At 34.7% G+C, this 121,896-nt stretch overlaps 3 protein-coding genes across 4 annotated transcripts; 2 read left to right on the top strand and 1 right to left on the bottom strand.

The window, feature by feature from the left end:
- The first annotated feature begins 410 nt into the window (after positions 1-410).
- Positions 411-34,763, top strand: LOC121382715 (protein O-mannosyl-transferase 1-like). Of its 2 annotated transcripts, none has more exons than XM_041512264.1 (19): positions 411-527; positions 5,315-5,447; positions 7,176-7,348; positions 7,657-7,760; positions 9,552-9,602; positions 10,383-10,529; positions 12,318-12,426; positions 13,929-13,994; positions 15,814-15,907; positions 16,867-17,022; positions 17,825-18,057; positions 21,068-21,160; positions 21,908-22,004; positions 23,968-24,060; positions 24,704-24,818; positions 29,097-29,314; positions 30,588-30,714; positions 31,038-31,215; positions 32,790-34,763. In XM_041512264.1, exons 2-19 carry the CDS (start codon positions 5,379-5,381, stop codon positions 32,971-32,973), a joined length of 2,307 nt encoding a protein of 768 aa, XP_041368198.1. In that variant the 5' UTR covers positions 411-527; positions 5,315-5,378; the 3' UTR covers positions 32,974-34,763. The 2 variants fall into 2 exon arrangements, with proteins under 2 accessions (XP_041368198.1, XP_041368199.1); XM_041512265.1 differs by having other exon boundaries at positions 429-449.
- A 1,091-nt stretch (positions 34,764-35,854) lies between these two features.
- On the top strand, positions 35,855-84,494 carry LOC121382714 (VPS10 domain-containing receptor SorCS3-like). The gene is made up of 25 exons (XM_041512263.1): positions 35,855-36,153; positions 41,106-41,170; positions 42,463-42,556; positions 43,219-43,374; positions 44,089-44,159; positions 44,565-44,626; positions 45,049-45,173; positions 45,796-45,885; positions 48,771-48,938; positions 49,812-49,964; positions 51,542-51,810; positions 54,361-54,471; positions 55,390-55,510; positions 57,160-57,302; positions 58,689-58,799; positions 61,538-61,709; positions 62,450-62,633; positions 67,144-67,283; positions 69,453-69,609; positions 72,076-72,191; positions 72,732-72,851; positions 73,751-73,880; positions 75,493-75,613; positions 76,590-76,753; positions 80,693-84,494. Exons 1-25 carry the CDS (start codon positions 35,893-35,895, stop codon positions 80,746-80,748), a joined length of 3,360 nt encoding a protein of 1,119 aa, XP_041368197.1. The 5' UTR covers positions 35,855-35,892; the 3' UTR covers positions 80,749-84,494.
- A 6,159-nt stretch (positions 84,495-90,653) lies between these two features.
- LOC121384149 (60S ribosomal protein L26-like) lies at positions 90,654-117,771 on the bottom strand. Its single transcript, XM_041514401.1, has 4 exons — positions 117,700-117,771; positions 116,744-116,928; positions 115,893-116,033; positions 90,654-90,816 (listed from the first exon to the last, which is right to left on the bottom strand). The coding sequence occupies exons 2-4, from the start codon at positions 116,909-116,911 to the stop codon at positions 90,688-90,690; spliced, it is 438 nt and encodes a 145-aa protein (XP_041370335.1). The 5' UTR covers positions 116,912-116,928; positions 117,700-117,771; the 3' UTR covers positions 90,654-90,687.
- Positions 117,772-121,896: the final 4,125 nt, after the last annotated feature.

Here is a 121,896-nt window from a genome sequence, read left to right as displayed (position 1 = left end):
CAAAACGGGAATAATGTATATTATTTTTTCGATTTGTTTTCGTACTTATATCGAATTAAGGTTCAATCACGCTGTCCTGGGCACACATCTCAGCTAGGACAGAGGGTTAGTTATTAGTGAGAGAGAGAGAGAGAGAGAGAGAGAGAGAGAGAGAGAGAGAGAGAGAGAGAGAGAGAGAGAGAGAGAGAGAGAGAGAGAGAGAGAGAGAGAGAGAGAGAGAGAGAGAGAGATGGGGGTGTGTAGTGGTCTTACACCTACGCATTGAGTCGTTAAAACTCTATCTAGGTGGGAGCCGGTACCGGGCTGCGAACCCAGTACCTACCAGCTTTTTATGTTCAATGGCTTAACCACGACACCACCGAGGTTGGTTACACGGAATTAATACAGAAGAAAGGATGCATGCGAGTTATCTCCCATCCTAGAAGGTTTGGAAGTGTCACATTCACTAAGTTAGTGGTTGTATTTTGATAAATTTTCATATTGTATTGCTAGAATTTCCAAAAGCACCGTCTGCGGCAAGACTGGCTGTAAGTAAATCCTTCCTCGCCAGCCCAGTTTGTCGTTATACTGATTCAAATGTCTGACGTTTCGGCAACAAGTCTTCACGTGTTCACCCGTCACCGAGACGGAGTCCGGCGATTTCGCCACCGGTCGCGAGATAGCCGTAAATTCCATATACTGCTGGGCGAAATCGCCGTACTCTATATACATATAAGCAGACGGGAATGTCACTGTTTATTACAATAAATTGGTTATTATAATAATATTTAATTAATGTTTTGGGTTTGATACTGTTCTTTATTCCCAAGCCTTTGTTTTTTCTGTCATTGCTTTTGTTCAGTGTACTCCATATCAGCAAGGTTGGGCGAGATCGCCGACGTTTTGTGTACCATTTCATTGCACACTTACTTATTGTTTGAGAACATATTAATGTAACAAATTAATAAAATTCAAACTGAAACTCCATCTGTCTGTTTTCTGTCTTCCATACTGTTTACAACAAAGTTGGCCCGACTGACAGTACTTTAAGCTTATTATTATTCAGTGCATGTTTTGGGTTTTGGGTTTGGGTTTCTCAAAAAGTTGGGCGTGGTCACCGACATGTTTGTGTGTTCCATTTCATAATACACTTATATATTACAAATTAATAAAATGTCAAACTAAAAGCTTGTGTATGTTTTCTTTTTTCGATATGTTCTTTACATCTACGATTTTATAGAACTGATCCCATTAAATTACCAGTAACAGAAAACTAACGAGATAAGATACAAGGACAGATATAAAGATATATTGCTTATTAGCATTTCACGATTTCAGTTCATTACAGGGAAATTATAATTCATTATAACAGTTTATGTCTATATGTTGATTAGAATTTAGAGTTCACTATTATTAGTGTTAATCGTCTTTAAAACGGTATGCACAGTGGTCACTGCGAGAAAACTATACTCACAAGAAACACTTTTAACAGGCAAAGACAGAAAAAAAGGACACATCACATTTGATTTGAACATTGTTCGTATCATTTCATGCAGTAAATGATAGTAATATAAACATTTTAAATAATAAAATTCCTCTTTAGTTAGATATATATAGTATGGCGATTTCGCCCAGCAGTATATGGAATTTACGGCGATCTCGACCGGTGGCGAGATCGCCCTACTTCACCGAGACGGTTCGCACCCCCACGCCAAGGCCCAATGTCACCTCTAGGGTTTTATTGTGTCTCTTCTTGTGTAAACAATTGAATAAAAACCGCAAAGTTTTGGGGTGTTTTTTTTGTGTTGAAAACAACAAACTGAGAAATGTTATCTTTATAGTTTAACATATAAAAAGAAAAGTAAAGGTGTTTTGGAAAAAACCCCAAACAAACAATTTTTGTGTGAAATTTACAAATCATTCAGCTCAGAAATAAATAACTTATAGTATATTCTATAGTGTGAAAAAAGGTGCTCCCTGTGGGACGGACTATAAGAATTGTGCAAAAACACAAATTTATGTGATAGGCCAATCGCCAATTGTCGAAAACCGTATGAAATCGAAAACCATATTATTTTACTTCCGGGTATTTTGTAATGTCTGCACATGTTCGATCGTTGATACAACAAAAACGTCTTGTTAATGAAGTACACTTAAAACAAATGTCCTTTAAAATGCGGGGAAAAAAGGTAAGATTAAGTTTTATGCACAGTGAAATGTATTATTACAGTTAATTTGCACCCTGGAATTTTAATGTTTTCAAATGCAATGCAAATGCATCTCTAAACAGGAACAGGTGCACGACGGAATCCACACAACCAAACACGTCTGCTAGCACTGCCAAATGAGTAATGATGGATCATTTCCGGATACCCGCTTTCAGATCACATGACTGTCATGTTACTGTTTTCGCGGGAAAAGCCGATTTTATGTTGTTGCCATTACACTGATAACGTCATAGTATTGTTTTCGATAATGCTTTTTAAAATGACGTTTTCTTACCACCTGGTGCAGTTTTTGATGGAACAGAGATAACATGCGAGTATGTACTTACCTTTTTATACATTTTATTTCTAAATTGAACAAGGTAAACATTAATGTCGTTAAATTGATAGCCTGACATGACTGAGCATACGCACCAGACATTTCCTCTTAGTCGTACGGTTTTCGATTAAATGAGGATACTTACGGAGAGAATATTTTTTGTATTTTTTTTGAATGGATTATGTCTACTTTTCACTTCAGCAAAAGCATAAAAATGCAGCATATCTTTTGCAAATTTTTATCCAACATATTATTTTTTTTTAAATGTAACAAAAGGAGGGGGATGAAAGTCATAAAAATTAAATTATTTTGCCTTGTTGATGTGGCATGTTTCAGATAATATGCCAAGGACCTAATGTTAATTCATCTTCCTCCAATTCCAACATTTTAAGGAATAAAAGAAAACACTTTAATTAAAATTAAGGGTTTGAAAAGTTTTGTATTTAGATACTAACTTGTATAAACTTTATTGTTAATGAACATATTTCCGACCTGTGAACAAAAACATCACAAATGAACGACAGATGATAAAAATTCCTATGTTGTTTGCATGAACCATGCACAAAAAACTAAACATAACAGAATTTAAAGCCTAACACAGTTAGGGTCATTAATGATGCCCCAAACAACATCTCTGGGTGACTATGTATTTGTCCTATATGGTTATACATGTGTATAATACGATACTGTTGAAAATTTATTGAGGATTTATTGGGCCTATCCCAGTTAGCATGTACATGTAAGTGTATAGTCCCTCCCATTCAAATCTTTCTTATGTTAATACAGTTTTAACCGATTGTGTAATCAAAAGTTGATCGGTTGTTGCAAACCAATTATAACCAATGAAATTGCAACCAATTCCCGACACTGTCCATATATATAAGCTTACCTCAGAATAATTTTTAGTCTCCTATCAGTCCAACCGTCCTTCTGTCTGTCCATCTATAGTTTCCCAGACATTTTTTGTTACATTGCAATGCCTCAATATATGGAAATGAAATTTGGTGTATAGCTTTATCGTGTAGTGTTATACATGTAGATCAAGTTTGGCTTGCATGACAGTTTACCCATTTTTGACCAAAAGTTATAGGCTATGCCACATGTAGTTTTGTATTTATTTTTGCTATGAAGCTCCAAGGGCCTATTACAATTATCAGTGTTTTCACAATTATTCATGCCATATTCCTTTTGTTTGCTGCCCACCATCCCTTTCTAAACTAAAACTCATCCATCAGAAATGTTGATTTTTTTTTTTTGCAAGAGCTGCTTTGTTTTGTTTTAAATTTGTATTAACCCTTCTCTCTCCTAGCACACAGTTTGTCCCCTTGTAAAAATTTTAAAGGAATGCATGTGCATAATACAACAATATATAATGCACATTATTGCTTAATATCAACAAGTATATTGGTATATTTAATTAATAAAATGGTTAAATGTTACAGCTATTATATATAATGTGCGCAACCATTTTGTTCTATCCCAGTGAATACACCTTCTGGCAGGCCAGTGGTTACGTAATACTTAACGTGTCACATCAGGAATTAGTCTTAGAACTGATGAAACAAACGTACCTCATTTTTGTGGGATAATAAAACAGGCATGCATCACAATGTTCTGTAATAATATTCATCCCAGTAAGCCAGCAATAAGTATATATATTATTTAACTACACAAAATAAATCATCATTGTTAAAGTGGTTTCAAAATAAGTCGAAGGATTAACATACATATTGAAATGACAAATGGAGTGTTTTCATAGTTAACTGGTCTATTCTTTCAAGTGCCTCTACTGGTAATTCTTGATTGACAGGTGTGTATTTGGTAGGTAACCAGACATGGCAATTGCTGGAGTCTAGACACAAAATGAAGTCGTAAGGCCTTCCGGTATTATTAACATCACAGGGTATTGTGATACATACATGTAGCATATTTGTTACCAATCTGATGTGTCATGGCATGTCCTAATATCAGTCTTGGTTTAATGGTTTGGAGAAAATAACCTGGCACACCCAAAATGGTAATGGACATTATCAGCCGACATGGTTCGTTACTGTGAATAATTTTGTAAAACTCTTAAGTAGACTTTCCCATCTAAAATCAAAGAACTGACCAATTGTGTAGTCCCAAAGAAAAGAAAAGTATCACTTGGGTATTGTGGGTGGTGTTTTTTCTCCAACGTACCAATAGGCCTAATAGTATGCATTTTTTCTTCGGATTGTTTTTAGAAAGAAAAATACTATAACCCCCATTTCATTTTGTTAATGCAAACTGAAATATATTTTGTTAAATAGTTTATTATATTTATCAAGTCATTTATGTTGTTTTACAAGTCAGGTTGATCAAAGCGAAGCATTGTTGTAAATTATTTCATTTGTTTACACTGTGCATACAGGAGTTGGTAGGAGCTGACATCACTTCCTCCCATGCTAGAGTACCGAACACGATGAAAAAGAAACAAAATGGTTGCCCCCACTGGGCAGTTAGCAGGAATAATCACGTTTTTTAAAATTAATTCTAAAATTATGGGTTTTTCATTTTTCAAAGTGTCAGTATGTGTTTGTGGTCTGGGTATGCATCTTTCTAACACATAAGGCTCATATTTGACTTGTCCTCCCCTTTAATAATGTGAACAACACCCGAGTAAACTTAATGTGTTTGCAGTTAAATTACAAATATTATAAACATGAAATTACGTACCCATGAAAAATGTCCATTTTATAGTATTTAACTTTCAAGTTCATGTATTATTCATACTACTTAAAAAAAACAAATTGTATGTTAATTTTTCCAGCTACATTAACTCAGCTTGTGCTGACAGCTTGCATTCCCTAGATTCTACATGATGGAAGTGTTACATGGAGATCGCAGCCCAGTCTGTTGGAGGTGACAGGGTTTTGGATGGAGCACTAGGTCACAGAGATCAGGTACTTTTGTTGACCCAGGTTGAAATTTGTCCTAACTGATAATGCATTATGGAATATCTTTTGACACTGAGCTAAACCAGGGGGCGAGGTGTAGCTCAGTGGTAAAGTGTTCGCTTGATGCACGGTCGGTTTGGGATCGATCCCCGTCAGTGGGCCCATTGCACTATTTCTCGCTCCAGCCAGTGCACCACGACTGGTACATCAAAGGCCGTAGTATGTGCTATCCTGTCTATGGGATAGTGCATATAAAAGATCCCTTGCTTCTAATCGAAAAGAGTAGCCCATGAAGTGGCGACAACGGGTTTCCTCCCTCAATATATCATGTCATGTCATAGGGTTTTACGTGCACATTCAGAACGAGCTGTTGTAGCGCACGCCTGTCATGGGCACAAGAACCGGCCTTGGCCGACGACTCCGTCCATGACAGGAAAGGTGGGGGGAGGGGAGAGGAGGGACCACCTGCACTTGCAGGTGCAAGGGAGCACCAGCAGCCCGATCAAATCAGTAGCAGGCGGGTGGGGGTGGTGGTGGTGCTATGGAATTTGAATGGAGCAGTTAAATGCCAAAGAGAAAAGGGTGCACAATTTTGATTGAGGGAATTTGGCGCAATTTTGAACGGTCGGTCGAAAGGTAAATGGCCGCCTCAATATCTATGTGGTCCATGGCCTGCCATCCAAAATAAAAATGTGTTGATGTGGTTAAAAAAAACCCTTTCCTTTCCTGAGCTAAACCTTACAAGATACATTGTTTGCTATGTCCTTGACGCCAGTGGTAGCCTGCTGGCCTAACAGGTTATGGAATCTGGTAGCCCTCTGTAAAAATTGGTAGCTCCACAATTTTAATAAATTTAAAAAGAGAGGGGGCAAAAGCATTTATTTTTATTTAAACATATTTTAGGTGGGTTTATTTAGGTGTTTTTGAAAGCATCTTGTTGACTGTGGAGTAACTGGATGTGCCAAGATAGTTTAGTAGCTAGACGGACTACCGGATTTAGTCATCTTGTAGCTCGAGGAGAAATCGGTAACCAAAACACCACAGACTACTGCAAATGAAAGAAACCCTATTTAATATTTACAGTGTATATAAATGGACACTAATTATTCATGTTACAATAAATTGACACCTGAACTACTACAGGTATTTCTGTGTATGTATGTTACTATGTACTGCAGGAGTAGTGCACAATCACATGTACGTTTATTACACACCAGTGTAAGATATTGCTTATGTCATAACAACCACACAATATCTAACTAGTGTAATATTGACATGATGCAAGCGTGATGTAGATCACTTGCTGACCCAATTCGCCGAGAAATAACCTAGTAGGTGTTGACATCTGCTTACATCTGCGTTGCGGTTTGTTTACAGATGGTTTGTAATAAATAAAATACTAAACTAGCTTGCCTGTCATACCATTTTTATGAAACTTGTGAACAGTGTTGGTATCTGACTCGCTTTCGCTCGTCACATACCAAACCTGTTCACTCTTTTCATAAAAATGGTATGACAGGCAAGCCAGTTTAGTATTCTGTGTGTATGTTGCATCATTTGTTGTATTCACTCATTTTGTAGAGGGTTGAATTACTTCCATTAAGCATTTAATAATCAGTACTTAAACAGTGGACACTGTTTTTTTTTTTAAAAACAAACATGTATTTCTTTTACTGTCTGCATCAGTTACCATAACAACAAGGTGTAATAACAGTCTTATTTTGTTAATTCCAGGGTGATGGAGCGCCAGTTCCACGATTACCGGGAGAAATATCGAGGGATCATAGGCACGATAATCAAAACAAACCATTTTCTGTGAAAGCCGAGTTTGATCTCATGCAGCTTGCATTAACTCTTGTTACCTTGGCAACTAGAATATGGCATATCAGTTTTCCACATGCTGTTGTGTTAGTATTGTCTGCATTTTCTTTCTCCATTTTAGAACATTATCTGTGCCATTTTCAAATGTTTATAATTTTGTTGTTTTGAATATGAAATTAAAATATGGATATCAGTGTGAATTATCATATGAATAACAGAGTAAATACAATTTTTTTTTCTTTTTTTTTTTTTACAAAAGATTTTTAAAATAAATAAATTTGAGAAAATATTTTGAATATAAATATATGTATTATGATATTTATTGGGTTTTGCATTTTTCAGTGGCTATTTTTTTTACTATGGCAATTAAGTTCAAATAATATTGTTTGTTTAGGTTTGATGAACTGCATTTTGCCAAGTTTGCATCGCTGTATTTGAAAAAAGTGTTTTTCTTTGATGTTCATCCACCATTAGGCAAAATACTGCTAGCTGCAGCTGGTAAGTATACTTAAATACTTCATTATTGTCCTTCCCTTTAAATTTTTTACTAACATACATTGTAAATTTGGTTAGGTGTCCTATAGACTTATGTAGTGTTAAAGTTTATTTTAACAGTAAATTAAAAGAAGAAGAAAAAAATTTCTGAAAGTAATAAGGGGAGGTAACTGGTAGATGGGCTACTCTTTTTGATTAGCAGCAAGGGATCCCACAGACAGAATAACATGTACCATGGCCTTTGATATACCAGTCGTGATGCACTGGTTGGAACGAGAAATAGCACAATGTGCCCACCGATGGGGATCGATCCCAGACCGACCGCGTATGAAGCGAATGCTTTACCATTGGGCTATGTCTCCCCCCCCCCCCCCCCCCCCCCCCCCCCCCCCCCCCCCCCCCCCGGTAGATGAGGTCATATGGATATTGGTTAAAATTCTTCAATGAGAACCAAATTGATATACTTTGTTATGTAACAATCTTGAATTTAAGTGATGATAATAATATTGCCGGTAGTAGGGGTGTATAATAGGTGGTTACAAGTGCCTCTTAGCAATGCCAGAGGTAACTACTGAACACTCCCCGAAGTGGTCAGAACAAGCCCATGGCTCGAACTTAACGGCGGCACCGACGGCAATTGTCATTGTTGAGATATAAAATGCTGTAGGCAGAGAGCATCACTGATGGCATTTTTGTGCCGTTGATAAAGCTCCTCAAGAATGACGAAATGTATATACCTGGCCTGGTGCTTATAAAACCTTACTAGACTGGAGTCTCTGATAAACACTGAGACACTACTGCCATGACAACGCCATACAAATTGTATGCCTGTCACATCATTAGAGACTGAGACTGAGAACAGGGCCCAGGTGTACATTATCTGCCAATATTTAACATTTGCACATTTAAAAGATGTCTACATATAACAAAATAACTTTTCAGTCAGGTTTGTTTGCTGCAAATGTCACTTTTAAAAAAGTTGCAATAGGCAGGCTCAAAATTGCCGTCTGTGGACTGTTTCACCCACTGCAATTCTTGAAAAAATTGTCGTGGGAGACAAATTCTTAAGTTTGAGCCCTGCAAGCCCACAGCTAAAAGCTGATGGGGAATGGTCAGATGTGTGGCACAGATAACCACAAGAGACAAGCCCTGGGATGTGGAAGTGGACAGCGAAAGAAGTTGAAAGATAGGAGGAGTTGTCAGATCGGGAAGAAATGAGATAGAATTAAAAGGAGAGAAAGGAAAGGGGTCTAAAAGGTTATTTTGTTGCATGTAGGGACAGGATTTAGCTTAATTGGTTGAGTACTCGCCTGATGTGCTTGCGTCCCAGGATTGAAACACATCGGGAGATCCATTTAACTGATTGTCTTTTTTCTAGTTCCAACCAGTGCGCCACAACTGGTCAAAGGCCATGGTATGTGCTTTCCTGTCTGTGGGATGGTACATATAAAAGATCCCTTGCTACTAATGGAAAAATTCAGTGGGTTTCCTCTCTATGACTATATGTCAGAATTACCAAATGTTTGACATTCAATAGCCGATTGTTAATTAATCAATGTGCTCTAGTGGCGTCGTGAAACATAACAAAACAAACTTTTAAATTTTGTTGCATGTAGACATATTTCAAATTTACAATGGTTAAATACTGGCATATAATGTATACCAGATATATTAATTTTGCTGTCATTGAGGACACAGCAATTTATATTTTAATGATGGCAAATGTCTTCGATGCCATCATTATGTTTGAGCCCTGGGTTTCCAAATTATCTTGACCATATTTTCTAATTTTAGCCGAATTTGGAGGATATAATGGTAATGCCAGCTTTGACAGAATTGGTGCAGGTTTGTAATTTTAAATTGACATATTCAGCTCTTGTTCTTTTTATAATTAATTTGTATAATTGTCAGTGTCTTGTTTGATATATCTATTTTTAAAAATACTAGTATCTTAACCAAACTGAATATGCAGATACATGTATATATGGATTTAGTTGTATTTTCCCAGAAAATACTGTGTTTATTGCAGAAGCAGTACGTTTATATTTGACCTCTTTCTGTATTGTAGTGTTATTGGACAGCATAGTTATGTTGACCTCTGATTTAATTTTATTACTAAGCAACATAATTGTGTTAACATAAGAATTGTTTGTAAGTTACAAAGTAACCTGTTTTATCTGTAACTTGGATGTGATTACCAAATAACATGATTGCCACTGAAGTATCCAGGAAAGTCATAAAGGGAGTGATGGTGCTTTGTAGATTTAATGGATTTTTTTCATTACATTAAAAACCAAAATAAAACAGGATGGTAACTTACATGCATAAATCTGCCAATGATCATGTTGATGTTTGAGTTATTTCTGTTTAACTCCGGCCAGTGCCCCATGACTGGTATATCAAAGACTGTAGTATGTGCTATCCTGTCTCTGGGATGGTGCATATAAAAGATTCCTTGTAGCTAATGAAAAAAAATGAAGCACATTTCCTCTCTGACTATATGTCAAAATTACCAAACATTTGACATCCAATACTATTACCGATAATTAACAAATCAATGTGCTCTAGTAGTGTTGTTAAACAAACCAAACTTTGGCTTTGATTTGATCTGTTTGTGTTTTGTAGAATATCCACCTGATGTGCCCGTGTTTGAAATGCGACTGGTGCCAGCAGTGCTGGGAAGTCTGATAACTCCACTGGTCTATGAAATTGCAGTTGAACTCAGACTGTCTCGGTGGGCTGCGGCCATAGCTGGTGCATTCATTTTACTGGGTAAATTGATTTGTGAAGTAATCCATTTTAACAGTTTATTTCTATTATATACTGAAACAGTTGAAAGAATTCAGGTCATGTGCTTGTAAAACTTTTAAAGGCTAAATCAAGCCTCTAAAATCATCTTCAGGCTTTAACGTCATAGTATCGCATACAAATTGCATGTCTGTGACATCGTTAAAGATTTGAGTGGAGCCTAAAGTTTTATAAGCACATGCCAAGGTCTGTTCCAGAGAAAAAGTCAGTTTATATAGATGTCTAATTAAAATCAGATAGGAAAGTGCTAGACTGACATTTTGGATTTATTGGAATAGGGTACACATTTACATTTCTAGTTTAGTCAACCAGCAGAAAGATGCCAGAAAACTGTGCTAATAGCACACGTCCCTAACATGCAATGCACTCTTTTCATTGGTTAATTTGTCTCATTGTTTAGGAGATAAAGGGCCGTTGCTACCTGTTTTTTGTTGTTTTTTTACGTCATTCTGTAATCAAGGTAGTATGAGACATCAAATAATATATGTGACACTGCATGTATTCCTTCTCGTGATGTAATATATATAAAGCTTGCTCCAAGGATTTATTTTCTTGAGACTTGTGTTAAAAAAATATCAGGTAATATCAGGTATTTACTTTGTTATTATCTGTATTAAATTGGTACCTGAGTATGATCTGAATTTGAAACGCTGTTTAAAATGTGCTGAGGTGGCCTTAAATGAGGTGCTTTGGATAGCAGGAGTGATCATCCTTAATGTGCAGTGTTTCTTTTGGTCCCAACTAGTGACCCAGTTGGTATATCAAATGCTGCTGGATTTATTTTCCAGGGGTGGGAATTCTCCTCGGATCCGCTGTTTTCCTCTCATGGAACATTGCGTTTCCTCGCATTTTAATCGTCCTTTCCTCCAAAATGTGTCAGATGGCACAGGTTTTAACTTAGGATTTCAAGAATTTATGGGACCCCTCTAGATTTTTTTTATTTTTAAGTTCACCAATTCCCACCTCTTTTTTTCCTGTCTTTGGGAAAGTGCACATAAAATATCCCTGGTTGCTTTTAAGTATGAGGTAGCCTGGGTCTTTAAGAAGTATTTGTGTAATGCATTTATAGGAGTTTCTTAAGAAAATTTCAAATAACACATTTCAATTTGCATAACCAGTTATACTTACATGTATGTATTAAATAATTTTCTAAATTTAATATGCAAACAAAAACTAGGTTACGCAAAACTGGACATATGCAAACAACACATGAATGAAAATAGTTTGTTGTCTTTAATGAGGTGGAGTTTCCTCTTTCCCTTATCCAAGGGGCGGGACGTAGCCCAGTTGTACATCACTTGCTCGATGCGCGGTCGGTGTGGGATTGACCCCCATCAGTGGGCCCATTGGGCTATTTTTTGTTCCAGCCAGTGCACCACGACTGGTATATCAAAGGCCATGGTATGTGCTACCCTGTCTGTGGGATGGTGCATATAAAAGATCCCTTACTGCTTATCGAAAAGAGTAGTGTAGGAAGTGGTGACAGCGGGTTTCCTCAATCAATATCTGTGTTGTCCTTAACCATATGTCTGACACCATATAACCGTAAATAAAATGTGTTGAGTGCATTCCTTCCTTCTTTCCCTTATCCAAGTAGTGAAATAACCTCAAGGGAACCAATTAGACATAATTTAAAAATGTGCTGAGGTGTCATTAAACAAATATGTCCATCCGTTTTTTAAACCTTCTATTAAAGCCTTTCTAAGACTTGTATTAAAAGCATGGTTGATGGTTTATTTATTAATTTTTCAGACAATGCTTTGCTTGTGCAGTCCAGGTTTATGTTGATGGAGGGAATGCTGATCTTCTTTTCTTGCTTATCTATAATGAGTTACCTCAAGCTCAGAAAACTGAGTCTCAGGTAGGTTCCGCAGCTGCTGATTTCTTGTACTTCACATACAACATCGTCTGTACAGTGACCTAGGAAACTGAGGAAGATGCATGTTTGTCTATAGACTTACAGTCTCATATGGCCCATAACATATGGTCAAGAAAGAAAGAAAGAAATGTTTTATTTAATGACGCACTCAACACATTTTATTTACGGTTATATGGCGTCAGACATATGGTTACGGACCACACAGATTTTGAGAGGAAACCCACTGTCGCCACATAGGCTACTCTTTTATGACAGGCAGCAAGGGATCTTTTATTTGCTCTTCCCACAGGCAGGATAGCACAAACCATGGCCTTTGTTGAACCAGTTATGGATCACTGGTCGGTGCAAGTGGTTTACACCTACCCACTGAGCCTTGCGGAGCACTCACTCAGGGTTTGGAGTCGGTATCTGGATTAAAAACCCCATGCCTCGACTGGGATCCGAACCCAGTACCCACCAGCCTGTAGACCGATGGCTAACCACGACGCCACTGAGGCCGGTCATATGGTCAAATAAAAAAATTCTGGGTGAGATCTAATTGTAACAAATGTTATGACTTAGGGCTGCAGACTCGTACTTTCAACCCGTGAAAATGGACACTAATTCGATTAGTCCGTAAATCAGAAACACACTTGAATAAAGTGACAACAGAATGAAACAATACTTGTTGATGTTGAAACGGGGATATACAAAATATATACTAGAGCTTGTCTCCATAACCGCAAGGTGTCTAGAATTTTTATAAAATCCACTAGCCATGGGATCAGTGATTTAAAGATTTTACTAGCCATGATTAAAAATTCACTAGCCCTACTTTACTTTAAGTTAATACAATTTTACTAAATAATAGTAGTAATCAAATATGTCACCTAAAGAGGGAGATATTTTAAAACACTAATGTTGGGGTTTGGGGCAGGCTATTCATATTTACAAAATAGACTTAACTGAAATATTTGACTCTTTTTTTTTTTTTCACTAGCCATCGGGCATGGCAATATTAGTTATTTACTAGCCCAACATTGCATATCACTAGCCATGGGAGTGGGGCTACCATAATCTAGACGCCCTACAGCATAACCCTTACTTTTCAGAAGTATGTATGTTTTATAAAATATGAAAACTGCATTTTGTGGTATTGAACAGGATAACTAGAAACACTTCAGATGTTACGAAATGGATAATCTAAACAATAAAATCTTGGTAATGTCTGATTACAATTATATAAAATGGCTCTAATAGTGAAAGATACGTCATAGATCCCCTATTCCTGAGGTCAAACACAATGGGTCTTATGTTTAATAATGTTTAACAAGCCTTTTCTGTAATCAGATGGAGATTTTCATTTGACAGGCTTAGCTGCCATGCACATTTGTAGATTTTAGTCATTGGAATATTATATTGTTAACTGTTTTTGAAGAATCGTACAGAATGTATCATATTATTCTTTGGTGCTGAGTTTTTAAATGTCTGTCTATTGTTTTTAGAGCGTTTTCATTGAAGTGGTGGTTTTGGATGGCTTTGTGTGGAATTTCATTCACATGTAGTGCGAGGTGAGACCGTTTACCAGTTTCAGGTATTGCATTATAATGAAGATGCAATTAAAGATTTACAGCCCTATATGTTAATTTTTCCATCTAGGATCCAGATGGCGCCCACTTGTATTTTTATATAGATAGTATGAAATGTTTTAGTCACCAAATGAAAAAAATGGTCGCATATGTGACCGATTTGTAGAGGGCTGATTTAGTTTAAGATTTTCCCAGCTACTTTTTATGCATAAATATAGTTTTGTTAAAAGAAAAAAAGAAAGAAATGTTTTATTTAACGATGCACTCAACCCATTTTATTTACGGTTAATAGTTTTGTTAAAAGTCATCGGGGATAATTAAAAAAAAGCTACTGATAAAATTTCAAGTAGATTATATCATTCTGTGATTACTCTAAGAGTATATTTATCATTTACATACTCTGGCATTCCACAGATATTATGCTGTAATGTAAATGGCCAGTCTTAGAGTGTCCACGAATACTCGAGTACTCGGGCACGGGTCGAGTCTAGCAAGATTCGAGTCCGTTCACAGGACTGGAGTATTCGTACAAGGTGGAAGACGGTGATCAACTATAATACAATGAACAATGTAGGCCAATAATTTCAGCAGTAGATAATTAACTATATAAGTTACACAATGAGTATACAATCATGGTCAGGTCAGATCATAGGGCTTTACGTGCACATTCAGAGCAAGCTCTTCTCTTTTTAAACTGGCCGTCCGTTACAACACTGAACATATCAATCAGTTTCTAAATGCAATACAATGACATTATTCGGCATCCATGTTCAGCTCTGGAATTAAGATGCATAATGTTATTTTACTTCGTTCCTTAAGCTCATCATCATCTAGTGTAAGTGTCGGGTACTCGGGTCCGGGTCGAGTTTGACCCTCAAATACTCGAGTCCAATATTTTGGACTCGTGGAGGCCCTAGCCAGTCTCATAGTTAGATTATAGGTGACCCTGATTTTACAATGCATTTAGACCTACTGTAAAAATGTAACAACCAGAAAGACATTAGATTTGCCAAAATAATAATTTAAGCAAGATGTGTAATGTAATCATTAACTACCCCCAACAATCCCTCCTAAAACAACAAAACCCCACTGCTCTGTAATTTAGCTTTGAATATTTTGTACTATGTAATGAACAAATTCCATTGTTCTGTAATTTATATATATTTTTGTAGTTCATAATCCATAAAATGATCGGATACACAGATGCATAATAAAAATTATACATTTGTATACTCATAAATGAAGTCCACTCACCCCATTTGCATAGAAAGTGATTTGACCTCCAGTAGCCAATGTAATTTTTATACTGGGCTGACATTAAACATTCATTCATTCAGAAAGTAATTGTTATGGATTACACATGACTAATTACAGTCAAACCTCTCAAAACTGGACCCTGTGTAAACCGGAATTCCCTCAAAACTGGACGTTTTTCGTGGTCCCTTGTTAAATATCTGTACAGAAGAGAACCTCTCTAAACCGGATACCTCTTAAAACCAAACTTTTGACTTGGTCCTGAGGGTGTCCGGTTTAGAGGAATGTCACTGTATGTATACTGATCACTGATTACGGACCATTGGAATCTGCATTTAACAACCAGAATCATTGACTTGTAATATATCAACTAGTATTCAAAACATTTGAATAATTTTTGTTGGAAATTTTATCAAACATTAACATACACGTTTGATACACAGGAAATTCCATTTATCGTTGTCAGAAATCTCTACGACCAAGTGATTGAATATGGATTAGTTATATACGTGTGGTCGAATCATCATCTCATGATGTTTTCTTTCAGTATAAAGTATGTTGGGTGTTTCACTGCTGTGCTAGTGCTGTTTCTAGCCTTCAGAGATTTGTGGAATTTGTTAGAAGATCCATCATACTCTGAGGTAAGAGTCTGCGGTTTTATTTTAGTTTACAATATATCTAATGAATATTCATTAAATGGATTAAAAGTACATGGTCCTTTAACAACACTGTGTGGTATTTCTGTTTAAAAGGTAGTTTGTTGTTTGTAATTGTAATTTTTGTTAAAGTGGGTGATTGATAAGCTGGAATCCACAGTCATTCAGTGCAGCCATTGCAGCCACTGATGTGAGTGCTCACTTCATATGCAGTTGGTCTAATATCGACCCCCGTCAGAGGGCCCATTGGGCTATTGCTTGTTGCAACCAGTGCACTGGTATATCAAATGCTTTGGTATTTGCAGTTGTAAAACAAAACAACAGGAGTCACTTTCACAAAACATTGTCAATTTATGTGTGCAACTAGCAGTTACAACCAGTTACACCTGTCTTATGTTTACATGTGTTTGACATAGAAAATTAGATCATTATGGAAGATGGATCATTGTAAGGATGAAATAAAACTATATTAGTTGTACTGCCAGTAGTAATATGAACGGTGGTTTAGTCTTAGATTTACATTTACATTGAAAACTAGGCTTTAAATTTTATTTTCAACTTAACCCGACCGCAACAAAAGGCGCATTCTCTCTTATGTGCCAGATATTTGGACTTTAATAATGTAGATCTGGGGCCTAATTCACTAAACTCTCGCAACTTTGCGATCTCATAGTGCAATGCTAAAAGACTTGCAAAGAGGATGCTTTGTTGTCTAGCAGAGCCTAAGAGACCTTTGTGAATTAGGCCCCTGGGCCATGAAGCGATCTTAGTGCTACGATCACCTTAAGTACATAAGGTAGCTATGCACTTAAGGTGATGTTAGGGCTAAGATCGCTTCATGGAACGGGCCCCTGGAGTGTGTATTCACATCCTTTTTAGGCTAGAATCTGCTTTTCACACATCCAAGAAATAATATCAAGCTGTATGGGTTTTATATTTTTCAGTTCTCACTGATCAAACACTGCTTTGCAAGATTTTGTCTTCTCGTCGGTGTGCCCATTTGTCTGTACGTGTCTCTGTTTTATTTCCACCTGTCTGTGTTAACGAAGGCGGGTCCTCATGACAACATTATGACCAGTGCGTTTCAGGCCAGCTTGGAGGTATGCATCATACACACGTTCTAAGGAAATAATTTTCTGCAATGAAGAACATTGTGACAAATATAGCACAATTTGTAGATCGTTTTTATTATTATCAGTTTTATAGAAAGTGGTTTATGTTGTTCCGGAAAAGCACTCAAAAGGGATGTGAAAGGCTGTGGTATATTCTTTTTTTTTTTTTATAGAAAGTGTATGTAAAAGAACATACTGTTAATTTAAAAAAGTAGGCTATTTTGCAACAGTGTCTTATTCTCTCTCTCTCTCTCTCTCTCTCTCTCTCTCTCTCTCTCTCCTCTCTCTCTCGGCATCCCTCTCTCTCTCTCTCTTCTCCTCTCTCTCTCTCTCCTCTCTCTCTCTCTCTTCTCTCGCTCCCCCCGTCTCTCTCGTCTCCTCTCTCATCTCTTCTTTCTCTCTCCCACTCTCTCTCTCTCTCCTCTCTCGGTGTGTCTGTGTGTGTGTGTGTGTGTGTGTCTTTTTCTCATCCCTTTGGTTAGTGATGGTTTCTAATCAAATTGAAAATAGATTGTGTAGCAATCTCTGAAACTTGAATAGCAAATTGTGACACAAATTTGAACAAAATGTTCCTCTGTCTCTCTCTCATTCTCTTTCCCTCTCTCTGGACCATAGTACTGTAATTGCAATTGTGGCACCGAATAATTATTTTGTTTTAAAGACTACCAGTATTCAATAAATGCAATGGATTGGCAACAAAACATTATTTTTTATAATAGCAAAACAATAACAGTATGTTCAAAGGTCATTCGTATACACATCGGTTTTTCATGTCTCTTTGTGTTATAAGGGAGGATTGGCTGCTTTGACCAAGGGCCAGCCCTTGTATGTCTCGTACGGTTCGCAGATAACACTGCGACACACACACGATGCTGTTCCGGGCCGGCCTTGCTGGCTTCATTCGCATCAGGCTGTGTATCCCATCCGTTACCCAGACAACCGGGGAAGCAGCCATCAGCAGCAGGTCACGTGTTACATCTTTAAGGATGTCAATAACTGGTGGATTATTAAACACCCCAAGAGGTAAGCGAATTGCGTGAATGCAGACGTGGATGTGGACACATTTTGTCTGTGTGTTAATTTATGCGGTTACCAGTACGTTTTTGTTTTTATTACCCACCTGGTGAACATCTGGGTGTGTAGTACAAATTTCATATGTATCTAATAGTGCATATTAGTTGCTAAATATCATCATTTAGGTAATTGACTGCTTCTTCCCTGGTCTTAGCTGTGTGCATTCACATGTCTCGTGGAGTATTGTTGGAAGTATTATTTGATGGTAAGTAATAAATCAAATACCTAGAATTTTCAAAAAGTCCACTAGCCATGGGATCAGTGATTTTCAAAATCCACTAGCCATGGTTAAAAATCTACTAGCCCTACTCAGACCTGTCAACATCCCGGATTCCGCGGGAGTCTCCCGGTATTTGATCAAATCTCCTTTCACCTGTGCGGGAGACAGTTTCTCCTGTTAAATGACATTTTTGTAAGCATAAAAAAAAAATCGATCCTCTTTTGTCAAAATAACAGAAGGGAAGTAACTCTGCCTTTTTTTTCTCATTCGGAAAATGTCGACTACTTTCGGTTTCCGAGAATGTAACAGGCCGAATTGTCCCGACTGTTTAACCTTTGCCGAAGTGAGAATTGTGGGATAGCCTATTTATATTGTTAAAAAAGCACATGGAGTTTATAAAATGACGTGTTATTATAATGTTTGTTGTCATCGTAATGACTACGAAGTGTGTGTCGCTAATTCAACAGGCTGTGTATTGACATTCAGTGTTGCCATATAAAAAAAAAAAACTATCCAATTTAGTTCTAATAACACCTCTGAATTGTAAAATGTCTTCCCACTGGATTACATAATGATAATGCAACTATGATGAATCTGAACTGCCAGACTCCCGAGTTGACAGCAATACACATGCATGTTAAAATCACATGTCACAGCAAGACAACGAAAAGACCAATTAGCTGTATAAACATACTTGTGTCAGTTAATTTTGTATCTTTGTGCGGTTAAATGTTGGTTATAAGGGTACACTTCAAGAAATTATTTTTGTACAATTAAAAAATGTTGTGTTTGACTTTGACATAAAGTTACTCACGGAAATGGGTATAATTCCGGTATATTTCACATGATGTCTGTAATGAGGTTTTACTTATGATTAATGAAAATACAATGTTTATTGCATCATTATAATGATTTTAAATAAGTACCACGCCACCGTTCCTCATTATAGTAAAAACTGAATATTAATTTATAAGATTTATATAAATTTGTCTTTGATACTTAGGTACACTAACCACAAATGATAATGTAACGCAACCTGTAAGGCTGTAAGTGTAATACCGTAAATGTACTAATTAAATTTTTTATTTCTTGTTCATGTTCTTAACATTTTTGGATAAAATATATATTTTTTTTTAAATATGTATTAAATCATAATAATATTTAAACTTAAAAAAACAACAAATTTTAATAATTTGTTTATTTTTTTAATGCCAAGATCTAAGGTTAAGAAGTATATATGACATTATAAAGTATTCATATAACTTATTGTAATAATGTTTTTTTTTAAATCTTGCGATTTTGGGTTAAATTGTGTGAATTTAAAAAATCTCCTGCTTTTTGACAAAATCTCCTGCTTTTTCAACACACACCTGCTTTCTCTTGACTAAAGGTTGACAGGTCTGCCTACTTCTGTATGTTCTGTAAATTTATACCAAAAATACTATTGTACTGTTGAAAAATGCAAACTGTTACAGTCTGCAAAGCTGGGGGTTGCTAATATACACATTATTATTATTTTTTTAATTAAAAAAAACAATTTCATATTTTTTAATTATCTCACATGGTACAGGGTTTTTTTAAAAACACTAATCTAATTTTTTAAAATTAATCCATGAGTCTCATTATATTTGATCAAGATTCATTCTGTTAACATTCATGTCAAAAACACTACAAATGGATGTTTTCATTTAGTGTTCTTATTAGTCCCCTACCAATCCAACTGGAGGGACTATAGATTCCATCTGTCTGTCTGCCTGTCGGTCAGTCTGTCCCACATATAGTTTTCTGAATACTGTGAGATATTCAGCTGAAGTTTTGTATATGGCTTTATTATGTTCTGTTACAGATCAATTTGACTTTGTGACGATTTACCCATTTTTATATGCCTGTCTATAATGGGTCGTATTATGGTATGGCATTGTCTGTCCGTCCGTCTGTCTGTACGTTCATACGTTCGTCTGTTAACTTTTTTTTTCTTGTCCGGACCATATTTTGCATACAGATGCATACAGGACCATCAAAACTCACATGTTGGAACCACTTTGGATGACGGTGTGTCACGTACTATGACTAGGTCACTGTCACCTACGTTTCATGGTCTACCGCACATAACAGTAAATCCTTGTCCGACCATATCTTGAATACAGATACACACAGGACCATCAAACCTCACATGTAGGAACACATTGGGATGGTGGTGTGTCACGTACTATTACTAGATCACTGTGACCTACTTTTCACGGTCTACTGTACATAACAGTAAATCCTTGTCCGGATCATATCTTGCATACAGATGCATACAGGACCATCAAACCTCACATGTAAGAACAACTTGGGATGGTGGTGTGTCACATACAATTACTAGATCACTGTGATACAAATAAATCAAATAATTAGTCTGTATTCACATAATTAGAATTGAATCATACCCGTAACATGTTCATTAATATCTATGGTTTTCCATCGAACTACTGACTGGCGTATCATGTACCTCACTGATACTCATGTTGACGAGTTATGGCCCCTGGACTTAGGAAATATAAAAATATGTTTTCTAAAAATGTTTTTTAGGAATGCATCAAAATATTGAGTTAAAATTTTGTGTATTATGTACTCAAGTTTTAATGTTGCAGTTGTTGTGCCCAGTATGGAACATGTATTGCTTTAGCAGTATTCTCAGAAATGGAATACCATTTGATTTTATGTCCATAAATGTGTTATTTACGGTATGTTTTTCAGGGATAGTCTTGTAGTTGATGAAATGCCACAGCCTGTTAAACACGGTGACATCATTCAACTTGTACATGGGATTACCAGTCGAGCACTCAACAGGTATCCAATGCATACACTGTCTGTATAAAATGGAAGTTTACTTTTAATTAATGTTTGTTATCAAAGTGACAACCACCGATACTACAGCTATTAGTAATTTCTAATTTCTACTGTTTTTGTCTATCCGTCCGTACATCCCACTATAGTTTTCTGAAGAAAAAAATTTATATAGCTTTATCATGTACTGTTAAAGAACAAGTTTAAATTGCATAGCGATTTACCTATTTTCAGAGTTATGACCCTTGAATTTAAGAGCTATGAAAAATTCTTTGGCCTGGTAGCTGACATGATATACTTCAACAGTACTGTCTGGATGCTTATTTTACACCATACATATAGTCCCCAAATGAACAAAGACAAAAACAAAATATAGCAACTTAACTGTAAAGTTCCAAAAATTTTTTTATCAACATATTTTTTTTGTTCTAAAAATAGAAATAATACCACATGATTTGGCAACTTCACAAGTGAATCAAGTTTTCTCCACTGTAAATAGTCTCTTAACAGCGTATGTAGAAATCATCCAGCTGTGTCCAAAAGCTGGCTACATCAACCCAGTTGGGGAAAAGCATTCAAGATTATTAATTTGCATTTATTGCCTGATTACCTAGTGTTCAATAGTAGTTGGATAAAATGAATTTTCATTATCTTCTTAATAATATTGACTTGAGTTTGTTCACATCTAAATATTTTAAGCAGTTACCGTTATTAATGTAATAAGAACCCTGTTACTGATGTTTATTTCAGCCATGATGTTGCTGCCCCAGTGTCTCCCCAGAACCAGGAAGTGTCATGTTACATCGACTATAACGTCAGCATGCCAGCACAGAATTTATGGAGGGTGGTAAGTCCATTATGTGACAAATTGCAGTTAATAAGAAAGTTTGTTTTGTTTTGTTTAACGACACCACTGGAGCACATTGATTAATTAATCATCAGCTATTGGATGTCAAACATTTGGTAATTCTGACTTTGTCCAGTTGTGGTGCATTGGTTGGAATGAGAAAAAACCCAATCAGCTGAATGGATCCACCGAGGTGGTTCAATCCTGCGACGTAAGCACCACAGGCGAGCACTCAACCGACTGAGCTAAATCCTGCCCCTGCAGTTAATAGGTCATAGGTCATGGGATTGACCTCAGACAGTGGACCTTTTGAGTTATGTTATATAATATGTGATGCTGTTTTTGGGTATAGGCACCCTGAATAAAAGATTCCTTTACCAGTGGTGTGGTTAAGCCACCAGAGTTAAGGGTTCACCACCCAGAATAAGTTTAACGACTCATTGGGTAAGGGCCCTACACTGACTTCTCTCTCACTAACAAAAGTAACCACTAATGCTCTGTCTTGAACAGGCAGTCCAAATAGCTGATGTGCATGTCCACAACAATGTGCTTGAACCTTAACTGGATATAAGCACAAACACAAATATAAACAAACCAATAGGATTCCTTGTTTTGCTATTATCAAATGTTTAATACTAACAGCTGCTGTTCAAAACAATGCAGATCTGGCGATGGAAAAAAATTGAAGGTGTGATTATTTGTTCCATTAACTAAAGTTATTGGGACCCATTTATGATACTACCATATTTCCTATATATATATATATTGAGCATTAATATTTAATTATTTTGTAGTTCTATTGAACAAAAACAAAATCACATACTAAGAAGAGCTAATCTCAGAGGAGAGATGGGGGAGCAAAGTAATTCCTCCATTTAAACTACTGTAGAATACTTTTATTTTCGAGTGGAATTTATTTTCGCATTTTTATTGTTTGAATAAAATTCGTGAAATTAAAGGCTGACGAAAATTGGACAAATTTGAAAAAGAAAAAAAAGTAGTCTTGTTCAGTCAGACCAGAGGCAGGCCGAGATCTCGTTAGTTTCCGTTTCACGGTACTATTAGTAACAATGCAACTCTTAAAACTTTAAATAAAAAAAAAAACCCAATATATAAGTACAGAAAAATATATTATAAGATAATAAACAATACTAAGTTTTGTATTGTTTACTTTCATAAGTGCTGGTGATGAAAGCAACACACGTGTTTAAAAAACGGAAGTATGTTAAAATGTGGAAGCGAAAATAATCCGGGGTAGGCTTCTACAGCGATACTATACTCATAGTTCATATTGGGCCTTTACATTAAAAGTTTTGCCTGTTGATCAATCACAAACTGTAGTGAACGAGTATTTTGACAGTAATAAATATTGTTTATATCAAACTTGAACTAGGTTTGTTTTTTTATAACACATTTGAGGATTATGAAAAAGTGCACAGGGTAGCCTAAGCACCTTGTTTAAGCTTACTGCATTTTGTAAATAATAAACGTCAAAATGATTGACTTCAGTAATGGTACTTAAGTTGGGTTTTTTAATTGGGGGAAGGCATGGTGGATTCACTAAAATAAATGCTTGCGAACTGACTCATTTTCATTAAATCACAAAAATTTGATTCTGCGAAAATAAAGTATTTTACAGTATGTGGTCTTATAATGTGCTGAGGTGTCATCAAACATTCCTTTCTTTTTACACTAGGGCAGTTAAATTTTAAAAGTTACTGCTAACTATAGTAAGTGATTAAGTACAAACAGTGTACAAGATATACTTTTCAGAGCTGATGAAAAATAACCTCAAAGATAAACAAAATATCATAAGGTATGTTTTGTTTCTTGCAGTACTCTTGAATACCAACTTAATTAAGATGTAGCCAGTGATTAAGTGTATTCCCACCAGTATATAAACAGTATTTTTCATAGTTTTTCTCCATAAATGAAAGTGAATGAGAAATTTTTTACTTTTCAGGATATTGTGAATCGTGAGAGTGATTCGGACAATTGGCAGACTATTAAAAGTCAGATCCGTTTGATACATGTCAACACATCAACAGCCATTCGGGTCAGTTGTATTACAGTGCTTAATATTCTGTATGAATGCATACAATTGTCATCACATATTCTTTACACCGAATTTTTGTTTGTTTTTTGCTATCTTTAACACCTTATATTGTTTTATAAATTGTTTTATAAATTGTTTTGTTTTATTGCAAATAAATAGGTAATCCTTTCATTTAATGTTTAGCTACTTTTGGTAGTTTGTATTGTTGTTATAAATTCAGTTCTTGATATTGCCCTTCTTTGTAGTATCGTCATGAAATGAAATGATTTGAATTGTAAATTTTTTCTTGGCTTTACAAAGGTATTACTTGTCTGGTGAAGGCAACGGCATAATTTTTTGCAATCAGCTCAACATTGGAATTTCGCATTTAGCTCCATTTCTCACGAACTATAAGTCTAAGATTATTAACATTTATTTTATAGTTACACCTATGGATGTTCATCACAATGCATGTGGGTATTAAAAAAAAAATATTTAAAATTTTAATTCATGAATTGTTTATTATTTCTTTTTATATTTTGATTTTTCTTTTTTAAATGTTCATTAAGATGTACATCTGTGGATGCCCCTGTCAGCGACATGGAATATAATTATAGTAGGCGAGACATTTAATTCCACGGATTTGTTACTGTTATTTTCACAGAGTACTGGCAAGCAGCTGCCCGAGTGGGGTTTCCATCAGTTGGAGGTGGCTGCCGATCGCGTCATTAACCAGCCTGCAGCTGTGTGGAATGTTGAAGAACATCGATACACCAAGAGTAGGACACTGTTTACGTATTCATCAGGGGCGGGACGTAGCACAGTGGTGAAGCGATCAGCTGATGTGTGGTTGGTCTAGGATCGGTCCCTGTCGGTGGGCCTGTTGGGCTTTCTCGTTCAGCAAGGAAATGTTTTATTTAACGATGCACTCAACACATTTTATTTACGGTTATATGGTGTCGGATGTTCCAGCTAGAGCAGTACGACTGGTATATATATCAAAGGCAGTGGTATGTGCTGTCCTGTCTGTGGGATGGTGCATATAAAAGATCTCTTAATACTAATGGAAAAATGTAGCAGGTTTTCTCCCTAAAACTATATGTCAAAAATTACTAAATGTTTGCCATCCAATAGCCGATGATTAATAAATCAACGGGCTCTAGTGGTGTCATTAAACAAAACACACTTTTAACATATTCATCATTCCAGCATTTGATACACATCTTGGTCCATACCTATTATTAAACATTAAGACTCGATTTCTCATTGATGGTTCAACCATGGTCTGCGATTAGAGAAAACCGACTACCTAGATCTTTACAGTTACAAACTGAAAAACAGTAAGCATGTACATGACTAATGAATGAATGAATGAATGTTTAACGACACCCCAGCACGAAAAATACATCGGCTATTGGGTGTCAAACTATGGTAATGCAAATAAATAAAGTGATGATCAACATCAATATAAAAATTCAAGGTTCAAACAAAAACAGTGTAAAGAACTGTGCAAAAATACAAATACAAATATCAAAGAATTTTACGGACACCGAATTTTACTCTAAACTTCAATTTGTGCTGTATTGGCCATTCTCAAAGAGAATGTTACACCCCTGCACCACGGTGAGGTTACAGCACGCGCAGGGGTACATGACTAAGACATAAGAAAGCATGAGCAATATTATCTGCATGAACAAATTTTTTTTGATGGTTAAGTTTTGCTTGAGTCGGGGAAACTTAAGGTAGTACTAAACCAAATAACTTCCGGCTGGGTCAAAGTTCGAGGTGCACCCAACTTTTGATAGAGAAGTGAACACCACAAGTCCTGTGATTGGTTATAAATGTGAGTGTGTTGGTTGTAAAAAAAATTAGTTTCATCTGGGCTAAAAATGTATGCAATTTTATTTCATCTAGTACCACTGTGTCAAGTAGCCTTGTGCTTAGAACATGTATGGGGTACCTGTAAAAAAGAAAGTACTCAAATTTTGTGCGGAACTAGGGTAGTCATCGACGCTACCCGTTAGCTCAGAAATGAGCAGCTTGACACCCACTTTTTTGTGATTCACTTTAAGGGTGAGGGGTGATAGTATTTATATCCGTGGCGTTTATGTCGATTGATACGTTGCAGGTAGTTTTACCCACATGTTACTATTGTCGTCTATGGGATTTGATTTGGTAGTATACACCCTATAGCACATATTCAGTGCATAATAAAAAATATTATGATTTTGTGATTTTATTTAATTAAACTATACTGGTTGATTAATTAGCCATCACTCGATCATGCAAGTTCACAATGACCTTGACCTTGACAATAATCTCTGTACATGGCTCTGAATGGAGTTTGAATCAAAGTTAGCACTGAAGAAAAGTTGGTTTTGGCCTATAATTCATACTGTAAATATTTCAATAATTTCTTTTTACATGGTATTTGACTTGCCATATACAACTGCTCTTAAATATGGTGTTATATATATAGGCAACCTGAATTAAGATTTTAATAGCAATTTATTTTTATATTAAAAATAACCTGTGTCAGTAGTGGGTTAATGTCTTTAGTTTCCATTAACATAGTTAATTTTTCATGTATGAAATTCTGAAAACTCAAATTTGTAAAGAACTTGATTTTTATTGTCATTTTGACATATTTATAGGGTGCTAAGTTATATTTTAGACAAGTTTGTAGTTTTATGCAAAATTTAAAATAAATTTAAAGAAAAACTTCACCAAAGACATAATTAAATTTGTTGTCACTATTGTGCCTTCTGTTCTTAGTTATACATAACAATAATCTTGTTAAACATACCTTTAGATCTCCAGATCAAATTATTTTTTTAATAATCACTTAGTTTGCTCTCATGAAGACCATTTTAGGTTTATACTGGATTCAGAACCAATTTTTTTCAGATTTGATTATCTGCCTTGGAGTAAGTTGGTAATTTATTTTATTGTTAAAGCTGTATTACCCAATGTTACTAGCTAAATAAAATGCTGGATTACTGATTGTAGAAATACATCCAATATACATATTGTATTGATCTGGATTAGAAAATAATGCAATAAAATAGATGTTCGGGTAAATATGTCATTTAAAAGTAGTTTTTTAAAGTAATTAATCAAAAATAAATGTGTGAAAGCTGGATGATAATTCCAGATATCACAAATATTAAAAGCTCCCAACTACAGTAGGCTACAAATAAAATATAGTCAGGAATATGGGTGGCTCCCAATGGTTTTGATGGTTCATTATGAAAATCAGCATGGCCGATGGATTTGAAATTCCCACACCTGGTAACTTGAAGACGGCCACACCCTGCATACAGGATTTCCTCCCAACACTAATGTCCAGAACATTAAGTTATTACTTCATACAGGTACAGTCATGTTGGTGTTTCCTTCCTCAGACAGTGTATTTTTTTAATACTGATATTTCTTTGATGTACCTGTTCAGGTCTCCTAATCTAGGGGTCAGTCAAGTGCATGTGTGTTAATGGAATACTTTAAAGGAGTAGAGGTACTCTGACTATCTTTGTTGTCTCTACATATATACCTGAGTACACACACCAAACTGACAGTAAATATCTTCAGGAGTTTTATTTTAAAACATTTTGTTGTTTAATATGACATATTGCATTTGTACAAAACTGTATACAATATATATGCCTTATGAGGTGTACATTATATTAGGTTGCACTGTAGAAATAACAGTTTCATTGAGGCTGTCACTTTATGTCAGAATACACCAGATCCTGGTTGTCATAAAAACACATAGCTGGATACTTTTTGAAAAATGTGTATTATCATGTTAGGTAGTACTAAACCAAATAACTTCTGGCTGGGTCAAAGGTTGAGGTGCACCCAACTTTTGATAGAGAAGTGAACACCACAAGTCCTGTGATTGGTTATAAATATGAGTGTGTTGGTTGTAAAAAAAATTTGTTTCATCTGGGCTAAAAATGTATGCAATTTTATTTCATCTAGTACCACTGTGTCAAGTAGCCTTGTGCGGAACTAGGGTAGTCATAGACGCTACCCGTTATCTCAGAAATGAGCAGCTTGACACCCACTTTTTTGTGATTCACTTTAAGGGTGAGGGGTGGTAGTATTTATATCTGTGGTGTTTATGTTGATTGATACGTTGCAGGTAGGAGTTTTAGCCACATATGTTACTATTGTCGTCTATGGGATTTGATTTGGTAGTATACACCCTTAAACCATTACCGAAAAATTGGACCTTTATAAAATTAAAATAAAAAAGAAGTTTTATTTAACGACGCACTCAACACATTTTATTTACGGTTATATGGCGTCAGACATATGGTTAAGGACCACACAGATTTTGAGAGGAAACCCGCTGTCGCCACTACATGGGCTACTCTTTCTGATTAGCAGCAAGGGATCTTTTATTTGCGCTTCCCACAGGCAGGATAGCACAAACCATGGCCTTTGTTGAACCAGTTATGGATCACTGGTTGGTGCAAGTGGTTTACACCTACCCATTGAGCCTTGCAGAGCACTCGCTCAGGGTTTGGAGTCTGTATCTGGATTAAAAATCCCATGCCTCGACTGGGATCCGAACCTCATTACCTACCAGCCTGTAGACCGATGGCCTACCACAACGCCACCGAAGCCGGTGGACCTTTAAAGTGCACTCTTTGGTCCGTTTGCCTCACATTATAGTGTAAGTTATTTATCTCATCATCAAATGTAACTTCCCTAAACAGCTGTACATATTTTAAATTAATACTTTATATGGATGTTTAGCCATGTTCTCACATCATAGTTTGTCTGGTAAAAGACATGCATCTAAAATGGAATGATTTTTAAGCTAACAAGTCTTTGAAGCAGATGGTTAAAATATTTGTTACTTCAGATCTTGCCATCAGAGGCTATGGTATGTGCTGTCCTGTCTGTGGGATGGTGCATATAAAAGATCTCTTGCTACTAATGGAAAAAATGTGGCGTGTTTTCTCCCTCAAACTATATGTCAAAAATTAATAAATCAGTGTGCTCTAGTGGTGTCATTAAACAGATCAAACTTTAACTTTTTGTTTTAGATGTGGAGAAAGACCGACAGAGCCAGTCGCTGCGCCAGGCCGAGATGATCCCGCTAGAACCGACACGCCTGTCATTCTGGACTAAGTTCTGGGAGCTGCAGCTGAAGATGATTTTCTCTAGCCAGGACGTGGAGCTGGAACACAAGTACTGCTCCGATCCACTCGACTGGCCGTTCATGACGAAGAACATCGCATACTGGATGAGCCCTAACACCAACGTAAGATTAATAGAGAATATGTCACAGTCAATCAAATTTTGTTTTAGCCAATCTACAGATATGTAGAATATTTCAAAAGTGGCTAATTTAAAGAAATTTTTATTAGCCAAAGACAAAATGTGGTAACCACTTTGTATGAAAATTAGTAATTTCCCTGACAGTATTAGTAAATTTAGACAAAGGGACTGGCACATTGCATGAGCCAAACTGGTTTTTATGCTTAATTAACATTAAACGAAATCAGTCAGAAACACTTGGCTATTTTCATTCTAAAAGATAGTTGAGACACATGGTTTTAAACTTTTTTTGTATGTTTTACAAATACTCCTTTATCTAAAAATTATCCATTGCAGAAATATTTTGCGACAAAAATGTTGCATACAAATTTTATTTACAAGTATTTTAGGTAAATAATACTTCATATATGCAGGATTCCTGCGTCATATGAAACCCTGGTGTTAAATTATATTTATACAGTGATGTATGACATTAATCCTGGATGTACAATTCAGAGTTCGGGAGGTTTTGTTGTTTTTAAGTAGCCAGTATGTGCATTTAAAAGATTACTGTCATCCAGAAATAAATTGGCCTCAATGGTGCAGTGGTAAGTAAGCCATCAGCTGGTAGGTGCTGGGTTCACATCACAGTACCAGCTCCCACCCAAAATGACTTTTAATGACTCAGCAAATATGCTGTAAGGCCATTATTATCAGAATGACCTCTCTCTCTCCCTAACCACTAACCATTAAATCCTGGGTACTTGGCCCAGAGACCTGAGGTTAGTGTGCCCAGAACAGCATGTTTGAACTTTAATTGGATATAACAGGGATTTATCCATGATTTTTCGCCATGTCTAATAAGATTGAGAAAATTAGTGCAAGTAAATCAGACATGGAATTTTTTTTTTTTTAAGCCACTAAACAATGCATTACACCACTGTTAAATTTATTCATTACAACAGACATAATTATATATGTATATTGGGAATTTAAATTAGATATTTTCAGTGCCACCTTCTTTTGGGAAGGGGCCTATATTCAGACCCACAGAACCCCTTGATAAATCCATGTATGATCACAAAATGAAGTTAAAATATCTAATAGTATGCAGTATTTGTCCATGAATGAATGTTTACCATCCCAATAGGAGAGGAAACTTAGCTATAAGGTGGGTCTGTTCTGTACCACATGGATGGTGTTTGTTTAATCCCTATAAGAATCCCATCGATACATAGATTACTGAATGTATTTATGACCAACATTGTTGGTTCTAGGCTCAAATCCATCTGCTGGGGAATGTGGTGATTTGGAAGTTGTCTTTCCTTGGACTCTGTGTCTACTTGGGACTACTGATATTCTACATTCTCAGACGTCGACGTGAAGTCTTTGACATGCCAGAAGGTTGGTGACTAATTATTTTCTTATTTAAAATTTGCTACTTCCCTCCTTCTAAAAAAACCCGACATCAAAATGTCAGTTTTGCAAAGGATATTTTTAGGAACCTTTTTTTGGATGTTACACTGGCATTAAATTCCTCCCACTCAATGTATGATTTGTAAATTCATGAAATTTTTATAATTGTAAACAGTCCATAATGCATAATATAGTGATCTATTTTTCAAAATGCTAACATTTTGCAAGCCCAATGCTTTTTTTTTTCTTTTTTTTTCTAGATAATTCTATTTAAACCCATATTGCATTGGTGTATATTTCTTTTTCTTTAGCGGACTGGATCCAATTCCTGTTTGTGTCGCAGGTTGTGATTGGAGGATATCTGCTGAATTATCTCCCATACTTTCTGAGTGACAGGACTCTGTTTCTGCACCACTACCTGCCTGCCGTCATATTCAAGATCCTCGCCTTTGCAGTGGTCATAGATCATATCTACAAGTTGTATAATAGGTATGACATCAGAAACAAAACTGGAATAGTTCTTATTTACAAAACAAGTAATGGGCCAGATTTATGTCGTCGTTTTTTTTACTTGCATGCATTAACTAAATACATTTACAGTGCTAAAACACCTGCAATTAAGAAAAACAGGCTTCATAAATTTGGCCTAAAATGCCGTAAATTGAATTGCTGTTGAAATTGTTTGTTTTTGGATTTTTTTTCAATTCTGACTATGTCAACTTGTCTCTTGTCTATGGGCAGTAGAATGTAAGAAGTAAAATATTTACCCGAGGTGTAATGGTGTGTGAATTAATTAATCTTAGTAGACATAATTTTTTCCTTATAACTTGTAATCTATCAGACCACCAAGAACTGATAATTTGTCTAACCCATTTATCGGTTACACAAAAACAAATTCAGGTAACCCATTTCTTTTTTGTGTAAAATATTATACCCACGTAAATAATGTCTAATTTAAAATGTGAAACAAAATTAGATTTACGCAAGCGATGCACGAATAAAACGATTGTTCTTGCAATTTTTGAAGGCCTGACAATGATTGTAATATTAGAGGTGGTGGTATTGCCACACTATCTGTGCACATGGTGTTGTGTTTCACAACTAATAGCAGCCGAGTGCTAGATGATCGTTAAACAGATCATCAATGTCATGCTGGGAAAAAACCCTGTAGTGTTTTTATTTGTCTCACATTCACATCATCTATGAATATACTGTTACCTTGATAGCAAATTATTACTTTTGTTGAAAGGCCGGTAACAGAGTATGCAGGATTAGCTCTGGGTGATCAGAAACATTTGCCAAATTATCTAAAAAATGCTAAACCTTTTCCAACAAAAAAATCAATTATTACAACATTTTTCTTGCCAATTTAAAATAAAATTTGACATTTGTTCTTAAAATGTGCAGTTGGTGAATTTTGCGAGTGGCAGAGTGTGGATGGTTAGAACAAGTTTATTCCTTACAACCACAGCTAGCTCTAGCACTTGCCAAATTCGACAATTGTAAATTAAATATTTTTGGGTCAAATTTCATTTTAATTTAGCAAATAAATTTCATGTAATACTTGTTATTTTATTTAAAAAACCAACTGGATTTTTGCAATTTTTTAAGTTTGAACAGATGATTTGGCTACATTTTCTGTTCACCCTGAGCTAGGCCTGCAGGGCTTCTAGAATCTTTATAAAAATCCACTAGCCATGGAATCAGTGATTTTAAACATTTACTAGCCACAATTTAAAATTCACTAGCCCTACTTTACTTTAAGTTAATACAATTTTACTAAATAATAGTAATAATCAGATATGTCACCTAAAGACTGAGATAGAGCTTAAACACACTTAATTGAGAGTTGAGGTGGGGTCCGGATATTCATATTTACAAAATAAACTTAACTGCAACATTTAATCTCTTCTTTTTTTTCACTAGCCATCGAGCATGGCAATAGCAATTATTTACTAACCCAGCATTGAATATCACTAGCCATGGGAGTGGGGCTACCATAATCTAGAAGCCCTACCCTGAGAACTGGTGGTAAAGAGATAATTATTTCCTTTTTCTTTCAGCAACCGTGGAATAACGACACTTGTGATATACGTCACTCTAGCCATACTGTCATCAGTTGTGTACGTCTTTGTCAAGTTGGCAGTGTTTTCCTATGGGACTACAGCCCTGTCGCCTAGTCAGATGCAGGAGCTTACATGGAAAGAGACCTGGGACTTTTTAATACATGCTAAAACTGTCAAATAATGCATGTAGTGGCAGATAACTGTTGAGTTTTTCCACGGTCGTGTGGTATATAGATGTTTCACAATACAAAACAGACTGTTACTTCTATTGTTTTATTCACAGGCTTTTGTGATACTTATAATAAGTCTTGCATAAACGATAATTATTGGATGGATCAGTTCTAAATAATTATGTTTTGTTATGCACACAAAAAGTGTATTTATTTATATTTTAGTGTTTGAGTGCCAAAAATGGACTACCAGATTGCAGTTTGGTACAATAACATAAATATTTTATTCTGATTTTTCCAGTAGTAACTACTTACACGGGGTCAATGGTTATTAGCATGACTGCACCATTATATATTTATGCTTCTATAATTATACGTTTGTATATTGTAAAACAACTAGTCATTCATTACATTCCAAAGATGAGACCTAACTACTCAAATGTGCAATAACATTTCATGATGTATGCCTTGCGAATCATTTATTATTAGTACAGGGAAACCCCTCAAAACTGGGCACCCACGGGACCAAGTAAAAAGTCTGATTTTAAGGGGTATCTGGTTTAGAGAGGTTCCATTGTATACTGATATTTAAAAAATGGACCGTGAAAAAACGTCCAGTTTTGAGGGAATTCCGGTTTACATAGATTTTTGGAAGCTTTCACTGTATAACATTTTTCTGGTCTCACCTCAAATATAATGCAGTTTGTCTCTTCTAGTAGGATCATCTGAAGTGTAAAATATTAACCCTGATGCAGAGGAAAGATGTTAGTCACATGAGTGAATTCTGCAACCAACTGTACAATGGGTAATATAACAACATGTTTGTTTGTTCTGCAAAATTCAATTGAAGGCTACCATAATCTAGAAGCCCTACCCTGAGAACTGGTGGTAAAGAGATAATTATTTCCTACTTAAAATGCAAAGTTGGTTGACAACATTGATCAGAAGGCTTATTTATTAAAAGATCTGATATTCATTCTCCTTTCTCATCATCCTAATGTTTGGGATTCAAGTATTTTATTTACTTACCATAATATATTATGTATAGTTTATAAATATTTTGTATCATTTAAAAACATACATGTCAATGTCCATTTATTTTATATTATTTTGAATTCAATAAACCTGCTTGCACTTGCATGTACTAGAAAATTAGTTTGTAAACTATTCCATTAAAAAGTTAAATTTTGTTTTAATTATAGTATATGTCAGTCATTTGGAAATTCTGACATGGTCTTAGAGAGGAAACCCTCTACATTTTTCCATTAGTAGCAAGGGATCTTCTTTATACACCACCCCACAGACTTTTGCATTTTAAAAATGTTTGTTTTTTTAACATGCAGATATCAAAAGCACAACTATGAACAAAATTAAATCAAATGGGATCTAAAAGATATCTTTAAAATGTGATGTTATTGTTCTCTGCTGGAACATAACTAAAATTAATGCAATAAGTCTGAACATTGTTATAATTAGAGTTTTCTTTTTGTCCTATCTAAAGTCGTTATACACTATTTTCAGAACTGGTAGAGAACACTCTTAGTGTGGTTTGCAGAGATGTCTTTAAGTGAACAACCAGTACTACACAAGATTAGAGTTTCCCCATAGCATTGTATAGATTGTATTGTCAGTGTTGTCAACAGTAGTCATTGAAAACTACTTGATTGTCACGAAATGTATCACTTTTATTATGTACTTGATGTACCTATTTATGTTTCAGGATATCTTTTTGTCCATTTTAAATCATGCAATATTTGTATCACTCTTACATGTGTTTTCAAAAATAAAAAAACAAACTGTTTGCTGGTGTTTGTGTTCAGCATTTGTTAGCTTCTGCTCGCTTTCTGTTGACCAAATTAAACTTTTGGTCTATGAGAGGCATTGTTTCCTTAAAAACTGCTATTTCCTGTGAAATTTGTAAAACATAGCACACATTTTGGTATAGATTCATAAAATGAGCATTAACAAATTTTAATACTGAACTCGTAAGTAATGATGAAAATAGTTCTCATCTTATTACAATGAATAAAATAACGGCTGTGTAATGCTAGATATTCAATACTAGTTGTTGATTAATTTCATAACCAAGTGCTGTGAGTTGCATGTTGGCTGATCCAAAGAAGTTCTGTTAAATCACCAGTATTGTATTCTGTTTCATATAAAATAATGTGTGAAATAACCTAGCTTTCATTATAACATGTCGGTGGTAAAAACTAAAAACCCCATTAAAACCCCCATCAAAGATGCTCGGTCAAGGATGATGACCTAATTAATTTAAAAAAAAATATATTTGGTTTCATAGAGTTTATACATACAGGAGTTTTTACCATTGTGTAGTGCCTGAACTGTAAGGATGTGGGCAAGTTAATACAGTTCCCTTCCTTTCATTGTGTAATATTGCTTATTATATGCAGCATCCCACAGAGAGGGTAGTACATACCACAGCCTTTACCAGTTGTGGAGCAGTCCACTGACTGGGATCAATCCTAGATGGACCACACATCAGGCGAGTGCATTACCACTGGGCTATGTCTAACTACAAACCCAACAAAACAAAACAAAGCAAATGTTTACATTTTCTTAACAGTTAGCTATTGGGTTTTGATTCATTGTAAGTGTGATTATATTGTTTTGAAAGTGAACTGTTGCTGTGCATTTTCTAATACTGTAACGGATATAATTTTACATATAATATTATTTTAAATAATTGTAAATAACTACTTTACAGAGTGAAAATAGACAGGTCCATCAATAATTATAATACATACGATTACAAAATGTATGACAATGCACATTAACTTCCCCGTCTTGGTTCATATAAATTAAAAACACCGTCTGTTTGCGAGTTGCGGTTCTCCATCGGTAGAGGAGGAAAACGCATAAAACTGAAAATGGCGGACCAAAACAATCTCGCAGACGTGCGACTGTTCATGTTTTTGTTAATTTCCTTGTTCTGCTTAGATTTGTCACATTCAGCTGTCTTACGCTATAATACTGATGAGTTGCATCCAAATCCAGTGCAAAGAATTTCTTTGAGCAATGAGCCATATGAACACCTTGACAGATGGCGGCGTTCTTCCTCGTCTGATGCAGATGGGATTGTGAATAAGCTGGATGTCATCGTTAACAAACTGAATGGAACCGCGAACCACAAAGAAGCGTATATGCACTGGTCTGGTAATAAAAGTAATGTATGTAACATTTTATATTAATATCGTTTAATATCATTAAAACTAAGAATGCTAATATAAAATGTCATTTTAAAATTAAAGCTCCGAGCCCCCCCCCCATAACTGTGTAACATGATAAAGTGACCAACCCTGAAGTCCGAACCCAATTGTTAACACTTACCATCAATATCCCAAACTGCGTTCACCTAACGACAAAAACACGAAGGTGATATTTATGGAAATACTATTGTACATTTTTCAGTTACAATACAAAATAGATTGCAATCAATTAACATAAAAAATATACCATCGTAACCATGTGGATGTAATACAAATCCATTATAAAAAACAAAAGTAGAGCACCCTCCAGTAAACAGGAAAGGGTGCAATGTTTCTAACTGCGTTTGTAAAAAAAAAAGTATCGTACTGCGCATGTGTGGTTCGTTATTTTCCATTTTTAAGGCCACTGCATGAAAAAATATATGTTTCTGAAATATGTACAGTGAACAAAAACTGTGTTTCATATATTTTTTTAAAAGATAAATTCAGTTTGTCAAGCATTTTGGTCCAGTCCCCGTTTTTTCAACACCCATTGCTAAAACTTTAGGTGTTACGTTCATACCAGTGAATAGATTTAAAATATCAGTTTTCAAATGACTTGATTCATAATTAACACAATTTATACACTCAAAATTATTTATAATTGGGCAATTCCTTGGTCAAGTAAACCAATAGGTCATTTTTAAAAACGCTTTCAAGTGAGACAAGTTTGGTGTCATTTGAAAGGTTATTATCTTTAGTTTCAAATATTACATTAATCCTTTTTCAGTAGATGTGTTTTACTTATAATGCAACTAATGCATCAACCATGAATGCAACAATATTGTACGAAAAATTCTATTAACACATTTATCAGCATATTTTTTATACATAAGTGAGTAGAAATAAAAATCTTTATACAGAAATAATCTCAGACATGCCCTTTGTTAATTGACATAATATATAAAAGACATTATAATGGACATTATATTTATATATAAATATACTTCAAGCAGGCTTTTATTCATAATATTTACATATGTTACTCGTGTGTATGTCTGACACCAAAAAAAAAAAAAAATTAATCTCCACTTCTGCTAACTGGTTGTAAAATGTTACTGACTGAGATGCAATGCTAATTTTATATGGTTGATTAAAAAATGTAAAAACAATTACTGAATATGTAACAATTGCCATGCTACTGTGATGCTGTTATAGTGTATATCCGACACCATAAATCATATTTATTTTTTCCAATTTTGAAGCAAAGTATTAATATTTATGCAATGCCAGTGTGATATTTGGAGACATTTTTTATAACTAGAGTCAATTATGACCATCAGTATTAATTTTTTATCCATATAAGTAGATTAAGAGGAATTTATCAAAGTGCAAAAGACAGCTTCCTGCCGAAAGTGTTGATTATGTTTTAAAATTAAATGATTTGGCCTTGTTGACTTGGCACGTGTGAGGTCATGTGACACACACTGTCCATTTTAAGTCAGTTTCTATGAGTCATGTGGACCCGATATCAGTAATTTCAAGGAACAAAAACAACTTAGTAAAATTAATGGTTTTAGGTGTTTGTAAAGTTTTGTATTTAGATAAATACTTGTCTGAACTTTATTGCTAATGAAAGTGTTCTAGAACTGTGAAGGAAAACCTCACAAATGAACGACAAGCAGACAACAAGAAATTGGATGTTGATTGCGCGAACCGTGCACGAGAAAATAAACTGAACGGAGTTGGAAGCATAACGCAGTTAGGGACGTTGACAATATATCGTGTGTGAGGCATGTCAGTTATGAACAATGCATGGTTATATTATTGTAAATGAAATAGACAACTGGCGAGTCCCTATTACCATTAGATTTTTCCCACATTTTGTCCAAATAGAATTCCTGAAAAAAACATTACAATGACACAGATCCCACCAACTAGGATGTAAGCATGTCTCGTATATCAGTTCATGTACAAAATGTACCTTCTGCAAAAAGAATATAATAATTGAAAAAAATTCTGACAAAATAAGTGTTAAAGCATAAAAATTAAATGATTTGGCTTTATTGATCTGACGATTACTACAGTTGTAAACTTTAAAATCAAATTATCTCAAAATACAAAAAGTGTGACATCACAGATTATTTCCTTGGACTCTTCATACATGACAGTTTATATGTTATTTTTTTTCTAACAAATATCTGCATATCATTTTTTAGAAATAGGTGAAATATTCTTGATACAGGTACATACTTAGTAAATGATTGGAAAATATTTCTGTTAGAGAACATTTTGATAATAAATTAAAATCTTTTATATTTGTGAGATTAATACAGGGCTTCTAGGATTTAAAAAAAATCCACTAGCTATGGGATTAGTGATTTTTAAAATTTACTAGCCACAATTAAAAATTAACTAGCTCTACATTACATTAAGTTAATATAATTTTACCAAATAATATTTATATAGAGGATACTCCCCGAGTGTCTTATGATATCATAATTTATCAGCACGAGTTGATAAAACTGAAATCCGAAATACTTTTATCGAGTGCTGATAAATTATGATATCACAAGACACGAGGGGGTATTCTTTTTATCATCCATTATCATTCTTTTCATCTGCGACAGTTGTAAACAATGTCACTAATGTGGGTTGAATGTCAGTGGTAGACTCGTTAACTAGCAGAACGGCAGTGGCATGACGTCACTAATGGTAGGTTTAGCGCTGAAACAAACACATTGACGTAACAAAACATTGTCTTGTGATTAAAATTTGACCAATCAAGACTATAAGAAGCTAATATTGCAAATTATAGTGCCAGCGATATCTCCTAAAAAAGCCTTTAATGGATGATAAAATCAGATATATTACCTAAAGAGGGAGATAGAGATTAAAACCACTAACATTGGGGGTTTGGGTGGGGTCTGGATATTCACTATTACAAAATAGACTTAACTGCAACATTTGACTCTTTTTTTTCTTTTCTTTTTTTTTCCTTTTTTTTTTTTCACTAGCTGTTGGGCATCGTAATAGTAGTTATTTACTAGCTGAACATTGAATATCACTAGCCATGAGAGTGGGGCTACCATAATAATCTAGAAGCCCTGATTAATATGTACTTCTTGTAAAAAGTGTGAATATCACCTGTTTGTACATGTACAGTGTACATGTAATTATCTTTCAAAAACAGTTATATACATGTAAACATGCATACATGTACAATTACCGGATAGACAAATTTAATGTAATTCTTGCTGAAATAATATGTGCATACATACTTGTATGTATGTAAGTAGGCTATATTTCACGCTTGAATTCATCCATATACTCAGGTGATCTAATATGTAACTACACCTACATGTAGACAAATATCACACTGTGTGTGCATGCATGGTGTGTGTCTGGTGTGTACAGTTTGTGTGTGTGTGTGTGGTATTTGTATCTGGTGTGTACGGTTTGTGTATATGTGTGTGTGGTGTGTGTGTGTGTGTGACGTGTGTGTGTGTGTGTGGTGTGTATTATGTGAGTGTTTGTAGAAATACATATGAAATATACACATCTATACAGATACATTCTATGTGTAGAAGTATATGTATGTATACAGAAGCAGCACAGTCACCAGGTACAAGTAGTATGTACATGAGTGTCTGTGCATCTAACAGGAAGTGATCAAATAAGGGAAGTATGATAACCATATAGCCATGCACATAACATTATATTTTAAACTTTAGCCTTTAGGGCCAGGAAGTATAGTCATCATTTCATTACCAGTATATTACTTAGTCTAAATAACTGGGTTCTTTTTTCTTCTACATTTACCTGGATGATATATAACAAAACTGAAAAAGTGGACTATTCTCATTTAAAAAACAAAGGTTGACAAAACCAGACTGGTTGTCAGAATGTGATAAATAAATACATTAATTTTGTACATTTGATGTATGCAAATTATGTACTGTTCATGTTAATAAATTCATTCAAATGTACTGGACCTTGCAACTGAAAACATTAATAGACTGGTTATGTCCACTCCATCGGAAAAAGAATATGAGTGCAGTGTTTCTGCCAAAAACAAAATTGGTTATGGGATTGAATGCAACCAGAATCAACAGGGGGTATGGGAGGCCTCCCCTAGAAAGGAAATGGGTTACGGTTAGGGTTAAGAAATTCATACAGTAATGATAAGAGTAATTAATTTTGTCAAAAAGTTAACTTAAAAAATATAAAATCTGCAAAAACATTTGGATATGACACCATACCCATTTTATCTTGTGGCATAAACCCTGGAGTGATATAAGGCTACCTGCATATTATTTGATTAAACAAAGAGAGAGAAAAAAAGGAAAGAATATATATTTTTTTAATATTTGCCAAATAGTGTTTTAAAAAATCACAGTTGCATTTGTATGTTTTTATCTTGAATCATGAACACGAAATGATAAAGATCAAACATGAAAGAATTTTTTTTTGAAACCCCCCCACAAATTGTGTATATTTAACATAATGGAATAAATAATTTGAAAAAAGGAATAAAAGTTATTAATTTTAACTCCCATATATACATGACAAAACCTCAAATGAATTCCATTTTCAAATACATGTACGTTTTAACTGTTTGACAGTGACTGCCATTGCATCATAACAGCAGAACATGCTTGCATGGATACCATAGTGACTGAAATACAGATAAACGAAATAAAAAAACTGCCAAAAAACATCGGTCAAGTGCTGTAGAATAGCATATTAATTTTGTAAATTGTACGTTGCCAGCTAGAAAAAAATTCCACAACTGTTACAATGTATGTCAGGATGACATAAATATACATGTATGTATCATATATGTTACAAATGTCACTTTTATTTAATTTCATGTATATTAATTGTATTATTTTATATTTTTGTAATGGTAATGACTATGTTCTTGTCTTTAGGATATATTTGTGTTAACAAAACAGCGAAACCAGTTTCGAAGAACTATTCAGAGCAAACTATGGGTGTAAGTACAATTATGACAATAATATGTAATGTTTTCATGTGTTAACCTGATCTCCAATCTTAATTTATTTACATGTACCTCATCTCATGGAGGGGCGGGACGTAGCCCAATGGTAAAGCACTCACTTGATATGCTGTCGGTCAGGAATCAATCCCTGTCGGTGGGCCCTTTGGGCAATATCTTGCTCCAGCCAGTGCATCACGTATATCCAAGGCCATGGTATATGTTATCCTGTCTGTGGGATGGTGCATATAAAAGATTCTTTGCTACTAATGGGAAAATGTAGTGGGTTTCCTTTAGAAGACTGTCAAAATTACCAAATGTTTTAACATCCAATAGCCAATGATTAATAAGTCATTGTACTCTAGTAGTGCTATTAAACAAAACAAGCCTTAACTTTCATCTCCTAGACTGGTTGAAAAATCCCAACATCCAGTCAAATTTACCATTGGTCTGTTGAGTGTGAGTTGTTACTTGAGGATACTGCAGTTGAGCTGGATACCTCCCAATGTTGATCCTTAAATTTATTCATGATATTTTTCATAATGTCTCCACTCTACTTCTGTTTTCCTACAACAGCTTGGGAGAAAGAAAGAATGATGGTCAGATCATGAACAATGCATTATGGGTACCCTGAAGATTGTAGTTATTTTGGTTGACTGTAGAGATGTTTAGACCAGTCCATGTAAAAGGGTTTTTGTTTTTTGTTAAAACAATATTTATTCAAATAAATGAAGTGGATCGTCGAACAGGTGGAATGCCTATATAAATACGTCTCCATGAGATGATGTTTCATAGTGTATAAATTTCAGTTGATTGACATTGAAAGGGGTCAGGGCTAGCTCTGGCATTCGCCATATTCGCCAATTGCAAATATTGAAAGCAGTTGGCGAATTTTATTTTAACTTGTCAAAATAATTTCTTGTAATAACTGATATTTTGTTATAAATTAACTGGTATTTTTGAAGTTTCATAGAAAGTTTGGTGAAATTTTGTGCTCACCCAGGGATAACCGTGGGAGTGTCAGTAGGAGATCTACATACAAAATGTTTAGATATCAAATCGAGAGTTACTAAAAAGGAAAACGCACCTAAATTTGTCTCATAAGTATTTTAAAGTCCAATACAATATCTAGTTTGAAACCATGTTTCCATTAATTGCTACTGCAATAATTACAGTATTTTTCTGCCTCTCTTTTTATTTCCCAGAATTAACAGGTGTAGTTTATAAATGAGACAGTCAGTAAGATTTATTAATTTTTATTGTCATGATATCATTGTTTTGAAAACTAGGTCCAGGGATTATGGAGACCACTTCAATGAGGTTTTCTTCTCACACACTGCTCTAATTTTCTACTTCTATGTGTCCCCTGCAGTGCCGGACCAAGTAAGTACCTTTGTTACGTTGCATGTACACTGGATTACCATAGCAGTTATAGAGGTCTTCGTGTTCAAAAGTACCTTCGATTCTGTAGTTCAGGCCCTAATCTAGAATTGAAAAAGTCGCAGAAATGACTTCTCCCTTCCCAGAAGAAAGGGGGAGAGGTTTGATACAAATAGGCGAAGTGAACATTTTGCCAGTTTTTGTGTTCAGTCGAACCAATTCCAAATTTTACACTATTCTAATCGTAATATTTTAGTTCAGGCATATTCGTTACCACACAATACTAATCAGAAACTTTATAAGATCGGTAAAACCGTAATTTATTAAAATAAAAAAACAATATTTGCCAAAATTAAAATAAATCATCCCATGTACTGACGGCAGTATAAGGCATCTGACCTATAGCAATTTATATCGCAGCTACAGCAATTACCATCGTTACATTTGAGCCCAGTATTTTTAAACATTATGTCTTTCCACTGATAACAATACTTTTAGTACTTTTATCCACCAGGACCCATATTTTCGAAGCTATCTTAGCACTACGAAATTGTAAAATTATCATAGGCTATGACATCCTTACAGCACCCGCCATAGTGATGGTTTTGTACTAAGAATATGAGCCCAATTTATTTAATGCAGTGTTTTTCTTTGTTTTGTTTTAGCTAATATTTGTTGATATGGAACATAAGTCCCTCTACATTACAAAGGATGCTTTAAGAACAAACAAGACATCTGTGCTGACTTTTTCACCTGATCAACTTATTCTTCATCCAACCGAGCCAAACTGGCTGTTAGCATACAGCTTTGATGAACGCAAGGTATATTGATGCTGTTCATTGTAATTATTTATTTTCATTCTTATGAGATTTAAGCATGCTGTCATGGGCAGCAAACGTGTCTCATTGAACTGTCAGTATATCTGTATAAGAGAAGAAACCTGCTTCCAACACAGGATATGTATTTTTATTTTTTTCAAAGAAACATTTTTCTTTTGTAAATATGTTTGTCACTCTTTTTAGTATGTTTCACGAGATTTATAACTTAACTATTTAGGATTACACTAGCGTTTTCCCCAGCTTGTTTTTAAATTAAAACTTAAAAAAATTAATTTTAAAGTTACCTTTGTAAAACACTCAGAAAATATATTGGTAATTAATCAAATGTCCGTATTATCTATTTTGCCATTCATTTATTAAAGCAAGCATGTTAATTACATTTCTTTTTATTTTAATTAATTTTTTGTCTTTAATGAAAAAAACCCAGCGCACTGAATTTTTTTTAAAATGCCCTGAAAGTGTTTAGTCGACCACGCCTTGCCACATTTCTATGGAATACACTAATCACTTAGCATATTTACAGTTATAAACTACTCTTTATCTAATTTAATTAGTAGTAAGAATTCATTTATACATGTATTCACATTACCACACATGCAAGATGATGTAAATGTTTTAAGTTAATTTGTAGAGAATTTGAAAAACAAAACCATGTAAACATGTACATGTAGGCCATAACCTTTTATCTGCTTTTAGCTTCGAGTGTCAATGGATTTTGGAATGACTTGGACTGTCCTTTGTTCTGAAGTCACCAAGCGTATATTTTGGTATTATTTTTGTCACGTAATACTATAGTATTTGTGTTGCCTTTTATTAAAGACATTCACTAAAACACCTTCTTAAAAAGAAAAATATATCAATTTTTTGACATTTTAGCTAAGTTTTGTTTTTTTAATCAAAAAGAAATACATATAGGTCATAATACCTAACTTAACAAAGAAGTGATGGATAATAATAATTACAAAAATCATATTAAAATATTTTCATGTTTATTTGGCTTACCAAATATTATAACATAAAATCATGCATCATATTTAATGCCACTCTTGTAATCTTGTAAAATTTACTGTGCAGCAAAAGAAAATGCAAGTATTAATTTAGTTTAATTGTTTTGATATATTTACAGTCATTCTATTTGAATCCCATTTAAGAATTACTTATGCTTTGTTCAGGGCTGACCCCACGTTTGATCGTGACAACAGAACTGTTCACATGGAGGTACAGAATAGTTATGGTGAGTTTAGATGACTCAATGTTGTGGTAAAAATTGAGATATTATAACTTTTTCATGTTATGCCCAGGTTATTTTTCAATGAATTATTGTATAGTGCTGTTTTAGCATCAACAAAACCAAATACATTGTGTGTGTGTGTGCATGCGTGCATGCGTGCATGTGTGTGTGTGTAAAGGGAGGGTTATGTGCATTCACATAAATGATAATTAATATTAACAATGGCAGGCCGTAATCCAATTAAAGTTGTCCAGCTGTGTGAATTTACAATATTTATTATTCATGTGGTTCAAAATAAAAACAAAATAAATTCTAGGACTAGGGGATTCTCTCTGAATCTCCTTCATTTTAATGGCTGGTTTACATGTCAAAAACAAATTTGATTAGTCAATCAGCTTTAGCGACATTCCTTTTCTTTGTTCCAGGACTAGCACATTACAAGGCATGCTTAATACCCAACTGTAAGGACATCACCAAAAACATTGATCCCACTTCGGAAGGGTTTGATAGCATGAGTATGTTGGTGGAAAAGGAATATATTTTCATTCAGGTTTGTTGTAAAATTCAGTGAACACTGTGAAGTCTTAGAGATTGTTTATTATTATTATTATTATTATTATTATTATTATTATTAATCTTGTTTTCTTCATCTCTTTCATCGGTTTATTGCTCTTCAAAGCCCAGTGCATAAAATGTTGATGTGTCTTCTGTGTTTTTCTTTATCGGTCTGGCATGAATTTTATTTTGTCTGGGTATCGGTCATGTGTGTCTGTGTCTGTGTGTGTGTGTATTTGTGTGTGTGTGTGTGTGTGTTTGTGCATTTATAGATGCTTGGTTATAATGTTTGTTTATCGGTATATTGAAGAACATATACATATATGTCTATATGATATCTAATAAGTAATCTGGGATAATAAATATTTTTCTAAAGGACGTAAAGGATAGATGACATGTACATGTATAATAATAACAAGAAGAAAAAACTTGAAGAAAACTCCAACAAAACCCATTGATATAGCAATGTCACATGATATAGTATATTGCAAAAATCCTTTAAAAGAACTTCTCTAAATCTATTGAATGCTTAACGCTGCTTCATAAATTTTATGAGTTTTTATTATGCAAGTATTAGACATTATTGGATCTCTAGTATTTGTATTTCTGAACTTCAGCAAACAACAAATTCCAAGAGTCTGATGCTCGTGTCACATAAACGGGGACCATTTAAGAGAGCCTATTTTCCACCATATTATAGTGCAATGGTAAGTAGGGATTTTATTGGTGCATATAAGCACTTTATTATTTTCAACAGATTTGTTTGTTAATGATAGGTAGCTAAAATATGAGTCATAGAAATGCAGATATTGGTTTGCCAAGAAAAACATGTGTGGTGATTCTGATAGCATTAACTTAAAAACATGAATGTGTACTGATAAACATACTGTTACACCAACATACTGTTACACCAACATAGTGTTACACCAACATAGTACACTTCTGTCTGGTTTTTGTTTCATTTATTCAGTGTTCCACAAATGTTTGAGAAAGTCTCTAGCCCTCACAGAAGCTTTGGCTAGTACCTTATGTGTTACAGTAATATAGTTGATCATTTCCACTAGCCCAGAACAAACAGTCACAAGCCGGGACCAAGTGCTTGTGGATTGGTCCAACCCTGATTTATTCTTTGTTGATTATTTGTTTTCTAGACAATACCTGAGAGTTTTGTTAGGAATTTGGAAGTAAGACACAGCAAAAACAGGAAACAAAGCTAAAGGCTACATGTAATACTTTGCAAGGAAAGCCAACAGTGTGAATTCATTAATAATATTAAATAACATTCAGGGCTAGCTCTGCCACTCGCTAAACTCGCCAATTGCGAATTTAAGAAACAACTGGCAAATTTTATTTTGATTTGCCAAAAACATTTCCTGTAATAATTGGTATTTTGTTGAAAAATAACAGTACATTTTGCACATTTGAAGATAATTTGGCGAATTGTTATGCTCACCCAGAGCTAGCCCTGACATTGTAGAATTATTGATTGAGAATGTGCAAAGCCATGATGAATTATATGTAAACACTGTAGTTTTTGATTTTGATTAGCAAATATATTAATAATACAGTCGAATCCACTTTATTGCATATCGGTTTATAGCATAAATCGGTTATTTGCATATTATTCGGCATTTAGCATTAAATTAATACAAAGTATGTCGCATATTTGAATAGCTTTATCAAGACAAACATCGGTTAATTGCATACGAAAACCAAAACAAATTAGAGAAAATTTCATCATAAAATGTTCCACAAACCTTTAATATTTTACCAGAAACAATTGTAATTGCACAGAGAATAAAGCAGAATGTTCTATGTTGATTAAAAACTCATATTAAAAGAAGAAAAAAGTAAAAGCCGTTACTAAAACAGGCGATGTACAATGTTGACATCTTGTGCAAAAAGACCCAACGTAGTGCTTATAGCAATGTGTTCAAGTGTTTATTGCAGTAATCCTGGGACCATTATTGCATCATTTAAGTCTTGATGTCAGGATTTCACTTAAAACAATACTGACAACGGAACTCCTGCAGCTGCTGTGGAATAGTCCATTGTTATTTTTAGGTGCACATGCGTTAGCTTAAAGCCTTTGATAACACAGAAAGATACACCTGTCCAAGGCAATTGTGTCCCAGAATAAATTTAATAAAGATAATTAAATATAATTAGTTTTTACTGTGTTTTTGTATGCCACATTTGAACCACAGTATTTTAAGTTAACATTAATTATCACTGCTATTTATTTATGTTAAAACAATAATTAAAAAAACCTTTATAAAAACTGCAACTAACCGCATCACTGGCATTGTTTTCAACAGAACCATATCTGAGGTAAAACATTCAGAACAATGAACTAATCCAATTGTTCATGCCTTCTCAGTGTATTCCTAGTTGTCAATTAATTCATTGTTACAGCCATTCAACAGTTGCAGTCAGTCTATGTTGTAGCAATTAGTGGCTTGCCCCATGAAAGAAACAAACATTATTTTTGTTTTTCTCTTGGGAAGGCTACATCAAAGAAACTGCCAGCCAGAGTGAAATTGACAAGTGTTACAATGTTTTAATCTCTTACATAGCATTGAGGGGAACTTTGATTTCATGTTATTACATTTGAGTTGAATCTTTGTATTTTTCTTTCAAGAGGTTTGACCCTTCATGAACTTATAACAGATTTGCAGAACAAAATATTTTTAACTCCAAGCCAAATAAATAAATTTTACAACATTAATATTCATATTGGGTCTTTGTTTCTAGAATAATATGCTTACAGGCATCTGGCATGGGGAAGGCACAGTCTAGTTGGGAGGGGGTGGGGAGAGGCAGGGGATAAGCCCGATTTTAATCTGTATATGGAATATGAAAAAACGCATATATTTTTCGGGAGGGGGGGGGGGGGGCACAGACCTCTCCCCCGGTTCCTATAGGCCTGGCTTACATCGTGTTAATAATTTTATTCATTATTAAATATTTTTAATTTTCTAATTAATGAATGAAATAAGCAAAATAAACACTACGCTTCTTATATTTTGTTCAATGCACAATAGCATCTCTAATAAAATATACTGTAACATTAGTACACTGTAGCTGAAATCGGTTAACAATTAATAGTTGCTAATTTAAGCCATGTTTATTTCGCCTGCAGTGGAAATTGCGCTTTGTCAAGTAACACGGTTTCATTACTCGACATCCCCCAGAGAACAATAGGTGTGAACTGTGGAGCATCAATAAACAGCCGCACATTTGTAACGATGCAAAATTAAAAATATTTGATCTTACAACATTTATACTGTTATTTTATTTATTATTATTTTAAAATACATGTATAAACAAATAAAATGCATACATGTATCTGCATTCAGACAATGTTCTGCAGTTAAGAGTAAGATAGACTGTCCACAAGGCATTTGTAAAGTTTACCGTTGGTTATAATCTGGAAATGGGGGATCTATCGGATAATCGGTTATACCGGTTATTGGCATAAATTTGACATGCACCAGGGCTATGCAGTTAAGCGGATTTGACTGTACTAAAAGGAGACCTTACTACTGTAATTGTGTTCAGGACTCGTGTTTAATAAATCCTCTGATTTCAGAACTTCCTGTTGGTGAATGCAGATGATGGCCAGGTGTTCATGGGCGTGAGCCGCTACCACAGTGTTGACTTGTATTTATCTGATGCCACCGGTCGCTTCTTTGTGTTGACGCTTGACAGTGTGGTGTTCACCATGCAGCCTGGGTGGTTTCAGATTGAGCTGCAAGAGGTACATTATTTTTGCCAAAGTCAGGTTAACCTTTAGATTACCGAATTAATTTTTGACAAAAAACATTGACGGGGTACAAATTTATAACTTTATCTCAGATATTTTCACTTTAAAAAGTTTATAAATGTGTAAAATAATGTCTGTATGTGATGGGTAAGTATTATTTTCTTGTTTTTAATTTTTATGATATTTTAGAGCAGTTGATGTTTTAAATTATGCCAAAAATAGATGAAGTCACAATTATTTATGGCCAGATGTGCCATATTTATGGTCATTATTACCAATTACTGTATTTTTCTGAGCAACGTTCTTTGTTTTTTTTACTGTGATTCATATCCAAGTATTTCATAATTTTCATTGTTGCTAAATTGGTCAAAGATGTATTATAAAATTAGCTGTCACAAACTGCTATCAATTACTCAAAATGGGCATGACATTTTGTCAAGTGTTGTCAAGTATAAAAACTAGCCAAAACTCACCACTTTTTCAGTACAAAATTCCCAGGAATTTCTTCAGAAAGACCAGTGCTGTGTGAAAATTGTCATGAAATGAATGCTTCATTATACAATGGCAATATATCCTGCCTGCTGTATCCTAAAGGTTAATAAGCATGCACATAACAAAACATAGATCTTATCTTAAACTAGGAACATTTAAATTTGCTAAAGTTAAGAACTCAACGAGCAACAATGGTTTGTGGGCCATCAAAGCAATAACAAAACCTATTGTTTGCTATATATTTTGGTAAACACTAAATTGGCTAAAATCAGTTTTTCCTCAAAAGTTTCCTTCCTCCTTTATAATGGTGGTGTACTTCATGTGTAGCTTATTTGAACTTTAAATTATGTATAATATATATTTTATTGCAATTAGATCAAAGGAATGCCAGGAACATTCATTGCCAATCAAAGACCGACAAACCAGTCTACGTTTATTCTCCAACCTGCCAAGACATACATATCGTTTGATAAGGGTGGAAACTGGTCTCTCATATCTGCTCCAGAAGATCTGAAGTCAAAATGCCCAGTAAGTTATGACACCATTAAACCTATAACTATTGCTATTACCTTTAATATTTATTTTTGAAAATGTGTACTGTAAAATCACTTTTGTTCGATGTGATCTAATCTTCATATAATTCGTGGACTGTTGTAGTCAACAAATTTAAGAACACAACCAAAATATAATACATGCATACAAATTTAGAATACTGCCTTTTTGATTCATGAATTTAAGTACCCAACTAAAGGTATTTTTAACACAACCACAAAAATGTTAGTCCACCAAAATAAAGGATATCACAGTGGTAGATTTAATATTAATTGTTGTGTTAAGATAGTCCCTATTTTTCACTTAAACCAAATATATAAAACTAGATGTAACACGTACTACACACAGTAGTTTAGATGGGGTGGGTGGTGGCCTTACTCAGGCTTTCTAGAATTTTCATAAAATCCACTAGTGATTTTAAAAATTTACTAGCCACGATAAAAAATTCACTAGCCCTACTTTACTTAAAGTTAATACAATTTTACTAAATACTAGTAATAATCAAATATGTTACCTAAAGAGCTTAAAACACTAACATTTGGGGGTTGGGTGTGGGCAGGATATTTATATTTACAAAATAGACTTAACTGCAACATTTTACCCAAAAAATTCACTAGCCGTCGGGCATAACAATAGTAGTTATTTACTAGCCCAACATTGAATATCACTAGCCATGGGAGTGGGGCTACCATAATCTTGAAGCCCTGCCTTACTTTGAGCTCTCCACTCCCGAAAACCCCCTACATACAAAAAACAACAACTGTATAGCTCATAAGCTGTGTAGGCCTATATAGCCTCTTCTGTGTTAATTAACAAATATAGTGACCTCCTTGGCAGTTGTATTTATGGAATTCATCTTTCTATGCCATATTTATCACAATGTGTGTATGGTAGTCGACTGAACCTGAGTGCAAAAAGATCAATACAAAATGTGACATATGGTAAGTGCAAAGAAGGTGATCGGCAGTACAAATCAATAGAGGAGGAGCGGTCAGAACGATGGGGAAATTTACAATGGCCTTGTATCTTACAATGGCCTTGTGTATTATATTATATTTTACTTCAGTTTGTGAGTGTATGTATGTGTTTTTATACGGATGTGTTTGTGTGGTTGTATGTGTGTATATTTAATAATTTAATGTATTATTTTACATGATTTATCAAAACAGGGCTTCTAGAATTTTATTAAAATCCACTTGCCATGGGATCAGTGATTTTTAAAATGTACTAGCCATGATTAAAAATTCACTAGCCCTACTTTAAATAAATACAATTTTACTAATAGTAATAATCAGATATGTCACCTAAAGAGGGGGATTGAGTTTAAAAATCCTTACATTGGGGTGTAAAGAGGGGCAGGATATTCCTATTTATAAAATATGTAAATGCAGCATTTCACAAGTTTTTTTTTTTTCACTAGCCATCGGGCTAGTTATAGTAATTACTTACTAGCCCAACACAGAATATTACTAGCCATGGGAGTGGGGCTACCATAATCTAGAAGCCCTGCAAAGCCACACATTGATGTGCTATTATTAATAATTACTATACAGACTGATGATTGCCACCTGCATCTACACATGGACATGAGTGATTTAATGATCCCTTCACTGCTGTCGGAGAAGAATGCCCCCGGTCTTGTGATGGCTCACGGCAACATTGGATCAGAGCTCAGCAATAACGTTGATATCTTTGTCAGTAATAATGGTGGCTGGACGTGGAAACAAGCACCAATGATAGGCACCTTCAGGTTCAACATACTTGACCAAGGCAGTGTCATGACAGCTATATTGAGTACCCCTAAGTCCACAAATATTGTACAGTAAGTTTGAGTTTATTTGTTTTGTTTAATGACACCACTAGAGCATATTTATTTTTTAATCATCAGCTATTAGATGTCAAATATTTGGTAATTATAACATAGTCTTAGAGAAGAAACCCACTACATTTTTCCATTAGTATCAAGGGATCTTTTTATATGCACCATCCCACAGACAGAATAACACATACCACAATCTTTCATGTACCAGTCGTGGTGCACTGGCTAGAGTGAGAAATAGCCCAACAGGCCAATGATGGGGATCGATCCCAGACTGACCGTGCATCACCACTGTTTCTATGTCCCACCCCTTGTACAGTAAGTGTTAATGATTCAGACAGTATTTATTTCCTGTCAAATACAGTATTCAATGTAACTGCTGTTTAATCAATGTGTCTTTGAAGTCAATATTCCTATTCTGTTGCTACTTCTTTATTTGTATGGTGAGCTTATAGATTTTGTACATTATAAGAAGGTCTGCATAAATTACCTCAGACAAACAACATTTAATCACTAAAGGGCAGTATGTAGTCCAATGGTAAAGCGCTTGCTTGATGCACTGTCAGTTTGGCATCGATCCTCGTCCGTGGGCCCAATGGGTTATTTCTCATTCCAGCCAGTGCACCACGATTGGTATATCAAGACCGTGGTATGTGCTATCCTGTCTGTGGGATGGTGCATATAAAAGATCCTTTACTACTAATGGAAAAATATAGCAGGTTTCCTCTAAGACTGTATGTCAAAATTATAAAAAATTTGACATCCAATAGCCGATGATTTTTAAATTAATATGCTCTAGTGGTATTGTTAAACAAAACTAACTTTTTTTTCTTTTTTTTTATCACTAAAACCATAAAGCATTAGAACTGAGGGAATTGGATGGGGCACGGAGGACTGTCCCCTAGTCCTGACATCTTACGACGCCGATGATCACATGCAGTATTCAGAAGGTTGAGTGAAGCCGATAAATTCCACCAGATGGTGTAAATATTAGTGATGCTCCAGTGATTGATTATAATCGAAAATTTATAGGTTTGGCTCGTCCGATGTAATGATCGATTATTTAAATCCATAAACATTTGTGTGGGGAAATATTAACTAATTGTTCCTCAAGTTTTGGTAATGGAATTGATATAGATATGAGTTCATGTTACTTGCATTAATAATATTACACATTTATTTCTATGTCTTGTATATGTGTCCCACATTATTAAAACAACAAAAATATTAAAATTCTAATATATTTATGAAAAAAAGATCTGGAAAGCAATTCATTGTAGGCGAGACAGACTAATTGTCTAATAGTCCAGCAAGTTATGTGTCACATGCTATTAAACCAAACAAAGATTAAAATTCTAATGCATTGATAAAACAACTGGAGCACAATTCATTGTAGACGAGACAGACTAATTGTGCAAGATGCCAGCTACGTGTGACGAATGCAGGGTCATTGGCCACCCTGTCAAAATCCGACACGATCCATAGTGGGTGAATGGGCTTTAACATGTTAATATTGTGGTGAATCATTTCTTTGTCTTTCAGTCTAGAAACCTTAGGGTTTTACCCAGAAATAAATAGTACAGAGCTGAATTTTTCAGGATAGATGCAGAACATCATTAGTAGTAACATATCAAAAGTCCTCAAGTTTCCGAGGTGTGCTAACTTTACTACAGACGTAAATATATAATTATCATCGTGTTATCAGTTTACGCATGTAACCCGTTTTCGTTATCTACCATAGGGAGATCATCAAAGGAAGGCCACTTGCATTAATTTGATGTCACATTTTAGTCTGCCCACCACCACTCGCATTAATTTAGGGACGCGTTAATTTCAGGATCTACAGTAGTTATTGAAGAAAAATTAGCCCTTTATAGGGTTTTGATCTCGATGAGCATGATAATAGGTGCATGGTTCTTATACTGTATTTTAAACTCTTCATAAGTAAATGTAACCGATTGTGTAATTGAATGTTGATCAGGTCAGCTGATTATAACTGATGATTGATGATGAAATTCCACGTAAATATATTAATTTGCTATTCATAACAAAATTGTTTATGATCAAGTGACAATACTATTTGATTGTGAAATAAGTGATACATGTACAAGGGTTTCACTGAGCAAATTAAACTGAGTTTTAAATATTGTACATGTATGCATAAGAAATAAGCAATGTGAGTACCAGTACTGAAAATTATGTTTTAAGACACTAGCACATTTTATGTTAAGTGCCAAACCCTATTATGTTCTGGGCTAGGCCTATTTCTGACAATGTCACATGGTTCTGTGGTGCACCATTGTGTTGCCTCAAAGACTCGGATAATTACAATTAACACTACAAAGAGGTGTTCAAACCTATAGCTTTCTTCAGGTTCCTCACCATGCATTTGTGACTGTAATAAGCAAATGACCACTACTAATTTTACAAGACATCAATTTCACTGTAGAGACAATGACGGGACATAGTCAGGCTGATCAAAGAGAAGTTTTCGATCACTTCCTTTGCCTTGTCGTGTGAGCCTTGTTATTATTGTTTTTATTTTTCATATAGCTATTCGCTAGATGATGGCTTGACTTGGCAGAAAGCCACTTTCCTAAAGGACATGTCAATTCGTGTTGATGGTGTATTGAATGAACCTGGGATATCCACACTGATTGAGAGGTGAGTGTAGGTTGTGTATGTGTGTTACAGGTAATATTTAGTCCAGACACCAGAAAAATAAATACTGATTTTGGCGTAAGTTTTTGGTATCGAAAGGAGAATACCAATGTTTTCTTTATTTGTGATCTATGATGTATGTATGGCTGATTATTGTCACTGTTCACATATGGATACAACTTTGTTTACACATATGTACATGTACATGCGCACGCACACACCCACCCACACCTACACACACACCGTGTACTGAAAATTAACCAGGTCTGCAATATCAATTTATTGCGAATAGACCTAGTTCTTGGTTGACGACATGCACATACACACACATGCACACCATACATGCATGAGCACACATATAAATGAAAGAAAAAAGAAAGAAAGAAATGTTTTATTTAACGACGCACTCAACACATTTTTATTTACGGTTATATGGCATCAGACATATGGTTAAGGACCACACAGATTGTGAGAGGAAACCCGCTGTCGCCACTACATGGGCTACTCTTTCTGATTAGCAGCAAGGGATCTTTTATTTGCACTTCCCACAGGCAGGATAGCACAAACCATGGCCTTTGTTGAACCAGTTATGGATCACAGGTTGGTGCAAGTGATTTACACCTACCCATTGAGCCTCGCGGAGCACTCACTCAGGGTTTGGAGTTGGTATCTGGATTAAAAATCCCATGCCTCGATGGGGATCCGAACCCAGTACCTACCAGCCTGTAGACCGATGGCCTAACCATGACGCCACCGAGGCCAGGTACATATAAACATGCACACATGTGCACACACATGCATATACAGGAACACACATGCATGCACTACACAATACAAACAAAATGTATGTTGAATTTGCCTAGATAACAAATTGTAATTAATATAAAATTATATTTTATTTGAACTGTCCTGTATTTGCAGTGTTTATGGTCATGCAATCTCAGGTGGTGGATGGATACTGGTGAAACTTAACTTTGGATCGATACTGAAAAAACAGTGTGATAACTCAGCTGATTACATAAAGTGGAAACCTACAGACCAGGTACAGTGAAACCAGGGTTTTTTTTCAACTTATCCTCACCTCTCATCGGTGAGAGAACAGGAATCGGAGGAATCCTTGGAACTATTTTAGCCATTTCATTGACTTTCGGGATGTTCTGACCAGTTTAATGAAATAAGAGGAAATGTCATTGGTCAGGTTAAATGTATTTATGAAAAGAGAAAATTATCCAAGTTTTGTACATTTTCTACACTGATCCTGACGGGTTATCCATTATGATAAAACATTTTTGTCATGGTTAGCTATAGCTGTATAATGTTGAACTGTTCAACATTTCTTGTTGCAAAATGCCGACCAAGTGCAGTTCTTAGATGGGTGATCTCCTATGGCCATGATTGCTATAGATAGAATAATAAAAAAGTAAGTAGTCTCACATTATGAATAGTTAGCTTGTTTTGTTTAATGACACCACTAGAACTCATTGATTTATTAATCATCGTCTATTGGATGTCAAGCATGTGGTAATTCTGACATATAGTCTTAGAAAGGAAACCTGCTATATTTTTTCATTAGTAGTGTTGGATGTCATTTGAACATCAATGCTGAGCCTTAATTCGGAAAACTTTATTTGCCGAGAGCAACAGATTGACTGAAATATACAAAATATACTATAAATAGCCTATTATTGATTTATACAAATATAGTATTTGTTAGGAGCCAACATAACCTCTATGACATTACAAACATCTAATGCATGCATGTCGCAACTATCAAATGAAACAATAATCTACCCTTAGCACATGTATAATATATATATATATATTAAAAGTACAATACAAGTAATACAATGCACCTACCATTTATATACATATATATTTATATACATATACATTTATATACATATACCATTTAATATATATACCATTTAATACATATACATTTATATGTATAGGCTTATTTCGCCTTAATATAAGACTAAGCAATATTTTATTTAAACATTGTAAACTAATTTATAAATAGTAATACATACCGTATATGTCGGCGTACCACAAACATTCTTTTGGAATTAACAAACATCTTTTGGAAAGAAAGAAATTAATATTAACTAAAGAATGACGTAACGGAATTACCATGACGTCATAAACGTAAACAAAAACGTGCATGCATAATAAACAAACAAATATATACATTACGTAAATGTAAAGTTTGGCTTTAACAAGTAGCAAAGGATCTTTTATTTGCACCATCTCTCAGACAGAGTAGCACATACCACAGCCTTTGATATACCAGTCGTTCACTGGCTGGAATGAGAAATAGCTCAGACTGCACATCGGGCAAGCTCTTTACCACTGGGCTAAATGCCACTCATGAATAGATGTACACCCTCCATTTTCAAAGGCACTGCATTTTAATTTAACTTTTGAATTTTTATTTTGATATTGTTATTCATATATTTACTTTTGTTTGACAACCAATAGCCGGTGAATTTTTTGTGATGGGATGTCATTAAACGTTCATTCATTCATTCAGTCATTTTAGTCTGGTCTGCTAAAACATGGGAAAGGAAATGTTTCCTAACAACACCTTAGCAAATTGTTTATTTATGGGTTGTTAGATTTCTAACATACAGCAGTTACAACACTTGCCAAGACTTATAATGTATGCCTAAAATAATTTATTTTATTTTCTAGCTGTCACATGGTGTCAGTTGCATTCTAGGTCAAGAGATAGTATATGAACGAAAAAAATCTAAATCATTATGCTTCAATGGGCAGGATTATGAACGTCCAGTCAAGACATCTCCCTGCCCTTGTCGTAAGGAGGACTTTGAGTGGTGAGTAGCCAAACTTGAGATCTTGGTATCACTTATTGGTGGCCACTGAAAAAAAAAAATGTGTGTATTTAAAGAATGTTAAAAAATATATTTGTTGATTCCCAGAGATCAGTAAGTATAGTAAGCTGTAAATTGTGATGTAAAGGAATATTTTACAATATGTGTAGTTGTCAGTGTACCTGGGAGGTGTAAATGTGATGGTATTGGCCAATGATGTGATGTGTTAACCTTTAGACTATTGGATAAATTTTTGACAAAAACCAAGTTTATAATTTTTACTGACATATATTCACTTAATGTTTTATAAATACATAAAATAAAGTTCATATATGAATTGTTAAGTATTATTTTTTCGTGTTTAAAAAAAAATAATTATATTTTAGATCAGTTAATGGTGATTAAAATTAGGCCAAAAATTAAAAATGTCGCGTTTACTTACGGGCATTTGTGGCTAGCTGTCCTGTATTTATGTCCATTATTTCCGATAACAGTGGTTTTCTCACCAGAATTTAAAAAAAGAAAAAAACGAACTGCGATTCATATCACAGTATTTGGTGATTTTCGTTGTTGGTAAAATGATCAAATTTATTATCAAATTAGCTGTCACAATCAGCTATTGATCCCTGAAAATGACCGCAACGTGCCGCCATTGTTTTTAAGCGAAAATACTTGCCGAAAACCTCTTTTTGAATTCAAAATTCCAAGTTATTTTCCATTGAAAAACAACAAACAAAAGCTAGCATGCTGTAAAATAAACTGTTTCCTGTTAAGTAAAAACAATTCTGGTGAGTGTCGTGTAAAAAATGGTGGGAAATATGAATTGGGGGAATGCACTGTATACAGTGTACAGTATAGTATGTCAACTGGTGTGACATCAGGCAAGATATCTCGCCTGCAGTAGTCAGAAGGTTAATAAAACGAAACAACTAATTTCTCACTTGATATTATAATATCGGTTTGAAATATTTGGGTGTTAATTTTGGTGTTTATTTTACTGGATCTTCAACCATAGACATGCAGAATAATTTAAGGATCCCCCCCCCCCACTTCCTCCGCTCCAGATATCATTACCATTATGATAGTTACTGAAAAAAAGGCAAATACTGGTTATAGACAACATGTATTTCTCAAAAACTTATGAAATGATGTATGTACTATATCTAATTGCATTGTGCATTAGTGGTGTATTTGTTAACAGTTTAATCATGAGAGACAGTCTACCACACATTTATATAGTCTAATGCTGATTTTGGTTTGTAGTGTTTGTAGTGTGTATTCGTTAAACTTGTGTTAAAAACATTTATTTTGTGCTCATCCACTTCAAATATATATTCGTCTGTGTGATAGTTTATGTATATGCCATTGTATGATGATGTTTATTTTCAGTGATTATGGTTACCGATACAATAAAAGAGTCTGTGCTAAAGAAAAATGGTTTAATCCCGAAAAATTTATCGCTGAATGTCAAGAAGGGGAAAAGTACAAACGGAGCAATGGGTTTGTAAAATGTTCATCATACATGTGTTTGCATTTTGTGATATTAAAAACACCAGGATGACCAAAAACACTCCGAATGCATGGAAATGGATAATCTAAGTAAACTTATTATTGCTTCCATTTGAATATGAATAAACATATCAATTATTGACACTCTTGCTGGTCTTGGCTCCACTAATTTAATTTTATCTCTAAGTCATGTTTTTCCCTGTTTAATTCTGCATTCCTGTGCATTTTGCAGAAAACATATTTTGATTATGTAATTAAACACTTACTAACCATATTTTAGGCAATATCAGGTTCTATAGTCCATAGAACTTGATGCTGCCTTCACTGATGGTCAATCATTTATAATTGTTTTACAATGGGTTCCCAGGCATCGAAATAAGCATTGTGTCTGGTAACCCATTTACAGGTTATCACAAAATATAGCCTGGTAACCTATAGGTTATCACAACTATATGAAAGTTAGAATTGAATTACTGTATCAGTACGACTAACGAAATCTGGAAGTAAATTTATCTAGTGGGCACTGCTTAAACATGGATTGCCGAAATTGCTTTGCAATTGCACAAGTGCGCACGAACATCAGTGCAATTTTGTACAAGAAAACAAAACGTGGAAGTAAATTCATCTAATGGACAATGCTTAAATGTGGAATGACTATCATTGCTTGCAATTGCACATCGATGTAATTCCTTACCAGAAAATGAAACGCGGAAGCCCGGAATGCATTGCCTGGTTTACATTCGGAAACGCAACTACCGTTGTTGAAATGTTTATCGAAAACGAAACACCGTTCTCCACTTTTCTTACATGTGGTAACCTCCCAGTAACCTGAACGACCGTTCTCGACTTATTTCAATGCCTGGGTTCCACCATAATTGCTTTATTCTTGGATGACTGACTAGTTTACTAAAAGTTAACACTGAACCAAATGATTCTGAAGGCAGATATTGCATATTTAAAAACTAAAAATAGTTGTATGGTTTTTTTACAAAAATAGCAGTAATTATCAAATGCTAAGCCTTAAGCCAATTATCCTAAGCAAGAAATCGCCACATTAGTTTGTGTATAATGTGACATGGTCAAATGTAATTTTGTTGAAGTTATAGTGCTGTCATTATTAAGCAATAACGAAAATGATTTTATTAAAAATAGTGTTCATCAATGAAAACATTATGTTCAAATGTATTTGTGTGTTTAATATCTAGGTAATAGCATTAGCAGCAAATAGTCTTGATCATGCCAAATGTTTGTAAGAATAGGCCTCAAAGTTGCTAATTGTCATAAATGAAATAGAAAAAGTAATATATATATTTATATATATATATATATATATATACACACACACATATATATATACATACATACACACACACACACACACAGAGATATATATATAGATATATACCGTAATTTCAGGCATATAGTCCGCTTACTGAGTAAAAAAGATGATCAGATAGCCCGCTCCGACACATAGCCCGCATTAGCTTGAACGGTTAACGCCAGATGATGAAAACACCAGCCATTATCAGCCAATGACCTTAATTAATGATATGCGCTTGTAGCTTGCATTGTTATTTTGCTCCGAGTGTTAGCTTACACTGGCAAATTAGTGAACACAATTAGTGAGTTGTTTTCACCTTTAAAATGCTATGGCTGAATTAGTATCATTTGTGATCGATTAGGTTAGATAATGATACATCCGGTGCATTTTACGTGTTCGTCAGTATAAACAGTTCAATTAAATTTTTACATACCATGGTGTTTTTCTAAATTTTGTCTCAACACTGAATAAGCCGCTTTTGACAATAAATGGTTATTGAGTTTAAAAAAAAATTGGTATAACCCGCAGCAGCAGATAAGCCGCAGGGGTGCAATTGTCAATCTTTTAAAACATATAGCCTGTGGGCTATACATGTGAAATTACGGTGTATATATATATATATATATATATAATGTATCATTAAAAGAAATTCAAATCATGTTTATGATTAGTTGGTAATTAAAATATGTTTAGTTGATTACAAACACTCAAGTTTTGTGAAGTGATAAACAGTATAATATCAACCCGTAATTCACCAGAATCTCAGTATGTGTTATCCCTTCTTAAACAAAGCTAAATTTAATGTAATAGCTGAAAATTATATTCATGTTTCTTTTGGTGTTTGGGGCAGGATGTAGTGGTAAAGCGTTCTCTTGATCGGTCTGGGATCGATGCCCGTCGGTGGGCTCATTGGGCTATTTCTCGCTCCAGCCAGTGCACCACGACTGGTATATCAAAGGCCATGGTATGTGTTATTCTGTCTGCAGGATGGTGTATATAAAAGATCCCTTGATGCTAATCGAAAAGAGTAGTCTATGAAATGGCGACAGCGGGTTTCCTCTCTCAATATCTGTGGTCCATAACCATATGTCTGACACCATATAACTGTAAATAAAATGTGTTGAGTGTGTCGTTAAATAAAACTTTCCTTCCTTCCTTTGGTGTTTAGTATATTTAGTTAACTATGCTCAGATAAACATGGTTTGCTATGAACTGTTGATCGTGTCAAATATTAGTTCACATAAAATATAATTAATTTCAGAGGATTTGAAATGAAAACTGCATCGTTAACATAGAATGAAGAGTCGAGTTGATTCTCTCTCAAACCATATTTGAACCATGAATCGTGGTTGAAGCATCAACAAGAAATTAGGAGTAACAAATAATTCAAAATTTTCTTCACTTGCAGGTATCGCAAAGTAGCAGTTGATAAGTGTCAAGATGGAATAGGAAATAGCTACCCATTTAAAATGACGGAATTGCCATGCCCGCTGACTGAGCCTGGGGGACTGTCAGTCACAGTGAATAAGATGGTTGTACCAACTGGATCTGTTGTCGTCTTCCGGCTTAACCAAAAAATGGTAATTTGTTTGAAATCTTTATTTTTTGTTGCTGTAATTTTATTTAGACCCCATTATTTTACTTTATTTTGTTTAAACACATTTATTACCACAAAAATAAGCTGTTTTGGGAATTGGTTAATATATGCATATGAAAGTTTTTGTTTAATGACACCACTTGAGCACATTGATTTATTAATCATTGGCTATTGGATGTCAAACATTTGGTAATTTTGACACAATCTTGTATGCTTATGAATGCAAAACATGCACTCAACATGTGATGTAATTCAACTGTAAATGAGGGCAGGACTTAGCCTAGTGGTAAAGCGCTCGGTTGATGCATGGTCGGTCTGGGATCGATCCTCGTTGGTAGGCTCATTGGGGTATTTCTCCTTCCAACCAGTGCACCATGACTGGTATATCAAAGGCTGTGGTATGTGCTATCCTGGCTGGGATGGTGCATATAAAAGATCCCTTGCTACTAATGGAAAAAATATAGAGGGTTTCTTCTCTCAGACAATATGTTAAAATTACCAAATGTTTGACATCCAATATAACCGATGATTAATAAATCAATGTACTCTAGTGGTGTTGTTAAACAAAACAAAACAAATGTAACTTAAACTTTTCAACTGTAAATTGCGGCTAGTAAAACCACCTCATATTTTGGTAGAGATCCAATCAGATTCATTCTTATTATGTATAAATTTATGTGTATAAATAAATTAGATTTGATTTTATGATGATTGTCTTTACAGGGCTCAAAGGCAGGCACAAAGTATTCTTGGGATTTTGGTGATGGGCTATTTAAAGTGATATACAGTTTCAACAAGACATGCAACATGACACATATTTATAAGAAGTATGGCAACTACAATATCAGCGTTAAAGCACAGAATAAAAAAGGCAACACGACAGCAAAAACGTTTATCCGTGTGGAAGGTGAGTGAATTAGCTGCTTAGGGTTTCATTGTCTACAGGGATGTAAGAGCTACGCGGCAACGCGGAAATGCACTTTTCCATTTCGTCTAAAAAAACAAAAACATGATGCTCAATACTGTTAACCACACAAGGTTCATTTGCATTTTTTCACAGTTTCAAGTTTATGATGTGTGCCTTATATTATAAGTTATAACCAGTTTAGATTTGTTAGCATTGAATAAAAATTTTGGCAGTTCGTGGGTTGCAAACAACAATTTTCCTTCAGGGACCCTTGAGCGACCCCTGGCCCCTGGCCACAGTAAGCTTTTTTTTCCAGCCCCTCTCACATCCCTGTGTCTAAGACTGTATGTGGATATTGCTAGTGTCACATATCTTGGTACCATGACTGAACTGTGGTAAGGGGCGAGATGTAGCCCAGTGGTAAAGCGCTCGGTCGATGCGCGGTCGGACTGGGATCGATTCCCGTCAGTGGGCCCATTAGGCTATTTCTTGTTCCAGCCACAACTGGTATATCAAAGGCCGTGGTATGTACTACCCTATCTGTGGGATGGTGCATATAAAAGAGTAGCCTATGAAGTGGCGACAGTAGGTTTCAGGTTTCTCTCAACATCTGTGTGGTCCTTAACCATATGTCTGATGCCATATAACCTTAAATAAAATGTTAATGTGTTGTTAAATAAAACATTTCTTTTTTTTCCCTTTGAACTATGGTAAAAAAAAACCAAAAATTGTTTTAACATAGTTATGACTTGTCATTAAAAGGATTATCCTGAGTTTTCAGCCCTAGCAAGATTTCTGTTTGTTCCCCTCAACAAAATAGACACACATCCTGCTTTTTCTTGTTTTTAAAAACTCTGAACATGCATGGATACATTACAAAATCTTTTATTTGTACAATAGAACATTGCAGTTAAAAAAAAAGACAGACAGACAGAAATAATAGTTTTTTCCCTAAAAATGTTGTGGATTACAGGATAAATATAACTAGCTAATGACATAGAATATTGGCTTTATCCATTTTAGACTGAATGGGGAATTCACAGGATAAAGCCGATATCCAACATCATTAATTGTTTTTATTCTCTATTTATTTTAAGTTTAGCATCAATGTTCATTATAAGGTTGCATGCTAATTCATTGGATTCCTTTTGGCAAAAACACTGTACAATCGAATGTTTGAATTATTTCCTTTTTAAAGTTAAAACTACTATACAACTGATATAGGAGCAGGATCTTGTTCAGGTGGTAGAGCACTTGATTGAAAGAAAATGGAAATGCTTCATTTAACGACGCACTCAACACATTTTATTTAAAGTTATATGACATCATACATATGGTTAAGGACCACACAGATATTGAGGGAAGAAACCCGCTGTCGCCACTTCATGGGCTACTCTTTTCGATTAGCAGCAAGGGATCTCTTATATGCACCATCCCATAGACAGGATAGCCTTTGATGTACCAGTCATGGTGCACTGGCTGGAGCGAGATATAGCCCAGTGGACCCACTGACGGGGATCGATCCCAAACTGACCACGCATCAAGCGAGTGCTTTGCCACTGGGCTGCGTCTCACCCCAGCATTTGCTTGAGGCATTTGAGTCATGGAATTGAACCACTTCAGCTGGACATTAGGTTTTCTCCTGTATACACTGATGTGCTGTCCAGCCTGTGGTAAAATAAACATAAAAGATCCCATACTGCTAATGGAAAAATGTAGCAGGTGTCCTCTCAAGAAAATGTCAGTATTCACAAATGTGTGGCATCCAATAGCCAATACCGTATATCTTCGCCTGTAAGTTGACCCTGCCTATAAGTCAACCCTCCTTAATAAAATCAGCAATTTTTGCTTTGACCCGCTTATAAGACGACCCAGTTTCTGTTCCAATTTGTTCTTGACATTATTAAATGATGACAAACATTGTCGCCATACTTATTTTGTTACTTAAGCTATTTCCTCCATATCAGTATGAGCACCCTCTGTAGTATGTTATGTTTTATAGTAACGTGAAACATCAGGCCTCGAAATGGCCTGTGGCCAGGTCGCCAAATGCGACCAATGTCCTGTGTGGGCAACTTAAATATTAACATATTTTTTAAATAATGACATTAGTCGCCCAGATAATATTATGTGGGCGATCTTCTTTAGAGCTATAACCTATGAGCCACTATTAATGTTTGTATTCCACATTAAAATCTTGCTTGTGGTTCTCTTACCATAATTTGCCAACATCAATTATTAATTTTTGGGCCACCATATTTTTTGATGAGTTTCGAGCCCTGAACATTGTTTTCATTTGAAGCTAAATTTATGTAAACGAGTACAACACATAAGGTGGGGCTTTTATATATACAGTTTTACTTCAGTTTCTTTTTAATAACATTTCATAATTACAACCTTTAATACTAAATGCCTTAAAATGGTGTCCAATTTCAAAATAAAAAATTGTCAACAAGTAGGCTACAAATATAGCATCTGTTGTATTTACAGCTGAATCATTAATGAAATGCAAAATCGCTTGGTGAGCAACCCCAGAAATCCTCATCCTCACTGTCCGACTCCCCAAACAAGGTTTCAAACATGTTGTCCTAGTACGGATGATCGTCGTCCTCTTGTGTTTCTTCCACAGCTCTCTGGGCCGATTCTCTTTCAGTGAACTGCCTATTCCCACCAAATCATTGTACAGTTCATCATCCTCTGTACCATCTAAGGCACTTGAAATGCCACACTTTAGAATAAATTTTTGTACCACTGCATCCGGAATATCGTCCCATGTTTTCTTCACCCATCCACATACAACTTCAATTCCTGGGTGCTTTAAATTTCCTCCTTTGGTGAATTGTGTTGTTCCTTCTATCATCCATTCATTCTACTGTTTCCTCATGTTGCATTTAAACAGCTTGTTTAAGCACACATCTAGTGGTTGCAAAAGAGAAGTCGTTCCTGCGGGGATGACTGCTTGGTGCATTTTCATGCCTTGCAACATTTTCTTGATGCTGTCCATCACAAACTTGTGAAACTTTTCCACTTTGTCTTTGACGTCTTTGGGCAACTTCTGCGCGATGTGTGTTCTTTAACGCAGTGCAAGTCTGTGTTGATTCATGAATCTGGTGCACCATCCCGCTGAGGCTTTGAAGGCTGATGTTTGTTTAGCAAACTTGTCACTTTTAGCAAGAGTTAGGGCTTTGTGCGTACAGACGTCTGCTATGATGTAACCATTTTGCCTAAGTTCCAGGATTCCAGACCCGCATATGGACTAGGATTTGATCACATCTTCTCGAGTGTTTTTGTGCATGTTTGAAGTTTTTCCTTCTTGCATCACCAATCTCACACTAATTTTTCGCTAACACTGAATTCACATTCTGCAGCACAGTTATTGTTTTCTTCGGCAAAGGCAATAACCTTAAGCTTGAATGCTGCATCATAAGAATTCTGTTTATGTTTCGGCATGATTGTTAACGAAAAGAATTGTGGCAATAAAAAACAGTATATAGATAGCCGTGACAATCGAGAAATGAATACGATAATGTTTTATGTATATATAAATTATATCCAAATTAATCCGTGTAATTGATTACTGCACCAATAAAACAAGCCAGTGTAACTTAATTAATATTCATTAGGTTGGTATGCAATTGATTACTGCACCAATGAAACAAGCCAGTTTTGCTTATTTAATATTCATTAGGTTGGCCTTGTTTTCATTGGTATTGGGATCACGTGAGGTCGGTAACTATTGCTTCCGGTGCATGAAGTTATGTAAGTCATGAGTTCTTCCTACCGGCCCCATTATACTACTGGCTGAGTATTAAAATAAAGATTGATTTGCCTGTATTGTTTTAACATTAAACAACACACCGACTTCACTACGGGCAACGGGCAACTCATTTTACGTGCCCCTATCCACTAGGGTTCAGGCACGCCCACCCCGGATTCAGCCTCTGACTTCGCCAGTGACCGACTCCGGGGCGGGAGGCCGACTTCACTAGCTTCAAGTTTACTGGATTATGACCCTATATCATTATCTGTGGATGGTATTGTAAGCCGCCTAATTAACCACTTCTCAGGTCTTTTGATTCAGAGACGGGTGCGTTTGTTTAACAATATGTGCTAAGCCGCTTTGTAAAAACAACAATAATGGATCACAAGAATCAAATAATGTTTTATTACAGTGAATAAATATTAAAGGTTAGTATATGTAGTACTATTGTGAATTTGAGGCTACTTTGAGATGAGATCGTGATTTAAAAACAAACCAATGACAGACATGCAAAACATCATTTACGACATGCCGGGGTGGGGGATTTTTTATTTAATTTTTGTTTTGTTGACTCTTGTAAGTTGACCCCCTGGCTATTTGCAGAAAATTTTGGTGTAAAAATATTTTGACTTATAGGCGAAGATATACGGTAATTAATTAATCAATGTGCTCCAGTGGTAGTAATACTAGTAAACAAAAACACTTTAAATTTACATCAGTCTTGACCATAATTTTTTGTTTGTTTTACAGATAAGTTCACTGACATCTATGTGAGTCTTCCCTGGGCGGCCAAGGTTGGAGTGCCCATAAATTGTGAAGTGATTGCCCATGGCCGGAAATTTGATCAGGGTACAGGGCACGTCCACTTCGTGTGGCGGTTTGGGGATGAGGTGAGTGTTATTCCTTGGATAACGATACTGAACTTTCTCTGTCTTGTTAACATATCTGTCTGATACATAGTGGTACAGTGCTGGAAACTCCTTAACATAAATTTCCAGCTAGTGCACCAGGGTATGCACTTGGGATATTTTTTTTACTTTGATTTGCCCGTACAACTTTTGAATGGCCCGTGACCGAATTTCATACAAACAATAATAACAACACAAAAGAAGGAAATAGAACTTGTTTTAGTGTTATTACAAACTGTTGTAATTAAATTATAATTATGTTGTCACTGGACCCACACAATGAAACATCTGGAATGTTTTACCAAGGCTCGGTCATAGAATGAATAAGGTGCCCTTATGGTCGTATGATGAGGAATTAAAAAACTACTAAGCTGACAGCAATCTATGTTGACATCGTTCGCAGTGACGATTGAGTGTTTGGTATAGTAGACTCGGTATATTCCGTAAGAAACAAAAACGTTCCAACACAATGTAACTTCGGAAACCCTCAGGCTCATAAACATAGCGTAGCGGAATGTGACGAGTTGTTCCGATTGTAACTAAATAGAAAGTAAAGACGGACATGGCTGAGGTGTTCCGATTGAACCTGTGAATTCATTTACGTGGTCGAAGTTTTCCGAATACATAATCAAAACTAGCCAAGGCATTACGAATGGTTTTAGACTCTTTGATAGACCGGAGAAGTGGTCGCTGTTATGTCCTATATGGATTTGGTTGCCCAGATACTAGCAGGAAACCAGTTGAAAAACAATAAATAAAAAACAACTTTCCGATCTCTTACAAACATTAGTTATTTGCATTTTGATACATAATATAATATGTAGAAATGTTTGGTCACGAGGCGGGCGACACGTGATTAGGTTTTGACTTGCCCGACGCTATTTTGACTCGTCATGAGCGATTGGGCGACTAAAATGCACACCCTGGTGCACCATGACTGGTATATCAAAGGCCATGCATGGTATGTGCTATCCTGTCTGTGGGATGGTGCATGTAAAAGATCTCTTGCTAATAATGGAAAAATATAGTGGGTTTCCTGTCCTAAGACTATACGTCAAAATTATAAAATGTTTGATATCCAGTAGCCGATGATTAATAAATGAATGTACTCTAGTGGTGTCGTTAAACAAAAAACTTCTTCCATAACATAAACTATTATCAATAATAGGAAATAGTCAGTACTTGTCACAAGAGTTGGGTTTGATTTTTAAGCCTTTCTGGGGTGTGTGGGATTTAGCTCAGTTGGTAAAGTGCTCGCCTGAGAAGCTTGCGTCATAGGATCGAACCACCTCAGTGGACCTATTCTTTGATTTTATTTATTTTGCCATCCTAACCAGTGCACCATGGCTGGTATATCGAAGATCATGATATGTGCTGTCCTGTCTCTGGGAAAGTGCATATAAAAGAACTGTTGATCTTAATGAAAAAATTAACCAGTTTGAAATGTTTACATCCAATAGCTGATGATTAATAAATCAACATGCTCTAATGATGGCATGAAACAAAACAATTTTTTTTTTTTTAAAGTTTAGTCTTAACCTTCTGATTAAATAAACAGAGATTTTCTTATATTTAAATTCTGGGTTGTAGTGCCACCAGAAAACTGTTCCTTCTTTATTCTAAGACAAAAGGTTTTCGTTCTAGCCAGTGCACCACGACTGGTATATCAAAGGCCACGGTATGTACTACCCTGTCTGTGGGATGGTGCATATAAATGATCCCTTGCTGCTAATCGAAAAGAGTAGCTCATGAAGTGGCGACAGCGGGTTTCCTCTCTCATTATCTGTATGGTCCTTAACCATATGTTTGGCGCCATATAACCGTAAATAAAATGTGTTGAGTGCATCATTAAATAATAAATGTGTTTTTTCCTAAGATAAAAAGATAACAGTACCCTCATACTCTTCGAGACCCTGCAAAGTGTGGGGTTTTTGGTGGGGGGTTTTATCTTGCCATTTTTATTCTTAAAGAATATGTATTGAAATTCATGAATAAATGTTGAATCTCATGAATAAAACCATAATATTGTGTTTCCCCATCATACTCTATACTCAATGCCTTTTTGTGTTGGTCTATAAAACAGTTTGAAGTATTGTGTAAATTGTTCAACTCCATGACTATGCTAAAACACTTTATTGTTTAAAATTTCAGAACAATGAGACTCTTCCATATCTGACCTGGAATAAAAGTATATCTCATGTGTACAAGACTGTAGATAAACATTTGAAGTTCCATATGGTGAAAGTGACTGTGGAAGCTATTAATTCGGTCAGCACGGTGTACAAGCAGTTCTTTGTGAAGGTTTTCAGTGAGTATCTCCGTCATGTATAACAGGGATGTGTAGTGATGGTGTCCTGTATGCTTTCGTTTGCTAGTGTATTTGGAGCCAGGAGGGCGGGACTTAACCCTGTGGTAAAGAGCTCACTTGATGCGCGGTCGACATGGGATCGATTCCTGTCGGTGAGCCCATTGGGCTATTTCTCGTTCCAACAAGTGCACCACGACTGGTATATCAAAGGCTGTTGTATGTACTACCCTGTCTGTGGGATGGTGCATATAAAAGATCCATTGCTGCTAATCGAAAAGAGTAGCCCATGAAGTGGCGACAGAGGGTTTCCTCTCTCAATATCTGTGTGGTCCTTAACCATATGTCTGATGCCATATAACCGAAAAATAAAATGTGTTGAGTGCATCGTTAAATAAAACATTTCCTTCCTTGGAGCCAGAGTCCTCAACCTTCTGAGATATTTCAGCCAATGTCATACAAGCCGACACACAGTATACCGCATACAGTACATTCACTCATTCAGATTTCCTGACATTTTGCACACAGCACTGACCGGAAATAATAATAGAACAATACTGTTCGAGACTAATCTTTATAATGCCCGTTTTTCGTTTTTGTGTGAGAAATACATGGACATTTCTGAAATACCTGAAAAAGTGGTTTATTCTGAAATAACAGAAAAAGTGGTTTATTCTGAAATAACTGAAAAAGTGGTTTTCAGCAAGTATTTTTGTTTGACAATGGTGGAACGTCGTGGTCATGTCACGAATTGATACCTGATTGTGACAGCTAATTTGATAATGAATTTGACTAGTTTACCAACAACAAAAATCAAAGCATATTCTGGTAAGAAAAACAGTTATTGGGAACAATGGACAAATGCCCATAAGTAAATGCAACTTTAGAGATTTTTTGCGTCATTTTAATCAAATTGAATATTAACTGATCTAAAATATCATAAAAATTACACAAACCACACAAAAATAATACTTATGAATCACATATGAATATTATTTTATGTATTTATAAAAATTTAAAGTAAAAAAGTAGAGTAACATTTATAAATTTGTACCCCCTCAATGTAGTTTTTGTCGGAAATTAACCCAGTAGTCAGAAGGTTAAATAGTGAATAAAGTCTGTCTGTCTGTCTGGCGTGTAATGTAGGAGAAAAGCTCAATCTTACAAATGTCATTATGAACTGTACCCCACCTACCAACCTTTAACATTTTATTGAGAGAGCTGGGATGATACATCATGGGATCAACCTCTTTTTGATGAAAGCATTTGGTTTTAGTCATCCTATCTTGGAAATGGTTTGTGCTATCTATATATGAAATGTATATAAAATATTCCATGCTGTATTTGGAAGGAAAAATAACGACTGCAACATGAGTGGCCTATTAGATACCAATTGTCTTACAACCAGTTGTTTCAAAATGTATGTAACAAGGGGCAGGACGTAGCTCAATGGTACGGCATGGTCAGACTTGATTGATCCTTGTCGATGGGCCCATTGGGCTGTTTCTTGTTACAGCCAGTTCACCACGACTGGTATATCAAAGGCCATGGTATGTGCTATCCTGTCTCTGAGGTGGTGCATATAAAAGATCTCTTGCTACTAATGGACAAATATAGCGGGTTTCCTCTCTACAACTATATGTCAAAATTATAAAATGTTTGACATCCAGTAGCCGATTATTAATAAATCAATGTGCTCTAGAGGTGTCGTAAAACATAACAAACTTTAACTTTGTATCTAACAAGCGAAATTAAATTGGATACATTTTAAAATAAGTTGTAAGATAAATGGTATGTTAATGGATGTAGTACATGTATTGTATTTCTTATATATCGACAGAAAAAACAGGTTTATAACACATTTAAATGTCCAGTCCAATTTGCACACTGTGCAGTTATCAAAAAAATATTATCTCAGATATTTCAGCCTAAATGGGTAATAATTATAATATATTTACCAATATTTTCTCAAATATTAACATAAAAATAGAACATTTTTGTTATTTCTGAAAGTTTTCCTTTTTCAATTTGTGTTAAGCGAAATGGGACGATGTTATTGACGGAAAAAATTAAAAACTTTTTCTGGTAAAAGGTGTAGGTTGATTTTGTTTGAATATGTGTAGTCCTTCCCACTGGAAACCCTTTTTTCATAATATAAAATTGAAAAAAAAAAAAAATTCATAGCCCATTGTTTATTAAACTGCACACAAAAATAGTATTTTTTGTTACACATGTATTTCCAAAACACTTTAAAATTTACTTTTCTTCTTACATCAAGCCAAACTGAAGTTATTCACAAAAAACTGTTTGTAGGAGGATGAGACAGCCTATAGATTGTTAATTTGACAAATAGCAGCTTCATCCCTGTCAGAATTGTGATATTTTTACTTCATATTTGTCTTTTTTTCAGTTAGTGATATGCATGTAGGCCAAAATATGCTTTTAATTAACATATATTTTTATTTTCAGACAATGCCTCATTTGTGGAGCTTAATTTTACTACTGGTGCTTCCGACTTTGATTTTGAAACTGACATTCCTAGACGAATAACATTTTTAAACCTGATAAAACGTCAAATTACTGAGGTTAGTCTTGCTCTGTTACCTGGGGTTTATCAGCTTGTTCTGCAGATAACTCAGAGCTTGAACTAGAAAATAAAATATGTTTTAAATAGCAGGTCAAAAGAAATATGTTTTGCAAAGAAAAAAATATTGCCTGCAGCAAATAGACAGCTCAGTGTTTGGGATAGTGTGTGAAAAAAATAAGACCTATAAGATGTATTTTAGAATATGATGGAATCAATATATAACATTTAATGACAAGCTTAATGAGTTAATTGTACAGATATCTGTCTCTCTAATCCAACAGCCGATGATTAATAAATCAAATGAGCTCTAATGGTGTTGTGTTGCTAAACAAAAACAAACTTAACTTTTATGGAGCGTGTCCCATTTTTGACAGTTATGCCCCTTGAATTTAGGAAATATGAAAATTTGTTGGATGTGGACATGTATTGCTTTAGCAGTATTCTAAGAATGCTTGATTTTATAGCCCTGAAACCATGCGTTAAAAGTATGTATACCACAAAGATAACAAGAGTTATGTTTAATATTCTTTATCTTCAGGCTATCGGCATTGGCCAGGATAGATTCGATGTTATGTTACATGCGACCAAACCATTGACAGTCCGTGTAATATTTGTGCCAGAGTTCCTATTAAAGAAAAGTGAACGAAGCTATCAGAAGGTGAGTAGAAGTGGTAGTACTGCCATTAAACATTTAGTAACATTTAAACTAAAACTAGATTGAAGATTTCCTTGAAGTCTTCTACTAAAATAGTTTTGGTGACCATTATTTCTGTACAGCTAATCATAGCCTGAATGTTATTTTAGATACCTTAAAGTTGGAAATTTCATATTTAGTCACACAACCTGAAATAAAAACATAATAGGACATTTTCTTTTTTTTAAATTATATATTTATGGTATATACATTAATATGTTTACAAGTATGATTGTATAAAGATTGTATAATTACACTTTAGTTATGTTGTTAATGCTAAAAATGCACAAATCGTTCTAGAATTACATATATGTTGAAACATAATCCTTAAATGCTTTTAAGGGCTCTTAAATATAAAACCATAATATAACCATAATAAAATATCTTTCAGTTTGAAGTCCAAACTTTATTGATGCTGAAAGATAAAATGAATGAAAATGAAATGCTGACAATGGTGAATAAGCAACCAAATGCAATCTTGTTTTAAGGCAAATGTTACTTCCTGTAACTGAGTCCATGTGGGCAATGAATGGATTAATATTATAAGAATTTGAACTCAGAAGTGATTCAGTCTTCTGGTCTGTATTTGTTAGGCAAAGGATTCTTTGTGTCAGATTTGTTAATAAAACAAGTGAAATTTTAATTTTATTTAATGTGACTAGAGGATAAAAATTTTAATTGGCAAACGACATACATTCAAATTCTATAGCTAGATAACATGCTGAATAGTTGAAACACTTAGACTAGTTTGAATGCATAAAAGATACTAAAAGTTTTTGTCAAAAGCCATTGACTTGAGGTTTGATTAAACCACATTTCACTGTAGTTATTTAAACATATTGTTATCCTTATTATATCTGCAGCTTACTAAGGAATTTATCCAATATGTGCAGAACAAGACACTGGCCATATATCTTGCTAAGACATCTGACCAGACATCCATGATCAAAGCAAGAACAGCCGTTTTGATTAATGATATCGATACCGATACTGGTAGGTTTTAAGTATTACTTTTCAGTAGTCACAAAAAAAATGTCTCACATGTTAACTTCTAAAACTCTTACCTTTGTTGATTTCATCTCCGATCATCCCACGCAGGAAACTTTGTGTAGCACAGTTACGGTAACAGAATTCTGCCACAATTTATGCCACAAGTGACTCCTGAGTTTGTTGCCATTGTTAACATGTTGCTGACTGACAAAGACATTTTAATGACTAAAATTGTGTATTAAATAACAGAATTCTGTATAAAATATGACTATATATTAAATATATATGTGATTGTCCTAGTACTTGAACTACGTCAAACATCACTAAATTTTCTAATATTTAGTTTTTTCGTATGTCCGAAAATACTGGGAGACGAAATTCAGTTTTGGCTACTTACTAATATTATCATGACAAGAAATACATTGAATATAGAATGATATTTTAAACAAGAAGCTATATTCAGTATGTAATTTTAGTCGTTAAAAAAAAAATTATTACTCAAAAACATGCTACAATGATAGCAGACTCGGGACAGTCACTTTAATTGTGATCCAAATCGAGACTCACTACTGACACAAGGCCATACGACTGGCTGCTGTAGCTGAAAAAAAAGACTTAACTAGTGTGATTTTTAAAGATTTTTATAGATAGCCAATTATGGGTTTTGACTAAGACTAACTTTATTAAAGGGACTTTCATGATTTTTTAGCCATTATTATATGTTTTGTAATAAATGCTGTTGTTTCAACAATTAAAACAACTTGAATCAGCATAGTGAAAATACCAACGTGTGTATATCTGGTGTGTTTTTCTTCCTAATGATTGTAGTAGATCAAAATGTTTTTTAATACTTACAAAGCTATAAATAAGTATAACGTTCTTCATCTACTCAAATTTCACAAAGGACATTTGGAAAACACATGTCAAGTAAAACAGCTGCATTTATTGTGTCCAATGGATGACATATCAAATTGTAGTCATGTAATTACTATGGTGATGTATGGGACATCCAAACTGCATAATCTCTTTGATCACATGTTGCACAAATATAAGATGTGCACAAATTGCTTATCATAACACATAGCGAAAGTTGAGTGGTATAGGTGGGAAGCAGCTCAACTCACTCCACACTGTTTAGTGAAATACCCTTAAAAATAGACTAAAACGGTAATGATATGAGTTATATCGTTACTGTTTTATTAATTAAATATACCAATAGTTTAAGCAGTAATGTGCATTAAATATATATTATTGAATATGCACACCAATCAGAGTCCAAAAGCCTTCCTGATCTTTCCTGTTACGGAAATAAGGGACAAACTGACAAATGTCGTTGAAATAGGCTTGACAGTTCATTGATTATCTGATATTAGGATCTCCCCAATATAAAACCATTTAATAAGTGGTCATAATTACGGGGTTTCACTGTAATATTAATAAATAAAATGAAACCAAAGTTGTAGACATCCATTTTTTAATTTCATCACAATTATGTACAGAAAGTAAAGTTTGAGGCGAGTTGACCAAACACTGGGGAGAGTTGGTTTTGGGGTGAGTTGACCAGCATTCGTATATGACAAAAAATTTCACATGATCTCGATGTGTGTGTTAACAGGGAATGACCCGAACGCTGGTGTGAAACCGAAGGGAGCCAACATGAGACCGGTCTTCATCGCTGTTCCCATTCTCGTGGCTGCTGCTGTTGTCACTGGGCTTGTTCTTATCTACTACAAACGGTGTGAAACTGAATTTTAGCTTCACTAGAAAATCCCTTCACAGTCACTGACATGTTTTTACTCATTTACATCACTGTTCTTGTACAGATTATTGTACATGTATGTGTATTTTATATTTGAAGAACATACAAATCAGGCCCTAATCTAGAATTGAAAAAGTAGAAGTGAATTATCCCTTCCCAGAAGAAAGAGAAGTTTGATAAAAATAGACCAAGTGAACATTTATCAGTACATTCGTAACATTTCGCCAGTTTCTGCGTTTAATCAGAAAAATTCAGAATTTTACACTCTGTTCTAATCGTAATATTTCCATATAAAATACTACTTCCGGTACTAAAATTTAAACAAAACAGTTCTATATTTTATTAAAAATGTAATATTATTCATTAGTATTGTCTGGCATTACTGAAATGAATGTGGCTAAGGATTAAGAACACTTGACTGGTCACAGCATCACGTTTACTCGAGGATACTGTCGGGCAGCAAAGTGAAAACAATGTCCGACATATGGCGACAAAGTTCCAAGCAAGCTATGATAATAAACAAGTCAGGGTCTTGACGTCTGTTGTGTAATTTCATTTTTGAAATCTGATTAGGTCCAGAATATTACGGCGACTTCGACTTCTTACTAATGTTAATAACTTGGCGACTTTAGTCGACTTTTGGCAAAAAAACCCGCTGATTTCACCGGCAAGATTAGGGCCTGACAAATATACTACATATTTATGACTGGTATGTTAAAGGACATTGGACATGTTGTCCTGCTATGGGAAAATGCATATATAAAGGATCCATTTATGCTGTGTTTTGGTATGAGTAACCTATTTTGTGACAGCAGGTTTCTTCTCTCATTGTTCAGACTAAGTGTCACAGTAACCATATGTTAAACACCAGATAGCTGTAGGTTACAAATGTGTTGAAATATTGTTAAACAAATATTCTTCTTTTGTAAGCATTTCTTGTTTGTTCTTTACAGAAAGCTTCGTGAATGTCGTCGATACAGCCTCCTACGTCATAGGGTCGATGCCGACCACCTGCTGGATGACGATGACGACGATGAACCACCGCTGGATCTAAACCCAGACTTGGGAGGTGGTGGTCACAGGGACATGGATGATGATCACCTTGATCTCGGTTCAGGTAATCAGCAAAATCACTGTTCTATTGGATGATGATCACCTTGATCTCGGTTCAGGTAATCAGCAAAATCACCGTTCTATTGGATGATGATCACCTTGATATCAGTTCAGGTAATCAACAAAATCACTGTTCTATTGGATGATGATCACCTTGATCTCAGTTCAGGTAATCAGCAAAATCACTTCTATTGGATGATGATCACCTTGATATCAGTTCAGGTAATCAGCAAAATCACCATTCTGTTTGATGATGATCACCTTGATCTTGGTTCAGGTAATCAGCAAAATCACCGTTCTGTTGGATGATGATCACCTTGATCTCGGTTCAGGTAATCAGCAAAATCAGTTCTATTGGATGATGATCACCTTGATCTCGGTTCAGGTAATCAGCATAATCACCGTTCTATTGGATGATGATCACCTTGATCTCGGTTCAGGTAATCAGCATAATCACAGTTCTATTAGAACTCCTGTGCTGATAGCATCTCTCCCACTTTAGTCCCAGACAGTCACTGGCAGATTTGAAAGTTGTAACCAAGATAGACGTGTCTGAACCTTAATTAGATAAAGACTTGTTAATAGAGTGACCTGACCTGATATCTATTGGTCTTACCAGTTGCAACTGGACTGCTTGTACCAAATACAAACAGAAGTTGAATTTAGCAAATTTATTGTAATCTAGATAATTAGAAAGGTCAAATGTTAGACTTCCCCCGCACCATAAATATAAAATAAAAAAAATAATTTACCACTCATGTAACTCACCATATATCTAAAACTGATGAGTCAGCAGGGTTTTTTCATATATACTACTCAAAAGAATTTAAGGGTCAAAAATTTATAACCAAATAAGTTTCAGAGTGTATTAGATTGATGATGTAAACTACACCAAATTTTTTCTTTATTGTTCCATATTTACAAAAAAACACAAATAAACGTCACTGTATACAAGAAAGTCACATGACATGCTTTTTAAGTTGAAGGTTGTCAAACATGGATTTTACACATTAGAACATTCGTTTAATAGTGTGTGAATCCACCCCTGGTGCGAATACACTCGACACATCGTTGCCTCATGCTGTTGATCAAACGTCTGAAGAACTCTTGGGGAATGGCCTGCCACTCTGCCATAAGAAGTTGACCCAGATCATGAAGGTTGGCCGGAGGGGCATGGTTATCTCGAACTCTCCTGCCTAATTCGTCCCAGGCGTGCTCTATTGGGGCCAAGTCAGGCGAATATGCTGGCCAATCCATCCTGGCGATACCTTGTTGTCTGAGAATGTCCGTTACCACCCTGGCGCGGTGGGGTCTGGCATTGTCATCCTGCAGAACTGCCCCGCCGCCAATCTGCTGAAGGCCTGGGAGAACCAACGGCCGGATAATCTCATTCAGATAGCGGATTCCATTCAGATTGCCATCCACCACATAGAGGGGGTCCTGTGGTGGATAGAGATGCCGCCCCACACCATGACGCTGCCACCACCGAACCGGTGATGTTGTCTAACGTTAACGTCAGCAAAGCGCTCCCCAGGACGTCTGTAGACACGAACCCGACCGTCGTTGAACTGGAGACTAAACCTGGACTCATCAGTGAACATCACTCGACCCCACTGAACACGTTGCCACCGCAGATGAAGTGTGCACCAGTGACGTCTGGCCATTCTGTGACGTGGTAGGAGTGGTGGTCGAACAGCCTGGCGACGGCAGCGTAGATTATTGGCTCTCAGATGATTGCGTATGGTTTGATCAGACACTCGAGTTCCAGTCGCAGTCCGCAGATTGTCACGTAATCGGCGTGCAGTGGTTGTGCGTTGACGTAGAGCCATATTGGTGATGTAGCGGTCCTCTCTATTTGTAGTGCTTCGCGGTCTTCCCGAATGTGGACGATTTCTAACAGAATTCGTTACTTGGTACCGTTGCCACAGTCGGCCAACGACACTCTGACTGACACCAAGCCTCAGAGCAACATTTCTTTGCGTATTGCCATTCTGAAGCCAAGCAATAGCCCTTCCTCGATCTTCGATAGTCAGTTGACGTCGTACCATTATCGAATTTGGAGTGTGCACCGTACACGAACGCAAGCTCCAATTATATGGAAATTCAGCATTGGGAACATGGAATACACATGCAAAGCGTGCAAATGAAGCCCTTTGTGAAAAAGCAAGTTATGGGCACTTAGCAGACCTTTCGCTTTCGCCCTAATTTAATTGCAAATGTAAGCATGTTTTCGCCATTAGAACTAGTCGACAGTGTCAACGACAGTGGATTTTAATTCATTTATGGGTTGCTTAGACCCACTTTCGTCAAAATGGAACAATACCATGCGTGACATTATGGTCTAGCTAATATAATTGACATTCAGAAAATAATGTCGAAAATATCATCTGACCCTTAAATTCTTTTGAGTAGTATATATTAACCCAAATAAATTGTCTGTTTTGCCATGGCGAGTTCACGGAATAGAACTAGAGTTGTACACATAAATTTGACTATACTGGAAATTAGGCTTCTGACTCGTAATTACTAAATACACTTACTAGCACTTAATTAACTGGTATTGTTTTGTTTGGCTTTATGTAGTGCCAAGCTGCTAATTGCCAACAGCTGAGCTTATAAGTTTACATGGGTGAAAATAAAGGGTCCAAGCAAAAAAACTTGAAGGATGGCAAAATTATATATTTTATATTTTTTTGACATCCTTTAGAACAATTCATGGTACCTCTCCCCACTCCCCCCCCCCCCCTCCCCCCCCATGTACAATCCTGGCTTTGACAATGTAGGAACGGAATGGATTGTTTAACGTGGACATTCAGAGCAAGCTGTTGTAGTGCATGCCTGTCCTGGGCACAGGTGCCAGTCTTAGCCGGCTCCTCCATCCAGGACAGGAAAGGTAGGGTGGGTAGGAGGAGGAGGGGGGGGGGGGGAAACTCCTGCACTGGCAGATGCAAGGGAGCACCACCAGTCTGACTGTAACCGGTAATTGGCGGAGGGTGGTATGGTGCTATTGAATTTGACATGTCCCGTAGGATTAAGCCAAAGAGAATGGGTGCACATTGATGAAGGAATTTAGGCGCAATTTTGAACGGTTGATCAAAATGGAAAGGTAGGGAGCTAAGTATAGGTTTGGAGTTTAGTAGTAGCTCGTTAATTGGACCTGTATGGTGCTGACATGTCTCCCTAGGTTGCCCATAGGGGCCCTTAAAATGGCCTGAACTGTTCAGTTCGACAATGCAGGGTGACCTGCCACCCTTAAATAGAGCAGCAATGACAGCATTAACAAGTATGTTGTTTTTGCTGTAACTCACCCAACTGATAACAATTGGCTCAGTTTATTGCAATATACATCTAAATTAAAATGTGGCAGGGCAGGCTACAGCATATCCAATAGCTGAAGTCGCAAACCCTAGTATCAACATGTGAAAATTGACACTAAGTTTAGTTAATCTACATGTAACACATTTGGATGAAGTTACAGTAGAGTGAAACAAGAGTCTGTGATACTAAAATGGCGAAATCCCCTTAAAAATAGACTAGAGTGTGTTTCCATAACTATTACTTCTCAGAGGTACATGCATTTTTAATAATATGAAAAACGAATTTCATGATATTAGAAAAACCAGGATCACCAGAAAGTCTTGAATGTATGGAAATGGATAATCCAAACAAAATATGAGTAAAGTTTGATTTCAAAATAGCTCTAATTGAGACAAATATGCCATAGTGTTTAAAAACTATAGTCCTTCCCACAGGGAACATCATTTTTTATACAATGGAATTTACTTCAAGTTATTTATTTATTGTTTTGTAAAATATATATAAAACTTTTACTTTTCTTCTTATGTCAAACCAAACTGAAATTATTTATAAAAAACATTTTTGTAGGAAGATGAGATGGACTATATAGGTTAATAGATAATATTAATTATCGAAACTTTTCCAGGAGGCCAGCTGGTTGTAACTGGTGGATTAAGAGATGATCACGTTGTGAACTGCTGAGTAAATATCTGCTGAATCAAGATCTGCTAATGAGATGAGAAAGAGTGATGTGTATGGATGCGAGCTGTCTCATGTGAAGATGTCATCTCGAGAGGTCAACAAAATTGCCGAATAACGAGGCTTGTGAAAGACGTGGGTTGGAAACAGATATGTTTGTGACTGTGACCTTTTCACTTTGAGATGTCATCTCATTGAAGAATCATTTGCTCATTTATTTTGACATAATGATTAAATTGTAATTGGTACTGTGTGTCTTTCTCCAGACGTGGGCCAGTAAGGGTGTGTTTGTAGACCATTCGCTAATCTGTGCAGCCCCGTCTGTTATTTCTGCTTACGTATAATATTTTGTAAGTGTGTCGAATGGCTGTAAAATCCCCTATCATTAAGACCTTTATGTGAATAATGACCAAATTGTTACTGTAAGTAATCATTTAATTAAATGGAAGTTTAGACTGTCTGTAATATATACTGTTTCGAATAACACGATTAAATTTACAAAATTATAATATGAAGATACTCGATAGACTGACTTTTTTTACACATGTGAAATATATAATATTGATAAATTGCATGAATGGTCCAAGATGTCATATGAAGTTCATGGAATGAATCAGGAATTGTTTCATTGCTGGAATGAGGGTTAGTAACTGTATTTTGTACTGGATACGTTTAGTAGGTACGTTTTGTTTTAGGTACACTGGCAACATCTTTTTTTTCATACTATGGCATTTACAATTTATTTATATCTGAACTGATTGATTTGTAAATTGCACACAAAAATAGTATATTTTTTGTTATATCCAAAACAATTTTGCTTTTCTTCTTATGTCAAACGACACTGAAATTATTTACAAAAAACATGTTTATAGAATGATGAGATGGACTATAAGTATGTTTATGGGTATGTTTTGTTTGTGTATATTTCGGGTTGGGTAATTTTGACCAGCTCTTATTAATACAGTGTATTAGATGAGCTGGGATAATGGTAATGTGAAATCTGGGTTAGCTTACAATAATCACCGAAAACAATGTCATCCATCAACTTAAAGAGACTTTTCTGTTTGCTAACAGGTTCCAAACTAATAAAGCCTTTTCACGGTTAAAATTGTTTCATATTTAAAATCAACTTAAAGAGACTTTTCTGAGTTTGCTAACAGGATCCAAACTAATAAAGCCTTTTCATGGTTAAAATTATTTAAAATGTCAGTGTCTTTTGCCCCCACTGAGAAAAATGTAGCAGGTTTCCTCTGTAAAGTTATATGTAAAAATTACCAAATGTTTGACATCAGTAGCCGATAATTAAGAAATCAGCCTCCTCTAGTGGTGTCGTTGAACAAAAACTTAACTTTAATTAAACAAGCAAATGTGTTTAATATGTCTTCTTTGTTATTATAAAAAAAAAAAAAAGACTATGATACTCAGAAACAATGTTAGAAAACTCAGCACAGTCCCTTTAATGTTTTTATCTCGTTCTATAAAACTGCTGAACTTCAGTTGAGCATCTTCATAGAAATAGTTGGTGGTTGGGATAGATTCAGGTATTTACTAACATTCTGACGGAGTTCTTCCATACTCCCCCTTCCATTGTGGGTTGTGATATTAGCATCTTCAACACTACTGCATAAATTATTGATTATTGTTGCATAAATCTGCGTAAATTATTTATTACATGTACATGTATTTTAGAAATCTGCATAACTTAGTTCTTTTTGTTCAAGAAATTATTATATGGAGGTGGGAAATGGGTATGAACCATTCTTGCTCTAATCGGCAAGTATTGAAAAATAAACTGCATCCTCAAAACTACCTCCATATTGTCATTTGTGGAATTGTAGTACATCAATTAAAGAAATTATTGTTTATTTAACATATCATTTTATGTCAAATGAAGTATGTTATCTAGCCTTTTTGGCATACAATATTGGCTTGGCTTTATTGACCTGAGTAGGATACAATTGGTATTTTAAGGCACCAGTTAATTATTTATTTTATCCTGCAATCAATCTTGAAGAATTATAAAATCATAATTATTTGATTTTTGCTACGCAACTTGTCATTATTTGCAGGATGCTACATTTTAAAGCATCCGTAAAGAGTTTTTGAAATATAAACAAATAAAATTATATGTTTCGTGTTTATCATAACACATAACTTTATTTGTATATATTATCTTGAAACAAGGATTTAAAATCTTGTCTGAAGTAAATATGTTGAGTTGGGCTTTTATTATTTGATAAACAGTTTCGGTAGCCAACAGAAAATAGGCATCCGTGTACATAGTAACCACAGAATAATGTAACCTTGTTATTTCATGTTCAGTTCATGAACTGTTAACCTTGTTATTTCAACCTTGTTATTTCAAATTTTCCAGTTTATACATTTTTCTAAAACTTTGTTATTCAGGATGTTGTGACTTAGTATGTTCCAATTGTTAAACATTTTTTTTTTTTTTTACTGTAGGTAATTTAAAAAGCTTGTTTTTTTTAAATGCAGGTGTTTAAGCATTGTAAATACATGTAGTTGCACACGTGTAAGACATAAACAGGCTTCGTAAATTCGTAAATAGACCTCAAATATTAAGTTTCTCAAATCTTTAAATATCAGAAAACCTGTTGATTTGTGTAGAAAATGACCAGTAGACAACAGCAATGATTTAATTCTTTGTGTTTGTAGAAAAAAGACAAAAGATATGTTGGTATTTTCAAACTGAAAATGAACTTAAAACATTGGGTGATGTCTGATACAATGATAAGAAAGAAGATACTGATTAAAAATTGATAAAAATCAATAGGAAGAAAATGCAAAATGGTCACTGGGTGTGCAAATACATTTATTTTATATGTAGATTATGAATGTTACTACCCTACAGTCAGCTGAATTGAGAGATGCATTGCATACAAAATTCTCGCTAGCATTGGCAGATCCAGAGGTGGGTCACCATTTAACCCCATCTGTTTTAAGTGTCCTTTTTTTTTCAAATACAATCTAAATTTCCATGAAAATGTGTGTCTGAGCATCTTTATTTCAGAATTGTCTGGGGAGTATGCCCCCCCCCAGCCCCCCGCCCCTAACCCCTTTACAGATCTCACTCCCTTTGGGAGCTCAGTTTCCTTGCCTTTGACAAACTATATGTGGCTCTTCAGGAGTGCTGGACTTCAGTTGTTGTTGAACTAGATTGAAGGAAGATTCCTTGGTAAAAAAGACTGCCTTACTGTACATGTACCAAATGCAACTAGAGAGTTGCTTAGTGACATGTTGTTGTTTTTTTGGTGTTTTTTTGACATGGTAACAGTGGTGGCACTTGATTTGTTGAAGTCATATTTAGTTCATATCAGGAATTAAATTGTTTTGAGCAGAATATTATTTGTAGGCATGCATGCATGAAACTCCTATAATGTATATACACATGTGATGCTGTGATATTTGGGAATTTCTTCACATGATGAGTCCAGTGAACACATTCCTCAATTCCATATGAATAAAACAGATTGAATTAGTTTGGATTAATGAAGTCAATTGCATGTATTATTCATTGTTGATAAATAGTGTAATAAATGTGCAGTATACTAGGTTAATGGCAAAAAACAAAATTGAATATATAACAGCACTCCAGTTCATTTGTTAAAGGCATATTGTCACAGACCACTGACTTATTTAATGGTCTAACAAAGTATTACCTGAACAAAAATAATTTGATTTGTTCCTAAATTTACTTTATTGAACCATCTTCATAACCACCATATTCCATTTTTTAATGACATTTTGTAAAAATAATTGAATTATGGCAATGGTCCATAATTCAAAAACTAAAATTGCCGAGAGGGATGACATGGTTTCACTCCATCATGGTTCAGTTAAGGTGATGCAATAGCTAGATTTGGTTTACAACAATTAATGTAATTTTTATTTATTATCCATTTTTAGAGAAATAAGGTCCTTAATTCCCTGACCGTATGCCTTTAATGGGTAGTTAGTGTCTTAATATAATATTATAACACTTCATCTAGAGACAGATTTGAAGCTATCTGTATTTAAGGGAAATTTGTATGTATAATAATGTATTTTATATTTATACTGTACTAGGACAAAAAAGTAAATTTTATGGTCAGGTGAGTTGGCACAGGCTCCAGCACCAACTGGTTCCTGTGGGCCTGGTGACAAAAGAAACTCACCACTTTTCTTCGATCAGCATCCATAAGCAAGCAATGAGCACTCTTTTTTCTTTGTGTGTGTACATGTATTAAGGATATATTTGTTTATGTATTTAAAAAATTAATTAAAACTTATAGTTTTAAGAACGTTTATAAATCTCATTATTATATTGTTGGTACAATGTATGTATTTATTATAATTGTTATTACATTGTGTTACACTGCTTTTTTCTCATCTTTTTATGTTTAAATATAATAATTTATGAATTGAAATTTGTTTTGTTAACCTATATGCTTATGGTTTTGTTAAGGAACATTTGTGTTAGTGGAATATGGATAAAAATCTGATTTGAAAACCTTGCTTCCATAGAGGTTAGAACAGGCATCATGGAAGCAAATTAGAGTGAGCAGAGACCAAATTTTAATATTTCTTTGAAAATGATTAAGATGTGGTTAATTTATGGAAAATTTTATTCGCCAAAGACTAAATGTTGTAGACACAATGCATTCGGTTAATTTGGCAATGGACAGGGTGACCCCTGGGCGATTTGGGAAGGGGTTGCCGATTTAGATGTTCTTTAGGGGAGATATCTGAACCACAAAGAAGTTAATTTATTTGGTTATATAAAGGATTCATCAGGAGTCTATGTTAATCAGTATTTGTCGAGACTGTCAAGACAAATACCGATTAACTAGACTAGGTTGATATTTTACATATTAAAAAACTTAAGTAGTGGATTCTATTTATCCTATAACACTTCTCAAATAACATTTTAATTCAATTTTTAGTAAATGACAGTACTAAAGTCGCTGCCATCGGTAATATGACGTCATCAGGATTAGCAATAATTAGTTTGACTTCACGCATTTTAACTAAATCTTTGAAAAACGTTAAGCTCAGGTACACAGGTCTTATTGGCTTGTAAACAAATGACCCATCCACAGCAACACATTATCTAGATACCTTGCAAATTTGCATACCATTATTAACCGGGTTAATACACTAAATTATCACATGGGGTTTATGACATGGATATCATGGATAAGTTATAGGATAAATTTAGTTATCAGTATTTAAATTGACTTCAGTGTTTGCCCAACATTTAGAATCATGTATTTCATCTACCTCTTGCTGAAATATGTATATTAACATGGAAAATACCTACAGTGATTATTAAAACTTAATTTCATAATCTATGGGAGATTTCCAATATTCTATTTTAACTTTTTTAGTTTTCTCCTTGGGATTCCATTCAAATACAAGGGCATATGTGGTAAGACCAGCCAGGCTGGAATTTTATTTCAAAGTTCTTTGCCAGGATTGCTGTATGCCAAATAGTTGATCCGAAATGTTAACATATTGCATTTCCCTACTTTATAAATGTACACGCATGTATTTCTTTAACCATTTGATGTACAAATGTTTAGGGATGTATTATTTTATTTTGGTCAAGAAATGTACATAGCCTACTGATGTAAATATTAATTCTGTTGTTGTTTGTTTATATACATGTAAGTTTTTTTGTTAAACCAGTTAAGTAGGTCTGAACTATATGGCATGAAAGTTATAAATCTTTCAGTTTTGTTAGCCACAACTAATACATAGTTGCATTTTACAGCCGATAATAATAGTAGACATGTGCCGAGGTGTAAATGTTCCTTTCCCACAGTATAATCAAGCCCATTACTGTACAAGGATACCATGGTGTTCAATCTGTTTGTTTGTAGAGGCTGTCCTGGGGTTCCCACTAATAGAATCTTTTGACTACTAAAATTACACATTCAGAATAATTTGGAGAAGTGGGTCATTTTTGCAGTGGGCAAATTATCAGCCATTTTTATTTATTTATAAAAAAAATTGAGGAATTTTCTTCTTGTTGATTTCTTCATTATAGAGGTATTGTAAAATTGCCATCATCCGAGACTGTACTGTAAAGATATGATATGTCTGTTTTGTATTCTTAGTTTAGCAAGTGGTTATGGTATACAGTAATATTTTATATAGTATTGAATGCAACAAGTATAATATATGTATCAATGGAATTTGTGCCAAATATGGTGGCTGGACACAGTATTAGATCATTCACACCACACATTCAATAACAAAATATAAAGCAGGTAGAATTTAAAGGTACTCTATATATGATACAGAAAAATGTTTCGGGACCAAAAAGTGTAACACATCTGACAATTGTGTAGTATTACAGAGAATTATTTGACTTAAGTTTTGTAATGTTAGAAAACCAACGCACAAATATGCCAGAGACTGTCCAGTTTGCTGCTGTTTTAATATGTTCCCAACTATACTCTTCCAAAAAAGTAGGGGAACTTGAAATATTAATGTTAAATATCAACTATTAGACCGAACATACGTTTTGACCACAAACATCCTAGTAAAGAACATTCAGGTCTGTTTATCAACACACCGAAAAACATCCCATAGTTTGCACGTGCATCACGCAATTGTCCCGTACATGTGCGTGCAGTGTCATTCTTGATTTTGACAATTTCCAGGAAGGTCGATTAATCACCTGGAACACTATTTTTGTCAATCTTTTTCATTCTGTTGATCATACAGTTGTTATTGTTTTGCTTTTAGTCATTTTTATTGTTCGAATTTACGATTTACTGATAACTTTCAAATTTCACTTTTGACCCCAATCGTCCTTCAAGATCTTTGGTGGTCATAAAACCTAATGTAATACTGAACTACCGGTTTGCCCAATTAATTCATTATTATATAACCATTCCCCGCAGCTGATATACCTTACAATTTTAGCAATTGTAAATTCTTATTAGAGTTCCCCTTCTTTTTTTGAAGAGTATAGTAGAACCTTTTTAATGATGGTTTTTTTTTTTTACGACACCACATTTTTACAAAGTACATTAATTTATTATCGGCTATTGGATGTCTCCGTCCCAGGCCATCTCACTGGCCATGCCAGAGATGTGGCGTAAGAGTGATGTGCCCAAAACTATAGGGGCATGATAGAATTCAAGATCAAGATCACTGGATATCAAACATTTGAATATTCCAATATATAGTCTTAGTGAGGAAACCCCTTTACATTTTTTACCATTAGTAACAAGGGATACCATTTGTGGTGCACTGGCTGGAACGAGAAAATGGGCCATCAAACTGAGATTGATCCTAGCCATTTCAATGAATACCATTACATATGCAATGTATTTTCTTGTCAAGAATATTGTGTTAGTGTAGTATAAATAGTGTGCGTTTCTGGTCAAATAGTGTGCGTTTCTGGTCATTCTAAAGTACTAATCAAAATTATACCCAGGTGATTTTCCAGTCTTATATATTATTTATGAAAATCTCTGGAATAAAAACCATAAAAATGTGTCGGTATTATCATGACCTGTTATGGTATTCAAACAACTGGTACCTAAAATGACCTGTTATAGATTGAGATTTATTTACAATTTTACTATAAAACATATGTAATATGAAACGGTCTATAACACCAAGTTTGATACTGAACACACCTGAGACCACTTCTCTGCTTAGCTTAGTACTTGTGATTTCACCTGTCAAGTGTAATCAATATAAACCTGGGTGTTAGTCTGTTCCAAATTACATATGTTTTGCAGTAAAATTGTAAATGAATCTCATATTTCTATCTATAACAGGTCATTTATTGTTATTTTTTCTACTGGTTGTTTGAATAACATGTATAGTAATCTCAAGATTTTATTCCTTCAATAATTATATTTGGAAATAAAACGTAATTTTAGTCATTAGAAAGGCCTCATTACCCTAGCCAGAAACATCTTACAATGGCAGAAAACTCGGGACAGTTTGTTTAAACCATTTTTATTCCTGGACATATGCAATCTGCAAATTTTGAAGACTTCCTTTAAGCACTGCTTATAGTGCACGATCAAATGAGTAATTAGGAATTAATAAAGTTAGTTTGTTTCGTCTAATGACACCACTACTAGGGCACATTGATGAAATTATTACGGTACATTTGCATACATATTCTTTGGATAATACACCTAACCCTAGTAAATCTAGTAACTTAAAATGTCGTCTTACTCTTGCAACATGCTTGAAATAAAACCAAATGTAACAAAATACAGAGTTTGTCTTTCATTTTAGCTGAAAATACAGTGTGATGAATTAGGAAGTTAATTTATATGGTTTTTAATCCGATTTTGTCTCGAGTGATCACATGGAGTAAGCTACCAATGAAGCAACCTTCAGTATTCTATATTGACAAAACAAGAAAAGGTTCATACATTATCAACTAAAGTAAATTGTCTTTGTTTTGTTGTTTGGGTTTAAAAAAAAATAATTCTGCCATCTACGGCACTCTTAATAATTTTATAGTACACGTAACCATGCTTTGACATTAAAACTACATTCCCTGGAATATTTTTATTATTTAAGCATATAGAACAGAAAATCCAATTACGTTTGGTAAATATACGACGCCGCACTCCAAGGCACATGTGCAGGGATTTCAGCGGGGTTGGGGTTATATACTCGTTGAGCGAAGTTTATTTGCTGTTTCCACATAGGCTACTCTTTTTATGACAGGCAGCAAGGGATCTTTTATTTGCACTTCCCACAGGCAGGATAGCACAAACCATGGTCTTTGTTGAACCAGTTATGGATCACTGGTCGGTGCAATTAGTTTACTCCTACCCATTGAGCCTTGCGGAGCACTCATTCAGGGTTTGGAGTCTGTATCTGGATTAAAAATCCCATGCCTCGACTGGGATCCGAACCCAGTACCTACCAGCCTGTAGAACAATTGCCTAACCACGCTGCCACCGAGGCCTGTAAATCTAGTCTAATGCTATACACTAATTTGATTAGCTAGTCTTGGTCACATCACTAATGGCGATACTAGACCATATATAATGCTTTATTTTGTCTAGATTGCTTTATTAAGTCTAGATTGTGGTGTTCCCCACAGGAAATGTTTTAATGACGCACTCAACACATTTTATTTACGGTTATATGGCGTCAGACATATGGTTAAGGACCACACAGATATAGAGAAAGGAAACCCACCGTCGCCACCTCAAGGGACACTCCCTTCGATTAGCAGCAGGGGATCTTTTATATGCCCCCATCCCACAGACAGGATAGTACATACCACGGCCTTTATTACACCAGTTGTGGAGCGATAAATAGCCAAATGGGCACACCGACAGGGATCGATCCTAAACAGACTGCACATCAAGCAAGCGCTTTACCACTGGGCTACGTTCTGCCCCAGATTGTGGTGGGGAACACTGCCACCACTGAAAAATCAGCAAAGCATATTTTATATGCATTTTATCAACAGGACAGTAAACATGTCCTTTCATACTTATATCAACTGTGGAAAATCACTGTAGGACGCCTCCCACCAACCAACCGATGTCGATCAACTGCACTTTATCATCGGGCAAACTGATGGGTAAAGACCATTTCAAGTTACCACAAACATCAGAACTTAAAACACACTGAATGAAACAATATACCGGTATGCACGCTATCTGGACAGAAATAAAAACCAAATCAGAGAATCATTGTGTGCACCAAAGAAAATAAGATTCTTTGAAACAAAAATCTCCAGCAAGCTTTCTACCGACTGAGCTAGATCGCACCTATGAAGCAAGACTTGATATTCAAGAAAAAAACGTAAAAAACAAGGGGCTTTACTAGCTGGAAGGTGTTGCTCCACTGGTTCAGCACAACAGAGTTCCCATCAACAAAGACCAAAAAACAAGCAGACACTAAAATAATTTAAGAAGTCTTTTATGGCTTTGTAAATATCTAAGATGTTTCCATGATTGATTCTTCTGTGTGTTTTCCTTTGTCGGCCATCGACTTCTGCCTGGAGCGAGCTTTCCTCTCGAGAATCCTCTTCCGGTCCTTGTCCATCTTCAGCTTCACAAGAACCACCTGAAATAAACAAAGTTTGTATTGTTAGACGACACCACTACAGCACAGCCATCGATCCATCGGCTACTGAATGGCAAACATTTGATTATTCTGACATTCTTCGGTAAAAACCTGCTCCCTGATTAAAAAAAAAAAAAAAAAAATCAACAAACGATCATTTACATGTACTTTATCAAGCCGATTTAAAGTACCATATTTTCCCCATGTATTATGCACACTTTTTTTCAAATGGGGGTGCGCACTATACATAACAATAGAAAAAACTATCTTTTAGAAATGTCCAGTGATCACCCATAAAAAAAAATGTTGATTGATAGATTAAGGTACTTTACAGGTTATTGACAGTGTTCATTACAATGAAATGCCAAAACCATCTTAAAAATCGCTTTTCACTTGTAATGGTTGTAATAAATGTAAAATAAATGTACAAAAGCATCCATACCTCGCCAAAAAGTGCACAAAAAAGACTAAACTGAACCATAAATATTTTTAATTTCCATGAAATTTAATTTGGCCATTTCGTCAAATCGGAAATATGCAACACTATTATAAATTTAGAAATCTCGCACATTCATGGTAGGCACGAGAACCAAATGTAATATGCTATATTTTTGTGTTCATTTATTTATTAGTATACAGTGCATAGGTATATATTTTGTTTTGATTTATGCATGTGTGAGTCTGTGACATGTAAGTACGCAAGTACTAGGCTATGTTTAATGTGACATGTAGGTCTATGTAAGCAAGTACCTAACTTAAGTTTTGTTTCATGAATATACCGCTGCTTTCGCTTTTTGTTAATGTTGGTGACAGGGGAAAATGATACATCTTGCATTCACCGTCGATTTTGTGGAAACATTCAAATTGGGGGGTGTGCATAATACATGGGAAAATACGGTACTATATACTTTTATATGCACCATCCCACAGACAGGATAGTACATACCACTATAGTTGTAGTGCACTGGCTGGAATGAGAAGTAGCCCAATGGGGCTACCGACTGATCGATCCTAAACCGACCGCTCTACCACTGGGCTACATCCCGCCCCCGGAAGCTTCAATGATGCAACACCATTATACCTCACGGACATCCTTTGGGTTCTAACTTGAGCTTGGATAGATCAAATAAACACAACCGGTAGGAAATTAAAAACAGATGTTTCCAGCACCAAACAGTTATCTTCAGCTTAATTGCACGGTCTAGAACTAACAATTATTAATAAATTACCCCAAACACTAGCAATGCATGCAAGTCACTTTTATAAACATCCATTGTTCAACCAAAGAAATATGTCTGACGTACAATTTTAATTGGCCAAAACCTTTCTAAAAATACCAGCGACACTAATGAAAATAATTTATATGCTTGTCTGTACTGTGAAACGTTTCCTAGCCCCCCCCCCCAACCAATACCACAATTTGCTTCGAATCTCAAAATAATGCTATGTAATTATTTAAAGTAAATAATTGGAGAACAAGAATTCTAGTACTGCTAAAGCAATACATGCAATTTTATTTTTTACTCATTGGCTGGAGTGTTACGTACATGTGTGTGTGTGTGTGTGTGTGTGTGGGTGTGTGCCCCCCCCCAAAGTAAAGTATAGTTTGTTTTATTTAACGATGCCCCAGATATTGAGACGGGAAACTCGCTGTCGCACCTTCTTGGGCCACTCTTTTAGATTAGCAGCAAGGGATATTTTATATGCACCATCCCATAGACAGGATAGCACATACCACAGCCTTTGATGTACCAGTTGTGGTGCACTGGCTGGAGCGAGAAATAGCCCAATGGGCCCATTGAAGAGGATCGATCCCAAACTGACTGCGCATCAAGCGAACCTTTCACCACTGGGCTACCACCCCATAAAACATTAAAAGTAAATAATTGTAGAAGCATCTGAGAATACTGCTAAAGGAAATACATGCGTTTTTATTTTTACTCATTGTGGTTGGTGTGTGTATTCATGTACAATTGTGTGTCTCTTATTTACGAACAATGGCCTAATTTCTTAAAACACTGAAAAGAAAGGAGTTTATTCAAGGATATGAGCCTATGTTCAATTAAATGTTACTAAAAAATGACGACATAACTAAATTAAAAAAAAAAACAGAAAGGAAAACAATAAAAATAAATATTTTTGTGTGTGTAGTTTGGTCGGTAAGAAATTTCAATCTATATTCAGAAGGTTTTCCAGCACCAAACAGTTATCTTCCCTTAATAAAGCTGACAGAATATAAATTAATATTCTACAGCTTAATTACTTACTTAATTAATTACCCCAAATACTAGCAATGAATGTGGGTTATTTTAAAAATCATCTATTGTTCAACCCCAAAAATAATCTCACATACCATTTTAATTGGCAAAAACCTTTTAAAAAGATAGGTGAACTACTCAAAGGAAAAAATAAAATACTAGCGACACTAAGGAAAAGCTTGTCTGCACTGTTAAGTTTTCATTAAAAATCCCCACCAATAGCACAACTTCCTTGGAATCTCAAAATAATGCTATAAAACATTTAAGGAGGAGGAAATTGTTTATTTAACTACACACTCACCACATTTTATTTACGGTTATATGGCATCTGACTATGGTTAAGGACCACACAGATATTGAGACAGGAAGCTCACTGTCGCCACTTCATGGGCCAATCTTTCAGATTAGCAGCAAGGGATATTTTATATGCACCATCCCATAGACAGGGATAGCACATACCACAGCCTTTGATGTACCAGTTGTGGTGCACTGGCTGGAGCGAGAAATAGCCCAATGGGTCCACTGACGGGGATCGATCCCAAACTGACCACGCATCAAGCGAACCGTTTACCACCCCATAAAACATTAAAAGTAAATAATTGGAAAACAAGCATCTGAGAGTACTGCTAAAGGAAATACATGCGTTTTTATTTTTACTCATTGTAGTGGGTGTGTGTATTCATGTACAACTGTGCGTCTCTTTATTTAGGAACAATGGCCTAATTTCTTAAAACCCTAAAAATAAAGAAGTTTATTCCAGGATATGAGCCTATGTTCAATTAAATGTTACTAACAAAATGATGACATAACTAAATAAAATAAAAAAACCCAGAAAGGAAAACACTAAAAATAAATATTTGTATATGTGTAGTTTGGTCGGTAAGAAATTTCAATCTATTTTCAGAAGGTTTTCCAGCACCAAACAGTTATCTTCCCTTAATAAAGCTGACAGAATATAAAATAATATTTGACCACTTAATTGCAGGGTGTATGACTAAAACAATTACTAATAAAGTACCTCAAATACTAGCAATGCATGACGGTAATTTTATTAACATACCGGTACCTTTGATAAATGTTATTCTGACATTGGTCATCGCATAATATCAACAAATCAATAAGTATATATTAATACTGAACTTGAACAAGATTTCTACAAAATGCAGTAACAAGAAGTTCCACTACCGAACACACTGAACAAAAGACCATGATGCATTATCGCAGGGATAGCTCTGCCACTTTCAGGAATAATTGGTAAATTTTATTTTGATTTGACGAAAACACTTCATGTAATAATTGGCATTTTGTTGAAAAATAACAGTGGATTTTGCATATTTAAAGATAATTTGGTGAATTATTTTGCTCACCCAGAGCTAGCCTTGTATCGTGTTACATTGTATTGTGCATTTAATTCTTTTCTTTGGGGTGGTTAGAGCGAGGAGTCTAAAACTTAAAAAAAAAAGATAGGTCAACTACTCAAAGGAAAAAATAAAATACTAGTAGGAAAGAAGGAAATGTTTTATTTAACGACGCACTCAAAACATTTTATTTACGGACATATGGTTAAGGACCACACAGATATTGAGGGAGGAAACCCGCTGTTGCCACTTCATGGGCTACTCTTTTCGATTAACAGCAAGGGATCTTTTATATGCACCATCCCATAGACAGAATAGCACATACCACGGCCTTTGATGTACCAGTCGTGGTGCACTGGCTATAAAATACTACAGACACTGTAATGAAATTAACTTGGATGCTTGTCTGCACTTAGTTTAAAAAACACAAAAAAAACCAACAGCACAATTTCCTTGGAATCTCAAAATAGTGCTATATAACTATTTAAAATAAATAATTGGAGAACAAGAATTCTTGAAGTACTGCTAAAGCAAATACATGCAATTTTATTTTTACTCATTGGCTGGAGTGTTACGTACATGTGTGTGTGTGTGTGTGTGTGTGCTTATTTATGAAGAATGGCCTATTTTCAATCAAATGTTACTAACAAAATGATGACAATTAAATTTTAAAAAAAGAAAGAGAAACACTTGCTGGTTCTAAGGAAAACACTAAAATGCTTTGTGTGCGTGTAGTTTGGTTGGTAAGAAATTTCAATCTATATTCAGAAGGTTTTCCAGCACCAAACTGTTATCTTCCCTTAATAAAGCTGACAGAATATAAATTATATTTTACAGCTTAACTGCAGGGTGTATGACTAAAACAATTACTACCCCAAATACTAGCAATTAATGTAGGTTATTTTAAGAACGATCTATTGTTCAACCTAAAAAATAGCCTCACGTACCATTTTAATTAGCAAAAACCTTTCAAAAAGATAGGTGAACTACTCAAAGAAAAAAATATAATACTAGCGAAATCCCCACCAATAGCACAACTTCCTCGGAATCTCAAAATAATGTTATAAAACATTTAAGGAGGAGGAAATTGTTTTATTTAACGATGCACTCAACACATTTTATTTATGGTTATATGGTATCTGACTATGGTTAAGGACCACACAGATATTGAGACAGGAAACTCGCTGTCACCACTTCATGGGCCACTCTTTTAGATTAGCAGCAAGGGATACTTGCTAGTTCTAAGGAGAACATTATTACTGACGAAATTACCCACACAAAAATAAATATTTTTAATTGAAAAATAAATATTTTTGTGTGTAGTTTGGTCAGTAAGAAATTTCAATCTATATTCAAAAGGCTAATAAAGTGGGGTTTATTCAAGAACGTGGGCTTATTTTTAATCAAATGTTACTAGTAAAAGAACATGATTTAAGTAAAAAAACAATTGCTATTTCTAAGGAAAACACTAAAAATAAATTTGTGTGTGTAGTTTGGTCAGTAAGAAATTTCAATCTATATTCAGACGGTTTTCCAGCACCAAACAGTTATCTTCCCTTAATAAAGCTGACAGAATATAAAATAATATTTGACCACTTAATTGCAGGGTGTATGAATAACAATTACTACCCCAAATACTAGCAATGAATGTAGGTTATTTTAAGAATGATCTATTGTTCAATCCCAAAAATAGTCTTACGTACCATTTTAATTAGCAAAAACCCTTTAAAAAGATAGGTGACTACTCAAAGGAAAAAATAAAATACTAGCGACACTAAGGTAAAAGCTTGTCTGCACTGTTAAGTTTTCATTAAAAATCTCCACCAATAGCACAACTTCCTTGGAATCTCAAAATAATGCTATAAAACATTTAAGAAGGATGACGAGGAAATTGTTTATTTAACGACGCACTCAACACATTTTATTTATGGTTATATGGCATCCGACTATGGTTAAGGACCAATGGGCCCATTGACAGGGATCGATCCCAAACTGACTGCGCATCAAGCGAACCTTTTACCACTGGGCTACCACCCCATAAAACATTAAAAGTAAATAATTGTAGAAGCATCTGAGAATACTGCTAAAGCAAATACATGCGTTTTTATTTTTACTCATTGTGGTTGGTGTGTGTATTCATGTAAAATTGTGCATCTCTTATTTACGAACAATGGAATAATTTCTTAATACACTGAAAATAAAGAGAGTTTATTCAAGGATATGAGCCTATTTTCAATTAAATGTTACTAACAAAATGATGACATAACCAAATTAAAAAAAAAACAGAAAGGAAAACACTAAAAATAAATATTTTAATGTGTGTAGTTTGGTCGGTAAGAAATTTCAATCTATTTTCAGAAGGTTTTCCAGCACCAAACAGTTATCTTCCCTTAATAAAGCTGACAGAACATAAAATAATATTTGACAACTTAATTGCAGGGTGTATGACTAAAACAATTACTAATAAAGTACCTCAAATACTAGCAATGCATGACGGTAATTTTATTAACATACCGGTACGTTTGATAAATGTTATTCTGACACTGGTCATCGCATAATATCAACAAATCAATAAGTATATATTAATACTGAACTTGAACAAGATTTCTACAAAATGCAGTAACAAGAAGTTTCACTACCGAATACACTGAACAAAAGACCATGATGCATTATCTGCCACTCGCCAATTTCAAGAACAATTGGCAAATTTTATTTTCATTTGACAAAAACACTTCATGTAATAATTGGCATTTTGTTGAAAAATAACAGTGGATTTTGCATATTTAAAGATAATTTGGTGAATTATTTTGCTCACCCAGAGCTAGCCTTGTATTGTGCATTTAATTCTTTTGTTTGGGGTGGTTAGAGCGAGGAGTCTAAAACTTAAAAAAAAAAGATAGGTCAACTACAAAGGAAAAAATAAAATACTAGTAGGAAAGAAGGAAATGTTTTATTTAACGATGCACTCAACACATTTTATTTACGGACATATGGTTAAGGACCACACAGAAAATTGAGGGAGGAAACCCGCTGTTGCCACTTCAAGGAATACTCTTTTCGATTAACAGCAAGGGATTTTTTATATGCACCATCCCATAGACAGAATAGCACATACCACGGCCTTTGCATGGACCAGTCGTGGTGCACTGGCTATAAAATACTACAGACACTGTAATGAAAGTAACTTGGATGCTTGTCTGCACTTAGTTTAAAAAACACAAAAAAAAACCAACAGCACAATTTCCTTGGAATCTCAAAATAGTGCTATATAACTATTTAAAATAAATAATTGGAGAACAAGAATTCTTAGAGTACTGCTAAAGCAAATACATGCAATTTTATTTTTACTCATTGGCTGGAGTGTTACGTACATGTGTGTGTGTGTGTGTGTGTGTGCTTATTTATGAAGAATGGCCTATTTTCAATCAAATGTTACTAACAAAATGATGACAATTAAATTTTAAAAAAAGAAAGAGAAACACTTGCTGGTTCTAAGGAAAACACTAAAATGCTTTGTGTGCGTGTAGTTTGGTTGGTAAGAAATTTCAATCTATATTCAGAAGGTTTTCCAGCACCAAACTGTTATCTTCCCTTAATAAAGCTGACAGAATATAAATTATATTTTACAGCTTAACTGCAGGGTGTATGACTAAAACAATTACTACCCCAAATACTAGCAATTAATGTAGGTTATTTTAAGAACGATCTATTGTTCAACCTAAAAAATAGCCTCACGTACCATTTTAATTAGCAAAAACCTTTCAAAAAGATTGGTGAACTACTCAAAGAAAAAAATATAATACTAGCAAAATCCCCACCAATAGCACAACTTCCTCGAAATCTCAAAATAATGTTATAAAACATTCAAGGAGGAGGAAATTGTTTTATTTAACGATGCACTCAACACATTTTATTTATGGTTATATGGCATCTGACTATGGTTAAGGACCACACAGATATTGAGACAGGAAACTCGCTGTCACCACTTCATGGGCCACTCTTTTAGATTAGCAGCAAGGGATACTTGCTAGTTCTAAGGAGAACATTATTACTGACGAAATTACACACACAAAAATAAATATTTTTAATTTAAAAATAAATATTTTTGTGTGTAGTTTGGTCAGTAAGAAATTTCAATCTATATTCAAAAGGCTAATAAAGAGGGGTTTATTCAAGAACGTGGGCTTATTTTTAATCAAATGTTACTAGTAAAAGAGCATGATTTAAGTAAAAAAACAATTGCTATTTCTAAGGAAAACACTAAAAATAAATTTGTGTGTGTAGTTTGGTCGGTAAGAAATTTCAATCTATATTCAGACGGTTTTCCAGCACCAAACAGTTATCTTCCCTTAATAAAGCTGACAGAATATAAAATAATATTTGACCACTTAATTGCAGGGTGTATGACTAACAATTACTACCCCAAATACTAGCAATGAATGTAGGTTATTTTAAGAATGATCTATTGTTCAACCCCAAAAATAGTCTTACGTACCACTTTATTTAGCAAAAACCTTTTAAAAAGATAGGTGAACTACTCAAAGGAAAAAATAAAATACTAGCGACACTAAGGTAAAAGCTTGTCTGCACTGTTAAGTGTTCATTAAAAATCTCCACCAATAGCACAACTTCCTTGGAATCTCAAAATAATGCTATAAAACATTTAAGAAGGACGACGAGGAAATTGTTTATTTAACGACGCACTCAACACATTTTATTTATGGTTATATGGCATCCGACTATGGTCAAGGACCAATGGGCCCATTGACAGGGATCGATCCCAAACTGACTGCGCATCAAGCGAACCTTTTACCACTGGGCTACCACCCCATAAAACATTAAAAGTAAATAATTGTAGAAGCATCTGAGAATACTGCTAAAGCAAATACATGCATTTTTATTTTTACTCATTGTGGTTGGTGTGTGTATTCATGTAAAATTGTGTATCTCTTATTTACAAACAATGGCCTAATTTCTTAAAACACTGAAAATAAAGAGGAGTTTATTCAAGGATATGAGCCTATTTTCAATTAAATGTTACTAACAAAATGATGACATAACCAAATTAAAAAAAAAACAGAAAGGAAAACACTAAAAATAAATATTTTAATGTGTGTAGTTTGGTCGGTAAGAAATTTCAATCTATTTTCAGAAGGTTTTCCAGCACCAAACAGTTATCTTCCCTTAATAAAGCTGATAGAACATAAAATAATATTTGACAACTTAATTGCAGGGTGTATGACTAAAACAATTACTAATAAAGTACCTCAAATACTAGCAATGCATGACGGTAATTTTATTAACATACCGGTACATTTGATAAATGTTATTCTGACATCGGTCATCGCATAATATCAACAAATCAATAAGTATATATTAATACTGAACTTGAACAAGATTTCTACAAAATGCAGTAACAAGAAGTTTCACTACCGAATACACTGAACAAAAGACCATGATGCATTATCTGCCACTCGCCAATTTCAAGAACAATTGGCAAATTTTATTTTCATTTGACGAAAACACTTCATGTAATAATTGGCATTTTGTTGAAAAGTAACAGTGGATTTTGCATATTTAAAGATAATTTGGTGAATTATTTTGCTCACCCAGAGCTAGCCTTGTATTGTGTTACATTGTATTGTGCATTTAATTCTTTTGTTTGGGGTGGTTAGAGCGAGGAGTCTAAAACTTAAAAAAAAAAGATAGGTCAACTACTCAAAGGAAAAAATAAAATACTAGTAGGAAAGAAGGAAATGTTTTATTTAAGGACGCACTCAAAACATTTTATTTACGGACATATGGTTAAGGACCACACAGATATTGAGGGAGGAAACCCGCTGTTGCCACTTCATGGGCTACTCTTTTCGATTAACAGCAAGGGATCTTTTATATGCACCATCCCATAGACAGAATAGCACATACCACGGCCTTTGATGTACCAGTCGTGGTGCACTGGCTATAAAATACTACAGACACTGTAATGAAATTAACTTGGATGCTTGTCTGCACTTAGTTTAAAAAACACAAAAAAAACCAACAGCACAATTTCCTTGGAATCTTAAAATAGTGCTATATAACTATTTAAAATAAATAATTGGAGAACAAGAATTCTTAGAGTACTGCTAAAGCAAATACATGCAATTTTATTTTTACTCATTGGCTGGAGTGTTACGTACATGTGTGTGTGTGTGTGTGTGCTTATTTATGAAGAATGGCCTATTTTCAATCAAATGTTACTAACAAAATGATGACAATTAAATTTTAAAAAAAGAAAGAGAAACACTTGCTGGTTCTAAGGAAAACACTAAAATGCTTTGTGTGCGTGTAGTTTGGTTGGTAAGAAATTTCAATCTATATTCAGAAGGTTTTCCAGCACCAAACTGTTATCTTCCCTTAATAAAGCTGACAGAATATAAATTATATTTTACAGCTTAACTGCAGGGTGTATGACTAAAACAATTACTACCCCAAATACTAGCAATTAATGTAGGTTATTTTAAGAACGATCTATTGTTCAACCTAAAAAATAGCCTCACGTACCATTTTAATTAGCAAAAACCTTTCAAAAAGATTGGTGAACTACTCAAAGAAAAAAATATAATACTAGCAAAATCCCCACCAATAGCACAACTTCCTCGAAATCTCAAAATAATGTTATAAAACATTCAAGGAGGAGGAAATTGTTTATTTAACGATGCACTCAACACATTTTATTTATGGTTATATGGCATCTGACTATGGTTAAGGACCACACAGATATTGAGACAGGAAACTCGCTGTCACCACTTCATGGGCCACTCTTTTAGATTAGCAGCAAGGGATACTTGCTAGTTCTAAGGAGAACATTATTACTGACGAAATTACACACACAAAAATAAATATTTTTAATTTAAAAATAAATATTTTTGTGTGTAGTTTGGTCAGTAAGAAATTTCAATCTATATTCAAAAGGCTAATAAAGAGGGGTTTATTCAAGAACGTGGGCTTATTTTTAATCAAATGTTACTAGTAAAAGAGCATGATTTAAGTAAAAAAACAATTGCTATTTCTAAGGAAAACACTAAAAATAAATTTGTGTGTGTAGTTTGGTCGGTAAGAAATTTCAATCTATATTCAGACGGTTTTCCAGCACCAAACAGTTATCTTCCCTTAATAAAGCTGACAGAATATAAAATAATATTTGACCACTTAATTGCAGGGTGTATGACTAACAATTACTACCCCAAATACTAGCAATGAATGTAGGTTATTTTAAGAATGATCTATTGTTCAACCCCAAAAATAGTCTTACGTACCACTTTATTTAGCAAAAACCTTTTAAAAAGATAGGTGAACTACTCAAAGGAAAAAATAAAATACTAGCGACACTAAGGTAAAAGCTTGTCTGCACTGTTAAGTGTTCATTAAAAATCTCCACCAATAGCACAACTTCCTTGGAATCTCAAAATAATGCTATAAAACATTTAAGAAGGACGACGAGGAAATTGTTTATTTAACGACGCACTCAACACATTTTATTTATGGTTATATGGCATCCGACTATGGTCAAGGACCAATGGGCCCATTGACAGGGATCGATCCCAAACTGACTGCGCATCAAGCGAACCTTTTACCACTGGGCTACCACCCCATAAAACATTAAAAGTAAATAATTGTAGAAGCATCTGAGAATACTGCTAAAGCAAATACATGCATTTTTATTTTTACTCATTGTGGTTGGTGTGTGTATTCATGTAAAATTGTGTACAATTATTTACAAACAATGGCCTAATTTCTTAAAACACTGAAAATAAAGAGGAGTTTATTCAAGGATATGAGCCTATTTTCAATTAAATGTTACTAACAAAATGATGACATAACCAAATTAAAAAAAAAACAGAAAGGAAAACACTAAAAATAAATATTTTAATGTGTGTAGTTTGGTCGGTAAGAAATTTCAATCTATTTTCAGAAGGTTTTCCAGCACCAAACAGTTATCTTCCCTTAATAAAGCTGATAGAACATAAAATAATATTTGACAACTTAATTGCAGGGTGTATGACTAAAACAATTACTAATAAAGTACCTCAAATACTAGCAATGCATGACGGTAATTTTATTAACATACCGGTACATTTGATAAATGTTATTCTGACATCGGTCATCGCATAATATCAACAAATCAATAAGTATATATTAATACTGAACTTGAACAAGATTTCTACAAAATGCAGTAACAAGAAGTTTCACTACCGAATACACTGAACAAAAGACCATGATGCATTATCTGCCACTCGCCAATTTCAAGAACAATTGGCAAATTTTATTTTCATTTGACGAAAACACTTCATGTAATAATTGGCATTTTGTTGAAAAATAACAGTGGATTTTGCATATTTAAAGATAATTTGGTGAATTATTTTGCTCACCCAGAGCTAGCCTTGTATTGTGTTACATTGTTGTGCATTTAATTCTTTTGTTTGGGGTGGTTAGAGCGAGGAGTCTAAAACTTTTTAAAAAAAGATAGGTCAACTACTCAAAGGAAAAAATAAAATACTAGTAGGAAAGAAGGAAATGTTTTATTTAAGCGCACTCAAAGATTTTATTTACGGACATATGGTTAAGGACCACACAAAACTTGAGGGAGGAAACCCGCTGTTGCCACTTATGGAATACTCTTTTCGATTAACAGCAAGGGATCTTTTATATGCACCATCCCATAGACAGAATAGCACATACCACGGCCTTTGATGTACCAATCGTGGTGCACTGGCTATAAAATACTACAGACACACTGTAATGAAAGTAACTTGGATGCTTGTCGGCACTTAGTTTAAAAAACACAAAAAAAACCAATAGCACAATTTCCTTGCAATCTCAAAATAGTGCTATATAACTATTTAAAGTAAATAATTGGAGAACAAGAATTCTTAGAGTACTGCTAAAGCAAATACATGCAATTTTATTTTTACTCATTGGCTGGAGTGTTACGTACATGTGTGTGTGTGTGTGTGTGTGTGCTTATTTATGAAGAATGGCCTATTTTCAATCAAATGTTACTAACAAAATGATGACAATTAAATTTTAAAAAAAGAAAGAGAAACACTTGCTGGTTCTAAGGAAAACACTAAAATGCTTTGTGTGCGTGTAGTTTGGTTGGTAAGAAATTTCAATCTATATTCAGAAGGTTTTCCAGCACCAAACTGTTATCTTCCCTTAATAAAGCTGACAGAATATAAATTATATTTTACAGCTTAACTGCAGGGTGTATGACTAAAACAATTACTACCCCAAATACTAGCAATTAATGTAGGTTATTTTAAGAACGATCTATTGTTCAACCTAAAAAATAGCCTCACGTACCATTTTAATTAGCAAAAACCTTTCAAAAAGATTGGTGAACTACTCAAAGAAAAAAATATAATACTAGCAAAATCCCCACCAATAGCACAACTTCCTCGAAATCTCAAAATAATGTTATAAAACATTCAAGGAGGAGGAAATTGTTTATTTAACGATGCACTCAACACATTTTATTTATGGTTATATGGCATCTGACTATGGTTAAGGACCACACAGATATTGAGACAGGAAACTCGCTGTCACCACTTCATGGGCCACTCTTTTAGATTAGCAGCAAGGGATACTTGCTAGTTCTAAGGAGAACATTATTACTGACGAAATTACACACACAAAAATAAATATTTTTAATTTAAAAATAAATATTTTTGTGTGTAGTTTGGTCAGTAAGAAATTTCAATCTATATTCAAAAGGCTAATAAAGAGGGGTTTATTCAAGAACGTGGGCTTATTTTTAATCAAATGTTACTAGTAAAAGAGCATGATTTAAGTAAAAAAACAATTGCTATTTCTAAGGAAAACACTAAAAATAAATTTGTGTGTGTAGTTTGGTCGGTAAGAAATTTCAATCTATATTCAGACGGTTTTCCAGCACCAAACAGTTATCTTCCCTTAATAAAGCTGACAGAATATAAAATAATATTTGACCACTTAATTGCAGGGTGTATGACTAACAATTACTACCCCAAATACTAGCAATGAATGTAGGTTATTTTAAGAATGATCTATTGTTCAACCCCAAAAATAGTCTTACGTACCACTTTATTTAGCAAAAACCTTTTAAAAAGATAGGTGAACTACTCAAAGGAAAAAATAAAATACTAGCGACACTAAGGTAAAAGCTTGTCTGCACTGTTAAGTGTTCATTAAAAATCTCCACCAATAGCACAACTTCCTTGGAATCTCAAAATAATGCTATAAAACATTTAAGAAGGACGACGAGGAAATTGTTTATTTAACGACGCACTCAACACATTTTATTTATGGTTATATGGCATCCGACTATGGTCAAGGACCAATGGGCCCATTGACAGGGATCGATCCCAAACTGACTGCGCATCAAGCGAACCTTTTACCACTGGGCTACCACCCCATAAAACATTAAAAGTAAATAATTGTAGAAGCATCTGAGAATACTGCTAAAGCAAATACATGCATTTTTATTTTTACTCATTGTGGTTGGTGTGTGTATTCATGTAAAATTGTGTACTCTTATTTACAAACAATGGCCTAATTTCTTAAAACACTGAAAATAAAGAGGAGTTTATTCAAGGATATGAGCCTATTTTCAATTAAATGTTACTAACAAAATGATGACATAACCAAATTAAAAAAAAAACAGAAAGGAAAACACTAAAAATAAATATTTTAATGTGTGTAGTTTGGTCGGTAAGAAATTTCAATCTATTTTCAGAAGGTTTTCCAGCACCAAACAGTTATCTTCCTTTAATAAAGCTGACAGAACATAAAATAATATTTGACAACTTAATTGCAGGGTGTATGACTAAAACAATTACTAATAAAGTACCTCAAATACTAACAATGCATGACGGTAATTTTATTAACATACCGGTACGTTTGATAAATGTTATTCTGACATTGGTCATCGCATAATATCAACAAATCAATAAGTATATATTAATACTGAACTTGAACAAGATTTCTACAAAATGCAGTAACAAGAAGTTTCACTACCGAATACACTGAACAAAAGACCATGATGCATTATCTGCCACTCGCCAATTTCAAGAACAATTGGCAAATTTTATTTTCATTTGACGAAAACACTTCATGTAATAATTGGCATTTTGTTGAAAAATAACAGTGGATTTTGCATATTTAAAGATAATTTGGTGAATTATTTTGCTCACCCAGAGCTAGCCTTGTATTGTGCATTTAATTCTTTTGTTTGGGGTGGTTAGAGCGAGGAGTCTAAAACCTTTTAAAAAAGATAGTCAACTACTCAAATGAAAAAATAAAATACTAGACCAGGGCTGACACTGGAAATTTTTTATTTAAGCCAATTTTCAGATTATGTACACATCTATATAAAGTATTGAGGGAAAACCCGCTGTTGTTACTTAAGGAATACTCTATTAGATTAAAGCCTAAATGTTGTAGCCACTTTGAATAAAAATTAGCAATTGGCTAATTTGGCAATGGACAGGGTGAGCCCTGAGACACTGTAATGAAAGTAACTTGGATGCTTGTCGGTACCGAGTTTAAAAAACATAAAAAAAACCCCACCAATAGCACAATTTCCTTGGAATCTCAAAATAGTGCTATATAACTATTTAAAGTAAATAATTGGAGAACAAGAATTCTTAGAGTACTGCTAAAGCAAATACATGCAATTTTATTTTTACTCATTGGCTGGAGTGTTACGTACATGTGTGTGTGTGTGTGTGTGTGCTTATTTATGAAGAATGGCCTATTTTCAATCAAATGTTACTAACAAAATGATGACAATTAAATTTTAAAAAAAGAAAGAGAAACACTTGCTGGTTCTAAGGAAAACACTAAAATGCTTTGTGTGCGTGTAGTTTGGTTGGTAAGAAATTTCAATCTATATTCAGAAGGTTTTCCAGCACCAAACTGTTATCTTCCCTTAATAAAGCTGACAGAATATAAATTATATTTTACAGCTTAACTGCAGGGTGTATGACTAAAACAATTACTACCCCAAATACTAGCAATTAATGTAGGTTATTTTAAGAACGATCTATTGTTCAACCTAAAAAATAGCCTCACGTACCATTTTAATTAGCAAAAACCTTTCAAAAAGATTGGTGAACTACTCAAAGAAAAAAATATAATACTAGCGAAATCCCCACCAATAGCACAACTTCCTCGAAATCTCAAAATAATGTTATAAAACATTCAAGGAGGAGGAAATTGTTTATTTAACGATGCACTCAACACATTTTATTTATGGTTATATGGCATCTGACTATGGTTAAGGACCACACAGATATTGAGACAGGAAACTCGCTGTCACCACTTCATGGGCCACTCTTTTAGATTAGCAGCAAGGGATACTTGCTAGTTCTAAGGAGAACATTATTACTGACGAAATTACACACACAAAAATAAATATTTTTAATTTAAAAATAAATATTTTTGTGTGTAGTTTGGTCAGTAAGAAATTTCAATCTATATTCAAAAGGCTAATAAAGAGGGGTTTATTCAAGAACGTGGGCTTATTTTTAATCAAATGTTACTAGTAAAAGAACATGATTTAAGTAAAAAAACAATTGCTATTTCTAAGGAAAACACTAAAAATAAATTTGTGTGTGTAGTTTGGTCGGTAAGAAATTTCAATCTATATTCAGACGGTTTTCCAGCACCAAACAGTTATCTTCCCTTAATAAAGCTGACAGAATATAAAATAATATTTGACCACTTAATTGCAGGGTGTATGACTAACAATTACTACCCCAAATACTAGCAATGAATGTAGGTTATTTTAAGAATGATCTATTGTTCAACCCCAAAAATAGTCTTACGTACCATTTTAATTAGCAAAAACCTTTTAAAAAGATAGGTGAACTACTCAAAGGAAAAAATAAAATACTAGCGACACTAAGGTAAAAGCTTGTCTGCACTGTTAAGTGTTCATTAAAAATCTCCACCAATAGCACAACTTCCTTGGAATCTCAAAATAATGCTATAAAACATTTAAGAAGGACGACGAGGAAATTGTTTATTTAACGACGCACTCAACACATTTTATTTATGGTTATATGGCATCCGACTATGGTCAAGGACCAATGGGCCCATTGACAGGGATCGATCCCAAACTGACTGCGCATCAAGCGAACCTTTTACCACTGGGCTACCACCCCATAAAACATTAAAAGTAAATAATTGTAGAAGCATCTGAGAATACTGCTAAAGCAAATACATGCATTTTTATTTTTACTCATTGTGGTTGGTGTGTGTATTCATGTAAAATTGTGTACAATTATTTACAAACAATGGCCTAATTTCTTAAAACACTGAAAATAAAGAGGAGTTTATTCAAGGATATGAGCCTATTTTCAATTAAATGTTACTAACAAAATGATGACATAACCAAATTAAAAAAAAAACAGAAAGGAAAACACTAAAAATAAATATTTTAATGTGTGTAGTTTGGTCGGTAAGAAATTTCAATCTATTTTCAGAAGGTTTTCCAGCACCAAACAGTTATCTTCCTTTAATAAAGCTGACAGAACATAAAATAATATTTGACAACTTAATTGCAGGGTGTATGACTAAAACAATTACTAATAAAGTACCTCAAATACTAGCAATGCATGACGGTAATTTTATTAACATACCGGTACATTTGATAAATGTTATTCTGACATCGGTCATCGCATAATATCAACAAATCAATAAGTATATATTAATACTGAACTTGAACAAGATTTCTACAAAATGCAGTAACAAGAAGTTTCACTACCGAATACACTGAACAAAAGACCATGATGCATTATCTGCCACTCGCCAATTTCAAGAACAATTGGCAAATTTTATTTTCATTTGACGAAAACACTTCATGTAATAATTGGCATTTTGTTGAAAAGTAACAGTGGATTTTGCATATTTAAAGATAATTTGGTGAATTATTTTGCTCACCCAGAGCTAGCCTTGTATTGTGTTACATTGTATTGTGCATTTAATTCTTTTGTTTGGGGTGGTTAGAGCGAGGAGTCTAAAACTTTTTAAAAAAGAGGTCAACTACTCAAATGACAAAAATAAAATACTAGACCAGGGCTGACACTGGAAAATTTTTTGGTTTAGCCAATTTTCAGATTATGTACACATCTATATTAAGGATTTCCTTAAAACTTGTTCAAATGTGTTAATTTAAGGAATACTTTTTCGATTAGCAGCAAGCCTAAATGTTGTAGCCACTTTCCCATAACAAATAGCACATACCACGGCTAATTTGGCAATGGACGTGGTGAGCCCTAAAATGACAGACACTGTAATGAAAGTAACTTGGATGCTTGTCGGTACCGAGTTTAAAAAACATAAAAAAAACCAATAGCACAATTTCCTTGCAATCTCAAAATAGTGCTATATAACTATTTAAAGTAAATAATTGGAGAACAAGAATTCTAGTACTGCTAAAGCAAATACATGCAATTTTATTTTTACTCATTGGCTGGAGTGTTACGTACATGTGTGTGTGTGTGTGTGTGTGTGTGTGTGTGTGCTTATTATGAAGAAATGGCCTATTTTCAATCAAATGTTACTAACAAAATAATGACAATTAAATTTTAAAAAAAAGAAAGAGAAACACTTGCTGGTTCTAAGGAAAACACTAAAATGCTTTGTGTGCGTGTAGTTTGGTTGGTAAGAAATTTCAATCTATATTCAGAAGGTTTTCCAGCACCAAACTGTTATCTTCCCTTAATAAAGCTGACAGAATATAAATTATATTTTACAGCTTAACTGCAGGGTGTATGACTAAAACAATTACTACCCCAAATACTAGCAATTAATGTAGGTTATTTTAAGAACGATCTATTGTTCAACCTAAAAAATAGCCTCACGTACCATTTCAATTAGCAAAAACCTTTCAAAAAGACAGTTGAACTACTCAAAGAAAAAAATATAATACTAGCGAAATCCCCACCAATAGCACAACTTCCTCGGAATCTCAAAATAATGTTATAAAACATTCAAGGAGGAGGAAATTGTTTTATTTAACGATGCACTCAACACATTTTATTTATGGTTATATGGTATCTGACTATGGTTAAGGATCACACAGATATTGAGACAGGAAACTCGCTGTCACCACTTCATGGGCCACTCTTTTAGATTAGCAGCAAGGGATACTTGCTAGTTCTAAGGAGAACATTATTACTGACGAAATTACACACACAAAAATAAATATTTTTAATTTAAAAATAAATATTTTTGTGTGTAGTTTGGTCAGTAAGAAATTTCAATTTATATTCAAAAGGCTAATAAAGAGGGGTTTATTCAAGAACGTGGGCTTATTTTTAATCAAATGTTACTAGTAAAAGAACAACATGATTTAAGTAAAAAAACAATTGCTATTTCTAAGGAAAACACTAAAAATATTTTTGTGTGTAGTTTGGTCGGTAAGAAATTTCAATCTATATTCAGACGGTTTTCCAGCACCAAACAGTTATCTTCCCTTAATAAAGCTGACAGAATATAAAATAATATTTGACCACTTAATTGCAGGTGTGTATGACTAACAATTACTACCCCAAATACTAGCAATGAATGTAGGTTATTTTAAGAATGATCTATTGTTCAATCCCAAAAATAGTCTTACGTACCATTTTAATTAGCAAAAACCCTTTAAAAAGACTACTCAAAGGAAAAAATAAAATACTAGCGACACTAAGGTAAAAGCTTGTCTGCACTGTTAAGTTTTCATTAAAAATCTCCACCAATAGCACAACTTCCTTGGAATCTCAAAATAATGCTATAAAACATTTAAGAAGGATGACGAGGAAATTGTTTATTTAACGACGCACTCAACACATTTTATTTATGGTTATATGGCATCCGACTATGGTTAAGGACCAATGGGCCCATTGACAGGGATCGATCCCAAACTGACCGCGCATCAAGCGAACCTTTTACCACCCCATAAAACATTAAAAGTAAATAATTGTAGAAGCATCTGAGAATACTGCTAAAGCAAATACATGCGTTTTTATTTTTACTCATTGTGGTTGGTGTGTGTATTCATGTAAAATTGTGCATCTCTTATTTACGAACAATGGAATAATTTCTTAATACACTGAAAATAAAGGAGTTTATTCAAGGATATGAGCCTATTTTCAATTAAATGTTACTAACAAAATGACGACATAACCAAATTAAAAAAAAAACAGAAAGGAAAACACTAAAAATAAATATTTTAATGTGTGTAGTTTGGTCGGTAAGAAATTTCAATCTATTTTCAGAAGGTTTTCCAGCACCAAACAGTTATCTTCCTTTAATAAAGCTGACAGAACATAAAATAATATTTGACAACTTAATTGCAGGGTGTATGACTAAAACAATTACTAATAAAGTACCTCAAATACTAACAATGCATGACGGTAATTTTATTAACATACCGGTACGTTTGATAAATGTTATTCTGACATTGGTCATCGCATAATATCAACAAGTATATATTAATACTGAACTTGAACAAGATTTCTACAAAATGCAGTAACAAGAAGTTTCACTACCGAATACACTGAACAAAAGACCATGATGCATTATCTGCCACTCGCCAATTTCAAGAACAATTGGCAAATTTTATTTTCATTTGACGAAAACACTTCATGTAATAATTGGCATTTTGTTGAAAAATAACAGTGGATTTTGCATATTTAAAGATAATTTGGTGAATTATTTTGCTCACCCAGAGCTAGCCTTGTATTGTGCATTTAATTCTTTTGTTTGGGGTGGTTAGAGCGAGGAGTCTAAAACCTTTTAAAAAAGATGTCAACTACTCAAATGACAAAAATAAAATACTAGACCAGGGCTGACACTGGACATTTTTTTGGTTTAGCCAATTTTCAGATTATGTACACATCTATATAAAGTATTTCCTTAAAACTTGTTCAAATGTGGTTAATTTAAGGAATACTTTATTAGCCAAAGCCTAAATGTTGTAGCCACTTTGAATAAAAATTAGCAATTGGCTAATTTGGCAATGGACAGGGTGAGCCCTGAGACACACTGTAATGAAAGTAACTTGGATGCTTGTCGGTACCGAGTTTAAAAAACATAAAAAATCCCACCAATAGCACAATTTCCTTGCAATCTCAAAATAGTGCTATATAACTATTTAAAGTAAATAATTGGAGAACAAGAATTCTTAGAGTACTGCTAAAGCAAATACATGCAATTTTATTTTTACTCATTGGCTGGAGTGTTACGTACATGTGTGTGTGTGTGTGTGTGTGTGTGCTTATTTATGAAGAATGGCCTATTTTCAATCAAATGTTACTAACAAAATGATGACAATTAAATTTAAAAAAAAAGAAAGAGAAACACTTGCTGGTTCTAAGGAAAACACTAAAATGCTTTGTGTGCGTGTAGTTTGGTTGGTAAGAAATTTCAATCTATATTCAGAAGGTTTTCCAGCACCAAACTGTTATCTTCCCTTAATAAAGCTGACAGAATATAAATTATATTTTACAGCTTAACTGCAGGGTGTATGACTAAAACAATTACTACCCCAAATACTAGCAATTAATGTAGGTTATTTTAAGAACGATCTATTGTTCAACCTAAAAAATAGCCTCACGTACCATTTCAATTAGCAAAAACCTTTCAAAAAGATAGTTGAACTACTCAAAGAAAAAAATATAATACTAGCGAAATCCCCACCAATAGCACAACTTCCTCGGAATCTCAAAATAATGTTATAAAACATTCAAGGAGGAGGAAATTGTTTTATTTAACGATGCACTCAACACATTTTATTTATGGTTATATGATATCTGACTATGGTTAAGGATCACACAGATATTGAGACAGGAAACTCGCTGTCACCACTTCATGGGCCACTCTTTTAGATTAGCAGCAAGGGATACTTGCTAGTTCTAAGGAGAACATTATTACTGACGAAATTACACACACAAAAATAAATATTTTTAATTGAAAAATAAATATTTTTGTGTGTAGTTTGGTCAGTAAGAAATTTCTATTTATATTCAAAAGGCTAATAAAGAGGGGTTTATTCAAGAACGTGGGCTTATTTTTAATCAAATGTTACTAGTAAAAGAACAACATGATTTAAGTAAAAAAACAATTGCTATTTCTAAGGAAAACACTAAAAATAAATTTGTGTGTGTAGTTTGGTCGGTAAGAAATTTCAATCTATATTCAGACGGTTTTCCAGCACCAAACAGTTATCTTCCCTTAATAAAGCTGACAGAATATAAAATAATATTTGACCACTTAATTGCAGGTGTGTATGACTAACAATTACTACCCCAAATACTAGCAATGAATGTAGGTTATTTTAAGAATGATCTATTGTTCAATCCCAAAAATAGTCTTACGTACCATTTTAATTAGCAAAAACCCTTTAAAAAGACTACTCAAAGGAAAAAATAAAATACTAGCGACACTAAGGTAAAAGCTTGTCTGCACTGTTAAGTTTTCATTAAAAATCTCCACCAATAGCACAACTTCCTTGGAATCTCAAAATAATGCTATAAAACATTTAAGAAGGATGACAAGGAAATTGTTTATTTAACGATGCACTCAACACATTTTATTTATGGTTATATGGCATCCGACTATGGTTAAGGACCAATGGGCCCATTGACAGGGATCGATCCCAAACTGACTGCGCATCAAGCGAACCTTTTACCACTGGGCTACCACCCCATAAAACATTAAAAGTAAATAATTGTAGAAGCATCTGAGAATACTGCTAAAGCAAATACATGCGTTTTTATTTTTACTCATTGTGGTTGGTGTGTGTATTCATGTAAAATTGTGCATCTCTTATTTACGAACAATGGAATAATTTCTTAATACACTGAAAATAAAGGAGTTTATTCAAGGATATGAGCCTATTTTCAATTAAATGTTACGAACAAAATGACGACATAACCAAATTAAAAAAAAAACAGAAAGGAAAACACTAAAAATAAATATTTTAATGTGTGTAGTTTGGTCGGTAAGAAATTTCAATCTATTTTCAGAAGGTTTTCCAGCACCAAACAGTTATCTTCCTTTAATAAAGCTGACAGAACATAAAATAATATTTGACAACTTAATTGCAGGGTGTATGACTAAAACAATTACTAATAAAGTACCTCAAATACTAACAATGCATGACGGTAATTTTATTAACATACCGGTACGTTTGATAAATGTTATTCTGACATTGGTCATCGCATAATATCAACAAATCAATAAGTATATATTAATACTGAACTTGAACAAGATTTCTACAAAATGCAGTAACAAGAAGTTTCACTACCGAATACACTGAACAAAAGACCATGATGCATTATCTGCCACTCGCCAATTTCAAGAACAATTGGCAAATTTTATTTTCATTTGACGAAAACACTTCATGTAATAATTGGCATTTTGTTGAAAAATAACAGTGGATTTTGCATATTTAAAGATAATTTGGTGAATTATTTTGCTCACCCAGAGCTAGCCTTGTATTGTGCATTTAATTCTTTTGTTTGGGGTGGTTAGAGCGAGGAGTCTAAAACCTTTTAAAAAAGATGTCAACTACTCAAATGACAAAAATAAAATACTAGACCAGGGCTGACACTGGACATTTTTTTGGTTTAGCCAATTTTCAGATTATGTACACATCTATATAAAGTATTTCCTTAAAACTTGTTCAAATGTGGTTAATTTAAGGAATACTTTATTAGCCAAAGCCTAAATGTTGTAGCCACTTTGAATAAAAATTAGCAATTGGCTAATTTGGCAATGGACAGGGTGAGCCCTGTGACACACTGTAATGAAAGTAACTTGGATGCTTGTCGGTACCGAGTTTAAAAAACATAAAAAATCCCCACCAATAGCACAATTTCCTTGCAATCTCAAAATAGTGCTATATAACTATTTAAAGTAAATAATTGGAGAACAAGAATTCTTAGAGTACTGCTAAAGCAAATACATGCAATTTTATTTTTACTCATTGGCTGGAGTGTTACGTACATGTGTGTGTGTGTGTGTGTGTGTGTGCTTATTTATGAAGAATGGCCTATTTTCAATCAAATGTTACTAACAAAATGATGACAATTAAATTTAAAAAAAAAGAAAGAGAAACACTTGCTGGTTCTAAGGAAAACACTAAAATGCTTTGTGTGCGTGTAGTTTGGTTGGTAAGAAATTTCAATCTATATTCAGAAGGTTTTCCAGCACCAAACTGTTATCTTCCCTTGATAAAGCTGACAGAATATAAATTATATTTTACAGCTTAACTGCAGGGTGTATGACTAAAACAATTACTACCCCAAATACTAGCAATTAATGTAGGTTATTTTAAGAATGATCTATTGTTCAACCTAAAAAATAGCCTCACGTACCATTTTAATTAGCAAAAACCTTTCAAAAAGATTGGTGAACTACTCAAAGAAAAAATATAATACTAGCGAAATCCCCACCAATAGCACAACTTCCTCGGAATCTCAAAATAATGTTATAAAACATTTGAGGAGGAGGAGGAAATAGTTTATTTAACGATGCACTCAACACATTTTATTTATGGTTATATGGCATCTGACTATGGTTAAGGACCACACAGATATTGAGACAGGAAACTCGCTGTCACCACTTCATGGGCCACTCTTTTAGATTAGCAGCAAGGGATACTTGCTAGTTCTAAGGAGAACATTATTACTGACGAAATTACACACACAAAAATAAATATTTTTAATTTAAAAATAAATATTTTTGTGTGTAGTTTGGTCAGTAAGAAATATCAATCTATATTCAGAAAGGCTAATAAAGAGGGGTTTATTCAAGAACGTGGGCTTATTTTTAATCAAATGTTACTAGTAAAAGAACATGATTTAAGTAAAAAAAACAATTGCTATTTCTAAGGAAAACACTAAAAATAAATTTGTGTGTGTAGTTTGGTTGGTAAGAAATTTCAATCTATATTCAGAAGGTTTTCCAGCACCAAACAGTTATCTTCCCTTAATAAAGCTGACAGAATATAAAATAATATTTGACCACTTAATTGCAGGGTGTATGAATAACAATTACTAATAAAGTACCCCAAAGACTCACAAATGAAAGTAATTTTTACAATGTTTACCAGATGAAAAAAAAGTGTGAAAATACAGATAGCTGGACAGATTAAAAAAACCAAGACTTTCAACACATTTTCATCAGTTATTTGGTGTCAGACATTGGAAACCTGCTTTCACTATATGCTACTCTTTTCGATGAGCAGCAAGGGATATTTATATGCACCATTCCCAAAACAAGACAGTACATACCACAACCTTTGTTACACCAGTTATGGAGCACTGGCTTGATGAAAAACAAGACTGGCTGGATTGATAAAGTAATAAAATTAGCACAATGCTTGGTCACTAAAAACATACAAGAGTAACCACATCAGTAATAGTCACAGGATTGGTCTTTTTACCTTTGATGGGTGAATGCCAACATGAACTGTGGCACCATTTGCCTTCTCTCTCTGGATACGCTCAATATAGATCACGTATTTTTTTCTGTACACTTGGACAACTTTTCCAACCTGCTGACCTTTGTAATGACCACGCACGACCTGAAAATAAGTAAATCATGATATAAAGGAGTAAATACACACATTAAGCAGATCAATTTAACATTGTGCCGGATGAACACTATATCAAAAGCTAATAAACCATGATCTGGACTCACTGTGAAAAAATTTGAGGTGAGTGAACAACAGCTTCCCTACTTATAAATAAAAAGCCATTTAAGATATTACTGTATTGAGAATTCATATTTAATCCTTTTGTAACACTTTTATTTTTTTAATTTACAAGCTAAAGGTAATTAATAACTAGTTTCAGGGGTTGATGGGTAGCCAGAGTGATAGCTCCCCTTAAACAGTCCTCAAAATTGATCTGCAATGGCATTTTTATCATTATCAGATATTTTTATTTTATTTTTAACCGACACTATAAGATCTAAAATTCAAACGCTGGCTGAACATCAATGTCCATTGGCCCAAAATATTTTGATCACTTACTGTAAGACTGATACATCTTACAACAGGGTCCTAATTCATTCCCAAAATATTTAAAGTCAAATTACAAGTTTGGGACCATGAAACATTAATTTTCAGCAAACCAAGAAATTCTACCACATCAATGTTGAACTGTTTGAAGACTTATTAAACAATATGACAAAAAATATCCCCATTTTCTTCATTCCAATTCAACTGAGCATTCTGATATTTATCTTGAAAGATCAAAACAGTATAAAAAAATATTCAGAAAATAGTTAAACCTGAACTTCATCGTCTTTTCTAATGGGCATACTGCGAACATTGTATTTCTGTCGTAATTCTTTGGACAGAGGGGTGCCCATAATCTTCCGGCGAATGTGTGAAGGTGCATTGAAATGTCTTTTCCTGTTCTTCCTCCGAGAACCAGACACTAACTTGTTGAACTTCATCTTAAGTAATGAGATCCCTGTAAACAAATTAGTAAGCATTTGCTAATGTGGTTGTTAATAAATTATCAAGTGTTGTAAAATGTGTATGACATCAGGTGTGAGAAAAAAACAATCAGCTGAATGAATCCAGAGGTGGTTTGATCCTGCGATGCAAGCACCTCAAGCGAGCACTCAACCGACTGAGCCAAATCATGCCCCCCCATTTGGTAAAGTAACCCGCAATTTGTCTCAATCTTTACAACGGGTGAAAAAAATGGCGGTACACAAATAATTCGGCATTCAGCCGCATTGGAGTGAACAGTGTATCTTGTCGGTAGATCGCCTGAAGGGGCTCCACTTGATTAAGACCTGTTCACTGTTTAGAATTCACGATATTTACGATCACCAAATCATAATGTTGAAATGAACGCAGCATTGATCTTAGCAGATTCGGAGTTTGTGGACATTTTTTGTTGGGTGGTGTTTATACCACGATGAACGTAAAGGAAATAACAGACAGTCTTTAAATGAATTCTACTATTCTAGTAAACATACGGATTAGTTACGGACAGTTATGGAACAACCACAACGTAACAGGAATTACGCCGACGGTTTATGGAAGAATCAACACCACACTGCTATAATTTTCGTAGGGAAAATTGTCACGGTTGGCGTTATATAAACAAAAATCTTTATTGATAACTGTACTAGAGTCATCTATCTCTATATAGCTGACATATAAAGGGAAAATATAGTCTAGAAGCACTCGGATGTCATACGATTTATCATAAATACATTTTAAAACGAACCTCACTATGGGCGAAGAAGCCCTGAAAAGAAAACTCAAGAGTTCTATACAGGGGGAGGTAACTCATGTCTGCACAACTAGTGGTTGTACCTTACAAAAGAAAATCCCATATACGGCAATGTTAACATATGCGGTTAAAAACAGTATAATATGCTAGATTTCAGCCAAACTATAACCCATAAATATGAATACTCCAACCCCTCCAAAGTATTAACTGAAAAAAGTGGAAACTTTCATTCATTTCAACTTATTTTTGTACTTATATCCAATTAAGGTTCAAGCACCAAAGTTGTACACGTCCATTTTTAATTTCGTCACAATTATTTATGTACATTGAAGTTTAGGGCGAGTTGTCAAAACACTGGGACGAGTTGGTTTTGGGGCGAGTTGACCAGTGTTCGTTTTCCCAAACGGATCATATAGCGGTATATATAGAAACGTGTCCGAAAACTGACATTTCAAGTAGATACAAAACCGCACTGGCAACCGCGCATAAATAGACGCATACACAAAATGTGTCCGCGTCCGTGTCCACACCGCACACGCACAAGTAGATACGCAATTTTACAGGTATTCAATACGTTTCAAGCACAAGAAGTACTAGAGAAAATAAAATTGCATACATTTATTGCCCAGACAATTTTTATTATTATTTTTTTTGATTATTAGTATAATTGTTTTTAACAACAACAAATATTGTCACATTTCTTACCAGTGGCAGGACTGTTGGTATTAACCGCTCTATCAAATGTTCAGTGCATCTCCAACTTTCACCCGGCCGGACGTTACTTGCTTTAGCGCTATCTAGTGTGTGTTTGTGTGTGTGTGTGTGTGTGTGTGTGTGTGTGTGTATGTGTATGTGTATGTGTATGTGTGTGTGTGTGTGTGCGTGCGTGCACGTGCGTGTTTCCTTGTCTGCGTGCACGTGTGTGTGCTTATGTGGATTCCATTGTTTGCATGAGAGGGGGGGAGAGGAGGATCTAGGATTTAGTAAGGGGGGGGGAGGACACAACATTCTAAAAAGTGCAAGTTTGAGGGACTCCCAAAGGGAGTGAGATCTGTAGGGGGTTCAGGGGCATGCTGCTGAGAGAGAGAGAGAGAGAGAGAGAGAGAGAGAGAGAGAGAGAGAGAGAGAGAGAGAGAGAGAGAGAGAGAGAGAGAGAGAGAGAGAGAGATTTAAAGCCTCAATAAACTACCTGTATAATACGAAATGGATGCGTCTGTCTGTGTGTGTTTCTGTGTATTTTTGTGAGCGTGCAGGCCCGTAGCCAGGATTTTGAGGGAGGGGGGTCGTTTAAGCTTATGATGAGGCACGAAGTGCCTCACACGAGGGCTCGTAGCACCCGAGTTGCTTAGGAGGGTCCGGGGGCATATTGAAAAAAAAACAGTCGCCGGTAGGGGTGGGGGTCGACCGACCTCCGATCCCCCATTGACTACGGGCCTGGCGCGCGCGCGTGTGTTTATTTTGTGTGTCATATGGAAATTAAAAGTTTGTTTTGTTTAACGACACCACTAGAGCACATTGATTTATTAATCATCGGCTATTAAATGCCAAACATTTAGTTATTTTGATACATAGCCTTAGAGAGGAAACCTGCTAAATGTCCCCATATGTAGCCTACCGTGCGCGGTCAGCATAGGATCGAGATCCCCGTCTCTGAGCCTAGTATTGGGATCTGTCTCGTTCCAACCAGTGCACCATGACTGGTATATCAAATGTCGTGGTATGCGCTATCCTTTCTGTAAAGTTTGTTTTATTTAACGACGCCACTAGAGCACATTGATTTTTTATCTGATCATCGGCTATTGGACGTCAAACATATGGTCATTCTGACACAGTTTTTTTAGAGGAAACCCGCTATCGCCACATATGCTACTCTTTTATGACAGGCAGCAAGGGATCTTTTATTTGCGCTTCCCACAGGCAGGATAGCACAAACCATGGCCTTTGTTGAACCAGTTATGGATCACTGGTCAGTGCAAGTGGTTTACACCTACCCAACGAGCCTTGCGGAGCACTCACTCAGGGTTTGGAGTCAGTATCTGGATTAAAAATCCCATGCCTAGACTGGGATCCGAACCCAGTACCTACCAGCCTGTAGACCGTTGGCCTAATCACGACGCCACCGAGGCCGGTACATATAAAAGATCAAATGGAAACATGCAGCGGGTTTCTTCTCTAAGACAATATGTCAAAATTATGAAAATAAGTGGAATATTTTGGGCTTCAGAGGTATCTGAACTAGGTGTTATAAAGCTAAATCTGAAGAGAAAAAAAGCTTTCACTTTTGAAGGCACCTCCTAATTTGCCATTCCACGACTGCTAGGAAGTCATTACACCCCAGATTTCTGTTCATACTCGGTGGACAGAAATAAATGATGGGAAATAATATCTCATTTAACAAAGTTTTGAAAAACACACACAGATGTCGTCCTGCCAAATATCAAATTTCTTACTTGTCAATCACTGAATTGGTTTTATTTATTTATTAAAACAAGGACTGTGGGTAAAACTCTGTTTAGTCAATTGACTTCCCTAATACCTACATTTACTAGGTAGCGTTAAACAAAATAACATCTGGTCTGGTCAAAGTTCAAGATAAAACATTGGTAATAAATGTGGCAGTGTGTTTGTCGAAAAAAATTTGTCTAGGCAATAAATATAATCAATTTTATTTCGTCTAGTACCACTGTGCCAAGTAGCGTTGTGTTTGAAACATGTGTGGTGTACAGGTCTCTAAGACTAAGTACCACCTTTTTGTGTGCAAAACTGGGGGTGTTGTAAAAACATCCAGTTATATCGAAAATGAGCCATGCCAGGTTTCACTTTCTTAAGTTAATAATTTGGAGGAGGGTTTGACGTATTCATAGTTATGGATCCTAGTTTAGTTGACATATTGCAGATAATTATTTTTAAGCACATACATTAACATTATCGCCTATGACATTTATTTGGTGGCGACCTATAAACACTTGCGTTTGACAAAAAACTGATTTCGTACATTTGATCCAGAATGTCACTTTGACAATATAACTCGTTCGGACAGTCGACTGAAATTGATAATCTGAGTGAAACCAGATAATACATCCTGGAAGACTGGTCCGAAGGGACGTACGCTCGTAGAAAGTGTGATTCTTGCTACGTCCGGATACTGTTATATACCTTATATATAGCTGGTATTCAAAACTTGTGGCACCATGTTCTCAACCGAAATAGTGCAAAAAATGGACACACAAACCAAAAATATATAACCTACCGTACTCACTAAATCCCGATTGAAGTACTTGCATCATTATTAACAAAATAAATCTTCCAACAACAAAATAAAAAATATCCCCGCCATTTTAATTTTGCTAAATAGAGGGAAGCAACTTGCCCTGCACATTAAGAAAAGTATTGACTTAATGTGCGCCCTGCACTACCTGGAAGACCAGTCAGTAACATTGACGTATTCCGTACAGCTCAAGGCCAGAAGACCGTTCTGTCGACCAATCAAAACACCGCTGGCGGAAGTATGTTAGCCGTTTTTAAAACGCTGGAAATCATTTCGAAAGTCAAACTTTTGATTTGTTTAACGACACCATTAGAGCACACAGAATAAATAATCATCATATATTGGATGTCAAACATATTTTTATAATTCTGAAATGTATTCTTCAGAGAAAATATTGGTAATAAAGTTTTGTTTAACGACACCACTAGAGCACATTAATTTATCAATCATCGGCTGTTAGATGTCAAATATATGGTAATTAAATAATACGTAGTGTTTGAAAAAAATCCGGTACATTTTGCCATTAACAGCAAGGGATCTTTTGTATGCGCTTTCCCAGACATGATAGCACATACCACAGCATAATGGGATGGTAATATGCCGGGCCAGACTTGTCCACTGATGTGGTTCGATCTTCAGAGGAAGATCGGCAACAGGTTTTCATTATTAGCAGCAAGGACTCTTTTATATGCACTTCCCCACAGACATGACATCAGATCCCGAGTTACAAACTATTTTAATTTAAATACTAAAGTTTAGCTTCGAGGTGGAAGCAAAGTAGGTGTAGGTATCATGACCACACACCTCGGCTGGCTTTTCTGGACAGAGAGTTGAGGTTAATTGTTAGTGATTATTGAGAGAAAAGTCAAAATATACTCAACAAAATACAAGGGTCAGCAGATATTTACGAAATGTTCTTTAAA

Source organism: Gigantopelta aegis, chromosome 10, assembly GCF_016097555.1.
Source record: "Gigantopelta aegis isolate Gae_Host chromosome 10, Gae_host_genome, whole genome shotgun sequence".
NCBI lineage: Eukaryota > Metazoa > Mollusca > Gastropoda > Neomphalida > Peltospiridae > Gigantopelta > Gigantopelta aegis.
The sequence above is the reverse complement of the archived record's forward strand: the minus strand, read 5'-3'. Positions and strand labels throughout refer to the sequence as shown.

Coding starts and splice junctions, on each gene's coding strand:
- LOC121382715 (XM_041512264.1), top strand. CDS start 5,379: ATGGAGATCGCAGCCCAGTCTGTTGGAGGTGACAGGGTTTTGGATGGA. Junction 17,023..17,824: donor CGTTTCAGGCCAGCTTGGAG/GTATGCATCATA, acceptor TTGTGTTATAAG/GGAGGATTGGCTGCTTTGAC. Junction 24,819..29,096: donor AGAACATCGATACACCAAGA/GTAGGACACTGT, acceptor TTTTTGTTTTAG/ATGTGGAGAAAGACCGACAG.
- LOC121382714 (XM_041512263.1), top strand. CDS start 35,893: ATGTTTTTGTTAATTTCCTTGTTCTGCTTAGATTTGTCACATTCAGCT. Junction 36,154..41,105: donor GGTCTGGTAATAAAAGTAAT/GTATGTAACATT, acceptor TCTTGTCTTTAG/GATATATTTGTGTTAACAAA. Junction 54,472..55,389: donor ATATCCACACTGATTGAGAG/GTGAGTGTAGGT, acceptor CTGTATTTGCAG/TGTTTATGGTCATGCAATCT.
- LOC121384149 (XM_041514401.1), bottom strand. CDS start 116,911: ATGAAGTTCAACAAGTTAGTGTCTGGTTCTCGGAGGAAGAACAGGAAA. Junction 116,034..116,743: donor GAAAAGACGATGAAGTTCAG/GTTTAACTATTT, acceptor ACTTATTTTCAG/GTCGTGCGTGGTCATTACAA. Junction 90,817..115,892: donor TTGGCATTCACCCATCAAAG/GTAAAAAGACCA, acceptor TGTTTATTTCAG/GTGGTTCTTGTGAAGCTGAA.